At 32.3% G+C, this 144,179-nt stretch overlaps 10 protein-coding genes, 1 long non-coding RNA gene and 1 pseudogene across 12 annotated transcripts; 6 read left to right on the forward strand and 6 right to left on the reverse strand.

Annotated features, from left to right (window-relative positions):
* Positions 1-3,061: 3,061 nt before the first annotated feature.
* LOC131629871 (ankyrin repeat-containing protein ITN1-like) lies at positions 3,062-6,323 on the reverse strand (annotated as a pseudogene).
* A 9,770-nt stretch (positions 6,324-16,093) lies between these two features.
* Positions 16,094-16,528, forward strand: LOC131629844 (uncharacterized). Its single transcript, XM_058900645.1, has one exon. It carries the CDS (start codon positions 16,094-16,096, stop codon positions 16,526-16,528), a length of 435 nt encoding a protein of 144 aa, XP_058756628.1.
* A 9,143-nt stretch (positions 16,529-25,671) lies between these two features.
* Positions 25,672-27,171, forward strand: LOC131629897 (protein SODIUM POTASSIUM ROOT DEFECTIVE 2). Its single transcript, XM_058900699.1, has 3 exons — positions 25,672-26,421; positions 26,622-26,697; positions 26,787-27,171. The coding sequence occupies exons 1-3, from the start codon at positions 25,837-25,839 to the stop codon at positions 26,963-26,965; spliced, it is 840 nt and encodes a 279-aa protein (XP_058756682.1). The 5' UTR covers positions 25,672-25,836; the 3' UTR covers positions 26,966-27,171.
* A 17,893-nt stretch (positions 27,172-45,064) lies between these two features.
* On the forward strand, positions 45,065-47,947 carry LOC131629872 (probable serine/threonine-protein kinase PBL7). The gene is made up of 5 exons (XM_058900674.1): positions 45,065-45,376; positions 46,349-46,539; positions 46,697-46,886; positions 46,972-47,363; positions 47,463-47,947. The coding sequence occupies exons 1-5, from the start codon at positions 45,277-45,279 to the stop codon at positions 47,727-47,729; spliced, it is 1,140 nt and encodes a 379-aa protein (XP_058756657.1). The 5' UTR covers positions 45,065-45,276; the 3' UTR covers positions 47,730-47,947.
* Positions 47,948-61,487: 13,540 nt separating this feature from the next.
* On the reverse strand, positions 61,488-62,348 carry LOC131629845 (uncharacterized). Its single transcript, XM_058900646.1, has one exon. The coding sequence runs from the start codon at positions 62,346-62,348 to the stop codon at positions 61,488-61,490; it is 861 nt and encodes a 286-aa protein (XP_058756629.1).
* Positions 62,349-70,752: 8,404 nt separating this feature from the next.
* Positions 70,753-73,870, reverse strand: LOC131629898 (WRKY transcription factor 44-like). The gene is made up of 6 exons (XM_058900700.1): positions 73,563-73,870; positions 72,909-73,154; positions 72,629-72,760; positions 71,614-72,266; positions 71,358-71,516; positions 70,753-71,238 (listed from the first exon to the last, which is right to left on the reverse strand). Exons 2-6 carry the CDS (start codon positions 73,116-73,118, stop codon positions 71,055-71,057), a joined length of 1,338 nt encoding a protein of 445 aa, XP_058756683.1. The 5' UTR covers positions 73,119-73,154; positions 73,563-73,870; the 3' UTR covers positions 70,753-71,054.
* A 1,531-nt stretch (positions 73,871-75,401) lies between these two features.
* On the reverse strand, positions 75,402-78,024 carry LOC131629899 (adenylate kinase 1, chloroplastic-like). The gene is made up of 4 exons (XM_058900701.1): positions 77,688-78,024; positions 76,929-77,069; positions 76,565-76,837; positions 75,402-76,312 (listed from the first exon to the last, which is right to left on the reverse strand). Exons 1-4 carry the CDS (start codon positions 77,934-77,936, stop codon positions 76,169-76,171), a joined length of 807 nt encoding a protein of 268 aa, XP_058756684.1. The 5' UTR covers positions 77,937-78,024; the 3' UTR covers positions 75,402-76,168.
* A 7,281-nt stretch (positions 78,025-85,305) lies between these two features.
* Positions 85,306-87,426, forward strand: LOC131629900 (uncharacterized). Its single transcript, XR_009292140.1, has 6 exons — positions 85,306-85,836; positions 85,943-86,034; positions 86,143-86,217; positions 86,306-86,370; positions 86,716-86,801; positions 86,970-87,426. It is a non-coding gene; the product is annotated as an uncharacterized LOC131629900 (long non-coding RNA).
* A 1,645-nt stretch (positions 87,427-89,071) lies between these two features.
* LOC131629874 (thioredoxin-like protein AAED1, chloroplastic) lies at positions 89,072-91,428 on the forward strand. The gene is made up of 9 exons (XM_058900676.1): positions 89,072-89,299; positions 89,508-89,649; positions 89,775-89,820; positions 89,894-89,953; positions 90,051-90,087; positions 90,179-90,258; positions 90,410-90,501; positions 90,917-90,977; positions 91,086-91,428. Exons 1-9 carry the CDS (start codon positions 89,125-89,127, stop codon positions 91,143-91,145), a joined length of 753 nt encoding a protein of 250 aa, XP_058756659.1. The 5' UTR covers positions 89,072-89,124; the 3' UTR covers positions 91,146-91,428.
* Positions 91,429-91,681: 253 nt separating this feature from the next.
* Positions 91,682-98,148, reverse strand: LOC131629873 (pentatricopeptide repeat-containing protein At5g02830, chloroplastic-like). Its single transcript, XM_058900675.1, has 12 exons — positions 97,594-98,148; positions 97,279-97,366; positions 96,834-97,038; positions 95,850-95,957; positions 95,274-95,438; positions 94,546-95,121; positions 93,820-93,885; positions 93,613-93,693; positions 93,094-93,191; positions 92,614-92,824; positions 92,319-92,379; positions 91,682-92,218 (listed from the first exon to the last, which is right to left on the reverse strand). Exons 1-12 carry the CDS (start codon positions 98,030-98,032, stop codon positions 91,899-91,901), a joined length of 2,418 nt encoding a protein of 805 aa, XP_058756658.1. The 5' UTR covers positions 98,033-98,148; the 3' UTR covers positions 91,682-91,898.
* A 7,536-nt stretch (positions 98,149-105,684) lies between these two features.
* Positions 105,685-106,324, reverse strand: LOC131629901 (uncharacterized). The gene is made up of 2 exons (XM_058900703.1): positions 106,070-106,324; positions 105,685-105,996 (listed from the first exon to the last, which is right to left on the reverse strand). The coding sequence occupies exons 1-2, from the start codon at positions 106,185-106,187 to the stop codon at positions 105,725-105,727; spliced, it is 390 nt and encodes a 129-aa protein (XP_058756686.1). The 5' UTR covers positions 106,188-106,324; the 3' UTR covers positions 105,685-105,724.
* Positions 106,325-118,969: 12,645 nt separating this feature from the next.
* Positions 118,970-121,758, forward strand: LOC131629902 (ethylene-responsive transcription factor RAP2-7-like). 2 transcript variants are annotated; one of them, XM_058900704.1, is made up of 10 exons: positions 118,970-119,565; positions 119,689-119,714; positions 119,802-119,832; positions 119,921-120,008; positions 120,101-120,246; positions 120,367-120,411; positions 120,543-120,646; positions 120,753-120,877; positions 120,996-121,109; positions 121,220-121,758. In XM_058900704.1, exons 1-10 carry the CDS (start codon positions 119,087-119,089, stop codon positions 121,484-121,486), a joined length of 1,425 nt encoding a protein of 474 aa, XP_058756687.1. In that variant the 5' UTR covers positions 118,970-119,086; the 3' UTR covers positions 121,487-121,758. The 2 variants fall into 2 exon arrangements, with proteins under 2 accessions (XP_058756687.1, XP_058756688.1); XM_058900705.1 differs by lacking the exon at positions 120,367-120,411.
* Positions 121,759-144,179: the final 22,421 nt, after the last annotated feature.

The raw sequence follows: 144,179 nt of genomic DNA on the forward strand, positions 1-144,179 counted from the left end.
CGACAAACACCTGTATGATTAAGTATCTAAGCATAAGGATGAGGTCTTGGAATAATCTTGTTTTGAATGGGGAATTCGTCCTCATGCGTTGTTGTACGCATATCTTGAATTTATTTGTAAAATCGAGATTGAAGGAGGATAAAAGTTGCATAAAAAAATCTGTCATTCGGTTAAATATGTCAAGTCTTCTCCTAGCAAACTAGCCAAATTTAATATGTCAAATCTTCTCCAAGCAGACTAGCCAAATTTATGAAATATGCAGTGAAGGAAAAAGTTACATACAAAGGTGTTGTTATCCTTGATGTTGAAACCAAATGGAATTCAACTTATGTAATGTTGAAGGCTGCCTTACAATATCAAAAATCTTTTGACTTGTTCTATGCACGAGATAAGACATTTCGCGAAGAAATGCATAAAACAAATGGGGGAGTTAAGAAAGAGGATTGGATATATGTTGCATTAGTGATTCCCTTACTTGAGATGATTTACAAATCTACAAATTGTTTGTCTGGATAATTATATGTCACTAGTGTTTCATATATGGCAGAGGTATTCTCCATTGAAAAAATGATCAATAAGTATTTAGAGATTGACAATGAGCACATAAAAAACACAGCGGAGAAGATGAAACGTAAATTCAACAAGTATTGGGGAAATCCTGACACAATAAACATCTTACTGTTGATTGCTTTTGTTCTTGATCCAAGGGTGAAATTGTCTATTTACAGAGTTTTATATTCGTCTTTTATATGCTGACACTGGAAAGGTTGATGATCTAAAGAAAAAATTGAAGTATTCTCTTTCAGAACTTTATGCTCAATATCTAGGTATTGATGACTCTCAATCTAGCCAACTGGACACACCAACGAATGAGGACGATGATGATAATATTTTCTGTCACTACAGTCAAGGAACTGGGCATAAGTTTGATCTTAAGAGTGAAATTGAATCATATCTACAAGAAGTACGAGTACCATACAATAAAGGACGAGTATCTAAAAGAGTTTCAGAAGACCCTAGTTTAATTTTAGTTGCTTTTAGTTTAAGAAATAGTTCGACTGAATTTTGGTTTAAGAAAAGTTTTATTTAGATACTAGGATTGACTTTTTCGAGCTTATCTACTGATATAAGTTTTGTGTCACTGTTTGGGAGACTTTATCAAAACAGCTTATGACATTTTTTATAAGTTTTTTTAGCTTATTTTTATAAGTTCTTCAAGATAGCCTATGAGAACAACTTATACACATATAAAAACCATTTAAATTTATTTTATATTTTGCTATAAAAATGACTTATACAAGCTTATTCGTAAGTGCTTATTTTATAAGCACTTGTGCTATAAGCTATCTATCCAAACAGCCCTAAATATTGGTAAAGTTGACTAATTTGTGATTTTTTTAATGAGTTTTGCAATTTTGAATTAATTTGAATTTTGATTATGAATGTAGATTAAAAAAAAATTAAGTTAAAAATTATGTATAATGGTATATTAAAAAACTTAATAAAAAAATGCTAAAAATAAATTTAAACAAATTTTTTATTAAAAAAAATTCAAAACTAAGTATGACGGTTCGGTTCTTTAACAAATGGTTCGGTTTGAAAAAATTGTCTTCTAATGGTTTGATACGATTCGGAGTTTCAAACCGTTATGCCAAACCAAAACTTTTGGTTCAGTTTGATTCTAAAAAAATTAAAACGGTTCGATATAATTCGAATGCCTTTATATAATTGTTCGACTCAATTCGATTCAGTTTTCTGAAAAAACCGAACCATGAACAGCCCTATCAGCTATAGTCAGCTTCTAAATTAGTACCACGGAAAACAAGCACTGGGACGTGTATTAAACAAAATAATCATGTTATATAAATGGAAATTAAACAAAATATTACCAGATAAATTACGGCAGAGTATTAAACAAAATAATCATGTTATATAAATGGAAATTAAATGCGTTTAAAAGAAGTGGAAATTAAAGAGAAGCTTCGTCTTTTTAGCCCATAAATTTACATATGTACTTATTCTACTTCATGAAATCACAAAGAATGTTTAACTCTTTGGTTGATTGATGCTTTTGGTGTGCGTATTGCTTAGGCTATCCATACTTTTTGAGCTTACAAATTGTTGATATTTCAAACAATCTGTGGGAGTAAAAAATAATGTGGTACTAGCATAATTTATATTTGACAAAATAAATTAGTTATTTACATTATTTCCATTCAACTATACTAAAAAGTGCTGATATGGCCGTTTAATCCTGACATGTCAGATTTAAATCAACAAGATATAAGCTTTAATACTTACTCTTTAATAAAAAATAACTCAACAATATATAATAATTCAACATCTTCTAGCATGTTTGGATTGACATTTTAGAAGAGTCAAAAACTGATTCTAAAAATGTAGAATTAATTGATTCAGAAGTGATTTTAAAGTGTTTGGTTTTTCTAAGTATAATTGATTCTGCCTCTCAGTTTAATAGTGATTTTTACATTGAAATTTATTATTCAAGTCACTTTTATATAGATGTATCCAAACTTAAATCAGTTATGCTAAACTCAATTATGTTAACTTCAATTCTACCAAACTCAATTCTATCAAAATCAATTTTTTCTACCACCAATCCAAACAGACCCTTCATCTTTAAATCGATATTTTATTCTCACTTTCAAAGTCTCCATCTATATAATAGTGTGTCCATGCCCTTTTTTATAGGTAAAAAATGTTCACAAGTTAGTATAAGCTAGTAGTTATGTTAGTTTTCAGCATTTTAGGTCTCCTTAAAACTCTTTGGGTGAGCTCACAAACCTTAAATAGGATTAACTGCATTTACACTTTTTCCGCATTCACGCATTCGGTTTATCTGTAGCCGTTGGACCAAGATCAAACGGTTCCGATTTAATACAAAATTTAACTTCGTTAAAAATTAAAAATTCACAAATTAAAATCTAAATTGTCCGAACAAAATCCAACAATCACAAATGTACTGAATGCGTGAATGTGTCAAAAATTGACTGCAGGAAATAGTTATCCAACAAACCGAGCAACCTACTCCAATAGTGTATCATGCAATCATTATATGATTCGACTTTCATCACTTTCATCTTTACAATCGATATAAATGATTATTTCTCATTTTGTCTAATTTGAATCAACCCGCATCCCTTAATTCCTAAGAAGCGACTTTCAGCTTGCGGCTAACTTTCTTAAATCCTCTTTAACATCATAGTTATTAATTGAAATGTTTGATGGTTGTCCTTTTGGACTATTTTCTCAGCAATCAACAATTAAAATTGACATAGTGTAGGTTTCAAAAGGTGTTAAAGGTGTGTTCCTCGCCTAAACAAAATAGGAGTAGCTAAGAGATCAAAGATGTGGACCTCGCAGCGGATTTCATCCCCACCAACACGAGCTAGTTGTTTCCTCTTGTGATGCTTTCCTCCTTCTTTGACTACACCTAACAAAACAAGGACAAAATAGTATGTTCACAGCATACATGCTAAATATGACACCTAATGTCTGAAGTGAAACCAACCTTTTAGGAAAATGTGACTGACCGATTTGGCTCTGTTAGGTCTTTTCACTTTTAAACACTACCAAGAAGCCATTTACATCCATAAAAGCCATCTTTTTTCCCATCTATAAACAAAAGAAACCTTAGAGGACTGCTTTTTAATGTTTGTCAAATAAAAAGGCATGGAACAAAAGTATCAAACTTACATTGTAAGTGCAAAGTGAACATTAAATAGCATAAATTGGATTTACTTCTGATTCAGAATCAGAAAGACGCCATGAATTTGTCCCGTTCCTTGAGATCTTCTCTTTCTTCTTCACTCTTCGATGACGTTTAGATTTGACAACATAGTATGTCATTGTACCAAGAACACCACCCATTACAATTGCCCCTACAACAGTAACAAGGATTGCAGCCCATTGGCTGCGCCTACCAACTACTATATAAGATGCTGCAATGAAGGAAACTGAGGTGCCGACAGAGGCTAACCACATCATCTTATTGATCACCTCCACAACCCTCCTCTCGGACTTTATCTCCCCTCTAACAACTGTTATTTGAACCACCACCACGGCCAATGAAGTGAAAAGTGAAATGGCATTAGAAAGGAAAAAGGTCTTGAAAGATGCAGTGTGCACCATCACAGCCATCCCATGAGAATCATCCCCGCCGGGGACCGTGAAAAGTGCCGCAAATGCAACTGTTGCAAATAGCACAGAAACCACAGTTACAGAGTTGGTGGCATTGTTGATTCCTGCTCTGTGCAACTTGCGTAGTTCCTTGGCAATACCATTCACATTTTTGTTTGTTTTTCGAGTTTGTTCAAGCTGCAAAGAAACATCCTTCTTAATCTGTGTCATGGTTTTCCGTAACTCGTCCCTTGGCTGGTTGAGATCATTGGCTTTAACTGCTCCATAACGAATAAGGGAATCCTTGATCTCCAAAATTTCCTCAGATATTGGAAGTGCTTCTGCAAAATCGAGAGCTGTTTTGTTCTCTCTTGTAAGGGCGTTCACATTGGTGTCAGGAAGAAGCAACAACTCATTCACTATCTGCATGAATTGTTGTGTGTCATAATTACTTCACTCTTCAAATTAAAATCAGACACGATATATTTCTCAAAATAAAGGCACTATTGTATGTATCATATCATTGTTTAAAGTTGAGCAGACACGACGAGATTACCTCTACCCTCTTCTTCCTGGTGGCTACATGCAATGCAGTATTGCCAAACTTGTCAGGAAGCATGACACTTGCAGCGTCAGCACCAAGAAGCAACTTCACCACTTCACAGTTAACCCCTTTGACAGCCATATGAAGCGGAGTTTGTCCTTTCTTATCGGTCCTTCGAGCAAGCTGTGGGTCCTTCCCTAGCAAAATCTTGACGACATCAACATAACCTTGACGCGCAGCTAAATGGAGTGCATTCTTTCCATTGGATCTAGATATCTCCAACTGAGAAGGATCACATGATAGCAAAAGTTCAACAACATCTGCATACCCTCTTGTAGCCGCAGATATAAGAGGGGTTGCATTTGACTGCGCAACTGTCTTGATAAGCCCAGGATCATAGTCTAGTAGCAACTGCACAATATCTGTAACAACACAACAATATATCATAAAACTGTCTAAAGGAACAACTTGCAATTAATAACAAAACCATAACCCGGCTCATTAGATAAACAACTTAATTAAGCCCTTATTGAATAAGTGCTTATGTAAAATATATAATATCAAATAAACTGCTTTCACTTTCACATAACATATACGTTGTTTTCTTAAACTATCCTGAAATCCTTATGTAAATAACTTAAGAACAACTTATGAACATGTCACAAGTTGATTGTAAAAACTAGAAAAAAAAAAGTCTCCCAAATGCTTATGTCAATTATAAGATAACAAATCAACACCTCTAAAAAAATGTATGTAGCACCTGACATCTCTGAAAAAAATGTATATATCCTGAAACTGACATATGTGATTATGTTTAATTTAAATTTATTCATTTTTCCAAATTATTACTAGTGACGATGTGCCAGTGTGGTGTCATGTTTCTCGTGTCCGTGATTCAAAGATTGTAAGTATACCTTTGTAACCTTGGTTGGCTGCAATGTGCAAGGGATCAAAACCAGAGCGGTTTTTGAAAGAAAGCGCCTCTTTGGTGGAGTAAGGGAGAAGCTCTCTGACGATATCGAACTGACCTTTATCAGCGGCGGTAAACAGGGCGGTTTCACCCAACTCATTGACCTCATTAACAATAGCAGACCTTATTTCCGCAACCTCAGCATCAAACTCTGCCCCACTTAGGGTTCCGGTCATCTGATCATCAATCTCAGCGAGAATCTGCCTAACCGCGGCCGCATCGCCGCGCTGCGCGGCGAGGTGAAGCTCGGTGTCATTGTGACGGCCGGTGACCTGTTTGACATACTTTTTCTTGCTATTGATGTTATCGAGGCGTTTGCCTGAATTGGAAATGATGAGGTTTTTGCCGGAATTGGAAATGAAGAGGTTTTTGTGGGAGTTGGAAACGACAAGAGCCTTGCCGGAAGCGGAGACGAAGAGGGTGGGTCTTGGGGTGGTTGGGGTGGCGGGTTCGGAAGGAGGGTTGTGATGATCCATGAGTGGCCGCCGTGGTGGAGGGAAGCGGAACTACGGTGGGGATTGGATTGGGATTGGGATTTGGGGCCCCATTCCAAAATCCTCGACGAGAATGCAAGACGACCAATCCCTCTGGTTTTGATATGCACCATTAGCGGAATCTCCTTCACTATTATTGTTGGTTTCTTCGTTCCTCCCCTCACAATTTCATTTCATATAATCTTTATATATACTGTCTATTATTATTATTTTTGAAATTTGCATTACTCTACTACTCCTATTTATTAATAAAGTTAAATATGATATATATGATTTTTTTTAAGGTTTAATATATATTTTTGGTTTCGTAGGTTAACTTTCAGGTTTATTTTAGTTCCTTAACTAAAAAAAATCATAGAGGTCATGTTCTGTTCAGAAACCAAAAAGAAATGTTATAGCTTCACGAAGGAACCAAAAATAAAAAGAGTTGAATAGTTGTTGGTCTTGAACAATGGTTTTGATCTCTTTCACGGTGGCGCGGATGGACCTGCATGCTTTTATATTTTGGACCGAATAGAGTGGATTTGAGATGGATTGAGTCTTGGTCATTTAGAACTTTGGCTGATCCATAATAGATGTCCCTAAGGCTTTATCGGACACTGAAGGAGTCGGAGAAGCCTTTACTATCATTGATCAGCCTGCATATGGTGGTGTGATGTGGAATAGAACTGAATCGCTTGGGGTCAGTTTTTGAATAGAGTAAGGGGAACATACGCATTTAATGCAGCCTCATTGATGAAACACTTTGTTACTCATCTTTGACACGTGTAGTGACGTGCAGTGTTGAAATCTGTGCATGCTTTTTTTTGTAAAACCCCGAATAATATGTGTCTAGAATCATATTAATCAACATGTTATATCTGATAATGAAATGTAATACTAGATTACATGAGTGCAACTTTTGCACACCTATATATCAACTAGGTTCACAATACAACATGTAATAATACTCTAGATAACAAAGTATACAACGAAATATAAAATAAGAAAAGATAATTTCCAACTCCTCAGATATTCTTACTCCTTCCCTTACTCGATATCTGCTTATCTGAAAAATAACCAACAAGAATGGAATGAGATAATACTATTTCATTGTAGCTCCTCAAGTCCAATCGGCTCTAAGGTTATCTTGAACTATCTCGACATTACAGTCCTAGATCTTACAAGATCAATAGGAACCAAAGGGGTACTCGATGCATATTAACTTCATACTATGTGAAGATACTAACATATTAGCCACATATGTCCTTGTACACCAACGAGAACAAATACTTATAGAGAGACAACCATTAGTCGATACTTATTACATCAAGCCTGATTTACAGAATAGGGGATTTCTTATCAATCCTTCTCGATTACAGGTTGTACATACGAAACTTAACTTACACCCAGGAGGTCAAGGTGTAACAATCTCCTACTATATGAGAATACTAACATAGTCACATGTACGGGAAAATTTAAATCAATGAGGGATGAATAGTTTACGGGATGAAACCTACCAACTAACCCTTATTATGCCAAGTCTAGTTTACAGTTAGGTGACTCCAAACTATTCTCTCTGTTTACAGACTACATATACGAGCTACGCTTATTTCTAGCCTTTCATTCGCACATAGTTCTACAACATCTCCTTCTAGGCTAAATTCATCATATGCTCATTTTTCTTAGAAGCGGATAAGCACGCCTCACTCACTATTTCCAAGACCAATCAAGTTAACTAATCTTAGGGTTTCGTCACCTTGTTCGATTTATTTTATTCATGCATGAACAAAATCCATTAGGTTCTTCTTGGTCGTGGAATGAGTTAATCAACCATACATAGTCTTTTGTACTATTACAATTCCTTTAACATAAGAGAATAGTACATGTTGTCTTTGTGCTTTCATTACATAGAATATACACGCACGTACTATCATAATTTTTCTTACATCGAAATATAACACTCAACATATTACGGCTTGATTATTCATGAAGCATATACGATATCCAAGATTAAACAAAATTCAAGCTATTGCAACATCAATCATCATTGAAGTATAACCAAGTTCATACATTACAGTTTCAATTATTATTGGAACATATTATTCCAATGTAAATGAATATAAGGAACTATGGTTTCAAATCATTATTGAAACATAACAGACGTATCAATTTTATCAAGTACATACTATTTCGATTTTAATTGTTATTGAAACATACCGTGTCAATGTTAGACGAATATGACAACTACAGTTTCAACTCTTGTTAAGCATAACACATACACAATGGCAAATCATAATTAATTGGTTTCACCATTCAATCATTTACTTCCTAAAATTGATTATATTTCCCAAAAGATCGACACACACAAATAAGGAAAGGTACACAAAAGGAATATGAAATCAGGGTAAAAAGAAAAATAAATTAGGGAAATGCAATGGCTTACTACAACCGCTCGTAGCCTCTGCTACGACCCTAGCAGTGCACAGGCTACGCCCCTTGCAAATTCCAGGGGCCGGCTACAACCACCAATAGCAGCTGTTGCATCCCGTAGTCGTGCCCAAAAAAGTCCAACTTCCATTTTTCATCCCTAGCCTGCACTTTTATCTAAGAAACCAGTCCCAAATTGAAATTATCATACTTTAATGATGCTAACATGTTTTAAATAGCTCACAAACATAGAATGCAACATTTTTACATACAACTTATAATCATTAAGCATCAAGCATAAAGATACACACACAAGGCACATATCATAAATTAATTCTCTGATATCCACCATGCATCAACTATAATTGGATCTAATCCCAAAATCAGAGCCTAAAAGGAACCCCACCTTGAAATCAAACCTGAAAATTTTGGATTTTGAGATGAAGATGTTAATGGTGGCTTAATGATCAACTTTAATACTCAAGAGCTCTACTAAAGCAAGAGGTCTCATGAAGCTTGAATCCAATTCCCCTTCTATTTGATCATGATTATTGAGTTTGAAGAAGATAATAAGATGATGATGGTAGCTCTTTTTTCCAACTTGACTCTCCTCCAAGAATCCAAGAATTCTTCACATGCAACCAGATCTTTAATGAAGGTTAATCAACACTCTTATCCCTATCATTCTCTCTCTATGCGCCTCTCTCTCTCTCTCTCTCTCTCTCTCTCTCTCTCTCTCTCTTATGGTTTTCAAAGTGAAGAATGAGGAAAGTGAATGAGAGACTTGAGTTTTCTTCACAATATGCCTAAGAAATTACTCCATTTCCCTTGAATCTTTTGGTTATTTACTAATATGATATCAAGGAGATTAGACTAAAAATTTAGTCTAAGTTATGCACTAACCTTGCCACTTAGTCTTAAGTATGTCCAATATTGATCATTTCTCTACCATTACTTTACTATTAGGTGTTAAGCAGGATTAGTGGAATTTGGGATATTACATTTTGTATTAGGGTTTCTTTTTTGCTTTATATTTTTAAGTGATGGGGGCAGAATTGAATGTATGTTATACTAAGAGAAGATTTATTTTCAATTTCTCATTCATAATATAACGGGACCGAGATAAATTGGTTTTGTTATTTTGATTATCACCCTTATTCATCCTATATAATCGTTCCCAACATCACCACTTTATTTAAGATCATGTTGATCATTGAAAAAGGACAATACAATATGTCGTTTAAACTTTTCAAAATATATGCATTTGTTTATAAATGGATTGATTTTATCATTCCTCCTTTACAAACTACTATACTAACAACCCCTCGCTCAAAGAAGTTGGTCCCTAAATTTGGTTGCATCTTAATGTCGTAATATTACAATGTAAATATGAAACCACTTCTAATGACCTCTTTATCACCATCATAGAATATGACTCCACCGCATAACTTGTAACACCCTTCTAATACCCCGCACAAATAATAAACAATAATCAGAGTAAACATGAAAAAGGGCATTACAACTTCCATAAAAATAAAATATAATACTCATGTCATGCCATAAAAGAGAACGTCAACCAAATTTATTCAGATCATCATGTTTAACACAGCGGAATTATCTTTAACATCTGAATAACAAACAGCCAAGTCACAGACTTAAAACATCAACATAAAAATTCATCCAAAATAAAAGAGTTTAACAAGTAACTCTAAACGACGCCCCCAGTGTTACACGACCAGAGCATGACACGGACCCAACTGACTCTAACGAACTACTTGACGAGCTAATCCTCACCAAGTACGAGAGCTACTCCTCAATCTGAAAAATAACAACAGTAAGGGTGAGTCTCATTCACATTTAACTAATGTTATAAGATATAGATAATAAAATATCATTTCACATGCCATTCACCCAATCACAGTTATGATCAGATTCAAACCATATAATCAGCAAGCAAACAACCAAATTTACACATATTATAACATTGGACAATCTTCCATTCATGTTATAATAGCAAAACAGCCTAATGCAATGCAACTACATGCATGTGGTACCAAAATCTGGGATAACCCAACTCACCGACCCACCATCGTCAAGGATACGGTAACACCCACTCACTAATTCCACACAATGGGAATTAGCTACCACTGATCCACCATCGTCAAGGACCAGCCACATAATGATTATGAATGCATGCATCAACCATAACATGCTCATCACCCACATACATCGATCAATGTCATAATCATCAATAAAACACATATTTCATACCAACAATACATGTATAATAAACACCAGTTATACCCACAACATCATACAAGTAATACATTCATTAGTGTACCTATAAACATATCTCACTACAAACAAATAAAATCGGGTGTTTTAAAAATAATTCAAGCCACCACTCAAAACACCATTTGAGTATATAAATTATTTGATTAGCTTCACTGTACTCGAAACGGCACCAAAATCCGGCTTACGGTTTAAAAGTTACACATTTTTAAACTTTTCAAAACGGCCTGTCGCAACAACTAACAGCACGCGGCGCCACACACATTCGCGGCGCGGAACGAATCGGAACTACGCCTTCGCGGCGCAAACAAGGTTTCACGGCGCGGAACGAGAAGGAACTACGCCTTCGCGGCGCGGCCATATGTTCGCGGCGCGTACTGAACACAACAAAACTTTCTGGCCTTCTGCCAAGCAGTTCGCGGCGCCAACTCCTGGACGCGGCGCGAACTGGCGATTTCCAGCGCTCTGAATAGCAGAAAACAGCCTGCGATTTCGTCCCTCTTTCACCGAATCACTACCAAACCAATCTCATTCCAACCAGATTTCGCATACAGTGAAATAACACATATTATAACACATTTATAATACATTCAACCATCCAATTATCACCAATACACGATCAATACAATCATTATAAATCAATTCTCCCAAAAACCTAACATTTCTACAACCTAAGCACAACCCAATTGATACGAATAACACGATCAAATTCTATCATACTACCTATAATCCCATAATAGAAGATAAACGGAAGAGTCCCCCCTTACCTGAAGGTTGATTCTTCGCTCTTCCTCGCGTCGCACTTCTTCGCTCTTCTCCTCTTTTCACGTTCAGACTTCTTTTCCCAAAATGTTGTAACTCTCTCTATTCCACAACTCCTTCTATTTTATGAAAATAAGCTTATCATTAGTAATGGGCTTCACCACTGACACCCCCCCTTCTACTACAAGCGACACTGGCCCATTAGCCTCATTATTTCCATTATTCTCAGTTAACTCAAATAATTCTAATATTTAATCAAAAATTAATTAAATTAAATAAAGAATTTTATGGGGTGTTACATAACTCACTTGGAACAAGTTATTTGATATATTCTATGACAACGAGAATTCTAGAACTCTCTACCTAGAATATGATTTTTTTTCATACTCATATGGAATTGTTCCTTAATGTGTCATCTTACTCTCAACACCTCAAATCCCCCTCTGATAAACTCTCTAACGTTAGAGCTTAAACGAGCATTTGGTCCTTCAACTCATCTCAAGATTAACTTATGCATATGCTACGGTGGGCTTGCAAATTCATTAAGATGACTTTCTTCTACCATTTCATAATGCATACTCCATGATTATTTTTTAGGAAACAAGAAGATAGAAAAAGACAGGAAACTATAGCTTTATTGCATCTCGCAAATATCCATTGTTTGGACATTCTTGTAATTGTAATAGCCGTTGCGACAATAAAAATAATAATGTCAATGGAAGAAGTGGCTGTGGCGATCGTGGTAGATGATTAAACAGTAGTTGCGATGGTGGCGGTCACTCTTAGCATCACCGATGGACTTCGCCAACATATCTAAATCAACAATAATAATGGATTTATCCATTATATCCCATCCAACATTGGCAATGGACTTTCCACTATGGTAGAATTGGTCCACTCTACCATGTATGTATCTGACAATAAGTCAATTGAACATGCAGCCTAGAATTCTTGGTCTGAAGCCGACTCATCACACTCATGTCACAAGCACTACACCATACCAGGTTGGTCACCAAGGGGGATATTCTTATGCTCCAATGGATATTAAGTTGTTATTCATACCTTATTTATCTTTCCTCTTGATGGTTAGTGGTACATGAACTTCATGACTACATCGCATATGACGACAAATTGAGGTAATCTTAGGTCTTATTCAAATATAAGCAACAATATTACCATTGAAATGGTCATAATAATCCTGTTATTGGTTGTACACATGATCATTACCTAACTAGCATTACTCTTTAAACTTAAACAATATGTTACATGCCCTAAGCTGATAAAAAATCTTGTCTATGTTAGAAAATTTACCATTAATAAAGATGTTTCTGTTGAATATGATCCCTTTGATTTTTCTGTGAGGGGTTTTCATATAGTGAAATTTTTAATAAGATGTAACAGTTATGATGACCTCTACCAAATTACCACAAGACCTTATATTACAACCTCTCCACTATCTACCTATTTCGCATTATCTAATGAATTATGGCACAATTTTATTTAGGACACCATCGAACACCTAACTTAAGCTTACTACACCAAAACAATTTTCTTATATGTATTAACTTTCACAAAAGTTTGTTTTGTCATTCATGCCCACTTAGGGAACAAATACAAATTCCTTTCCTATATATTTGTCTTATACTTTACTACCTTTTGATATTATGCACAGTGGTGTGTGCGATCACATGTTTTTAGTTCAGGAGGAAACATTTAATACGTGTTACTTGATGATTTCAAGAATTTTTTATGGACTTTTGAAATGCAAATTAAGCCTCATATTTATTCTATTTTTCTTCTATTTTAATCTCAAGTTAAAATAATATTTGAATGCAAAATTAGATGTTTTTAGTGTGATAATGAAAAAGAATATGATAATTCACTTTTTCATAAATTTTGTGGACTTAATGGAATGTCCTTCAACTTTTCATGTCCTCGCACTTCCCCTAAAAATGGAAAGGCGAAATAAAAATTTGTACAATCAATAACATCATCATCATCCTTCTTTCCCATGCCTCTATCCCAATATCCTTTTGACATCATTCTCTACAAATAAAAAATTATTTACATAACATTCTTCCAAATAAAAAGTTTTTCCACCATTCACCCACTAAAATACTATCAAAAAATCTTCATATTCTCATCTTACAAGTCTTTGGGTTTTTTTTTCTATCATCTGATTCCCTCCACCTCTAGAAATAAGTTAAAGCTCGATCAAAACATTTTGTATTATCGGGTTATCCACTCGATCATAGAGGATAATAGTGTTACGAGTTGTCAAGTCATAAAATATTCATTTCTCTCCATGTTATTTTTAAAGAAAATGTGTTTCTTCTTATTTTTTTAAACTTAAATGCCCTTATAACAGTCGACTATAATTTTTTAGATAATTACCCAACACTTTTTCTTCATTCTTATTCATATGACACCCCTTCATAAAACAATCCAACCCATAATAACCTTCAACATAATACCTCACAAACCACAACTTCAATCAACATATCCTCAATCAAAACATCCTCTTCACCCCCTCACAACCAACCCTCAACCCGAACTCATCATCCACAACTATATCTTCTTCTCCATACACCAATCTCAAAACCAAACCTCAACATCTACCTTACTCCCTACACCTCTGTCTTCACCAACCATCCAATTGCATTCTCCTCAAATGACTACTCGAGCATATAATGGCATTGTTAAATTTGCAAGCTATTTAACCTTCACACCTCACCTCATAATTCTATATCTCCCTTACCTACAAAACTTGTTAATGCATTAAATGACCCCATTAGAAAATGGTTATGAAAGAAAAATATGACACTTTTATTGAAAATAAGACTACCGACTTATGGATCTATGTGCTTGCGTGTATAATCGTCAGTTGCTTTTGATAATAACCACTAATAAAGTAATTTTGAAGATAACAAATCCATAAGTCAAACGCCTTATGGATGTTGAGAGTTCTTTGCGACAAGGGGAGTTGGTTTCAACTGTCGAGTAAAGCCTCTAATGATGGCACCTGATCAAGAAGATATCTCAAGCCTCATTAGTCATACAATTTAAGAAACTAATTGAAGTTCTAATCAAGTTGTTGAATCAAGCAAAGTATCTCAAAGTCTAAAAGAGAACAAGTGTGAAAGATTATCTGGTCTTGCACTTAGCGTCTTAGAATGATTAGTTAAAATATAAAAGGTCAAGAGTAATTCTTGAAGTAATGAGGCAATCACACACACATGCATAAAGAAAGGTTTTTCAAAACCCCCTCTAACTTCATAAATCTTCTTAAATCTTGTTGGATTTGAAATCTACTTTTATATTTATATTGTCCTGTTACAAACGCTACTTTAATCTATTGTGAGAATGTTAACATAATGTACCTCTCTAAAAATCCAACTCAACATCAACATACCAAACACATTGAAATGAATATACATGTTGTGTACGAAAGGGTTTCTCACGGTCAAGTGCGAATATTACACATTCCCTCTCGGTATCAAATAGTCAATATATTCACAAAGGAAATTTCGTTGCAACTCTTTGATAATTTTAGGGATAATCTTAACATTCATTCACCTACAGTTTCTACTAAAGGGTAATATTAGAGTTTATTGTAAATGATTGCTCATTTTTGTGTGAGAATTATTGGAAGATACATTTGATGTATATACAATATTGATTATATCAATAAAAAAAAAGTACAATATATATTTTTTACAATAATGTATTAAGGATCAACGAACAAGTGTGAATATATGAAATAATAACGTGATTATGGATAATAAATTCAATGAAGGGACTAAAGTAAAAAGACTCAATCAAAGAGATTTGTCGGAGAAAAAATTGGTATTTAACCTAATGAACGAGACACAAATTAAAGAAACACATGAAAATGTGTTTTTACTTGAATATTATTTTGACCAATTTTGATCCAATGGAAGTGAATATGTTGGAAAGAAAGCTAATGTTGATGCAAACTCCGATGTGAGAAAGAATATGCTGGTAAGTTAATATTGATGTAAACTCTAATGAGATAGAGAATATGCTAGTAAGGAAGTTAATGTTAATACATACTTTGATGATGGAGTTAATGTTGTTTTTGAATATGGTGACAATGTTAATGAAGGTTGTGAACAGTGAAGTTAATATTGAGTGTTGGGTTGTATGGTTGTACAATTTTACGTGCCACTATTATCGTAACGTGATATAGTTGTAGCTAGATCACTTTTGTTGCCAGTGTGATCAAAATTAAGATCTCTGAAGCAAGATTATAAAATAAAATGTGTTGAACTTTTTATGTTGGACCTGTCTTAACTAGGTCGGGTTTTATTAAAAAATCTTGAATTATTTTAAATAAAAAATTTGGCAATTCTTTCTAAAACATCGATATTTAAATAAGATTGGAGAGAGGCCTAGCAGCAGCGTCTCAACAATGGGATTATTAATTCCCCGTCAGTTAATATCAGATGGGAAAAACCTCATATGGGCAGGTTTAAGTGCAATATTGATGTGGCTTTTTCACAAAATAAGGTTGGTTTGGGTGCTTGCATTAGAGATGATACGGGTAAATTCATTGTAGCCCGGACAGAATGGTTTACGCCTTGTACCGATGTTGTTATTGGAGAAGCTCTAGGTCTTTTGAAAGCTTTAAATTGGGTCCATAATTTGGGGTACGACAATATGGATTTTGAGTTAGATGCCAAGCGAGTGGTGGATAGTGTGACCATTCCGAGACCAAATGACTCGGATCTTGGAGCTATTATTGGAGAATGTAACCGGTTGATGGCTCTTTTCTTTAGGAACTCTCATGTTAAGTTCGTTAGAAGACAAGCTAATGAGGTTGCTCGTGCTCTTACACGGGTGGCTCCATCTCTTGCTAGTTTTCATAATTTCTTTGATATTCCAGCATGTATTTAGAATATTGTTATTAATGAAATGAGTTAATCTTTTCCCGTAAAAAAAAAGTTTTAATATTTATTAATTTATTGATAACATCAAATTAAAAATTAAATTAATAATATTTTAAACATGTCACATCATATAAAAAAAGTTCACTCTATTTTGACAAATATCATTATTATAAACATTCATAATCAAAATCGATAGCATATTACTAAATTTATTTTTATAAATATTTTTTAAAAAAATTTGACATATTGATAATTGTTTCGGTTGGTCAAATATTTCTTGAAAATCGAAACTTAAATCTAATAAAACACATTGTAAAAAGATAAAACTCTGAGAATTACATCTAAAATAGCCAATACCTTGTAATTGCATTCAACAATCAAAACAATAATAAATTTTTCAATTATAAAATTAGAGTTCAGAGCTCTAAAATAATACTTAAAATTAAACCCTTTAAACATTAAATAATAAAATTCAATAGTTTTTTTTTAAAATTTGGTTAGTTTTTACAATATTATAAATATTTGAAATATTAAATTCATTAATAAAAAAGTAACTAATATATTATATAATGTAAGACCTAAAATATTTAATTTTAATAAAACTAATACTATTAATTAAATTAAAAATGTCAACAAAAATTTGAGAGTTAAGGACTTTTAGTCATACTTTGTCATTCAATAAATAAAAAATTATCAATCCATCCTCTAAAATCCAAAGGCGTTTTGGAATGATTATTTTGAAAATGTACTTTTCATTAAAATATAGTATAAAAAACTATTCAGTAGTCTATTTTCTTAAAATTTAAATATAGAAAAGTAGGTTGAAAAAGTCTATCTCATCCTGACTTGTCCTTAATTTATTTCACGGACAGTGGTGCTACTGCTAGTGATTATTTGTTTTTTTTTTTTTTTTTTCTGTTTTCATACTAACAGAAATTGACTATAAAAAAATAGGGGGAAAAACGACTTTATAATAAAATTATAATAGTTGTTTACATTTTAAATTACCCTTTTAACATCAAAGGTCGTGGGTTCGACTCCCACTGTGGTCGATCTGTTATTTTTTCTGTTTTTCATGTTCCATTTTAAAATCAAACAGTGGAAACATTTCCCTCGTTATGCAGTTTTTGTGTTGTGAGTCAACAGTATAAAAAGGCCATTGGGAACCGGCCTAGATGGGTTTTTAACATGGTGGCCTGTTTGTATCGAATTAGTATTTTTTTTTCTTTCTTTCATGATTCTATTTTTTTTTTATAGAATCTTCAAAAAAAAAAATTTGAGGGAGGAGAAATTTTCATATTTCTCAATTTTAAGTCAACTCTAAAAAACTTGAATTACTTAAATAAGATCTTCTATTTTTATTGAATTTGAAAGTTAGTCAAGAATTAGAGAAGTCATTACACTAAAAAAAAAATGCTTTATTCCACACATAGAAATTTTTGAACTCCTCCAAATAATATTTACAAATTTTTGAATGTTTTGAATTATTAGCTAAATACACAAAGCAAATTATATCAATAAAGGGTAGAAATAGGTAAAAAAAATTTTAAAAACTTGTTTGATTGATTGTGTATGTTTAAAAATTTACTAGGATAATATTTATAAGCAAAGATTAGCTTCATTAGGAAAAACATTGGGATCGTTTAATTTAATCTTGTTCGGCTGATTATGTTGTCAACCTATGATTTTTCTTTTTGATGGGAGTACATGGCGTCACCACGTTTGACTTTGTTCTCCCATTATTTTACAATATTGCTTGTTTTCTAAATCCACACGTGCGCTATAACCTTAGAACATGGCCTCGTACAAATAACAATTTTGGTTAATGACGCTACAAACAAGGAACATGAGTGAAATGTCTAGATTTTCTAGTTCCAAAGAGCATTATTTGAATCTAGCACCTCTCTGAATTTCATAGACCTCGCTAGATTTGAAAAACCTCATTTTGACCGAAGGAAAACTTGACTGAACTTAAAGTCGAGTGTTTGTCAGCTTTGACCAACAATTATTTATTTGTAGGTGTAAGCAAACATCCTTTGTGTTATATTATTGGTTGACCTTGAGGTGTGAAATGGTGTTACATAAACAACAATTGTTACATGTGAGCATCGTCAACATTTCACCGTCAAAGAAAAAGTAGATGTTATAAACCTTGTCCTAATTTACGAATGAAAAAACTCATTAATTCGGCGATTCAGTTACTCTAACAACAATCTTGATATTTGCAACTAATTAAGCGAAAAATCTGCCTGGTCACAAGGTGTAATTTTATAACTAGCCTTAGTTGAATCTTGTGTTATTTACTCTTCTATCTATTTCTTTCTTGATTTTTCTTTCCTTATGCTCAATATTTCTCTTGAAATTCCTTCTCGAAACCCTAAATTTTCAAAATCTATTATGAGATCCCCAAGAACATAACCATAACTAGTTCTCACTCAAAATTCTCTGTTTTAAAATCCCATGATTTTGCCGAACATCTTTGCCGAATTAACTTGGGCCTCTGCTCCCCATTCTGAATCCAGTTTCTTTTTGCTCCTTAACTTCTATTATATGGGAGAGGGCTATGTTTCTTTGATCAAAGTTATGATTTTCTTTCTCATATAACTCTCTAGTTTACTCAAAATTATTGAACACCATTGGTAAAACTAACAATATCATCACAAAATGCATAATAGAATGTGTTCTTGATGTATTGCTTCAATAAGGTCATTGTAAGTAATGGTTGCATGGTTGTGGTTCCAAAGATGCAATTGTACGCCAATATACTAAACATTCTATAAAGGGAAATACCTTGGGGTTTAGTGTAATTTTATTTATTCTCCCAAAGATGCAATTGTCCCAAAGATGCAGCTGTAGAACATATGACTTCACACACAAGAGGCAGGGACGGGGGTGAATTATGGGGGTTTGAAAAATGATAGTTTAAAAACTTATTATTTTCATTTTTAGAGTTCAAATTTTTTTGGTAAAAACGTTTGAATAATAGCAGTGGAAAATAGATATGCAAAAAATAAAGAGAGAAGGGTAAAGAGACGACACCAAAAATTATAGATATTCGATCTAAATAAAGTGACATAATCTTTACCCTAAGACTTGATCATGAGAATATTCAATAAAGATTATGAGCTTTTAGTAGGTAACTCACAAACCCCCTTATACAAGAAATGAAGTTTCAGGTAAACTTCCAACCAAACAATGAACAATGGATGAAAGTGGTTAGTCTTCCTTCAAATCACGAACAAAGCTTCGAGCGGTTAGTCTATAAGCTTAAACTTTAAGATTTTACACAAGCTAATCTCAAACCAATGTGGATTTTTGAACAAGCTATCTTCCGAACTGAAATGATGGTTTTACACGGGCTCTCTACAAACCAAAATGGGGTCTTACACAGACTAACCATAAATCGAGTTTAGATTTTTCACCAGGCTGATCTCAAACCAAAGTGAGCTTTTACATAAGGTAAACTCTTGAACTAGGTTGAAATTTTACACGGGCTGAGCTCAAGCTTTAAACCTGCGACTTAAAAACTAAATCCCCAAACAAATCTTTTAACAAATTTAGCTTTGAACCCAAACAAACACTCCTTTAAGAGAAATTATTCAACCAATAGAAAAATATCTCTTGGTGAATTTACAATATCACCTTTTTCCAGAACAAAAACCTCTCTTAAACACAATAACTTTCTCGAAGCGCTATGACTAAATTTTAGTGAGAGTAGAAAAATATTTTAAGAGAGTGTGTGAGGAGTGAGATAGGGAAATCACGTTTCTGGATTTCAAAAAGTGAGAGGAGAGGCCTCTATTCATAGGCTAGAGGTTGAAACAAAAAAGGAAAAGATCCATGTGCCAAATTAATGCTCCAATTGATTTAGACCTTATGCCAATCGATTAGATGCCCCAAATAATCGATTACAATGGCTCATTTTGGAAAGATTGGATAAATAGTCGTTGCCCTTAATTAAGACATTGTCACAATTGATCATGGACAATATTTTCACTTACCCAATCGATTGGGAATATGTTCCAATCGATTGGACAATTAAAAAACTTGTCCAAATTATTCTGACAGTTCCTAATTCATCTGGCTAGACTCCACAAATTTTAAGGTTATTTTATTTGAGAAATAGAGGCTTTAAAAAATTTTAGTGCATTTGTGATTTATCCATATTTCTTTACGAGAACACCCTTGTGTTTTTACAACACAAAGATCATTCAGACGCGACTAAATAAGCTTTCATACTACTTCTCTTTCACATTCTGAAGCTTCAAGGATTTTCCGAATAAACCAATCATATAAGAATTTGGATGAATCTTCACAAGTCGCCATCATTGAAACGAGTTATCATCATCAAAAGAAAACCATGATAGTCATCTTTACCTTTGATCACTTCTTGTATAACCACCAAACACATGGTTCCACAAGGGCACATACCCTTGGCCGAGTACAGTCCCTAGAGTCATCCAATAAACTTCGAGCATAAAACTCAGAGGAAAAGTTAAGTCTTACATAAATTAACCCAAGATCAGAGATACAAGCATAAATCAGGTAAACCATGAATAAATAATAACCTGAAGTATATTTGTGTTTATACACACACACATTTCAGGATATACATTGAAGTTGCATATATGACGAGTAGTCCTCAAAGGAAACCACCTTTCCATTTTTGATGTCTTGATTGAGACAAACCCAGTCTTGAGAAATTGGTCCAGTGACATAAAAATATTCCGCTTGCTTTAATACTCTCTTAAAGGCATCTTCAGCAACGAAAAACCTACTTGCAACGACTTAATCAACTCTTTAGAAAGAGAAAGGTTATCTTCACACATTACACGAAGGCCATCCTCCGATTTCCTTTGATGTTCCTGAGACTCCTTTAGAAACTTAGCTAGTTCTTCTAGCTTTTTCCGGGTAGGATCCAAGATTGGCTCGCTTCTGCTAGATAAAACTCTACTTAGGATACTCAAAAGGCTCTAAGCTGGCCTACATAGCTTAAAATAAATTAAGAGCATCCCAGTTTTCCTCAAAATATCGGTTTCGCTCAATTGTATGGTCATCAATCCATCCTTTGAGCTTTTCCTTTTCTTGAAGAAGAAAGTCAGCGTTGAATACCAAAACAGTCGACGCCCAATGACTATGGTAGGCCAATTCGACCAACTCTATTTGACGAGCTTCCTCACAGAGACCCGATAAATAAGCATATTCTTCACTAGAAATGGAAGATCAAACTTCTCTATTCGTCCTCAGCACAAATCTCTTTTCTAAGTTGTTGCATGTCGTCTGTGCTTTTCATTGCATATACACAATCAAGAAAGAAGGTGTCAAGGAAGATTCTAGGAGATAAAATAGAAGAACAAGACCTTAAGGTCACTTGCCACAAACTTTCTTCCTTTCATTATTTGATTTGGGATCCATCACCTTACGAGTCATAATGCATATTTTAAAGCAGTTTCTAGACACCACATTAGAGGGGACAACCCCACCAACATAGCCAAGTTCCTAGTAGAATATCACCAACTGATTCTTCAAGAATAGTTCTTCCTGGGTCATTTCCTCTTCCCGGTAGCGATACATCCCTACTCCTATCAAGTAGTGGCTTTGAGTCCAGTACTTGCGAAAGGTATCCGTGAACACAAGCGAATGACCTGGCTCTAAGGGACATATATTTGCACGTGCCTCATTATTAAGAGGAGTAGCCAGGAAAAAAATAATCTTTGAAATTTTTTAAACTATTCGAATAAGCTTCAAAATATTTGATGCTTTTCCTCAAAGAAATCAAACCAGAGGTATTCGCATAGTTGACGCTATTTTGAATCTTAAAAAGGTGTAAATACAATGTTATAGTTGGCTTGATAGTCTTATATTCACACCAATGCTGAAAAACTATGATGAACACCCAACTTATTGGATGTAACTACGAATGGGAAATAAGAAGATGATTCAGTACGCCAACTTCAAACTCATTAATAGGAAGACGATACACTATGAAAGAAAACAAACATTTATGGAAAAGGATCGCAGACCTGTCATATTGATTGCAAATTCTCTTATCATTGTCAAGGGGAAACGCTCTCCAGTGAGTCGCAAGACCCACATCACTAACAAAGGTAAAAACGGTTTCCAATATTTCTAAATCAATCTCGTTCGTCGAAATATCCTTTCCAACCTTTTTGGTCAAATTTGATATAATAACCATAGTTAATTTGTGTAGCGAACAAATGCAGGTACGATGTAGCAAGCGAACAAAGCTCAAACGCTCACCATCCTAGAAATCCTAAAAGGAACAAAACAAGGGTAAAACAGAAAGTTAAAATGTTAGAACTTGAGATAAAGAACAATCAAACATGCAAAAAAGAAACCATTGAGTAAAGCTTCCTAAGCTTGAACCAACGTTCGTACGAAAAACGTTGCCAACAAAGGACGATGAAGAAACAAAAACACTTCCCTTTATAAGTCAATAACAGTCAAAGAGCAAGTGACACTTCAAAAGCCTTTTATACCCTATTTGAGCATCATAGTCCTTAATATTGCCCACATTATCAACAATTGAGATCTCTTCGAAAACTCTGTGATAAGATGGGCATCATTACTGACCAGCACGGGAAGACGTGTCGGTCATTTCTAGCACCATGATACTTCTTATGAAGAAAACATTTAATGCATTCATTCCTGAAAACATCAATGTTCCATCAAAGACCTCCACGTCTTCGGAATCCTTGGACATGCAAAAACACATGTCTCAAATCCTAATCTCGCAAAACAAAGATAAGGGCTTGGGAGGAACTCTTCTTGGCCTATACGGAAGTCCAGAAATCCAATAACAATACGGAATACATCTACCTTATAAACACTTATACATTGTATAAATTCTCATATGTAGGACCTAATGACTTTTTTTTTTCAATTTACACCCACACATATAATTTAATGCATTGTTGTTATTTGTTCCAACAATAGGAGTGTTAATATATAATAATTGGTATCATATAGAATGAGTTCTTTCAATTTTTTGTTGGGATCAATTTAATTTGGCAAGTTACAAGTTAAACCTTGTTAAATGACTACTTTCGTTATTATTTGAATCAAAATTGAGTACCTAATCCTTCCCACTAAGACAATTTTGCCTCACATCCGCCAATCTAAACGCTTTTAGACTGAAATCCAAGAGAACTCGAATAAAGAGTAAAAGCTAAGAGAGAATTTTAGCTATCATTTTAGAAAAATGGAATAATCAAGACAAAGTAAAGATGAAAAAAGAAGAAAAAAAAGCTATAGAAGCATCCGATTCTATAGAGTTATGGAGCAAACTTTTAATTTTTGATACTAAGTCCATGGTCACATAGAAAAAAGTGACTTTGCACCTAATCCACACACTACACACAGAGAAAAGCAAAATTCCAAATGATCGAATTTGTTCCATTAGAATCTTAATAATGCTGTGTTTTGATTCTCTTCAACAACACCTTTATTATATTCATTTACCACTAGTATCAAAGAATTTTAGGACAACTTGTAGCATGTGTGAATACTGAATTCACAGCCATGCCCAACAAGCATGCAGGGTCACAGTGCATATCCAAATTCAGTGTTTTGTGCCAGTAATTTTTTTATCCTTCAAATGGAAATTCAAGTCGCTGGAATTTCACGTCAATACAAAACATGTTTGCACTCAGAATAGAATAATTTTTATAAGAAATCATTACTATATGAAATATATTTGAGAGCAGTAATAATTACAAACATTATTTATTTAGACACCCGTGAAAATCAATAGTACTCTCATGTCGTGGAATATGTGTACATAAATTTATTTTTTATATGTGAAATAAAGAACAAATAAAAAGGTTCTGAATACTAACATATAGTTATATAAATGAGACAAAAATGTTCAGATATTTATCATTGTTAGATAGAAATTGAGGGACTGTATAGTGTATACAGTAAATAAAGGTTTTTTTTTACTAGTGATTGTGATGTTTTTCTGTTCTTTCATACTCCAATAATAGAAAGAAATTTGGTATTTAGACAATTTCAGTGTAGTTATTGTAACAATAACTATACTTTTATGAGATACAGCCAATAATAGTGTTGTACAAGTCCTGAAAGCAATAAAAGTGTTGGTTGTATCTCATAAAAGTGAGTCTGAAGTGTTCTGTCTTATCATAAAATTGATTAACTTTCACTCTTCTAGAAAATTACCTTCAATGTTATATAAGCTTTTACAAATGTCATTTATTGTTGATATTTGAGGTCCCAACAACGACAGATATTTGATCTTTATTAGAACAATAATCCAAAGTCATGCTAATCTTGCTAAGGATTAAAGGGAAACATTTAATTCCTACTTTAACTACTAGTTGCTTCCATTTTCACAACTTTATGTATTACTCTCTTCGTTCTAAATTTTATTGCAGATGAAACACATATTTCAACAATTTATTTAATGAAGGATATGATATCTCACCGGACTTTAGTAGACTTGACAATAGACAAAGAGATTGAAACTACAAATACTACCGTTGAATTTAGAAACAAAAGATAAAATAAACGTTGAAATTGATGAATAATAGTAAGACAGTTGAGCCAAACAACATATCTATTGAAGTATAAAAATTCTTTAAAATAGAGATATTAAGTGATTCACCAAACTCTTTAAAAAAAATTACGAGATAAAAAAGACCTTTTAAAATGAAGAAGAAGCCAATTTAATCCCAATTTATAAAAACAATAAGATTAAACTTATAACTCATACCATAAAATAGAAAAAAGTGATTGAAGAGATTGAATTTATGAGTCATTTCAGATCATAAAATTATTAATTTTTTATTTATTTATAAATTCTATATTGCTCTCCTCTCTTAACTCACAAACAAACACTAAATAAACTAGTTTTAAATTAACATCTCATAAGAATGTACTAATCACCGTTTCTAAAGAGGTATCTTAGTTTTTCATCTCAAAAAGTTGAATAGTTATTTATGAAGTAAAGTATATTGGAAATTTTTAAACTTTAAATTATTAATAAATTATCAAATATAATAAAATAAATGTCAATAGTAAATGTAACTGAAATTCAAATTAGAAACAAATGTAAAACCAATTAACAAATATACATTGTACTAGACATATGCCAACTAAACTCTACTGAAAATTATACATTCCTATCTCTTTCTCTGTTTTCATTCTCTCCACTTCACACTCCTCAAAACTCCAAACAAATTAAACCTTAAAACCACTCACCACTACTACCAACTTTCCTTATCTCTTCCTTCACTACACAACTTAGATTCTCTAATTTCTAAGCCCATCAAAAACATGAAAACCATTGAACTCTTCTGTGCATCACAAGCCTCAACAGCCATATGTCTCAACACCGATCACGCCTCCTCCTCCACCTCTTCTTCCTCAAACACCATTCAATATGGTGGCCGAGCCATTGATCGCCACAACCCCATCATCACAGATCCAAAAAGAACTCCAGCAAGAGACTTCACTCTCCCTGCCTCTCCTTCTCCATCACCTATCAACCCAAAATCTCTCCATGATCTCAAAAAGACCAAGAAAAAGAAAACTACTACTACAAAGAAAAGTACAACAACAGCTGAAAATTCCACTGAACTTAAACATATTGCTAATAATTTCTCTTCAAAACCATTTGACAGTATTCTAAGAAGGAGTTGGGTTAAACCACCTTCCGATTTAATCACTCCTCCTTCTTCAAGATATTTGCTTGATGACATAACTTCTTTGGAAGCTGTTTTAGATTATGACCCTGTTTTGGGTTCCACTAAAGTTGATGATAACAAAAAAAAGGCTCAAGTTTCCGTTGAAGATGAAAATAATCATTCATCTAAACAACACTCCACCTCCTCTGCTCCAAAGTCTAGCTCTACAAGCCAGGTTAGTATATCTCTCTCTTTATCTGAATTCTATGTAGCAGAGACACTTCTGATGAAAGACGTGTTTGGTTACACGACACTGAAACATGTGATTATCTATAATTAATTAATATTTTCAAATTTTTAACAATATTGATGTTTCAGTATCGTGTCTGGGTGTCTGTGTTTGTGTCAGTGATATTTTAATGAATTTTGTTGCAGGTTGTGGTGTTAAGGGTTTCTCTGCACTGTAGAGGTTGTGAAGGGAAGGTGAGAAAGCATCTCTCAAGAATGCAAGGTATGAAAATCTCACTCTCTTGTCATATCAAATGATTTGTTTTACATTTAAAATTCAATAAGTTTTTTGTTTTGGTAATTAAATTTCAGGGGTGACATCCTTCAACATAGATTTTGCAGCAAAGAAGGTGACAGTAGTTGGAGATGTGACTCCATTGAGTGTAATGGCAAGCATATCAAAGGTGAAAACTGCAAAAATTTGGCCAGAAACTGCTTCACCAAATGGATCTGGTGCTGATGAAACAAAGAAGACAAATAGTGTGATCTAGTGGAAGAGAAAAATGGACTGTTGGTTTTTTTGTATGCTTTTGAGTATGAGTTAGGTAGTAATTTAATTGATGTAAAGGTTAATGTAATCAAGTGAAGTAGTGACTTTGAAGAGGTATTATATTTATATGTTTAATCGAGCTAGTTCGTGTAATAATATATAATATAACACGAGTGAATGTTTTGAATGATGATGTTTAAAGCCAAACATGAGTTTAGTTTGTGGCACTTGACAAAGTGACTCATTGCGCAGGGGATAAAACAAATGGCAAATGAGTGATATGATACTTGTTAAATGTTAGCAATATAGGATTCGAAACCTTTGTTCAAACCAGCAAAAACGATTTAATAGAACAACTCGCATTCATTTCTTTTCCAACCTTTATGGTGTGAGATACGCATTTGAAAACTCTAAAATATTTTTGGATTTTTTTAAAATATATCATTTGTTTTTGTCAAAATTTAATTTAGAGATGCATCTCTAAAATTACTTTTTCTGTAAAATAAAGTTGGGGTTTAATTGGAGATAAATATCTAAAAAGTAATGTGTTGACATGATAAAGTTTCTAAAGTCTAAAGTGACTCAATAGTTGTATAAATAGTTTGTCTCTCAATCCATTTTTTTTCTACATAACACACTAAAACTAGAGAATAAATGCACATCTCCATCTTACATTTGTGTGTTTCAATGGTGAGAAGCCGCCACTTTTATTTAGGGTAACCGAAAAAACACCCATCGTAGATCTGATATCGAACATAATATTCTCCCACGCTTTTCAAAAAATCACAGAGTTGTCAAGTTCGGGTATCGTTCACCCTCGTTTGACAGCAAAGCGAAGATACATTTCACCAACTTTGAACTGAAGACGGATGAAGATTTAAATGTTATATTGAGTATTTTTCACCGCTATGAATCAAATGGTCCGATTGAAGTGGATGCGAGAATTCAAAGATCTGTCGAGGATATAATCATTATGTTGCAATGAATCATTTATAACAATATTTATTGTTGAATTTATTTTAATGATTATCTATGTAATGTTAAGTGTTTTAATTTAATGTCAAGTTGTTGTTGGTGTTGGTTTGGTTTTCAATTTGGTCATACTGCCATGTTTCTAGTTTTTGTAAGTTTTTTTACTATCAAGCCATTTTTGGATATGCATCTCTAAAATATACTTTCCTAGATGCATCTCTGAATTTAATTGGGATAAAATGAAGAAATGGTGCGTTCGGAGATGTATCTCCAAAAATAAGATACATTTTTGACATTTCGCCAAGGGCCTGGGAGAAGGTAACAGGGTGCAAAAATAAATTTCCTTATTTTAACTCTCACGTATGAATTGAGCTATCTCATTCACTATGGGCCATATCTGGTTCCTAATGAGATTAATGGGCCTATTGTTTGCAAAACCTGTATGCACAAAATTTGGTAAATTCAGTCTTTGTTGGATATTGATGGTTTGGGGGGTATGAATAAAAGAGTGTAGTTTTGTGGGCTTGGGATGGTTAATAGCAATATAGATTTTCCGTTATTGAAGCAGAAAGGAAATTTTTCGTGTTGTAATAATTCTTTTCCCTAAGTTGTAACTTTCTAACAACATACCGAAGTCGTTGATTTCTTAATACAAAAGTCCTATTTTTCTTATTTACTACCACCGAGTAAAAAGAAGGTTGTATCCCAATCGATAACATCGAAGAGCTCTTTTTTTCGAAGTCTTCATCTAGTAAATTTTCAGGAGGCCGCCCATGATGTGTTGCGAGGAATTTTCGGATGTGGATGTTCGCCACGGAAATTCCAAGCTCATTAGAAATGCGAATTCGAATATAGCTTCGAAATTGTGGGATAAGGTTGTAGTGCTTGGTATCATGTTGAAGCCATTAGATGCTTGGAGTTTAATGATTAAGTTTCAAAAAGTAAAAAGGATGCCATATAAGCAGGTTTTTAATGAATATTCTTTCTTATAATATTAGAGGGTGCGGTAGTTTAAAAGTGTCTTGCTCAATTGATTAGGATGTATGATTTTGATGTGTGTTTTCTTCAAAAGTGTAATTTGAAGGTGATTGATGAGAATTTAGTCGTTGCTGTATGGGGAAATGAGGAGTTTGAATGGTCCTTCAAAGGTGCTAATGGTAGACCAGAGAGTTGTCCATTATATGGAAGAAAGTTTTTTAATCTTCGTTTTAGTTTTGCTGGTGAAGGTTTGTTGGCATAAATGTGGATTGAAAGGGGGGACTTATAATATTAATGTGTATTCTTCCTACTCCATTTTGTTGAAGAGAAAATTGTAGAAAAAGCTTAGTGATTGCAAAAGTCGTTTTGTGGATGGGTTGTGGTGTGTTAGTGTGGACTTTAATGCTATCAAGAAGGAGGGGAAAGGAATGATAATTCATTGATGGTGAATAGCGGTGAAAGAGTTGAATTTAATGAGTTTATTAAGGGAATGGAGTTGATTGACCTTCCTTTGATGGAGAACAAATTCAATTGGTTCAATTTGAGTGGTAAGACGATGAGTAGGTTGGATAGATTTTTGGTTTCGGAAAAGTTGATTATCAAGTGGAATGTTGAAGGTTAAATGGTAGGGAAAAATATTTTTCCGATCACTGTCCCATTTAGATCAAAATAAATTCTAACAATCGGGGTTCCAAGCCTTTCAAGTTCTTCAATTGTTGGATTCAACATCTAGTTTTTCTTCATTTTGTAGAGAATGTTTGGAAATATTTGTTTGTGACAGGAAATGATTTTTATTCCTTCAAAGAAAAACTTAAAGGTCTTAAACGGGAGCTTAGAAGTTGGAATAAAGAAGTTTTTGGATGATTGGATTTGGGTGGTTTCTTTGGGCACCTAAGCAATCACGGTTTCATTTATTGCCTTGATTCCTAAAGTGGACAATCCTCTATATCATAATGAATTTAGGCCTATCCTGCGCACTTAACAAACCATTAGAGTATAAAATTATTCTCCTTACATTGTATACTTGTTATCATTAAACTCAAGAGTTAGTTGCAGAACCAAACTTGTTCCAACATAAACAAGTGATACAAGTGAAGACGTTGCTTTGGGTGTAAACTTTGCAGATTCAGAGAATGATATTGGTATTGATAAAGAACTTACATTTGATGAAGGGGAAAAGGGTAAAGGGAAAGGTAAATGTAAAGCTAAAGAGATAAGTAAAGGGAAAAGTTAAGAGAAAGGAAAGAAAAAAGGGAAAGGGGAATACAAGGTTGGAAGACCAAGTTAAGAAATAAGGATAATTGACTGTAGTGGTAATATGAGTGATTTACATGATGATGTTAATGAAGATGGTGAGCCAAAGAGAACTGAGGATTATAAGTGGGAAGTTGGAGCTCATGTTGCTACAAAGCATGATTTAAAGATGGTATGAGAATATATGCTATACATTCTAGAAGAGACATGAAATTTAAAGTGATTTACAACAAAGGTTGTTCATGGGAGTCTTATTGTGCAAAAATACCACACGAAGAGGCTTGGCATTTGAGAAAATAAATGACAAACATACATATAGTAGGGATTATAATGAACATAGGGTTTATTGGGTTGGATTTCTACATTTCTCTTGTAAATATTTGCAAAGTAAGATTAATTATCTCAATTTCGTTTGGAATTGGGTGTAGACGTAGCCATAATGAGGACGATTCATGAATTGCCTAAACAATTCCTTGTGTCCTCTTTCTCATTTACTTTCTATAGCAAAATGTTGAATTCGGTAATTGGGCAATTAATACAATTAGATAAATTCTTTATCATTTATAAATTGTTTTGTCGATTTGATTTCAAATCAACAAAGCCATAAAAAAATTCTGATCAAAATCGACTGCAGAATAAGTGTTCGATAAATTGCTTCACTTAATTTTTGCTTTATCATTTCATTGGAAATATATTACCTGTGTGTTTAAATTCAAATGTATTGTGTTTTTGAAATATATTGATTCAATTTCTTTTCATTTTTATTGCAAGTCTTAGTGGTTTTAACGCATATCCGAGTTTTCCTATAACGATTCGAATTAGAAAAATTAATCCAGGTGTTTTCTACTTTCCATATCAAACTATTTTTTAAAACAGTATTTTAACCAAGTATTTTTAATTAGGGATCTATTCACCTCCCCTCTAGATAAGTTTCCTTCGTCTAACAAAAAGGACTAGGTACATCAAAAGCCCAAAATTGTAACACCTAATTGATTCAATCAACACATAAGTAACAAAAATCTAATCTAATTTTTCCCAATTCAGAATAATCAAATAAAAAACCTAACCCTAAGTTACTTATATAAAATCCCTATTAAAAAATTCGCAGAGGATGATTCCTTGGAACTCTGAGCAACAACAATAACCCTTCCTTCACGAAAGCTCCAACTTTGAACACTTAGGGTTTCACATCGAAACCCTAAGCCTCTTCGAGCTAAGCCCCATCCACCTCGTATCTAAAAAAAGAGAGAGAAGGAGATCTGAGAAGAGACTTAAAGAAATGAAGTAATAGAAATAAAAAAAGAAAGGAGGAAGGCACAACTTTATTAGGTCACGTGACATAAGGTAAGCTTTGGTTCCTTTTTTTTCTTCACTGTGTAGTGCCTTTGAATCTCTGTTTCATTTTTTTGAGTTTGATATGTGTTGTATGGACTAATTTGATTTAGGTTTTAGTTTTTTTGTTTTGGTTTAAAGGTTTTTTTTAGGGATTTGGAGTTTGATTTGAGGCTTAGAAGAGGCCGATCTATATATTAACCAAGGTTTTGAGCTTGTTTGGTTTGAGTAAGGGGTTTTCTGGGTAGATATTAGGTTAGGGTTAGGGTCCCTATGATTCTTGGGTTTGAGGTTTGAAGATTTTAAGATCCATGTTGAACTTCAATCGGAGATCTAGGTTTTAAAGGCGGCGCCATGATGGTTTTGGGTTGAAGGGTTGAAGGTATGAAGATCTCGATTGAACTTCAATCGGAGATATGGGGTTGGTTGTGGCCCAAAGGAGGGTGAGGGTTAAACCACCGGCGGAGGCGATTTCTGGCTAGTGGTAGGAAGGTGTTTTTAGAGTGAGGTTAGAGAGAAGCGAGAGAAGGGAAGAGAGGGTTAGAGAGAATTGAGAGAAGAGAGAGGAAAGAAATGAAAAAATGAAGTCTTACGAAGGAAATGAAAATTTATACTCCCTCCAACGTGCGATTGGTCCTTAACACGTGGCCTCCTGATGGCCACGTAATTTGCTTACTTTGACCTCTCTGATGTGTGTGTGCTCATCATACTCCTAGTGTGACTTTTAATCACGACCTTAGATTTCGCTTACTTTGCTTAACATTTTGATCAAACGTTCCTGATGAGACCTGCACGGGATATCTTGGATTGATCCAGCACTCCAAAATGAGAGTCAAACTTGTTGACTCTCTAGTAAGCCCCAGACCAACGCTTTGGGCCTTTCTCTTATTGGGCCTCCACATATTCTTTTCACACACCTTAATTACTAGTATGGGCATACTTTTCACCCCTTTCTCTTTTTTTAATTCTTTTATTTTAATTTAATTTATTTTATGTTTTTAGTTATTTATTTTTAGTTAGTTTTTATAATTCTTTTAGGTTTTTTTGTTTAATTTGGAGTAAATTAAATTTAATTTGGTTTTAGTTTTTTAATTAGGTCATGAAATCTATAAAAAAAACAATTATTTGTTATTTAGTTTTAAGTATTTAAAAAATGATAACAAAAACATGTCATTCTCTTTTAATTAGACTTATTTTTTCAAATTAACCAAAAATTAAAAAACAAAACATCTAACCCATCAAACTTAGGTTTAAATCTTTTTTTATCAAATTTAATTCACACAAAGATAATTTTTCAAAAAGGAATAATCTGGTCTCTTAAATGCGAACATAAACAATACCTAAGCCTCCATCGTACGAGCAATACAGACACGTGTTTAATCACTCAAATGTGACATTACATTATTCCATAAAAATAAACAACCAACACATGCAGAACTAAATAGACTCTGATTTTCTCATCACTCAATGAAAATACATAGGCACAAGGTTGCGAAACCAAGGTGAGTCCCTGTCATACCCCAAAATTTGTCCATCATATTTTAAAATATTTTGGCTCAAGCACCGAGAAATAACCCTGCCTAATCTCTTTCCTAAGCAAAAGCTTCCAACTAGGGTTTTGTCTCTCTCTCTCTCTCTCTCTCTAAGTAAAATCAGTTCTGATACCTCAAGTGGAATTCATGGCTTCTCATATGCCTCAAAGAATCCCCACATCAATCTTCAAGCCTTGATTCCCAAGATTGCGCAGTCAATGGCTCAAAAAGTCAATAGTCAACTAGTTTGACCTAAAAGTCAACCATGGTCAAATCACAGTCAAAACTCCTGATTTTTGGTCAACATCAACATACAAATTTACATTCATCATTTGATCAAGGGTTGATCATGATTCATCAATAAAAGATCAGAAATTGACAAATCTCAAAGTTTCTAAATCAGGGTTTTTTAGGAGAAAGTCAACTGAACTTTGACCAATCATAAATTTCACATGCTTCATCAAGAATTTCTCAACCAAGGCTCATTTTAAAGGAAATTCAATTCACTACAACTCTGTGTCTCACATGACAAGGCCAAAAATGCACCATTTGGAAGATATGACTCAAGACATTGCAGGTCCTCCAAAAAGTCAACAAAAGTTAACTTTGTTAAAAAGCTCATAACTGGAGCATGGAAGACTCAATTGATATGAAACCAAAAAGAGGTTTTAGAGGACACATTTAGCTTTCTAAAAAGTCTTATAACACCCTCGAGTGAGTTATAATCGGTGCAAGTTGAGAAAATTTCAAGGAAACCATGAAACCTTAAATGATCAAATTAAGACTTTTTAGTGATGGGCTTCTAAAGTTAAGTTGTCCACGAGATGTTAAGCCCAAAGGGAGGCCATAGACCAATTATTGTTATCTCCATGATTTTATTTCTTTTTATTTGATTTTTATCATTTAAATGCAAATAAAACAAATAAATCATGAAATAATTATAATTGGTGATTCAATATTTTCCCATTGATTATAATCAATCAAATATGCATATTGGAAGTGAGGAAAATCATTGAATCTGATTGGTATATATTTGTACTCAAAATAGAAGCTTTTCATATCTTTTCCAAAATCAAATGCAAATCTCTTGATTCACAAAGATTCAGTCCAATTTTCTTGAACTAGTTCAGTCTACTATATATATATATATATATATATATATATATATATATATATATATATATATATATATATATATATATATATATATATATATATATATATATATATATATATATATATATATCATACATAGGCAAAAGGGAGGGCTGGCTGCTTCAGAAATCCTATTCAACTTCAACAAAACCGTGACACCAGGTAAGATAGCACAAGAGTTTGGGGGACGATTCAATCCATTCTAAGGATCCAAAAGGAATTTTCGGCACTCTCTGAAACAAATACCATTATCATAGACGTCTAAGGCATCGCGTACCATCATCATCGCGCTTACGGTTTATTCATCGTTTTTAATTTCGATTATAGGCATTCACGCATCATTGACAAGTTTTGATTATATATTTGTGTTTGAAAAGATGTTTGCAAGCATTCTGGGCAGTTTAATTTAAGTTTGGTTGCAGGTTTTGTGATTCACCATGGCTAGGGTTTCGTGCTCATGATTTGGGGCCATTAGGTTAGACGAAAAATTAGCCAAAATTAATGGTACCATTGGATTCAGTGGACGATTTCTAGTCAATCTATGACCTTAGTCTCGATTTAGAATTTGTTTTGTTGAGTTTTGATTTTGCAGGGGCTATAGCGACACTTAAAAACCGTGGAAGAAGGCTTTACCTATGCATCGTTCGTAGGTACATGTCCCATAAAAATTCAAATTGGTGGAGTAGAGGAACAGGGATCGGCGCGCGAATTGTTTGATTTTTTTTAATCATTGTATTTCATATATATTATCTAACGATGGTTATGTTAACAGCGAGAGAAAAGTGACCTAGTGGAATAGAAACGCGTTCAGCATTTACTCATGTGCAAAGGCGTGGGGTCGATCCCCGTCTCTTGCATTTTCATTCTATTATTTTCTTTAACAAATACTGCTTTCAGATTCTGTACAACCGGTCCACACAGGTACGCGATGCACCTTCGCTTTCCGCCCTTGGATATTCACGTTGCCATATCTGAAGGACCTCCATATCTGAAGGACCGGGAGAGGCTTGTCCACCATGTACCCTAAAAAACTCCTCGCACTGGATCAAATGCAAGAGGAATGGGCTTCTGTTGCTGGGCCAGGTTCTTTTGCTCTTTACCTATGCTATTTCAGATAGCACCCCCTAGCCCAATTGTTTTTTTTTGTTTGTTTCTCACTAATTTATCTTTTAATTCCTTTTTTATTATTAAAATCAATCATAAAAAATGCAAAAAAATTTAGGTTTAGTTTTAATTAGTTTAATAATTTTAACTTAGTAATTAGGTTTTATCGATTTAATTTTGGTTTAATTTTAATTGGCTAGTAAGTAGTTTTATTAACCTCACATTAATTTAATTAATTTAATAATGACAATTTAGACTTAGGATTATTTTCACCTATTTTTAAGCCCTAAACTCTTCGCGATCTTCTCATCTCATCTCACATTTTGTGAATGTCGCATGTGTGTTTATTTTCTGCCATTTCAATTCTAGAAAATATGTATAGGTCACAATAAGTTTTCTTGTAATAGTTGTAGATTTTATTTTCTGCCTTTTTTCCCTGGTTTTTGGTTTGTAATTCCCCCTCCCCGAAGCCTTGTAATAGCGTAGAAATTTTTATTTTTGCCTTTATTTTATATTAGCTGCGTGGTTAGTAACAATAGGGAGTGACAAGAATGTCAATTGAACATAAATCACTAATAACAAGATAAAAAAATGAATTGAATCACGTGATTGATGCACCCACACACCTTTAAGGTAATCCCTCTTATTGCTGCCTTTCGATAAAAAAAATAATAGTCAAGTCCCTCGGATACGAGGATACCTTAGCAATGTTGCACTCAGTTCATTATCATCATCAAAGATCATAAGTCCCTTCGATGTTGCCTACAAATGTATATGATCTTGTCCCTCGAGGTTGCCTACGATAAAATAATGATCGTCCCTTTCGAATGCTAAGGTATCCTCATTGGTTGCCTAAATGACTATTATATCCTTCCCTGAGACTTCCTACCCTCCTTATGGTATGGATAGCCTTATGGCGAACGATAATTCTCGATGACCCTTCGATGTCCCTTACATCCAATGAAAAGACTTCCTACCCCGATTGTATGGATAGTCTCTTTCCCTTAAGACTTAAAGAACAAGAAAGACTTAACTCTAGGGTAGGTGCTCTTGACTGCTTGCTCATCAAAAAACTCTTTTCAAATCAAACTTTCAAAAATATTCTTGAGGACCGACACAAGAATAAAAAACTTTGCCTTTTGGCACCTCCTTCAAACAATTCAAACAAACAAGTGAGCTAAGCAATTAAGAGCCCATGGATAACCATGGATACAAAGGGTGCTTACACCTTTCATTTGTATAACCTACCCCCCGAACTCAAAATCTTTCAAAGGTCTTTCCTAATCTTTTAGCCTTTCCAATTGGATAAAATAAAAGTCGGTGGCGACTCTTGCTATCCGCACATTTAAAAAAGTCAGTTCTCCCACCGTATTACAGTCCCCTAACCTAAAACTAACCTTTTCTCACTTGACCCTTTTTGTAAATATTTAGAAATAAACAATTAGAGCAAGATCATTTCCTTAAGCACACAAGTTAATCCTAGACCGTAGGAGGTTCTCGTTGAGTACAACAGAGGCGGGGAGTGCCTAACACCTTTCTGTCACTTAACCGACTCCCAAACCCATATTCGATTGTGATGACCGTCTTATCCATTTTTTAGAATTTTATCGTTATTTCCCAATTTCTTAGGGATAAATTAAATACGGTGGCGACTCTATAAATTTTCCCTCCGCGACACCACTGAACCCCCACTTTTAGAGGATGTATATATGCTTTAAAGCATGCAAAGATAATTTTTTTAAAATGCAAGTCCATTATAGGATTGAATGGATGTTTCTTAAAGGGTTATTATGGTGGCCAAATACTAGGAGCCATTAAAAGAGACCAAAATGATCAGATGTTACCAGTATCATTTTTTGTTATAGATAGTGAAGCCAAGGGTCCCTTGGTTTCTTGAATTGTTTACAAGTGATTTAAGAGGTTCCATGTTATGAAAGAGTTACACATTCATCAGTGGTCAACAAAAGGTACCCTTGAATTGGTTTTTGTGTAAACTGCATATTTCTAAGTTACCTGCATTTTTATGTGTTAACTAAATTTTTGTGTGTTATCTATATGGACTATATATTTCCAGCACTTGAGGAATTGCTCCCTAAAGTGAACCAGAGGTTTTGTGTTAGGTAATAACTTACTTTAAATCTGTTATTAAATTTTTTTTAATTCTATTAATAAGCATTTTCATTTCAATTAACTTATCTTGACAATTTTGGTACTAACTTTATGTTGCCAATTTTGGTACTAACTTTATGTTAACTGCATGTTGGTACTAACTTTTTTCAACTCTTCTACTAACTTTATGTTTGCAATTCTGGTAACTACATACATGTTCAAATCTTCCAGTTATATACATGTTCAATTCTCCTACTAATTGCATGTTCAATTCTAAACATTTATACAATAACTTCAGGAAGACATTTTCAAGAATCAAACTAAAAGAAATAATTTGGAAGGCTGCCACTGCTAGTTATGTCAATGCTTGATAAAAAGAAATTCTAGAAATAAAGGAAGTAAATGAGGACGCATTCAAGCACATGATAAAAATTCTACCAATGTTCTAGAGCAAATACAAGTTTAGAACAACTTTAAGATGTGATACTTTGGTGAAAGCTATGTCAGAGGCATTCAAATCATTTTTTGTAACTACTAAGGCCAAGCCTATTGTCAACATGATTGAAGAAATCAAATTTTATATTATGTTGAGGTGAGAGTCAAATAGGAAGAAGATTTCCTTATATGAAGGAAACATTCTACCAAATAAAAAAGATAGAAAAGGAGTTACAACAAACAAACAATTATATTGTGAGGTAATTGGTGAATTCTACAACTATGAATATTATGTTGTGTTTTACTATTGGATTATGTATAAATACTTGTGATTTCTACTTGTCTTATAGGCGTGTTGGTGAATATGATTATGGGGTCAGACATATCTTATATAATGGAGAAAAATGCATTATGAGTTTGTCACATAATGAATGCTCTTGTAAGAGATAGATGCTTACAGTGCTGTCAAGCTGTCATGCCTGAAGAATCAACATTTGGAAATTAAAGATTTTGTACTTGACTGCTACAAAAGGGTATGCTATATTGCTCATGACAATACAACAATTACAATTTTTACATAATAATGTTATTGCATTAAACCAACATAGTCCATAAACTAACCCTATTTAAAATACATTGTTAACATAACTAGATTCAAAACCCCTATGGGTTGACCTAGTGTGTTCTTCTTAAGATCCCAAGTTCGAATCTCGCTAGCTGCAAATAATTCATGTGTTGGGTCAGTCCATACAGAGCTTTGCGCTGGCTTTAAACGGGGCCCCACAAGTGCACGGTGGAATTGGTCCCATTGGATTAGTCGGTCGCAAGGTCGGATACCCACAAGTGCTCGGTGGAATTGGTCCCTGTCATACCCCAAAATTTGCCCATACTATTCCTCCTATTCAAATTCAAATCAAGATACAAAGCTCAGACACATTCTCCTAAAACAAGGTCTCTAAACTAGGGTTTTGATTTTTTCAAAGTAAAATCGAGTTCTGACGATTCAAGTGGACCTCATAATCTCTCATATGCTTCAAAGGACCCTCATGACAATTTCCAAGCTCTGATTCAAAGGATTGCTCACTCAATGGCCCAAACGATCAATAATCGACTAGTTGACCTAAAAGTCAAACTATGGTCAAATCACAGTCAAAACTTCTGATTTTTGGTCAACATCCTCATTATGGAGTATCATTCATCATTTGATCAATGATTGATCATGATTCATCAAGAAAAGCTCCAGAATCATCAAAAACCTGAGTTTCTAAATTAGGGTTTTTAAGGAAAAAGTCAACTGAACTTTGACCGGCCATAATTTCCACATGGAACATCAAAAATTTTCCATCCAAAGCTCAATTTGAAGGAAATTTAATTCTCTACAACTTTGTATCTCACATGCCAAGTCTCAAAATGATTCATTTGAGAGATATGGATCAAAACATTATAGGTCCTTTTCAAAAGTCAACCAGAAATCATCTTTTTCAAAAGAGCACACATGGAGCATGGAAAATTATTTTGACACGGGGCCAAAAGCATTGGTTAGAGGACTCTTCAAGGTTTCTAAGAAGTACAAGAACACTCAAAAAGGTGGAAAACTGAGCAAGATACGAATCGCACAAGTTGGGCAAAAATCTGAGAAACGCTTGAAACTATAATTGACAAAATTCACGTTTTGAGTATTGGGCCCATATTCTTCTGTTACCCACGTGATATTAAGGTCATGCAAGGCCCAAAAGTCATTTGATGCATATTTTATGATTTTTATTATGTTTATTTTGGATTTATTCATATAAATTCAATTTAAGTCAAATAAAATCAAAATAAAATAAAATCAAATAATGCAATTGATACCATTCATTGAATCAAGGCTAATTCACATCCTAAGGCAAAATAACACGTGAAGAAAGTTGGAAAATAGATTCAAACTCAAAATAGAAAGATTGAATATATAAATCAAAATCATATTTTTTATCAATCATTTGGATTTTGTTCAAATATTTTAACCCTAATTTGATTCATTATATAAGGACAACATTATCAAATACAAAGGGGACGAAATCAGGAGAGTGGGAGCAGCCAAGAGGCAAGGGTTTCCAAAGTTCCAACTTTTGCAAACATGGTGCAATTTTCGTTTCCTCAAATTTAGTCACTAACGAAGTCAAACAACTCTTTCATTCTCCTCCTAAGGTAACACAAGGTAAGTGCACATGGTTTATAGCATATGAAAGCCCTCATCATTCGTATACCATGTCCATCATGTTTACATGTCTTTGTGAGTTTCGTTTTCTGCATATAGCTATATCTTAATGAGACTTGACGATTTCTTTGAGTTTGTAAGATGTTTTAGAGAAGTTTAGAACCATCCTTCGCAGGATTTTAGGCCGGATTCGGAATTCACCATGGTTAGGGAAAATCGGAGAAACCCTTTCGTTCTCATACTTCCGGTCCGTTTCAGGCCAAATAAACAGCGCCACTGAATTCGTAAGACCTCAATTGATAAATCTGGGTTGTTCTTTGTTTGTGCTAACATTGTTTTTGCAGATTTTGTTTTTCAAAGGTTTGTTCGCAAGAAAATCCGCAGCAAAAGCTGCGGTAAAATTCGCAGGTATCTTAGGGAGGAAGATGAACAGTAGACGAAGCCCTTTGATTGACAGCGTGGCCATTTGGGATCACTCCATTGGCCAGTCAGCAAGTTGGACCGTCCTTACTCTCTCTGAACACGCGTGGCTCCTCTTTAATGGTTGGTCAAACGAAGCTAAGGCCCACACGTTGATTTTTTGTTTTAAATTATTCTTTGGTCTTATTTTATAATTTAATGATTGGTTGTGATTCCTCTAACGACTCATCGTTGATAGCGCAGTGGTGAAACATGAATTTAGGGACTGAATAACCTTGGGTTCGATCCCTAGAGGATGTAGTTTTATTTTTCAAGATATTTGAACCTGGATCCAGTGCGACTAGTCCCATGCACAGCCATGATACACCTTCACATCTCCACCATTGGATGGACACACAGGCAGATCTAAGGGCCATTATAGCGCAGGACTACCATACTCCTTCAGGACTGCACACGCTAGATCCGAAGCTAAGTCTCTTTTTCTAATTTTTTTATTTATATTCATAATTCTTTTAGCTATTTCTTTATTTCTTTTTAGTTAGTTTATTTATCTATTACAAATTCCTTTTAATAATAATAAAGTTTTTTTATAACTACAAAAATTATTTTGATATTATTTAATCGAAATTTCGATTTTTTATAACATTAAAAATAGTTATTTTTTTAGGTTTTTTTAAATAAACTAAAATGTTTATGTTAGAGTTATAATTTAGGGTAACAATTTATTTTATGCCTTAAATCCTTTTAGCATGACAACTAATCACTGTTGTTGGTAGGTGTTATCTACTAACCATATTCTAGCCTTACAAAACCCTGTAGGTCACAATAAATTTTCTTGGATAAACCTGTTAGGTTCAGGGGTAGGGTTTGTAAGCTTTTTAAGGTTTTTAGATCATTCATACACTAAAAGTTTTTTTTTCTTTGTGCGAATTTTTCAGGGTTACCCCGTATCCTCCGATCACGCGCCATCGATTAAAAAAGCTAAGTTTCTAACCCTCTCTTTGTTAATTATCAGTTTAATTTTTTATTTTGCCTCATGGAATTAAATAGGGTTTGTTTCAATATCAATGGATTCCACATACACTCACTGTTCTCCCTATTATTTTTCCTTTAATTTTCAGGATCGATCGAAGGTTCGAGGAAGATCAAGGCGTTCAACGATGTTTACACTAATTATTGATCTTTCTTATTTTTCGCTTTTAATTTCCCCCGTCCCCGCAGGTGTTTATTGTAATAGCGTAGGAAGTTTTATTTCTGCCTTTATTTTATTTTAATTGCGTGGTTAGTAATTTAGGGAGTGATAACCATGAAATGAACCTAGATCACCTAATTACAAGATAAATGTCTTCGAAGTTAACCACGTGATTGTGCACCCACACACCTTTAGGGTAATCCCTCTTGTTGCCTGTTGCCTTATACTGTTGCCTTGTTGCCTTAATTATTGCTGCCTAAAAATAGTCAAGTCCCTCGATTCCGAGGATACCTAAAGCAAATGTTGCCTTCAAAGTTATTGAAACTCCCTCGAGGTTGCCTTCTGTCCCAATTGCTAAGGTATCCTCGCATGATGCCTAAGAAAATCAAATGACTATTATGTCCTTCCCCGAGACTACCTGCCCTCTTTATGGTAGGGACAGTCTTGTGGCGAACAACAACTCTCGATGACCCTTCGATGACCCGTACATCCAATTGAAAGACTTCCTGCCTCCTCATGGTATGGATAGACCCTTTCGCCTGAAAAGCTAAAAGAACGAATTTTCAAACTTAGGGTAGTTGCTACTAATTGCTTGCTCTAAAAAAATCAAAATACTTTTCACACCTCTTTTCAAAATCAAATTCAAAAGACTACGCTTATTTACAAGCTAAAGTTCTTCTTCAAAGTTTTTACTTTTGATACCTACTTTTCAAACATTTCAAACAAACAAGTGAGCTAAGCAATTAAGAGCCTATGGATAAACCATGGATGCAAAGGGTGACTTACACCTTCCCTTTGTATAACTTACCCCCCGAACTCAAAATCTTTTCAAAAGGTCTTTTCCTGTTCTTTTAGCCTTTCTATAATTGGATAAAATAAAAGTCGGTGGCGACTCTTGCTTAACCGCAACATTTTCGATAAAAAGTCAGTTCACCGTATTACAGTCCCCTTGGATAAAACATAACTAGATTAAACCCTAAACTAAAAATCTCAAACATTATTGGCATTTTCAACATTCCTCTTGTGTGGACAATCTCTTTCTTCAATTTGAAATTTTTTCTTTTGCATTTCAATCTTCAAATCCCTTTAATCAACAATTTCATCACATAACCACTTAAAAAAATTAGGCAAAATACCCTTTTTGGTCCCTTAAGTATACCCCAAGGTACATTTTGGTCCCTTATCTTTAAAAAGTGTCAAAGTGGTCCTTTAGTTGTTAAAAAAGCTTCACGTTAGTTCTCTCCGTCCATTTTTTTCAAACAGCGTCAACTTTTGCTTGGGTGGCATCTGTTTGTCATCAAAGGTAATCAAAATTTCACCCTTCATTAAGATTTGAACCGTGGACACATTGCTTGCAACACAACATATTTACCACTACACCTCTTTAACTTTTGTAATATCATTTACAAATGAAATATATTTTTACTTTTAATATTTGTCTTCTTCATTTATATTTCTGACTGGAAAAATATACTTTCCTTAACCTGGATGTTTAAATCTGGGTTTCAAAATCATAAATCCTAAAACCCCAAATTGTTAAATAGGATTAACAATGTCAAAAGTGTAACTCTACATCCAGCACATCCCCCCTAATACAAAACCTCTCCACTCTTCAATTATTCTCATTCTCTCTCTAACACATCTTCACAAGTGTAAGAGCAAAGAAGATTAAACAAAATTAAACTAAGTTATTACATTATAGTAAAGTACATCAGTTTTTCATCTCCATATGAAAGTTGAAAAAGTTTAAGGCCAAACAAAATCCACACACACCCGAATTCAAATTCCAAAGAATTATTATCAATCACTGTTTCATGGAGGATCCGCTGCTAGTAGAGCTGTAGCATCCCTCTCATGGATCCAAATAAGGTCTGAAAATAAAAGTATCAGTGAAGCCATTAAAAGATCATTTGTATGATGAACACGATGATGAATGTTGAGTTCGTGTTGTTGTTGGGTTGGATTTCGGTTCTGAATCTGCAAACAAAATGGGTGATTTACTATTTCGTGACCAACGTGAAAAATTAATAGAAACTGTTTCTTCAGTCTTTAATTAGATTTTTATTTAACCATTTATATTGGTAGGTAAACGATGCTGGAAATTAATATGCATCAGAAACCCAGAATATTATGAATTTGGGGCTTTAGGGTTCATATGAAGAAGAAGAAGATAGTGAAACCCAGAAACCCAGTGATATTTTTCCAGTCAGAAATATAAATGAAGAAGACAAAGATTAAAAGTAAAAATATATTTCATTTGTAAATGATATTACAAAAGTTAAAGAGGTGTAGTGGTAAATATGTTGTGTTGCAAGCAATGTGTCCACGGTTTGAATCCTAATGAAGGAAATTTTTTGAAATGTTTTTAGAAATTTTGATTACCTTTAATGACAAACAGATGCCACGTGTACAAACATGTGCCACGTCAGATGCCACGTGTACAAAAGTTAACGTTGTACCTTGAAATATACTTAAGGGACAAAAAAGATATTTTTCCAAAAAATTACAACCCATTTTCATGTGATTTAAGTAATTTCTATAACCCCAATTTTTTTTCAAAGTTTACACTATTCATGTCTGTTACTGTATGAAGAACACATTATTTTTTAGCAAAAATACTCCCTCCTCTTGTTTAATGTTGGGTGCTCTTTGACTAATAATAGTATTTTTCATAATAAATGTCTTAATAACCTAATGTTGGATGCTCTTTAAATAATGACAGTATTTTCTTATAATACATGTCTTAATCAATTAAGTAAATTATTATTTCTATTATGTTAGAGATTACATTCAAACATTAAATTTGTTGTAGTTCTTTTTCTTTTTGGGAATAAATAAAAATAAATAAATGGCTCATTGAATGTCTTATTGTATCAAATATGTTCTTTTTCTTGTTTTTATTTTAATAAATGTTTAAATAATTACAAATAATTTCACATATTCTTTTTCTTGTTTTTAGTTTAATAAATTTCTAAATAACTAAAAATAATTTCACATATTAATGTTTGCTCGGAGAGCCTTGTGATTTGGCCACATCATTTTGTACGAAAATGAATGAGAGAATTTGAACAAGATGTTAACCGTTAACACTAATGCTATTAATAGATTATTTAGATAAATAGATTAAATGAAGATCACATTAATTCCTAATAAATGCATTAAATATTCCAAACCCAAACAAAAAAGCATTAGGTATTTTATTAATTAGATTCTTAAGGTTGAGACAGACAGCAATGTGCATACAGTAGTCGCTGGCATGACATGTTATTAAATAAATAAATAAACAAACTTAATTCAAAAGCAATTATTTTATTCTTAACCAAAATATAAAAAAAAAAAAGAATATTTTATATTCAAGATTATTTTGAAGTAGGTTTTAGGAGACGCATTTGAACCAATCATGGAATTTTTTCCGACAAAAAAAACCAATGACTAAATTAATAGTTTCAAACTCCAAATACCCACAAAATTCAAAGACAAAGAAACATAGAACATAAACACATGATAAAAAAATGACATAGTCAGAGAAAAAGAGAGAAAGAGAACAAAGAGGTTCTTCTCCAAGTTGCTGTAGCTAGACCGGAGCACCGTGTTCCGGGTCGGGTCGGATCTCTAAAGAAAGAAGAGGAAATATGGGTTGGATTCCGTGTTCTGGAAATTCAGGAACCAAGAAGAAGATTGTGAAGATGGAAGTTCAAGATAGTGTTGCTCCTCAGGTTAAACCTACCCCAGGTATTTTTGTTTTCTTTTGTTGGTTTAACTGTTCATCAATGGGTTTATGGTTTTAAGATGAAGTAACAAACCCTATTGAAGATGATTGAGTTTTCAGTGATTTTGTAATGTCTTTTAGAAATTTATCTACTTGCTTGATTTGGGATTTCTTGCAAAAAAAAATGTATGATTTTTTTTAGGTGGAATTTGATGTGGTTAATGACTGCAATTTTTTTAGTGATTGACCAAACTAGAAGCTAGAGCAACATGTGCATTTTCCATATACAGATCATAATAGCAATGTTAACATGCCAGAATATTTCAAGAAGATCATTGACTCTGTCAAATTTTATGTTAACATGCCAGAATATTTCGAAAAGATCGTTGACTCTGTCAAATGTTACTCGTATTAGTCGTTCGGTATTAATGTTTGGGACTAAATTGACAGTAAGTGGTTAAATACAGGGGTCAAATTGATAGTAAGTTGTTTAATATGAAGACTTAATTGATAGGAAGTGGTTATATATAGGGATTAATTTGACATTTTAATAGAGTCGGGGACATTTTTGAAATATTCGTAGCGTCAGGGACAAATTTGAGAGTGTTCTACAGATACGAGGACTAATTTGCTAGGTTACTCAAAACCAAATATTAACAAATTTAACATTGCTATCAAGTATCAACTTGCTTAATTTTCGTGATATAGTCAACTCAACACGATATATGCTAATGAAGGTAACAATATGAGCTCTATGGTTTCTTCTATCATACAGTATAATCCTAACTCTCAAAATTGTATGTACGATTGATGATGATTTTGAAAAAATGCATGTGTGTAAAACTAGTTCGCGATTCATATTATGTTAATAATGTTTAATTTGTTTTTGGAGATTCCAAAGTGAAACATATATATGGTAGTATACACATGGTTCCTAGAGATTGCAGTAAGATGTGTTGGTCTTAGATGTCATTATTCATCTCACTTGAGTGTAGGGAAATTGAAGAGGAGTTCATCAACAAACTCCAAGGATAAATCTAAAAACGGGAGCACTCAACACATTGCATCACAGACTTTCTCATTTCGCGAGTTGGCATCTGCAACTAGAAATTTTAAAGCAGAATGTCTTTTAGGGGAGGGAGGCTTTGGTAGAGTATACAAAGGTCATATGGAAAGTATTAATCAGGTGAGTATACTTTATCATCATTATTTTTTGTTAATGGAGATTAAAGGAAACTTGCAGGGCAATGAAATAATTCTTCCGCTTTCTATCTACCTTAACATGGAACTCTTCAAAAGGTTGAGTTTGTAACTTGTTTCATCTTTTTTAACATTGAATATAGGTTGTCGCAATCAAGCAACTTGACCGAAACGGACTCCAAGGGAATCGGGAATTCCTTGTTGAAGTATTGATGTTAAGTCTACTTCACCATCCTAACCTTGTCAATCTTCTTGGTTATTGTGCTGATGGAGATCAAAGGCTTCTAGTTTATGAATTTATGTCATTAGGATCCTTGGAAGACCACTTGCATGGTATTCATGCGTTCTTTTTCTCTCTGAATTTGATGCTATTTGATGCTATCTTGTTATTTATGGATTATACATATTTGGTTTGCAGATATATCTCCTGGTAAGAAGCGACTTGATTGGAACACGCGAATGAAAATAGCTGCTGGGGCAGCAAAGGGGTTGGAATATCTACACGACAAAGCTAATCCTCCGGTTATATACCGAGATTTGAAGTGCTCCAACATTTTGCTTGGCGAAGAGTATCACCCAAAGTTGTCTGATTTTGGTTTGGCGAAACTTGGCCCGGTCGGAGAAAACACCCATGTATCGACAAGGGTTATGGGAACCTATGGATATTGTGCTCCAGAGTATGCCATGACCGGGCAACTCACTCTCAAATCAGATGTTTATAGTTTCGGTGTAGTTCTTCTAGAAATAATCACAGGAAGGAAAGCAATCGACTATTCAAAATCTGCAGCCGAGCAGAATCTTGTTGCATGGGTAAGAGAGAAAATCTTGGGTTTTTTGTTTTAAAATGGCCTTTAACTATTGAAGTACTTCATAATGAGATTCAATATATGGTTTGCCTTTTGCTTGCAGGCTAGACCGTTGTTCAAAGATCGAAAGAAATTTTCACAAATGGCCGATCCTACGCTTCAAGGTCAGTATCCTTCAAGAGGGCTATACCAGGCCCTTGCTGTTGCAGCAATGTGTGTTCAAGAACAAGCTAATATGCGTCCAGTTATAGCTGACGTTGTCACTGCTTTATCTTACCTTGCTTCACAAAGATACAATCACAATACACAGACAGTCCAGAACTCGCACCGCGCTCCTCGCACTCCTCCTAGAACCAGAAGGGGACAATGATTTGGAGAAATTTTCAAATTTGTTGTTTAATGAGGGTGACAACATGGTTCAAAATATAGGTTTGTAGATGTTAATATCAGTGTTCTTTTGTGGTGTTCTCTCCTCAGCTCATAGGATATGATGGATAGTTGTGAAAAAACTTTGTGGTCAGTGTCTTTATTGTTGCAGTTTTGGACAAATACCATATGCATCAAATTTATTTATTTATTTTTGAAAAAGTGAAAAATGTGTTTAAAATATTATTTACAGATAGATATAAACAAGAGCTAACAACAAACTTTACAATGATGAAAAAAATACAGTTATTTTCTTCATTGCAAAGATAGTTGTTCGGAAGCAAGTTGTTCATTCTATCATTTAACAGTTATTTTTCAATCATTTTTTTAATCAAGTGTTTTTGAAAAGCAAGTCCATGCTTGCTTCCGAGGACTTAGAAACTATTTTGGATCCGAAGTTGATCGAATTGACATCTTTATCTGGCTTGACATCATAACACTTGTTTTGGTCTTTGTGGTAGTTATTGGGATTGATATGTTTGTTAATTGTTATGGACCAGTCACTTTGTTGGGCCACTAAATGCTACCTTAATCCATGCGCGGGAACAATTTCCCCTCGAGTCAAGTTTTGCGAAACATAGTTGTGGCTTATAATTTTTGACCCAATTTCCCCTCGAGTCAAGTTTTGCGTAACAGTGTGGCTTATAATTTTTGACCGGCTTCGCCTGCACCCACTTGGTGTTTAGGCCCATAGGTCTCGGTGAACTTCGGCGACCATGCCTCGTTGTTTCACCTTGATTTTTGGTTGTTTTCCCTCGTTTCTATCAAGATTCAAAGGGATGTTCTTTTTTATTCTTTATAATTTATTATAGGATGCTAGTCTACTCATTTAGTTTAGCATTATCATAATTTAGGAATCATGAATTTATTACTATTTCGATGTCATACCTTGGCTTATTGATTAAGACTATTTTGGGTTATTCCTTTCTTGACTCTTGAAAATTTGCGGAAAAGACATTTTTCTTTCCGCATTTACTTTTCCCATATATAAATTGCTGATAAATTGCTTAGATGTATGGCTAATAGGATTGTATGGCAAGATAAATCAATTAACCCTTAGATTACTAACTCAAAGATAAATATTTGAATCAAAACATTATTCACACACTCACCTTTAGGGTTTTCCCTCTTCGTTGCCTTTTGAATAATAGTCAAGTCCCTCGAATCAATAGCTTAGGTAAATTTACTTTTCCGCACCAAAATGGGATGTAATAGCTTAGGTAAAATCTACAAATACATCCACTTATTTTTATGAAGGTGTTTTAGCTAGCTTTAACTAAAAAATAGTTAAATGCACCATAAGGTGGATGTTGCTAAAATAGTTTAATATTTATTTTAAAGATCTTAGAAAGAAAATCAATCCAGTCCATTAAAATCAACAAATCAAAATTTAATGGTCGTGATTCATTTCTCATAATAACCAAGTGTTCTCACTTGAGTCGCCCCCTATATATATATATATATATATATATATATATATATATATATATATATATATATATATATATATATATATATAGACTTGTTAAGTTTTATATTTCATTAAAATAAAATACTCATCTTTTCACGGATCTAGATTCTCTCCGGTTTGTAGCCTTTAGATTTAATTCAATGGTGGAAAAAAGAAGTTGTTAAAAAATCTGCATTATAAAACAGAAAGATTTCAACCGTTAGATTAAATTCAATGATCATGAATTGCGCAGGAGAAATGGCAGTAGAGGAAACCCACTAGACAATCCATTTCCTCTTTTCACTGTCATATAAAACGGATGAATATCATGAATTTAATTGACAGTGATTAGGAGGAGTGCCCAAAATTATCCACATTGATATTTATCAAAAACCGGTTAATTATGACTCTGGTTTTAACCAAATTAATATATTTAAACATGTTATTATTGTTTCTTCCAAAAAAAAAAAGTTATTAATGTAGTTTCAACCAAATTCATATCTAAAATAAAAATATTTTAAATTATTTTTTTTATAATTAAATTTTTTTAATATCTTTAAAAAACATAATTTTTTGTAAAATGTTGTAAAATTTATTTTTGAAAAACATTCGGTTCACTGCCCACAATTTAATCATTCTCCGTTTTAGATTTCTCTTTTAATTGCTACAGTTTTTATTGTTGCAATTTCTTGTTATTATAATTATTATTTGTTCAGAATAAAAAAAAAAAAAAAGTCAGTAATTGGTGAGCAATTTTTTTTTTTGTTGGGCTCGTTTTTAGCCCCTCTTTTGTAGTAGTGTTTTTAAATTTTTGTTTCCCTTCAATATAACTTGATTAAAAATAAAATAAAAATCTAAAACCGAATGTTGATTACGTTTATTGTTTTGAAAAACTTCATAACGTTTATTCATTATTATTAGCATTGATATTCATAGTTAACTATACTATTTTTAATTTAATTTCTACCACTATTGCGTCAATTAATAATTTTTTTTTAGTTTAAGTCTTTGTTTGACAAACTATATTTTAAATTTATGGCTTAAAGCTCATAAGCTTGTATGATAATAAAATAATTATTTAATAATAATTTTTTTATCACGAGCTTATAGTTTATTTTACTTATAGCTTATTTTTTAGATCTTATTTTAAATAGTGTTTTAGATTATAGCTTATCATTTTTTCTTTCATTATTAATTAAAAAATACTCCCTCCGTTCCTTTTTAAGTGTCGTTTTAGCAAAAAGCTCTACAACCAAGATAATTGATTATTAGAATTTCATTTTCTATTATACCCTTATTTATTTTTCTCTTTCCTAATAAATTCAATCCTACACTCTCTTTTTTCAATAACTAATTGAAAATTTTGAGGTGGAGTTATTGAAAAAATAAGGGTATAAATGACAAATTATAACATTAAATTATAAAACGACACTTAAATAGGAACAAAAAAAATTCTTCTAAAACGACACTTAAAAAAGAACGGAGGGAGTATCTTTTTTGTATTATTTTACATTTATCAACTAGTTAAACCACTAATTTACCAAACACTTTAATTAACTATTCAACTATTAGTCAATAGTCATCAACCAACAACTATAAACTATCAACCATTAGCCATCATCCATAAACTACTCGCCACCCTTAAATTTACCACACAGAACTTAATAGTAAATTGGAAATTTCTACATTTCATCTACAAATTGTTCCGATTAAAATTATTAATATGTATAATCTTTTATTGTAACTATAAAAAAAACACTTACTGTAGCCATTTTTTTACTAAGAAATTTATATGCACATATTTGATTCCTGGGTTATATTGAATTAGGAGAATTAAGGAAATATAGTAATGTGAGAAAAGGAAAATTTAGAATTTAAAAAATATATAATTTAAATTTGATTTGATAATTAAATTAATAAATTTTTATTACTTTCTTATAAAAGTGTTTTAATCAATATAAAAAATTTAATTTTAACTTTTTAAAATGGAAATTTTTACGTTTAAAACCAATTATAAAACTAAAATCCGGTTATTAAATCAATTAGTTATAAAATTTGGTAACATATGAATTGGTTATGAAAATAAACCATCTATGAACCGTGACTAAGTCTAAAGAATAAGTTAATCTTTTTGTGACTGAGTCTAAAGAAAAAAAAAAAGGTTAGATCAGAAGAAACTCCATAAAACAACGAAACTCAGATAAAAAAACATCAACTATTTACAGAAAAACATAAAAACTATAAAGAAAAGAATAAACTGTCACTATTAATAAGTGTTGAAAGACACTGATATATAGATCAAATAAAAAACTACATATATCAAACTAAAAAAATTGAATATGAAGTCTATGGAAGGAAGGGTCCTTGTGGTTGAATACTTGGAGGACTTTCCAGCACCTTGTTATTGGTAGTAATAGCATTAGGAGGCGAAAGTGAAGGTTGAGGTGGTGGTAGCAATGGTGAATAAGATGGAAGTGAAAGTGTAAGCCATGATGATACATTCACCATATCTTTTTCTTCATATGAAAGTGCATTAGCAGATGGAACACCAGGGTACAAAATGTTTGAATGAAAGAATGTTTTTGGGTCAAAAGGGCGGATGGGAGGTGTTAATGGTGTGTATTCAAATGGTAATGGTCTAATAACGGGTGATGAAGGTGATGAAGATGGTTGTGACTCATCCATAGCAGCATCATCATGGTTCATCATCTCTCGGTTGGTGCTCTTCTTTCTCGTATAGGCAGTGACGGCAAGAAACAGGAAGAAAAGAGAGAGGGAGGTTGTAGTTTGCCGTTGAAGTTTGAATGAAACTAGGGTTTGATTTTAAATAAACTAGGGCTTCGTTTTAATATACTACTTATAGAAAATTATGTTTCCATTTAAAACTGTTTGTTACATTTTAATATATTAAAAAATAATTAAAATTTTTATAAGTGGTACACGTGGATCAGGATTTTAAAAAAGGTATGTGGATCAGAATTTTAAAAAAGGTCCACAATCACAAAAATAATTACAATAAACAATATTGACATTTGATTTCGATACTTTTATCACTATTTTATAAAATAAAAAATAAAATATAAATAATTACACCGTGACGACCGCGATTAGTGTTGCGACATCTACATCGACAAAAAATGCGAAAATGTTTTCACGAACGCGACGCTACCGCGAACGTTTTTTAAAACTCCTCCCTTTTGTTTTTTTAAGTGGTTCTTTCTACCCCTACAAACTAGCCACTATCGAACATAACAACCCGGTTCTTTTAAATCACCCAATAAAAATTTAACACTTCAAGTATAAAATATATAATATAGGAAAATCAATTGTTCTCGAAAAGACATTCATACTCTTATCTCATTTTTTGCCACGTCATTGATTTGGGGGAAATTTGTGTCTAAAATTTATTTTTTGCAACCAAACTATCATATTGAATCAAATAGTTTGCTTTTTCCTTCCACTTTTGCTTATGATGTCCATTGTTTATGTTGATTGGTTCAAAACAAACTACATGTTTTCAAATTCTACAACTTTTTTTCATTTTTCAAAGTCACATGCAATTAAAAAAAAATCCCGTTTCCCCCCAAAAGATGCAAACTCACGTTCTCTCTCTTCCTCTTCTTCTTTCTTATCTCTTCCTCTTCCTTTGTTCTCTCTACCGCTGCCTCTCTATTTTTGTGCTTCTTTCTTCTCTCTTCTACTGCCTCTCTCTTCCTTTTTCTTTAACAAAGACAACAGGGTTCTGGAAGGTTTCTTCTCTTTATCAATCTCATGTTGGTGTTACAGGAATGAGAAGGAAGAATGAATATTGGCATGTCTCAAGGTTAGTTCTTCGACAATCTTCTTCTTAGTGTGTTTGTTTCGATCCTTAATTTTTCTGTATTGGTTTCTTTTTGTTTAACCTAAAGCATTCAACTTTGTAGTTACTTTTCGGTTTTCCACTTGATTTTCAATCTGAATCTTACTAGAAGCGGTTTTTGTTGCTGGCCAGATAGTTGTGATATTAATAAGGGATGAAGGTTTTTTCAATTATCAAGGTTAGTTCTTTGACAATATTCTTCTCACAATGCTTGTTTCAATCCTTTAATTTTTCTGTATTAGGTTTTTTTGTTTAACCCAAAGCATTCAACTTTGCAATGGAAGATTTACAGGGTTGCTGCTCTTTATCAATCTCATGTTAGTGTTGTAATAATAGGAAGGAAGAAAGAATATTGGCGTGTCTCAAGGTTAGTTCATCAATAATCTTCTTCTAACTGTGTTTTTTTCAATCCTTAATTTTTTATGTATTGGGTTCTTTGCATATAACCTAAAGCATTCAAATTTGCAATTACTTTTCGATTTTCCACTTGATTTAAAATCTGGATCTTACCAATTTTATTATACACGGTACTTGACATTTGTTGATTGTGTAACTTAGTTTCATTGAAATCTGAATCAGGGACTGTTCTAATGCGAACCTGATAGGAGCAAATAGTTTAAAGGGAAATTCCTGGTCTGATTTGGACATGGTACCTTTTGGATGGATAATCCGTCCAAGTTATATAGAGAAACATTATCTCTTGATTAAAATAGTAGCTAAAATATCTATTTTTAACCTTTTCCCTTCTATTTATATGTGAGAAAATTTGCTTGTGTCTGAGATTATAATTTCCTGGTGCAAGCGGTTTGAGGTTTCCATTTGGAAGGTGCTAAGTCAACTTTGTATTTGGTAAAGTTAATAGAAAACATATAGGTTGGTTCTTTTATTTTGACAGATATCAGACATATTTTCTTAAGGCAGAACCTTGGGAGTTGTTATATGAGTTATAATGTTTTCATTGCATTTGTTATACCGTAGATTTAAGATATTTTTGTATTTGACATGTTTGCTATAGAAAAATAATAAGTTCCCTTTTGAATTTGCGTGCTAGCTAATAATAGTAAAATAATGACAGACCAACATGCAATTGATTACTTTAAATAAAAATTCTCCACAAAATTCTTCAAACCACAAAAACCACTTATATAACAAACCATTATTATTGTTGATGTTTATGTAATTTGTAAAAATATGGATTTCATACATTTACTTTTTTCATTTATTTATGTTTAGAATAATATATTTAATTACTTAACAGAAAAATCACTTTTTTAAGAAATAGAAAACTATTTTCAAAATCATGTTTATGCTACATAATATTGCTATACATAAGCAAAATTGGAGATGGTTAGAAGCAAAGTTTATGTAGAAATTGATGTATGCTAGTCTGAGTTGGACATTTGAATTATTTCGTGATTTAATTAGAATGTCTTTGTTGTTAGAGTAATTTTCTATAGGTTGACGTGTATTTGTTGAAATTGCTATAAATTTCTAGAACATTCTTAAATATAATATGTTTGAAAATGTTACAATATCCTAGAACTATAATATGTATGAATATGATAGAAGAATCTAGAATGATAAGTGTATGGAAAGACAGAAGAACCTAGAACTATCATGATACTAATCTATCATGAGAACCCTAGAAAGAACTAAATTAATGTAGAAATATTCACCATCATTAAGAGGTTGGTGACTTGAACCTATAAATAGGCAGTTGGTATCTTGTAATTCATCATCCAAGAAATCAATGACATAGCCTTCTTTCTAAACAATTCTCTAAAACTATCCTTTATCAACTATCAATTAATCAACTACTAACAGTGACATCAAAGCTATGTGATCATACATTAGGCGTAGTTATGTTACCTACCTAGTATTTCAAAAATCTTCCAACTACTTCGAAAATTCCCCTTGTACTATTAACCCACTCCTAAAAAAACGATTTCTAAGCTATGGATAACACCACTCAATCATCATCTATTTCTATCCCTATTTTCAATGGTGAAAAATATGATTTCCCACGTGTTAAAATGGAAACATTATTTTCATCTCTAGATTTATGGGACATAGTAGAAGAAGGCTTCACCGTTCTCGCGGATACTTCAACTCTTAATGTAGCTCAAGAAAAGGAGTTGAATAAAAAAACCAAAAAATTCAAAGGCGTTGTTCACCTTGCAATAAACGGTGACTGGTGCAATTTTTTCAAGAATTATGGGAGTTAAGACTGCCAAAGATGCATGGAACACATTGCATGAGGAGTTTCAAGGAAGTGATAAGGTACGTGTTGTTAAACTTAAATCTCTAAGAAAAGATTTTGAACTATTGAAGATGAAGGATTTTAGGACGGTTAAAGATTACTATTCTAAAGTTAAAGAAATAGATAATCAAAGGAGAGCTTTTAGGGAGGATATTCTTGACAAGAAAATTGTGGATAAAGTTCTAATTACTATGTCCCGAAAGTTTAAAAATGTGTTCCCTCTAAATATAAAATATGCAACTAACATTGCCCTAAAGGTACAAGTTGATGATTCATGGCTCTGTCATCGAAGATTTGGCTACTTCAACATACATGCCTTGAAGCTGTTACCTGAGAAGAACATGATGAGAGATCTTCCAAGCATAAAAGAGAACAATGAAGTGTGCGAAGGGTGTTTCCTAGGTAAGCATCACCGATTTTCATTCTCAACACGCGGAGCATGGAGAGAAAAAGACCTGTTGGAGCTGATACACATTGACGTCTGTTGACCGATGATGACCCTATCACACGAGAACAATAAGTACTTTATACTCTTCGTTAACGACTTCTCTAGAATGACATGGGTGTATTTCCTAAAAGAAAAATCATAAGTCTTTGGAGTATTCAAAAGGTTCAAGACCCTTGCGGAAAATCAAAGTGGAAAACGGATAAAAGTACTAAGAAGTGATCGCGGCAAAGAGTACTCCCCCTTTTTAAACATCACTTAATTAAGTTTATGATGACTCTCTACTTATATTATGTAGCTTTTATCCATTACATCCCTTTTATAAAATTAAAACTATAATATTAAATACGGATCGGCTGGCCCATCGGGCTATACGGGCCTTTAAAAAACCATACGGGCTCATTTTTGTAGCCCATTAAGCAATCGGGTCTGGTCAAACCAGCCCATTTAAACATGTTGGCCCACCGGGCCGAAGCGGGCTAGGCCGACCCATTTTACAGCTCTAGTCAGGGCAATAGAAAAAGAGATAAAGATGATAGAGAAAGAAACACATGGGAGTTAGTAAATCGTCCCAATAGAAAAGATATCATTGGGGTTAAGTGGGTCCATAAGACAAAGCTGAACCCTGATGGAACCATACAGAAACACAAGGTCAGACTAGTAGCTAAGGGTTACTCACATCAACCTAAGATTGACCACAATGAGACATTTGCACCAGTAGCTCGTCTTGATACCATAATAGCTCTAATAACTCTTGCAGCACAAAAAGGATGGTGTATCCATCAACTAGATGTAAATCTTCCTTTCTCAAGGGTGTACTTGAAGGAGAGATCTGTGTGGAGTAACCACAAGGATTCATGTCTGAAGGCGAATAAAGAAAAGTTTTAAGAGAAAGCACTCTATAGTTTGAAGCAAGCACCTCGAGCATGGTATAGCATAATCGATCAGTATTTCATAGATTGAGGATTCAGGAGGAGCAAGAGTGAGCTTACACTTTACATCAAGTCCCAAGGTTAGTACATTCTCTTACTCTATCTATATGTAGATGACCTTATATACACGTGAAACAATACTAAGATGTTGATGGAGTTCAAAGAAAAAATGATGAAGACCTTTGAGATGACCGACCTTGGTTTGAGGAGTTACTTCCTCAGTGTAGAGGTAAGTCAGAGAAATGAACGGGTATTCATCTTGCAAAAGAAATACACAAAAGGCTTACTTAAGAAATTCAAGATGTACGGTTGCAAACATGTCGCTACTCCACTCATAAAAAATGAGAAACTACAGAAGAATGATAGAGCACCAAATACTGATGCATCTAAATGCATAAGTCTAATTGGAAGGCTCATATATTTGAGAGCTACACGACTAGGAATAATGTATGCTACAAGTATTCTATCAAGATTCATGCAAAGTCTAAGTCAAATACACTTTGGAGCAGGAAAAAGAATTTTGAGGTATCTACAAGGAACAAAAGAGTTTGGTATATGGTACACTATCGAAACCAACTCAGGATTACTTGGCTACATTGACAGGGATCGGGCCGGTTTGGTATATGACATGAAAAACACCTTTGGCTATGCTTTCTCTCTAGGATCAGGAATATTCTCTTGGGCGTTAGAGAAGCAAGTTACGGTTACACAATCAATAGTAGAAGCAGATTACGTGGCAACTGGTGAAGCAATGAGTCAAGCTATATGGCTTCACATGATACTTGAAGAGATGAGAGAAAAACAAGATGAGCCTATTAAAAGTAATTGTGACAACAAATCAGCAATTGCAATGACGAAAAAATCCAGTGCATCACATCAGAACAAAACACATATCAATCAAGTATCACTTTATCATAGAAGCTAAAGAGATCAAACTTGACTACTGCATGACAAAAGATCAAATTACAGACATATTCACGAAGGCGTTGCCGAGACCAAGATTTGAAGAGCTGTGAACTATGCTTGGAGTCACAAAAATTTGCATCAAGGAGAAGTGTTGAAATTGCTACAAATATCTATAATATTCTTATATATAATATTTATGAAAATGGTAGAGTATCCTAGAAGTATAATATGTATGAATATGGTAGAAGAACCTAGAATTATAAGTGTATGGGAAAGATAGAAGAACCTCGAACTATCATCATACAAATCTACCATGAAAGCTCTAGAAAGAACTAAAGTAATATAGAAATATTGACCACCATTGAGAGGTTGGTGACGTGAGCCTAAGGATGCTCATGGACGGTTAATTCTCATAACAAATTCATAACCACATATAATTTATATGTTATACCCAATTTATAAAACCAATTGTCATAACTAGATTTCATTATCTTAAAATGGTTATAAACAAGTTATATCCATAACCATTTTTATAATTAATTTTTTTAAAACTATTGATAAATACAAGGCTCGCCTTGTAGCCAAGGGTTTTAAACAAAGAGAAAATATAGATTTCTTTGACACCTTTTCTCTAGTGACTAGAATGACATTCATTAAGGTACTTATTTCATTAACCGCTATTCATAAATCAATAGTATACCAAATGGATGTTAAAACATCTTTTTAAAATGATGACTTAGAAGAAGAAATCTATATGGAACAACCGGAAGCGTTTATGATACATGGACAAGAAAACAAGGTCTGTAAGTTAGACAAATCTTTGTATGGATTAAAACAAGCTCTTAAACAATGGTATGAAAAGTTTGATAACTTAATTGCATCTATTACAAATATGATAATTACATCTGGACTATCATGTGTCTCTATGTAGACGATTTACTCATATTTGCATCAAACATTCAGGCCATTAATGATGTGAAACCATTATTGTGCAACAACTTTGATATGAAAGATCTCGGAGAAGCAAGTGTGACTCTTGATATCAAGATCACAAGATCCGAACAAGGAATTTCTTTGAATAAATCACACTATTTGGAGAAAATCTTAAAGAAATATAAATACTTTGACTGTAAACTTGCATGCACACCATATTATCCAAGAGTGAAACAATTTCAGAACACTGGTGAAGTTGTAAGACAACCAGAATATGCGAGCATCATTTGAAGTCTCAGGTATGTCACTTATTGTACTAGACCCGACATTGCATATGTTGTAGGATTGTTATGAAGGTTTGTGAGTAGACCGAGTAACGAGCACTGATAAGCTATTAGCGAGTCATGAGGTACCCTAAAAGAACCATAGATCTCAGCCTACATTATAAAAAATTCCTGTAGTGCTAGAAGGGTACAGTGATGCAGATTAAAACACCTTATTGTATGATTCCAAAGCTACTAGTGGCTATATATTCAATATATTTGGAGGAGTTGTATATTGGAAATTATAGAAACTGACTATCTTGGCTCAGTACATAATGGAGTTTGAGATTATAGCACTAGCCATAGCTAGTGAAGAAGCAAGCTGGTTAAGATGTTTTCTAGTTGAGATCCCTTTACAGGAAAAACTATGCCAACTGTGTTGATCCACTAGTATAGTCCCGCAGCTATTGCAAAAATTGAGAACCATTATTATAATGGTAAAATATGTCAAATAAGAAGAAATCACAACACCGTTAGAGATTATATCTTTAAAGGATCTGTAAGAGTTGATCATGTACGCATTGATGAAAACTTAGCAGATCCTTTGACTAAAGGATTACCTAGAGAGAAAGTCCATAATACATACAAAAGGGACTAATGCCTATAAAAAAATGAGGTTCTTATGATGGTAACCCGACCTAGATGATTGAGGATCCTAATAAATAGGTTTAATGGGTAATAACAAGTTGTGAGTAATATAAGGCAATCATGCTAGAGTAAATAAGATAAGCATGAATCCTGAAGCGATAAGAGGATGAGATAATAGAAACTCTTAATGAGATCTAAACTCTGTATGAGGGTGTACCTAGGCTACATGAGTACTCTTGATAGACTCACATGTGTGATTATAGAACTTAGGCCATTTCCTATGGAATTTCCAGGCAGAATGCTTAATTATATCCTTCATTAAACCCGGATACACGTGCAGGGCCATTAAAGCACGAAAAATAAGATTAATCCTTAAGAAAAGGTTATGTGCGGGTATAATGTCTGAGATAGAGTTCAAGACAATAGTGTCACTCTTGTTGAGTTAGAATCCTACTTGTTACGCAAAGGTTCAAGTCGTAGACACCTTTGCTTATGCACAATCTTAGAAACGTTTGACGTTACTTCTAAAATTACCTTGTAAATTCAAGTGGGGGTTGTTGGAAATCTTGGAATGATGATAACATGGAGTGGCAATGGGAATGATTTATTGACATTAAATGGACAATAAATAAGCACAAGTAAGAACTAATTTTTTGGAATCTAAATTGGTGGAATTTAATTAATTACGAATTAATTATAGAAATGGAAATTAACCTAGCTTTGACTAAGTTTGGTTTGTCCTCAAAGAACGAGTCAATAACTTGCTGACCAAGCAAAAACCGCTAGTAATGGGCCTGAAAAGTTCAACTCCCTCCCACGTTCTTTGCTCCACTAAACTAATTCCCCTGCCTATAAATAGAGTTCTTCGGTTCATTTGCAAACTATTTCAAATTTTTTAATTTTTGAAATCTCTTTTCTCCCTCTGATCTCTTCATCTCAATTTTTTTTGTTCTGTAATTTGGCGAGTGGTTTAAATACTATATGAAGGTGTATTTCTTCGAACGGTTTATTACAGTGTAAGTGGTAATCATATTTTTGAACAGTATATTTTATCCTAGAGACGTCGTCGAAAATCGACTGCATTTCATAATTATTAACAGTACGGCGAAACGTTTTAAAAAAAACGACTTAATATGTGATTCGTCCCGATAATGTTCTTTGTGATAATTTTTTCAAATCCGAAAACAACATATATAATCGAAGGGAAAAAATGCAGAGTTCATCATGAGAGATATGAAAAATACACACAAAAGCCATTACAAGTTCATCAAGAAAGACTTAAGGCAAACCTTTGAAAATCAAGGGTGTGAGGAAGACTTTGCTGTAATGCCTTTGTTATATTTGTATTTCATTTAAATAGTCCACAGTATCATTTGTTACAAGTTTCTAGGATATTTAAAGGTAAATTCTTTGGTATTCATGTATTTAAGTTGGGTACCGGCACCTTTAGTATAAACTGTTATTAAATGTTAATTTATTTTAAAATAAATTAAAATAATAAATGACATGACATGAAATTATAGCGGTTGAGGGTACCGGTACCCATCTAAACTCAAGGGTATCGGAGTGTTCACCTATTTTAAATATTTTTTCTATCACACGTGTCTTTTTCTTTAATAAACTGATGAGTCATGAATTTAACTAACAGCGACTGAGTCTAGTTGTTTGCAGCATTATGTGGCACAGGTTTGATTCTACCTAGCTAGAAACCCGGATCAACCTAATGAATTCAGTTTCAAAGTTCAAACAATAAAGTTTCAAAACAGTCTCTTTTTTATAGCAAATAATATGAATATATATAGAACAAATATAAAGGAAAAGATCCCCAAACTACCATAGCAATGGAGCTAGCTAGGGTTCATTTCAAATCACGCCGAAAATTTACAAAACAAACTAGAAAAAAAAAAAAAGAAAAGGAAGAAGCTGTCACTACCAAGTGTCGAGAGAGATGGATCAAGATCAAACCTAAAACAACATATACCAATCTAATTATATCAATCAAAGGATCATTGTGGTTGGAGTTGTTTGCATAAACCAAGATATGTGTGATATAGCAATCTATCTTTGGCACCTGTTCTATGAATGTTAGCATGTAGGCAAAAATACCTCAAATGCTCAAGATTGCAACACCCTATCATCTCACCCAAAAACAAAAACAGCCAATCGATCTCTTCTTTCTTTCCAATCAACGGCTTCATTGTGCTTTTTTCCCCGCACCTCGTGCAGTTTGGAAACACCGGTTTCATCCAGACATCAGGTGCACGATAATTCATATTTTCCTCCATGAAGAAACTTGCCACTTTCTCAAACTTTTCAAGCAAATCAAAACGAAAGTCAGTCTGTTGAAACTTACAAGACTTGCATTCCAGAGTACCTGGAATAGTCTTTATATTCAAATCATACAACAAGTGATCTAGAGTGTGAACTGTGGCGGGCTTTGAAGTAGCCCATGGGAATGGTGGTTGAATACTTGAAGGACTTCCCTGCTCCTCGCTATTGCTACTAATGATAGCATTAGGAGGAGAAAGAGAAGGAGTTAATGGCTGTGGTGGTAGTGATGATGAATAAAATGGAAGTGAAAGTGTAAGCCATGAAGGTGCAATCACCATATCTTGTTGTTCTTGATATGAAAGTGGTGCAGCAGCAGGAGGAGGATGAACACCATGGCGCATGATGTCCGAATGAAAGAATGTTAGAGGGTTAAAAGGATGTATTGGAGGTGTGTATTCAAATGTTATAGGTGTAAGGGGTGATGAAGGTGGTGAAGATGGTTGTTGTGAGAGTGAATCATCCATAACAACATCACCACTCGGTAGTGAGAGTGTTAACCATGATGACGCATCATGGTCATCATCAAGGTTCATCATCTCTGGTTTGATCTTCTTTCTCGTTCAGGCAGTGACGGCAAGAAAGGACAGAAAAAAAGAGGGAGGTTTGTAGTTGCCGTGAAGTTTGAATGAACTAGGGTTTCGTTTTAATGCTACTTATAGAAAAGTATGCTTCCGTGTAAAATTATTTGTTACTTTTTAATAATATTAAATATAATTAAATTTTAAACCTCTTTCCAAAAGTGGCTCTTTCTACGCCTACAATTTGATCTCTTCTTTCTCTCTTCTCAATTTAATCTCTAATCCATTGACTAGGTCTTTAAAAATTTAATTTAATTTTTTAAGGTATAAAAGGAATATTCTCTACACTTGAATATGGAATCTCAATTTTAAAATTTAAATTGTTATTATTTCCAAAAAAAATTAATTATTAATGTAGTTTAGGAAAAAATCATCTTATAATATTTATTCTTCAAAAATAACATTTAACTTTTTTTTAATTAAATAGCATTATAAGGAGTACCATTATTTCAAAATACATTGGTAGAAATGTATGTGCCGAGCACATCAATACCCACCTTCTAGTTGATACTCTATCAGTTTCATATTTTAAATTTTAAATATCACTTGATCACAACACTTATTTGAGATGTTTTACTTTTACATTAACTTCACCACAACACATATTAATGATTATGATACATTTAAAGTGTTACACATTTTACAACCATCGTGTTTGGCAATTAAACTCTTTTAAAATATATTTTATGTTTTAAAAAAAACAAATTTTTTGGTACCTTTTATTTTAGTTGAGTATAAGTATCTTTAGTGTTAATTGATTTAAAATTTTAATTTAATTAAAAATAAAATAATATGAAAAAATGATGTGGCATTAAATATCTTCATCTAATTAGAGAAAAGTATCGGTATCCAACCAATTTCAAAGGTATTAGAGTATTCACCTTAAAAAAAAATAGATGAACTAAGTTTTTATTTATTTTTTGTAAATACTACTTTTGGATGGTAAAATTTTAAATATTATTTAAAATAAGAATATGTTTTGATTAATTTCTCATAAAAATTATTTTTAAGAAGATCTCTTTTTGAATAAATGTATTATTATGTTAAAATTTCTAACAATATTAAATATCTAAATAACAAGTTCGAAGATGCATTGTCATTTCCTTCAAACAAGTCTATAACTTTTATTATTGGTCAAGCCTGATAAATCTAAAGCAATTAAATCATTTGCCGAAGTAGTTATGGTAACATTCCTTTTAGTCAAATTCCTAAACAATGTGTGAAGGGTGATAGACAAACTATTTTGATATCAAAGGATGAATACTACTTACCCTTTTATAGTGGTTAGCTTGTATCTCAAAATATCTTCTCTTTAGAAAACTATTAAAAAATTAATGGGGTATTACCTCTTTGAAAAAAGTTTATTTTGAGTTTGCCCTTTTGTGGAGCTTGAATATGAAAAATGACCTAACTTTTGCAACTATTGCAATTACATTGGTCATCCATATCTCGAAAATTAAAAATTTAAAGTACAAACCTCTGTGACAACTCCGAAAGTAAATCAAAGGGTGATTTGAAGAAAAAGGATGTTCTAGTTGATGATAAATTGAAAGATATATGTATAAAGGTAGTCAATTTGGAAAAGAAAAATGTGAGGAACCAGGAAACATTACTCATAACTTAAGTGACACAAGTGGTGTGGTGAAGGACGATTGTATACTCAAGTTGGCTAATCTCGCACCTGATATGAATACAATTCTAGAAGATCATGACAAAAACAAGGATGCTACAAATAAGACTTTGAGTTGTAGATGCTACAAATGCTGCTAAAGAAGAAAATTTCCATGAAACTCAATGTTTTTGGGCCTATCATAGTGTATGAGCTCTTGAAAACTTATAGGATAATATGGATGAGATTGAAGATGATGATGTTTAAAATTCAAAAACTATGCCAAATGATGGATTCAATGTGGTCACCTCTAAGAGGAATAAAAAAACTCAACAAGAAGCAAACACATTACTATAAATAAAGAACAGATTTCGATAAAGACAAAAGGTACAGAGAAGAATATGAACCAAGTTATATCTTCTATGTCACAAATGAATATGATGAAGAATTAGGTGAAGTTTGAATCACTAGAAGCCTAACTAAGGTACATGACTACAATTCATAATATAACACATTCAATTTCTCAGAACAAAACATCTTTCACTTCATCTAAATCCTTCTTGCATTATCATTTTTATTCATACATTGTGTCATACTTTAAAAATAAAGTTCAAGAAAAATGGCATAATGGTAATTGAATACCATATTGTGGTATTCGAATACTCGTTGAAAAAAATGCTTCAATATCACTTTTAGATGAAGTGGTATTCGATTACCATTTATCGGTATTCGAATACCAGTATTTAAAATTCCAATTTTTGACCATTTGAGAAGTGGTATTCAATTACCACATTATGATATTCGATTACCATACCAAAGCAATGCATTTTTTCAAATTCAAAATGTTTCTAAAACATCATAATGCTTTATGGTTTGTTTCTAAAGTTGTGCATCTTTTCATAGAAATGTTCCATGATGTATATAAGAATGCATACAACAGAAACAATGGTTGCCTCTTTCCAAAAAGATAATCTTCATATCAATTCAAACAAATCATCAAAGTGCTCATTTATTTTCATACTAGAAAACTTTGTACATTATTTTTCAAATTATCCACAAGTTTTGTACATTCATTATGAGCACTTGAATTACTATAGTTTGAGTTGTATCATTGGGAAAGAGAATATCAAACTATCATCCTGGAATTATTTCAAGAATCAATTTTAGTCAAATTATTCACAATATATATTGGGATGACGTAATCATCAAAGTGTATGGTGATAAGTTTATATTAAAGAAAGTGGTGTGCTTTCTAGAGGTGTAAAAAGAAAGTGGTGTTCTTTATTTGGTTATGATTGAAGGTTGTAACTTGGTCTTGGTGAATACTTGTACAAGTACCATTTCATAGTGGAAAAATCTTCCAAAGTGTGGAGGGACTCGATGTATCCTTAAGTTGAAAAAGGGAAACTAGTATAAATCATTGTGTCATTTATTTTCTGCATTATTTTCTCTAAGAACGATAGAAACCAAAAGTTAATTTGTTTAAGATAAAAATTTCAGAATCCTTAAATAAATTTTAAAAAGTTACTTGGTGAATATTATGACTTTTGGAAAATTAGGATGCAACAATTTCTAAAATCACAATGGGTTGATGTATGGAAATCTTTTTAAAATGGTCCCTGCATCCCAATCGTTCTTGTAGATGGTGTTAGTCAACCTAAACCTGAAGATGCATGGAATGAAGATGATAATAAGAAAAATCTTCATGATAAGAAAGGCAAAAATATACTAGCATCTTCGTTAGGAATGATGAATTCTTTAGGATATAAAACTGTCAAACCCCTAAAGAAATTTGGGATTCCTTGGAAGTTACATTCGAAGGAACAGAGGAAGTAAAAGATCAAGACTAAACTCTCTTTCTTAAGAATAAGAGATGTTTAGCATACTTTCGAGAGAAAAGATTCTGAATTTACAAAAGAGGTTCACTCGTGTGATAAAACATTTAACCGTACTTGGAAAAACATTCAACAATGATGAAATGAATCAAAAAGTTCTTAGATCCTTAACAAGATCGTGGGCAACCAAAGGTAACGACTATTTTTGAAAAGAAAAGCCTATCCAAGATGACAACGAAGTAAGTTCATATTCCAATTTAGATAATGAAGAAAGAGAAAACTTTGCATTGAAGGTTTCACACCATTCTGATGATGAAGAAAATGAGGTTAGTGATTTTGAAACAAATAGTAAACCATCATATGATGAATTGCAAAATGCTTTCCTTGAATTTCATGTTGTATGCTTGACACTAACTAGACAATGTACAAAACAAAAGTAAATTATTCAATGCCTAGAAAGTAAAACTAATACCATGTAAATAAAATCAGATAAAGTCGAAGAATTAACATGCACAAATTGTAAATTTCTTTAAATAAAAAAAATGTTGATTTGTATCAGGTGATTACAAAATATGAAAAAGGACAAATTAGTTTGGAAAATGTCTTTTGAGTAGAAAAAGTTATACAAATTATAAAAGTGGTCTTGGTTATTCTAAATTTAACAAATCTCACTCAAGCCCGACAATCTTTGTAAAATCTACCATTGTTTAATAAGATTCAACCCAAAAAGGTGGTTCAAAAGAATTTTCAACCTATAAAGACTTTTGTAAAGAATAATGGTTATCATTTAAAACAAAATAAGTCTATCTATAGTCCTACATGTTTTTATTGTAATTCAAAGGGTCATATCCTAAATACTCCTTTTTTTAAAATATTGGTGTTCCAAGTGGAAAGTATATTTGAGTAAAGAAAGGAACAAACTCACAAGGATCCAAAACAAATTGGGTACCTAAAAAAATTTACTTTTTTTTTTTAGGAATTCTTAAAGTCCACTACCAACATGTGATATCTTGATAGTGGATGCTCCAAACATATGACGAGAGACAAGTCAAAATTTTCAAACTTGGCTCTAAAATCAAAAAAAATTGTCACCTACGGAGATAATTAAAGGGAGAATTATAAGCATTGAAAGAGTAGGTACACCATCGTTTACCACCATTAAATATGTATTATATGTGATGGCCTAAAGCATAACCTTTTGAACATAAGTCATTTATGTGATAAAGGCCTAAAGATAAATTTCAACAAGGATGCATGCATTATTCAAGATAAGGTATATCAAGAATTCAAACTTGTCGGTAATTGAATAAGTAATATCTTTATGATATCTATTGATGATTTATAATTGAAATTAAAATTTCTTGTGGTAAACAATAACAATGATGCATGACTTTGGCACAAAAGAGATGCTCACATTCATATGGATCATTTAAACAAGTTTGTCAAGCATGACCTTGTAATTGGTTTACCTAAGGGTTTATGTTTTTTGCTTGTCATTAAGCTTTTAGTTTTATTCTTATCATTATTGATTCTCCTCACATGATTGCGCACCTTAGGATGGAGTTCTTAATATATTTTTATGAATGCATAAATCTAACTGTTTGATTATAGTCCAAGTAATATGCTTCTAATCAAGTTGTCAAAGTTTTTTAATCAAGAACAACATTTGATAATGGTTCAATTCATGACAAGTTTGGATTCTAAAAAACACTTTGCATTTTGCAAAAATTAAGGTTCTGGAAATGTGATTAGAATTACACACTTGCTTGACTCGAATCAAAGCCACAAAATTTTTATGACCTATCTTCAAGTTGTCATGATTCGAATAACAAAATTCATAACTCAAATCATAGAGGTTTAGTTTGAATCGCATATTTCCTTACTCGAATCAAACACATAGTGCAACCTTTCGATTTTGGTTATGTGAATGTGATTCAAATTAGTGATTTTCATGACTCAAATCATAGACTTGGTTTTTCTTGTTTCTTGGATCTTGATAAAAATCACTTGATCTCTTGACTCAAATAATACTTTATGCTTATGACTCGAATCAAATAGCATTTTATCTCATTTGACTGCTAGATCTCCAGCACAGATATAAACCATTTTTATCAAAAATCCATTCAAAATTTGGAAAAACATACACAACTACTTTTGATTAAGAATTCACGACACACTTTGATGGTGACAATTGTGAAGATACTCAACATGATAAAGATGGAACATGATAAAATTGTAAAAAAATCAGAAAAGAAAGATAACATTCAGCATAGTAAAGATGCAACAATTAAGAAAGTCAACTAAAGCACTTAAGATATTAAAGATATAATTCATGGTTTTGATAAAGATTGACAAAGTTCAGATATCAAGAAAGTTTCTGAAAAAGACAAACAAATAGATTACATCAAAAGCCTCAAAGAAATCTCAAGCCAAATGTCAACACAAAATAATATATCAGAAAAGGCTTAGTGGAGTTAATCTCCCAATTTAGTAAGTGAGTGAAACTTTTGTAAAAGTAAAAGTTTTTCTTTGTAGAAGTAGATGGCTATAAGAACACACACCTAAAACCTTTTTATAAAATATTTTGAAAAGAAAAAGCCTTGAGAAGTATATATAGAATTTGTATAGAAAATGATAGGAGCATTCAAAAAGCCAAAAATTATTGTTTGACTGAATCTAATCGATTATGTCCATCGATTAGATTAGCGTGCTTTTGAGGAATAAGACAATTTGAATGCACTCAATCGATTAGCAAAGATTATATATCACTTCTTACCTATTTTGGAACTCATAGCCGTTATTTTTAAATGAATTAATCGATTGGCTTAATCAATTAGTATAAGTAATTTTTGCTTTAATGAAGTTTTCTCTTTTGGAAATTTTCAAGCCTATAAATAGAGGTATCATTCCTCGTTTCATTTAATCCAGAACTCTGTTTGTGTATTGATACACACACTCTCTCTCTCTAAGTTTTCATTTTCACTTTCTCACACTAGTTCTTATAGCCAAATGTTTTTTTGAGGAAAGATCTTTTGTGAGTGACGTGTTCTTGTAATTCTTAATATGTAGTATTGTATGAGTTCTCCAAGAATGTTGTTTATGAATCTTGGATGAACACAGTCAATTTAGGATTAAAATTTTGTGGTTAGAAGCTAAACCCGTTAAAAGCTTTGGTTGGGGATTATGAGATAAGTTCCTGATATTTATTTAGGTTGAAGATCATTAATATTAATGAACTTCCCATAAGGCTCTTATTAAGCTGGAAGATCAACCTGTTAAAATCTCAAAAGGTTATTGGTTATCCTGTTAAACTAAATTGAGCTCAATCATTTTTTTAGAGAGAAGACTTACCGCTTCAATCTACCGTTGAGAAGAAAGCTTGTTCACTCCAGTCTCGACATTTCAATGGAGAAGACGCAAACAATCATATCCTTTGTCTTGTATTATCATGGTTGTATGACAACCATCATTTCCTTTTATAAAGGGGTTCGTGAGATTTACCTACTAAAAGCTCTCAAGTATTTAATGGAAACTCTCAAGATCGGTTTTTGGGGTGATGAGTAGGTCTTTTATTTTTTACCGAACCTCTAAAATTCTTGGTGTCTTTCTTCTTTCCTTAACTTTTTTATTTTTCGCACTTTATTTTTATATTTCACTCCTTAGAAATAGAAAAATATTTTCAAACTCTAATTTTAATCTCGAAAAGTTTTCAAAACTATATTTTTTTCAAACCACACAATTCGACTCCTCCCCCTCCTGTATGTGAAGTCTCAAGTCCAACGGCATTTCCATTATCGTTTTGATCTAGTTCTCATCGTAGAGTGTGGGATCTGTGAGGATGATGGTTATTGTGATTAATGTTTCCTTTGGAGATTTCTTGAGGGCTTCAGGGGTTTTCAAATTGTGTGTGTTGTTCTAGATAGGGTTGTCAATCTAGCACAAAATAAAGAGGTTATTCTCTCCACAAATACTTTGAAAAAGTTGTTTGAAAACCTACAATCAAAGTTGAAGTTTTTCACATCTTCAAACAGATCAAGGCTTAAGATACCGGTATAATAGAGTAAAGATCGATGTAGAATAGAGACTTATAATACCACTCTTATGGAGCTGAAAGATTTTAAGTCAAATTCGATTAAATACTACCCTAGAATTCAATGTGAGATACTCTGTACAAGTTAACAAGGATTCGATTCGAAGATTTATATTATCAACATTATTCAAACTATAATTGTACAAAACAATTTTGTAACGTCAAAATCATTGTGGAAGAACAACAAAACTTTAATGGGCAACCATTGAAGAGTATAGTAAGCATAGTAACAATGAATTTTCGAACCACTATACACATCTCTCTCTCTCCCTCCCTCCCTTGTGCCGACGTGCGCCAAACTGAATTATCAATTATTTGTTATTTTTATTGTTTATATTATCCGTTAATTTTTTTATTTATTTGTTCATCGCACTGTTCATATTATATTGTCTCACAAATTGTCTCAACATTGTGTGGGACAACATGTAGCTAACTGAACAGAATTTTAAAAAATATAGATATTATTTAGAATGGTGTTCCACTAATGATTTGATATATGTCAAAGAAAGTCCTAGTTTTGCTAACATGTCATCACAATTGTTTCATTTCTTATAGATAAATATGAGACATAATGCATGTCATTTGGGAAACCAAAGTCATACAACTTTTTCATCTGTTTATTAAGCTCCAAAGCTCAATGTTATGGTTCACTTGAAATCATATTGACTAGTGACTAGCTAGTAGTCGATTTCTATACAGAGTGAATGTCACCCCTTTATGTAAGCAATTTCAATTGTCAACATTATTCCAAAAACTCGTGATGCAAAACAGCAGTGATACAAATATTTTGAGCAAAACTATCTAAAGTAGCGAAAGTGTCTCTATAGATGCATCCACAAGAATAAAGATCTTGATTACCATATGAATTATGCTCCAAATACATATATTGTTCTCATCAAAAGTTAAAACATAAAGTAAATAACCTAGTCTCAGTGGTTGTTGCATTTCAAATTGTCACTATCTTCTGATGAACTTCAATTATTCTGAGCATACTTTAGGATAACTAGAATAAATCACTTCAAATGAGTTGGGTTTAGCCAACCAAAATGTGTGAAAATATATCAGATGAGGATTCAAACCATTTAGTCATAATAACTATAATGTTATTGTTAACTAATAATATATTAGTGTCAATATGGTTTATCTTTACTAAGAGAATCCTTTTCAGATGATGCTACAGTTGATGTGTTCTTGAGCGGTATCTCATGGTTGTGCTTTCCTTCATACGTAGTCACAAATGATTTTGGATCATCTATTGCTCTCTCCACGTGCTTGCGAACGTTGCACTTTATATGAGTACACCTATAGTAACTTCTGCAAGATGAAAAAAAATTAATGCGGTCAGAAAGAGTAATCTCCAAGGAACCTTGCTTTACAAGTAATCTTGAAACAACTCATATATTACAGTTACTTTGAAGAAGAAAAGTATGAACCTGGGATATGGATTTCCCTTCACCACCTTCTGTCCATATTTTCTCCAGCGAAAGCCGTCTCCAAGGATATCAGAATCCACTGAGTTTTGCATCACGGTCTGTGGCTCTACTAAACCTTCTTCTGATGCTGCCGCTTCGCTTGATTGGTTCTCGTTTTTCCTGCACAAACTTAGTTGAGTTAGTACTGAAAATATTATGTTACCAATAACACATCTACATTACATGAAGTTGCGTACGTGTTAAGACTATTTTTCACCTTCTTTTACTTCTAGGGTCATCTTCGTCTGCCTCGAATCCTTTGCTTCCTTCCTCACAATCCCCGCTTAAACCGCATGAATTTTCTAGAACAGAATCATTAGTCTGTGAAGCTTTGACATGATTCTCTATTCTTCCTTCATTCTGATTACTATTATTACTCCATAATGTATCTTGAACCATTCCGTCAGAAACCATTCCTGATCCTTGTGTCGCTCCCGCGTTGCGCTTTAGAAGTTGCGGTTTTCCATGATTGTGTTCGCCTTTGTAAACAATTTCAGCAATCTCGCCATCAAATGATCTTTCAACTTTCTTCTTAACTGGACAATTAGGATGTGTGCATTTGTAATAACTTCGAGGATACTCGCTTCCTTTTACTTGCTTCTGTCCATATTTTCTCCAGTTATATCCATCATATGAAGGTCTATCCGCATTCACTGTGGATGATGTTAAAGCTTTCTGGTCTTCCTCCATGTTCTGTTGCGCAGGCGTCTTACAAGGTTCAGTGGCCTGGTATGTTTCTGTAGGTAGGGTAGTAGTAATGTTCTGATGAAAATTTGAGGTTTTGTTAGATCTAAATTTGTCATGGTTAAGACTCTGAAGATTGGTCTCCATTGATTGCTGTGGTTGTGGCTGACTAGTACTACAAATTCCCTACTCCAAAAGAAGAGAAAAAGAGGTAAGTGTTGGAAAAAATCTATTGTGCTCATGGAGCGTAAAGTGCAATGTTAAGAAATGTGATTGAGCCTAACTCAACCAGACAAAACCAGCTTGAAGGTTAAGGATTGTCAAGCACATATTCAGACCATATATTGTTCGATGTAGGACTCTTAACATGCAGTATTAGAAAGATGGCTCCAACAAATATAAGATAGATTCTGATAACATATTAGAGTTTGGTTCATGCTTATTATGAATTTCAACCTAAATCTTAAATCCTAAATATCTAAGACTCATATGCTTAAGAGAAAGAAGTGTATTATATTTATGAGAGTGTAGAATCTGTAGATACTGACCATGTTTGCCAAGAGAGAGACAGTTGTCTGTGACACGAATTTTGCCATTGGCTTGTAAATGAGAGACTGATTGGTGTCAGGCTTAGGATCCATGTCAGAAGAATTGCTAAGTTCACCTCTAAAAATGTCAGCCTGTAATCGTAAAAAAACCCAAGAGAGGTTAGAAACCAAAAAACACTTCAAAACACTGCGACAAATGTTTTAAGAACCGAACTAGACCATTCGGTTTTTAAAACACTAACGAATGGTCTATATTATATGGCACTGAATGTTCGCTCACCTGAGAAGGGGGGAGATTCAATGGTGGCTTGAACCTGACTGTCTTTGGTCTAATTGCAGAAGTTGTAGTTTGAGAAGAAGATGCAATTGGAGGATTGGCATTGATAGCACCTGCTAGAAGCTCCGAGAAAGATTTGAAAGTAGAACAATTTGGCCTTGAAGCAACTGGTTTGGCAACCACTACTCTTTCTACTTCCTCAATATCCATCATCAAATGCTATCTATCTCTTCCAAGATTTACCTTCAACTAAACCAAGATAAAGATCACTTGGTAGATAAGTAGGTAGGTATAATTAAATATCATCAATAAAAGTTGTAAATTACAGACAAAGGTTTAATAACAGTGGCTCCTAATGTTGCTATAATTAGTATTAGTAACCAACAACTAATAGCACTGTTTAAAATTACTTTAAAAGTTTCAACAGCTCAAAGTTTCATTAGACTGAAAATCCTAGTGTAGTCCTAGTTATGGCTATAAACAAATTTAGTTTAATACTTTTTATTGTTCTCTCACAAAACAACAAATGGTGTCTGTTCCAAAATAATGTTTGGTCTGGAACAAAACCATTTTTCTGAAAGGCTAATAACAAAAACAGCAAAAGTGATTATCAATAATTGAAATAACAAGTGAGAAGAAAAAGATGAAGAAACTAACCTGCAGAAAACCAAGAAGAAGATGTAACCTTGGCTTATGTGACTTGTCATAAGGTTCATGAATACTTTAATAAATAAGTAGTACTAGTACTATGTACAGAGCGGAGTGAGAGTGGAAGTGGTTTGATTGATTCTAAAAGTGAGTAAACAAGTTGGAACACATGGTGGTGGTTAGAGAGAAAGTGAAAAAATGGATGAAGAGTTGTTTGTTATTGGGATTTGTGAATATTAAGGATTGGTTGTTCCAACCTCCAAAACTGTACGGACAACTAACAGTCAATATTTGTATAGCATTGACCATCTGTTGAAGTTCACTCTCATGATGAAGATGGTTATTTTCAATGCTACCTTTGGATTACAAAATCATTACCTCTAATCACTACTCCCTCCGTTTTTTATTATAAGTCGTTTTAGACTTTTCACACAGATTAAGAAAAATAATAATTGTTGTATGAAAATGAGAAATTATAAAGTTTTTTACAAAATTATCCTTCATTAATGACACGTGGAAGATAAATTTATATAATTGAAATAAGAGAGTAATAAATATTTAAGGTTATAATAGGAAAAATAGCATTAATTATTCATTGGAATTGTAAAACGACATAGATTAAAATACAAAATATTTTTCCAAAACGACTTATAATAAAAAACGGAGGGAGTATTATAAACTAATAATAATAATAATACTTTTATTACAATTAATTTTTAAAATTTAATAATAAGTAGATGACTTAAATTTATTAAAATATATTTATTCAACTATGTACATTACATATTTTTGAATTAAATGAAATGTGTATTAAAAATATAAATATTAAATAATTAAATAATTTTTAAATAATTTTTTTAACAAATTATTTAAATTGATACATAAATATAAATAAATAATACCGTCAACAACAGTTTACATACATAACTTAAAATTAATTAATTTTTGTTTTTAATAAAAATGAAGATTTGACAACTTTTTTATTTTTAAAAAATACATTTTTCTGTTTCAACACTAATTCGACATCGAATGAAAATATGCATGAAATAATAATCAATATAAGATAAAAGACAATAAATTCGTTACATTATTTTTATTTTTCTTTAATAAAAGACTATCATTAAAATATTTTTATTTATTTAAGAAATAAGAGTGTTGAAATGAAACTCAAGAGAAAAATTACAAAGCAAATAAGAGTAATTGAATGAGCTGATTAAAAATTAACTTTTAAAAAAAATTAATTTTTAAACAATTCAAATTAGTTAACCTAAATCAATTTATTTTAATAGAGTATAAAAATTATTCATTGTTAAATTTTTGACACCATCTTTATAAATTTTAAAAAAATTTAAATCAATATAAATTTTCTAAAATTTGAAAAGAAACATTTCACAATTATTAAAAACTAATTTTATATTTTTCTATTTATTTTATAGTGACAAAAATAAGAGAACCAACTGAAAATTTTAAAATAATAACTCAAAAAGATCTTCAGATTTTTTTTATTTTAAAAATTATTTCATAATCATTAAATTTAATTTAGACAGAATGTCTTATAAGTTTCTGTAATTTAACAATTCTTCTTATATTTTATCAAAAACAATAAATTTTATGGTTATGATCTATCAACCAATAGGAATAAATTTTTCAACCATATCATATCAATAACTTATGGCAAGATATATGGTGGTTATTAGTTATAATGTTTATCCAAACCATTTCAATTTTACTCAACATTACTTTTTCTCATTTTAACACACTATCTTAAGGATTAATCTTTAGTATCCATCCAAGGTATATAACCATTATTTTCACTATAATATGAAATATTTATAACTTATCCATTTTTATTCTCTTTAACCATTAAAAGATCAAACAGATCTAGGAACATATTTCATATACATTTCATTCAAACCACCGTTTCATTTCAGCATCATTATCACTTCTTCAATAGCATAATCCCATTAGCTATAAACCATTAATCTTTGATTCAGTAATGATATAATCCCAAAGTGATACTAGTACCTAGTATTCAAACTCTTGGTATAGCTAATAAAACTCTAATAAATTTAACATAAATCAGAAAAAGAAATATCTGGACAACATGTGCCTAAACTTCAACACAGGGACATGCTGGAATTCGTACTCTCATCAAACCTACAAAATATGGCATTCAAAACAGTATAATCAAAGAAAAACAGTTATTTGTGAGTAATGTGTAATTAGGATTTCCACAAATCTCTGGAGCAATAATACATAACATTAGTTCAATAAATTTCAGTAATGAATTACAACACTAAACACAGAAATCATGTGCCGGTCCTGTTGAAACTTATTGCAAAACAGTAAACATTTATGCAACACTGCGTCGGAAATTTTTCTCCAGACAGCATTAAAAAACATTGTGATATATAACTAAATCAAATTATGGAAATACAAAATAGGGTATAAGTGTAAACAGTTTAGGACACTTCCTGATATCATTATTTATTCAAATAATACCAATTCGAGAAGAAGCCGACCTTCATTGGTTCTATTTCCTGCAAAATTGCATAGCATGCAGAATACGCATGCAAAGAATGAAATACTTAGTTATATGGTAACACTTTTATAGCTTATGCTGCAATAGACTGCTTCTCTTCATAATCATCTAGATTAAGCGCTTGCAGCAACTTTGGCCAAGATTCCGGGATCCCTCCGGGAAGCTCAAACTCTAATAGTTTTCCTTTGCTACGGTAAAACCCTTCCACAGGTTGACTCTGCAATCAAGATGGAGATCATAGCATAAACCAATAAGAAACGAAAGACAGAGAGAGAAAACTATGAAAAGAGGTTGTAAAGAACAGAAAATTAAACAAGCATTTTATTAACTTTGCTCAGAAGTAGAACTCTCAATGCCCCATAATTAAGATGACATATAAACAACTTCAAATTTAGTAAATAAAATTGCTTATTAACATCCCTTGAATAGTAGTAGTAATAAGAAGATGACGAAGAAGAGGGGAAAATACCGATTCATTGTATACACGAAGCCTTTCTTTGACTATTGGTTCAGTATCATCGGAACGAGTAATGAGCTTAGACATACAATGCTCGGGAGGAAGAAGTGGAGCCATACTCATTCCAGGGCGACCATTCTCACCGTTGATATTAATGGAAGCAACATTAAAATTTCCTCCACACTGACTGCAAGTTCTCCTGCCGAGGCATTTCGCAAGCAGTACTTCTTCTCGGATCTTCAGATTGACCACCAAGTCAATGTCAGTCACCCCTTCCAATATTTCCTAAACAGATGAAAAGGTAATACAAATTTTAATCATTTGATAATCATTGGAAAAATCATTTTTAACATAACCACAATAAGAAGATACTCACTGCTTGGTTTATTGTTCGAGGAAAACCATCAAGAATGAAACCCGATTCGCCTTTAGCTTGTCCATCGGCCAGTCTCTTCGACAACAAGTTTATAATGATTTCATCTGACACTAATTGACCCTGATTTACTATTTCTGATAGCTGCAAATTAGATGATAAAAAAATAGAAAATCAGAGAGCAAAGACATGCATTTATCTTCAATTCCCAAAACCATGTTATCTTCAATTCACATTCACCAGGTACATTTATTAATAACAACGAGAAATGCAAAAAGAACTCAGATCCATTCAAAGCAATAAGAGAGGAATGAATAACAAACCAGTTGAACCACAAATCTCAAATCAGAGATTTAAACCAACACTACTGATAAGTGAAAAGTGGTACCTTATGATCTCTAATTTCAGCTTATTAAGGTACAACAAAGTTCAAAAATTAAAGATTACCATGATTTTCTCCATAACCAGATTTAACAAAAATGAATCCAAACCATTGAAACCACATGAATCCAAGTATGGATAGTCCAAAAAGCATAAACTTTTAACACCCTTTCACAAGAATACAGCAAATCATGCAACTAGGTTTGCAACATTGAAATTTTGACAAATCACAAATCAATCTACCACTTGATTTGAGTTCTACACATCACAAAGATAAAAAAAAAAAAAAACACTCAAAATCAAAATCAATACCAAAACATAGAACATAAAGGTAACATCTTTTTCATTTTGAATCAAAAAACAAAAAGTAAAAAATGGAACCTTGGAAGCAAGGGGACCCTTGGAGGAAAGCTCATTACGAACAAGATCACCGGTGGCGATGTGAGGGACGCCGAGGAGGTTACAAAGACGGCTGGCGTAGGTGCCTTTACCGACGCCGGGACAGCCCAAGAAAACCCATTGAATATTCCTGTTTTCACGCGGTGGCGCGTGGGAATTAATGGAAGAGAATCCACGCGCTAAGGAATAAAAGGGTGTTGTGCGTTTAACGAAGCGGGTTATGGCTGCCATCGGAATCGCAGCTGTAAGGTTGGGAAGGAAAGAGGAGGAGATGATGGAGGCAGACAGGCAGTATTGCTATGTCTATACCTAATTGTCTGATGTTTTTCTAGTTAGTATATAGAAGAAAAAAAATCACGGGTTTTCTTTTTTTATTTTTTATTTTTAAAAGTTTACTTTTCAATTTTAGTAAAGTTATGTTTTTTTTTATTGATAATACTTTAATGTTAGACACTTCTTTTTTCTTTTCATAATCTTTCGATATTTTAAAACAACGGTTAACAACTTGATTATTAGTTGTTGTTTAAGAATATAAAACCACCCAATTTTAAAAATAATATCTCCTTCTGTGTTGTAATCTGGTTACATCTCTTATTGTAGATTAAGTATAACTATTATTTAATTACTGTCATTTATCTGTTAGATAGATTGTTAGAAGTCGTATGCCTGCATATTTGAGTAGTGAAGTCTCTTGCTTGTGTGTTTGAGCATTTGTGAAGTCTTTTGTTTGTGTGTTTGTGAAATCTCTTGCTTGTGTGCTTGAGCAATCAGAAATCTCTTTCTTGTGTGTTTGAGCATTTGTAATGTCTCTTGCTTGTGTGTATTGAAGAGTAATACAATATTCAGAAGATGAGCATCAGAAGTTCTGATGTGGGCTGATCTTCTGATGGTTACTCAGAAGATAGTGTTGACCAGAAGTTCTACCTTCTGGGTCCTGTTAGCTTAGCTATTTAGTTAAAGGGTACTTTAGTACTTTGTACTGTTTGTACTTTAAACTTGTTCACTAAGTTAGTCTGTTAGGGCTTAGGTGGCAATTTTTTCTTTTGTATAAATAGCCTTGTAGTAGCTATCATTAATAACAACAACTTTATTCTCTCTCATTAACCTTTTGCACCGTTATTCTCTTTGTCATCATATTTATTCATTGTGCACCAACAATTGGTATCTAGAGCTCTGGTTCCAAACACAAGGAAACACGAGTGAACGTGAGTTTGTGTAACTGTGTGATTGATTTTGTTTCCGGGAAACAAAGTTGTGTTGAATCACATTTTTCTTGGTTGTTTGTGGGTTGGGAAACACTGTGTGAGTGTGAGTGAGATCTGTTTTCCTGCACAAGTTTAAAGATGAGTGGAAGCAACTTGAATACCAAACTTCCAGTTCTTGATGGTAAAAACTGAAATAGATGGATGATTCAAATGCGTGTATTATTTTGTGCTCAAGATGTTCTAGATCTTGTCACTGGAGGATATGTTCCGGTTGCAGCGGATGCAACAGAAGAACAAAGAGAAGCGCAGAGAGAGATGAAGAAGAGAGATCAAAAGGCGTTGTTCTTCATCCATCAGTGTGTGGATGTGAATGTGTTTGAGAAGATTTCTGATGCTATGACGTCTAAGGAGGCGTGGGATATACTGGTCAGGTGTTACGGTGGTGACGTATCAGTAAAGAAAGTGAAGCTTCAATCCCTGAGAAAGCAATATGAAAATCTCAACATGAAGAACAATGAGAAAGTTTCTGAGTATATCTCTAGAGTGATTTTGATCACTAATGAGATGAAGGCTTGTGGAGAAACCCTTTCTGAACAAGTAATCATAGAGAAGATATTGAGGTCACTTACTCCTCAATTTGATTATATTGTTGTATCTATTGAACATTCTAAAGATCTGGAAACCATGAGAATAGAAGAGTTGCAAAGCAGTTTAGAAGCACAAGAGTTGCGTCTGACTGAAAGAACTTCTGAGAGAGAAGTTGAGCAAGCTCTGAAGGCTTCTTTTGTCAAGAAGGACCAGAAGCATAGACGTGGTGGTAGATTCCAGAAGGAAGCCTCAACTTCTGATGAGAAGAGATATCAAAAGGGAAAGGATAAGAAGAAAGTTCAATGTTACTGTTGCAAACAGTTTGGCCATTTTACTAGAGACTGTTTGGCAAACAAAGGAAGGAGATCAGAAGAAGCAAATATAGCCAGAGGAGTTTCAGATTATGAACCTATGCTGTTGATGGCTTTAGAGTCTGACGGAAGATGTTCGTTAGAGTGGTGGTATATGGACACTGGGTGTTTAAATCACTTGACTGGAAACAAACAATGACTGATAGATTTTGACTCTGAAAGGAGGACAAAAATCAGATGTGTTGATGATAAGTACCTTTATGCAGAAGGAATGGGAAATGTCAAAGTCAGAGTGAAGAATGGGAAGAATGTTATGATCAAAGATGTTTGGTATGTTCCTGGAATCAAAAGCAATCTGATGAGTGTGAGTCATCTTATTGAAAAAGGTTTCTCAGTTGTTATGAAGAACAACCTCTTGAAGTTGTATGATTCCAATCAGAAGTTGATTATGCAATATGAACAGGGAAGCAACAGAACATTCAAGGTGAATGTAGAAACAACTAAATCAGAGTGTCTGAGTGCAGAAGGCTCAGAAGGTGATAGTAAGTTGTGGCATAAGAGGTTGGGACATCTGAACTATAGAAGTCGGGGGCATCTAAGTTCTAATAAGCTCGTACATGACATTCCTAAGATTGTGAAGCCTGAGAAGTCATGTGAGGTATGCATGAAAGGTAAAAAACCCAGATTGCCATTTGTATCAGAAGTTGCTCCAAGAGCAAAGCATGCTCTGGGAGTAGTGCACTCTGATGTGTGTGGACCATTTCCAGAACCTTCACTTGGAGGAAATAGGTATTTTGTGTCTTTTGTGGATGAGTTCACAAGAATGACGTGGGTAACACTTATCAAGTTTAAGACTGAGGTGTTCACAAAATTCCAGAAGTTCAAGGTGAAGGCTGAGAAGCAGAGTGGTCAGAAGATAAAGATTCTCAGAACGGATGGTGGAGGTGAGTATAACTCTACAGAATTCCATAAGTTCTATGATGATAATGGAATTGAGCATGAGGTTACTGCTCCTTATACTCCTCAACACAATGGTCTTGCTGAACATAGAAACCGTACTTTGCTTGATATGACGAGAAGTATGCTAAAAGAGAAGAAACTTCCTCACAACCTCTGGGGAGAAGTTGTTGCTACTGCAGCATATGTGCTCAACAGGTGTCCAACAAAGAGGCTGGAGGAAATTGTTCCTTTAGAGAAGTGGACTAATGAGAAGCAAAGTGTTAGTCATCTGAAGGTTTTTGGTTCTGTGTGTTACAAACACGTTCCAGAAGCTAGAAGGAAGAAGCTGAATGATAGGAGTAGAGTGATGTTATTGGTGGGGTACCACAGTACAGATGCATACGAGCTTTATTGTCCAGAGACTAACAAAGTTGAAGTCAACAGAGACGTCATTGTGAAAGAATCAGAAGTTTGGGATTGGAGAGAGTCTCAACCAACTTCTGATGTAGAGATAACTTTTGAAGAAGAGTTAGAGTCAGAAGATGAAGAATCTTCTGAAGATGAGTCAGATGGTGAATCTGATTCTGATCCAGATTATGATGATGATCAAGAGTCTGGTGGTAATCATGATTCTGGAAGGGAAAACCCTGAAGATGAAGAATCTGGAGGACAAGCTTCGGGAAGTGACTCTGGAGTAGCTGACTCTGAAGTAGCTCAAAGGCCACAAAGAGTCAAAACTATACCTAGAAGGTTTGCAGATTTTGACATGTTGCAAGACACAGAAGTTGACTCAGAGGGAGATGTCATTCAGTGTGCCATGCTAGTAGATTCTGAACCAGTGGGTATTAAAGAGGCGCTCAAGAAGAAAGTCTGGCTGAATGCCATGAAAGAAGAACTTGAGGCTATAGAAAGAAACAAGACTTGGAAGCTGACAGAACTTCCAAAGAAGAAGAAAGCCATCAGCGTCAGATGGGTTTTCAAGGTAAAGCTGAAGCCAGATGGATCAGTTGGTAAACACAAAGCGAGGCTAGTGGCAAGAGGTTTTCTTCAAAAACCTGGGCTCGATTACTTTAAGGTGTTTGCTTCTGTAGCTAGACATGAAACAATCATACTGGTGATTGCGTTAGCTGCAAACAGAGGTTGGTCCTTGATGCATCTGGATGTAAAGTCTGCATTTCTGAACGGTCCATTACAATAGGAGATATACGTGTCACAACCCCCTGGCTTTGTGAAAAAGAATCAGGAAGGGATGGTGTACAAATTACACAAAGCTCTGTATGGATTGAAGCAAGCGCCCAAAGCTTGGAATTTGAAAATTGATTCATTTTTTAAGAAGCAAGGGTTTCAGAAGTGTGAGATGGAATATGGAGTTTATGTGCAACATTCTGGAAGCAATATGATTCTGTTATGTCTTTATGTTGATGACATATTGCTTACAGGGAGCTGTCCAGAAGATCTGATGAAGTTCAAGAAGGTGCTGATGAATGAGTTTGAGCTTACAGACCTTGGAAAAATGTCATATTTTCTAGGGATGGAGATTATGTAATCAGAAGATGGTATCATTTTGCATCAACTGAAGTATGAGTTAGAACTTCTGAAGAAATTCAAGCTGGAGAATTGTAAAGCTGCTGTTACACCGTTAGAAACGAATCAGAAGTTGGACTCTGACTCTGAAGGTGAAGATGTCGATGCTACGATCTTCAAACAGCTTGTGGGTTCTCTGAGGTATTTGTGTAATACCAGGCCTGATATATGCTATGGAGTTGGATTGGTTAGTAGGTTCATGAGTAAACCTAAGTGGTCCCATTACCAAGCTGCTGTCAAAATCTTGAGATATATCAAGGGAACTCTGAAGTTTGGCATATTGTTTCCTTCCGGGAGAAAGGAAGAATCAGAGTTATTGAGTTACTCTGACTCTGATTGGTGTGGAGACAGAGTTGATAGAAGGAGTACCTCTGGATATTTGTTTATGTTTCCGGGAGGTCCTATTTCTTGGAGTTCCAAGAAGCAGGCTGTTGTTGCTCTATCAACCCGTGAAGCTGAGTACATTGCAGGCGCTGTAGCTGCATGTCAAGCTGTGTGGCTTCTGAACTTATTAGAAGATCTGAAGATTAAAGTGAAGAAGCCTCTGAAGCTGATGATTGATAACAAGTCTGCAATCAATCTTGCAAAGAATCCGGTGTTACACGGAATAAGTAAGCATATTGAGACTAAGTATCATTTCTTGAGAAGCCAAGTCCAGAATGGAACATTAGAAGTTGTGCACTGTAGCACCCAGAAGTAGATGACAGATGTTCTGACGAAGGCGATCAAGACGGATCAATTTCTGCTCTTAAGGAATGGAATTGGCGTTGTCAGCTTTGATTGAAGAATATGAATTAAGGGATGGTATTGAAGAGTAATTCAATATTCAGAAGATGAGCATCAGAAGTTCTGATGTGGGCTGATCTTCTGATGGTTACTCAGAAGATAGTGTTGACCAGAAGTTCTACCTTCTGGGTCCTGTTAGCTTAGTTATTTAGTTAAAGGGTACTTTAGTACTTTGTACTGTTTGTACTTTAAACTTGTTCACTAAGTTTAGTCTGTTAGGGCTTAGGTGGCAATTTTTTCTTTTGTATAAATAGCCTTGGAGTAGCTATCATTAATAACAACAACTTTATTCTCTCTCATTAACCTTTTGCGCCGTTATTCTCTTTGTCGTCATCTTTATTCATTGTGCACCAACAGTGTGTTTGAGCAATCAGAAGTCTCTTGCTTGTGTGCTTGTGCATTGAAGTCCCTTACTAATGTGTTTGGGCATTGAAAGTCAATTGCTTATGTACTTTAGCAACTTGTAATCAGATTCAATTATAGGGGACATCTCTTGGAAGTGCAATGGGACTGGACTACTCCTAATTTGAATGATGAAAAAGGATAAATTTTGTGTGTGTTGTCTTTAGAGCTGTCAAAATGGACTAGCCCATATGGGCCGGCCCGCTGGGCCCGAAAAATCATAGGGCTTGGGCCTTAAAATTAGAGCTCATATTTTTCAAGGCCTTTTTATCCCAGCCCTGAAAAGCCCGCTACCATTTAGGGCTAGTCCATATGGGCCGTGGGTAGCCCATCAGGCCTGCATAATTATAAATTTTAAAAATATATATTTTTATATTATCTTAGTCCAAAATAGCATATTGATTTTTCTCACTTCACTAAATTTTATCTCTATTTTATCAATCTTTCTCTTTTAAATATTATACATTAATATAATCAACATTTTTTCATCGTATTATATTAGTTTTTCTCTTATAATAAATATTCAAGTACTATTTATACAATTTAGACATATATTGTATTTAGAAACACATTATAGTATTTATAAGAGATAATATAGTATTTAAAAATGCATTATGTTTAAAATAACATAATTTTTAATTTTATTTATAATAAATATTATGGAGTTTTTATTTTAATTTTTTTAAATAAAAAAGCCCATTTAGGGCCGGGTAGCCAGAAGCCCATCTAGGGCCAGACTCGGGTAGTAAATTTTGAGCCCATATTATACAGGGCCTTTTTGGTCCAGCCCTGAAAAGCCCATGGCCTGCTAGGGCCGGCTTGTTTAGGGCCGGGTAGCCCATATTGACAGCTCTAGTTGTCTTGCTCCATTCTTTACTTATATTCAATATTATTTCGCTGCTAACCATCAGACTTTGAACCAGATTCTGAACATTACAATCAGAATTTGATAACAGATCTTAAGAAGAGAAAGATGAAAAAGTGAATACAATTTAACCCCCTTCTTGTATTTGTCTCACTTTCATTTACTCTCACTCCATATAAATTAATTTGTTTGAGACAATTTAATGTAATTTTCATCATTTTACAACCAAAAAAACACCTAAAATTAGGGGTGACAAAACAGATATGATCCGTTGAGTAAATTTGTTTTGCCCATACTTTAGTGCGGGACAAGCCAATAATTTAGACATGCACCCTCTAATGTATTTGTTCTGCTCCATCCTATTTTAATTTTTTTTGTCTATTTTTGTGGACACAATCATTTACATAATTTTTACATAATTTTTAGTATTTTTAAATTTAAAATATGCAGTTTATGTGAAATTGTATGCTCCACCCTCAATTTTAGTGCAGAGTTGAACTCTCAAATATATCTATTCCACTCAATCTCATATTTTTGGAACTGCGAGTTTAAACATAAAAGATTTGCTGGTTTACCGCCCTGCCCTACCTAAAACTAAAGCTAAATCTGATCATAACCCACGCTTTTTTTTTAATTTTGTTTAAAATAAGAAAAACTCCGGTAACAAATAATGGGCCATAAATTGGGGTCAATAAATACTCCCTTTTTTAGTCATAAAAAATTGTTTTAAAATAATAGTTTTTTTATTTTTTCAATGCAACATTAACTAATTTTTACCAACTTTACCTCTTATTTACACTCTTTTCAAGTCAGGTTAATATATAACAACCAATAGTAATTAAGATTAATTTTATAAAAGTATTATCTTTATTATTATTTTGTAGGAGCTAGGAATCTATAATATAAGAAAGGAAATTGTTCTGGAAAATATCCAAATACCCTTCCTTCTAATTTTGCCACCTCTCCAAAATGGGGGCAATTTTGGTCATAAATTTACTTTTTTCAACTAATGATGTCATATAATTGACTTCCAATTGTATAGTTGTTGTTTTGTGCCTTTGCTCTTTAGGAATGAATGAATTGATGATGTCATATGGGGGAACTACAACTTAATGGTTACTGAAAAAGTATATCTTTTTGAATTGCCAAATAGCTGTATCTCACTATCTTAAATTCAAAATTTCAATTTCTTCTCTCTCTCAGTCCTTTCTCTCATTCTCTCTCTTCCTTTCTCACTTTCTCTCTCACGTTTCTTCTCTTCCCTTTCCTTTTTCTTTCTTTCTTCTTTACAAACCGGATGGTACTCTATGATACTCTTGGAGCGTTTCTGGTATGTCCACGGAAACTTACGGAGCTTCGAAACTACTGAAGATGTTGTAGTTATTGTATGTCACTCTTCATGTTAGGGTTTGTGGTGAATTTTGTGCAGGGAGGATTTGGAGTATATAAAGGTATGTTCTGAGTATCGGTTATGAAATTTCTTCGATTTGTGTCGGTTATGAAATTTCTTCGATTTGTATCTGTTTCTGAATTGTTTGGTTTTGTGTTTAAAATTAGGGTTTTGGTTTTGTGGCTAAGGTTCAATAACGGGAAAATTACGGTTTTAATTTTATAGATTTATCATCGGTGTCCGGTCGAAGAGGTTGCCGGTGAGTATTCTGAAACAAGTTTGATTTCAACCTTTATTTTCGATTTGCCAACGAAGTGACATTTTTTTTGTTTGCTTACAATATTTTGTTAATTATTTTTTGATGAAGGTTTGAACATTGTTGCTGTTTTATTGTTATAGTGTCCACAAAATCAATGTTTTGTTGTTGTTGGTCGTAAACAAGGTTGGTCCTTCGGTTTGTTGATTCAAACAAATCATATATTGATTGCATTAATTGTTGTTGAGGTACAACTTTGAAACTGTCTTTGCAGCATCTTTGAAATTGCCTTTAATGGTGGGAACATATTCGGTGTCGGCTTTGTTTCGTCAAGTGCAGGTTGGGAATTTTCGTAAGCTTGCTATCTTGATATGAAACATGACTAACTTTCCAATAACAGTTCCAAGTTCCAAAAGAATTTTGTTTATATATGATCCTTCTTTTCTTCTTCTAAACTTTTGTGTTGGGTTGCATTTTCTGTATGGATTAGGTTTGATGCTTATAGGACTAGTTTTGTGTGTTGTTGTAGGGCTTTTCATGAGTATTTTGATGTTGCCCTGTTCAAAAAGTTTGAGAGTGAATATGACTTCATTTTTCATTTATATAACTTTGAATTTGCACTTGATTTTGGGACTAAATTGATTGATGAATTGTTGAGTGATGCCCTGAACGTATCCCGTACAGGTTCCGAGATGAGGTTGCCCGGAGTCGAGAGCGAAGTTGTCTGGAACATGGAAACCCAGATTGAATCTTGCACCATGAACTTCACTGTTAGTATAATTAGTTCTTTTGTTTTATATGGTAGATTATTTGATTTTACGCATAATTTACGCATAATTACTTAACTGTCATGTACTTTATGCATAATTAATATGACATATATTCGAATCAATATAATTTATACTGCTGTTGATTGAATTTACTTCTTTTTTTAACAGGGATGAAAAGTCATATTATAGATGCATGTGTACTGTTCGAAGAAATGCCAAAGAGGATATTAGATGCTCTTGCTGCACTAATGCTCTTGCTGCATCACTTCAGAAACCAACGAAAGATAAGTAGTAGCTACAGGTTTTATTGACTGATTATAATGGACTATTGTCATGCAATTAAGGGTGTTTTTAGATATTATTCTAATGCTGATGCTGATTGTTAGTGCTGATCAAAGAGTCAATGGTTCAATCTATATCAGTATTTGTCTTTATGTATCCTCTCTAATTCAATAATTTTTCAATCTGTGAAATAACTTCACTCATTTTTCTTTTTTGAATACCTTTCTTTATATTCATTTGAAGCATCAAACATGTCTCTTTGATTATTTTTCTTCATTTGCTATGGTTCCTTAGTTCTTAAATTATCCAACTAAATGAGATCTTTGTATGTAGAGGTTCTTGCATTGAGGTTCTCACTGATTTTGCATGTGATTCAACAGACTGAACTAATATCTGGTGATCAAAATAGGATTTGACAGCAAATTCATGCAGCTGTAAATTGGTAGGAGTTATGAACTCTTTTTTACTGTATATGGATATCAGTTTAGAATAGATTTTTAAATGTTCTCTATGAAAATATTAAACAAATCCAAAATAATATTGTGAAATATTTGAATTATAATACTTGTAGTTGTAAGTTGTAACACTATAGTCACTCATCAGGCTAACACATGCAATGCTTCTTTCTCTTTTACATCCCACATGCACTCTTAATTCCAGTATACACCCAATAGCCATGCATCTCCACCATTTCCTTAGCCTACGGTTGATCAGTGCTTCTATTATGTCCTCCCTCTTTATCTCTCACCCATTGAGAAAAATTATGGGCATAAAGAAATTTGGGATAACAAATTAAATATTTAATTTATGTTGTTTAAAGATCTATCATTTAAGAATTGAAATCTCATTAAACTAAAAAAGAGCGGGGCTATTTTCATTGGATTTGGGTTGAATGCAAGAAACTAAATCTCATGCTCCAATATTCAATATTTTTATCTTTAAATTCCTAATGTATCTCTACGTTTATTTAAGACGTTAATATTTCTCGGTGATATTTTTAGGTATTTTGCAACTGTAGCTTCTGATAATACTCTTAAGATAATGTTAATGATTTTACATTAGAGAAGACTTTGATAGGTAATTCATGAAATTATAATAAAAGGTATGGAATGTTAATGATTTTAGAAGACTCTGGTAATACTGTTAAGATATGGAATGTTAATGGTTTTAGAAGAATGTTAATGATTTTAGAAGAATGTGTTGTTAAAATATAATGAATTAAACCAAGAGAAAAATGTGTTGTTTTTAAATTATGTATGTATCTATTTTTTAAAAAATTATTTTTAATTTAAGATACAAATTTTTTAAAGATAATATATTAAAAATTGAAATATATTAAAACAATCTTTGTAAAATAATTTTGTTTTTATTTTAAAAATATGTTTTTTTTTTAAAATAACATATTATTTATTTTGGTAAAACAATTTTATTATTTTTAATTTCATTTTGAAAACAAAAGCTTGCGTACCACACCAACATCGTGCGAACACACGGGTGCTGATACGATACCTAAACAAAAATAAAATTTGTAAAGGAAAAAATCTATTATTGATCTAAATATTTTCATATATAAAAAATGGTATTTATGATCTAAATATTTTTTATCAAAAAATGGTATACGGGAAAAAATATATTATTGATCTAAATATTTTTATATACGAAAATTTACTATTGATTCAGATATTTTTTATAACGATACCTAAACAAAAGTAATATTTGTACCCGGAAACATGAAGTTATTGATCAAAATATTGTTTTATTAATTATATATTCAATTATTATTTTTTCACGGGTAACCAGACATTTTTCTATTAAAAAATATACATCTGAAACAAATGCGCGTTCTATACCAGAACTCGTGCGAACGCACGAGTTTGTTACTAGTTGTGAGAGAAAGTTCTATATTTTTTCAGAATTATTATGCCACAGAATATGCCACGTATATGGAAAATCTCTCCAACATCTGATTTGTTGTTTTTTCTGAACTAGTTAAACCGAGAGACACTCGGAAAGATGAAAACAAAACAAAACTTTCACTTCCATGGCGTGTTCTTCTTCAACACTTATATCAAATTCACTTCACATTAACCAAATCACAATCCATAACAGGCTACATGTATCTCCCTCAGTTTCACTCAACCAAAAACTTCCAATATATTCCAAAAACCCACTCAAACTTTCCACCACCACTATACCCTTTGCCTCTGGTTCTGCAGGCAAGTTATTTTCATATAAGCTTTATTAACCTCTTTTCATAAGCTATTCCTTAGAACCTGATGAAATAAGCTGAAAACAATTATGTAACAATTATAATTTTCTTTTTCTTTGCATATACATTGTTTGTAATAATGAAAATGAAACATGTATTGGATATTTTCCTTTTTTGATTGCTGATAATTGTTTCAATGATTGGATTATGAATAGGAGTTGAGTCTCCTTTGATAAGTGAGGACACTTCAAGTTCATTGGATTTGGTGAAAGTGTTTGATTTGGAAGGAAATGGGATTCCAATTTCTGACTTGTGGAAAGATAGGAAAGCTGTTGTCGCATTTGCTCGTCACTTCGGGTGATTTTCTGTTGTTTGATTCATAAGTAGAGCAAGCTATTCTTTAGTTTAGATGCAATTATATCTTGTAATTGAGTTGTGTTGTGTTACAAATTAGCTATTGAATATGCATCTACATTTTGCAGGTGTGTACTTTGCCGCAAAAGGGCCGATTATCTCGCATCAAAGAAGGTAAATTTTTTGGGCTAATCATGTTGTAAGCTGTATTTTACCTTCTCTACTTTTGATTATGCTATATCAACAGGATATAATGGATGCGTCTGGTGTAGCGCTCGTATTGATTGGACCTGGCAACATTGATCAGGTATGCTATGCTGCGTTTTCTGCATTCTCATGACGTCATAGTAGAATGCTGGAATTGGTAACTCTAATTTTGCAGCTGATGCCTATATTTAATACAGGCAAAATCCTTTGCCGAGCAAACAAAATTTAAAGGAGGTACTTTAGATCTGACCTATTACTTGTGCTAGTTTCTGTAACGAAATCATCTTATATCAGCGCTTCAACAGAATCTTGTTACCTGTTCCAGAAATCTATGCAGACCCTGCTCAATCGTCGTATGAGGCCTTAAGATTTGTTTCTGGAGTTTTGACTACATTTACCCCAAAAGTAAGAGAAACAAACAAATCTTTCATTTGAAAGTAATGTATGAAATGAAACAGTTGTGGCTGAGTGATGTACACCGTATACGTTTATAAATTGAAGTTTGTTTGTCAACAATACAAAGAACACCTGTGTTAATTTCAGTTGTTAACTACAGGCAGGTCTTAAGATAATAGAATTGTACATGGAAGGTTATCGACAAGATTGGAAGCTTTCATTTGAAAAGGACACTGTTAGCAGAGGAGGCTGGTATGTGAATTATCTTGCAAGAAGTCTTACACTGTCACATTATCTGATTATCTGTGTCACTCTAAATGGATTGTCTGTTGTGTCTTCTTTATCATTTTTTGTTTTGCAAAAAATCTTAACGATGTGTGTTAATATTGAACCTATAAAACAAAACTCTGTTTAAACTTTTTTTTTTTAATTTGTTATGCACGTGAATTGTGATAAAATATATGGAAACTTCTCCCAATAAATCATCTAAGGAACTAAATTATTTAAAATATACAATAGTTATACTATGATAGATATTCTAAGGGATTCTAAATCATTTCTCTGGTAACCTAGTTAATGACACTTGATTGAGTCATGCTCTTCATTCTGTGCGTGGCTGAACTTCTCGTAGCTTTTCCTTAATATTATGAACTTCGCACATTGGCAGGCAACAAGGAGGAATTATTGTTGCAGGTCCTGGTAAAGGTAACATCTCATACATTCACAAGGTATGCATCTGAATCCTATACTCCAATTTTATCTTCCTTGGAATATTCATGGCATACATGCTTATAACTTTTATGATTATGTGAAATGTGTTCATATGATGTGAGTAGGACAAAGAAGCAGGGGATGACCCAGAAATTGAAGATATCTTAAAAGCATGTTGCTCTTGAAGAAAGAAGAGATGGAGCCTCTCTTTTTGTGCTTCATGAAGTGTGATAACATCTCATCATAGAGCCATTGTACATCATATTTAGCTGTTTCTTAACCTTTACAGTAACTTTGCCTTGAAGCTCAGTTATTAAGAGGTTACAACCTGTCATTTGCCAAATGACAACCTCGTAATGTGGAATATGTTGAAATATATTTCGGTCCTGGATTTATCAGAGGGTTTGTAATTATTTCTTTGAGTCTATAAAATTGACTCTGCTGTATAGTTCAAGCACAGATTTATCATATGTTTATCTTATTTTCTCTCCTTCAACAGAATTCTTGTTTATAATAATACTTTTCAATTTGCAGTATAATTTGCTGGACTTCTAAACATAAATTTGTTCAATAACTTAACATTAAAAAACTATGTGAAGCGTCCAATCTATTCAGCTGCCTCCTTTTATAATACTTTTCTTCTTCAAATTGTTATTCTTGTTTCAGTAAACAGAGAACTGGGAACAGAAGTACAACTGAAAATAAAATTGAAAATACAGAAGAAAAAAAACACGTGATTTTATTTCACTCCATGATAGTTAATACTTTGAATACAAAATACATTTGCAGCTATACCATGATTATATATACATGTCGAAGCAGCTACTGGGAGAGGGAAAAATTGACATATCTAACATATGTACATCACTCCCATGAGTTTTTATTATAAACAATGAAGAGATTGATTTTGTAGTTAAGAACTTAGAGGTCGCCAAATACTATTTTACGCTTACTTTCCTCTGTAACCAACGGTCTAATGATTTTTTGGTGACCTTCAGTCTTTGTAGAGCTGATGGTCTCCTTGTGTGAAGCCCCGTTGTTGTGGGTAATGATTCATCTGCTGGTGCTTTTAGGGTGAGATTTGAAAGTTTGGGGTTCTGGAACTTTGTCCTGTCATTTGGTGGAAGAGCCTCAAGCCCCAATTCATTCCAAAGAAGTTTGATAATAGCCTCTTGCACTTCTAATATCTCTTTGGATGGACCCTCATCTGCTTTGGTAGCTCCTATGATGATCAAGATGTCATCATTCACCGAATGCCCTGTATCCATAAAAGCCAACGACATATTTAGTTACGCGTTAGGCCAAGGCCGTACAAAAATGAAAGGTTGACAAAGGCATTGTAGAGTAGCATCACATACCAAAAGCATAGTTCTCTTTGATCATTCTAAGAACTGCGAGAATGACCAGGCGAGCTTCAACCTATTGACACGGGAGGTTTGATGACAAAAAGTAAGAATTAAGACTTCATAAAGATCAAATATTTCTTGCAAGCTATTGTTTTATTTTCTAAATTTAAGAGTTGTGACAGAAACCAAGAGAAGATATGGAAACAAATGAAGTAATGTTTAAGAAATGCTGTCAACAAAAGTTGCAGCTTTGAGCCATGCTTGAGACAGATTTATTCCAAATAATAGCAAAGGAATTTATTCGCACCTTTGTGAGCCCTTGAACATCAATTGCTAAGATGTCAGCTACTCTCTTTAGTAGATGTGTCGCAATGGTTTCAAGAAGTAAACTCCGAGGTCTCTCTTTTTCAGGTTTCTTGCTGTAAGAAAATTCACATTCGTACTCTCCGCTTTCTTGTATTACTCCTTCACACCACTCCCCAATCAGCTCCTTCAGATAGTAGTCATTGGGTTTGTACCTATAATATAACCCATACACTATTTAGTTCAAAACTGAAGCAATGTCTGAGTCAAAGAATATTCAGGCCATTTATTTTATATGTAGCATCATTGTAGACTGCTGTTCTGTGTATGCATATAACTTGAAATCAATAACGGCTAAAGCCTATACCTTTTCATGAAACCATTAAACATGGACCAAACACGGTACACATGACATTTGTAACCTATACATCGAAAATATAAATAGTCTCCAAGTTAATTATAGAGAACAAAAAAGCTAACATACCCCGCCTTCCGCATATCCTGATATATAGCCAGGCACTGTTGCACTTCACGCAAAGATCCATATTTGCTCCGTGCCCTTAGAAGTGTATTATATGTCACCTAGAGAAGAAAAAAATAGAAATGTAATATTGAAAACTTGAACGGAAAAAAGGGAACAAAATTCTCCCCAAGGGTTTCCACTTCACAAAGGATCTCTCTTATCACTTAAAAAACTATCAAATGTTCTGAATGAATCCTCCTAGGGCTTATCTAACCAATTCCTTTCCAATCCCTTCTAACTAACTGGCTGACCTAGCTAATGACCTAATTGACTTACAAAACAGGTAACTTATTAGTCCTAATCATACATCCTAGGGGGAAACAATGAGTAAATAAATCAACCATACTATGCATATTTTAGATGATTTTAAGGGATGATGAATCTTAGAGCAGTGTCATCCAAATTGCATTGAGTTAGTCGACAGATCTAAGTTCGTGATTTTATGAAAAAAATGAACTAACATAATAACAACTGACTCACCATATTTGGAAGTGTCCCGTAGCTTTTCATTTCTTTATATAGTGTTAGTGCTTGCGTAAATTTCCTACTTTCAACACAAACCTGCAAACCAAAAGGAAAAATTCCCATATGTTAAAAGCTAGCAATTTAGAGATTGTGAAAAATGTACTCTCCAAGTGTACAATTGATTTTATAAAATGGAACAACTCATTCATCAGCAGCTTGGACCTTAATGGCGGTTGTATATGCAACAACATCGGGTTTAATTCCAGAATCAATCATGGTCCTCAAAATCTGCAAGGGGACATGGTCGTCTCATCAGAGAACCGATATCATATTATCATTACATGAAATTGTTAAACAAAGTAGAATAGTTTGTACTCTACGCATATCAATATTCACAGAGACTAATATTTCTCAGTGATTATTAGAGAGTATGGTTTTATCTCAAACATGACCACATGGTAAGGTTTTCTAATTGAATAATCATAAGATGCCTATAAATAGTTTTGAAAGATGCAATTTAGCATGATAGTTTCTTACTATTTTTCTTGCAGCTACAGCTTTGCATATACTAAGTCTTTAGGGTTTGAACTTTTGGGAAGGATTTCCTATTCACCTATTATTTCCCTCCATGGTCTAAAACAATTTTCATTTTTCTAATTATTGATTGAGGCATCAAATTATAAATTCAATTGATACAAAACCAAAATTTGAACATATTAAGCAATTTGTGAGAGTAACAAATTTGATACCCAACTGTTCTCACTTTTCTTGGTACGATTAAATAGTTCAGCTGGTACATAAAAAATGTCAAATATGATAAGAAACCAATAATTTCCCAATGGCAATATTACCAAAATACCAATTCAAACACAACTTTACGGAAAAGGTTTCCATAACATTGTAAAGAGTCGAAGCGAAACCATTATATTCTAATTAATCAAACTTTACCTCAACAACACCATCCACGTTTTCTGATGCTCCACATATATCTATCAAAGTTGACCAGCTTATTTGATTAGGGGAAAGACCTACTGTTCTCATCTCGTTGAACAGTGCTTTCGCATGATAGTAATTAGTACCACAAGCCTTCAGTAAAATATTGTATGTAGATGTAGTTGGTGCGAAAGGGAACCTCTCAGTAAAACTCAAGATATGTGAACTAGAAATGCCTGTTGGTACTTTGGTAACATTATGCATGCCTCCCTGCTCTGAATTGTTATTGTTGCTTTCATCAAAGGGCACTAACATCTTATTTCCCTTCCAAGAATGGAAAAAGCGAAAAGCCCTGTCATACTGACAATCTTCAACACATGCATTTAAAATGATGTTGAAACACCGTGTATTGGGTTCACAGCCAGACGACATCATTTCTTCAAATAACTGAATTGCCTGCTCCACAAGTCCTGCATGTGCACATGCATTGATTAATGATGACCACGCAACAGCATTAAGAGAAACACCAGCAGAAAGCATGTCACGCTTAATTTTTAGAGCCATTTGCCACAACTTTGCATCTGCAAAGACCTGAAATTGGCAGTGGTACTAGTCAGGACATGCCAAACAGTTTGTACAAGAATGTATTACATATGCCTACAATGTTGGTGCATAGGATTGAAGAAGACGGTTGTAGATACCATACAAAATCAATGAAATTATGTTGGTCTACAGTAATATACCTTTATAATTGTGCTGTAGGTAAAAACATCTAATTTCAGTTGTCCCACAGATTCCAAATGCTTAAGTTCTTTATACATGTCTTGGGCAAGGTCAACTCTTCCAGCAACACAGCATGCTTTTAGTAGGATGTTATATGAGGTCACATCGGGTTTCACGCCTAGCTTCTGGATTCGTAGAAGGAATTAGCAAATATACAGCATTTGCTCGGATGCACAAAACTTTAATGTTCTTGTCAATAAGAAGTATCAAAATGAAACATGTACTATCAATTACTATGCCAAGTTATGGAGAAGATAATTTAATTAGCCTTCTTTTCTCATTTTGCAAGGGAAACAGAATGGACAGTGTTATAGACATGACTTGCATTTTGCTGTTTAGTTAGTACATAAAACAAAATTTTATGAGAAGACATGAGCAGTAAGAGCGGGTGGTGCCTCAAGTAACCTATGCACATCTCTGCTCAAGAATTCTGTTTTATTTTCTTTCTATTTTTGCAGGGGAGGGGATTCACGCTCCGCATTTGTATATATGTACGTATGTGAGCCATAATAATATTTGTGAACAGCAGGAGTCACCTGCATATTCTGATATAGATCTAACGAGTAGCTGAAATCATGGGCATTCACATTCATGAGACTGTTGAAGACATATATATTTGGAGTGATTTTCTGATTAAGCCAATCCTGCGCCAGAAAATATGCAAAATGAATTCTATAATACAGAACTGAGGCATGCGTGACTAAATAGTAAAAGACTTTAATAGAATAATCAAGTTTAAAATTCATACTTCGAAAATCTAAAAGCCAAATCACATAATAAGTTCAAAAGTTATTAAAATTATATTACTGTTTCTATGCCCCCTACCCTGAGGAATAATCTCTATCTCATAGTTATTACCTCTTTTATCTTTTTTACTTATCCCAGGGCTGTGACTGAAGAACCAATCACAGGCAAGTTTAAGGTAACGCTAAAGCTAAGATCCACTACATAAAATACTTATAATGTAGTGAAAAATGGTGTGTCTAATTCACTGATGGTGTAAAAGCTGTACTTAGTCACTGAATCCAAATGGCTATAAGTTGATTTGGTTTCTGTCTGCTGAAAGAACAAGTCCTCCGCACATTATTCTTGATATAAGCTTAGGTCATTCTTTGTAGCTCTAATTGTATTCATAGTTGTTAGATCGATCATGTCAACTCTCTTCCCATCCCATTTCCTCCCTCACAATAGAACTCCACTACTTGATTGCTACCTTTTACTGCTTCAAATTCAACTAAACCACGGTGATTGAAGAGATTACATATTTATTATGAGTAAGCAGCAATAAAATATTATTTATACTGCAACGCCGTGGTGCTAAAACTTAATTATTTAATCTCTATTTTAAGTTGACAATCAATTAGCTGCATACAGAAAGTTTTTAATAGAAATTGTCTATTGATCCATATCAATGTTTCTCTTCGGTAAAATAACTCCATGTCATTTGATTCAGAATTCCCTTTACTTCAAGTCTCCGAATACAAGTTTAAGCAAGACCGTGTAAACTGATTGAAAAGTACCTCATATAAGTACCTAGATTTCATGAAATCCCCACAGAGACCACATGCATCAATTATTGCGCGGCATATATACAGATTGGGCTTTTTCAAGTTCTCCCTCGTTGCATCGTAAGCTTTCAGAGCAGAAACCAAATCCATACTTTTGCCAAATTCTAATATGATGCGGTTAAATAATATATGTGCTTTTGGAAGAAGGGACGCATACCTGAAAAACAAGACACTATCATATAAAACAAAACAACAGATCATATAAAGAATACTAACATCTTTTAACCATGTAGAATACCACAAAAAGCAGGAGTTTAGAAAATATAAATTAACTAATGACTCGAAAGAAAAACATAAACAACAGAAGAGTAGAACTACTTATTAGAAATTCAAGAACCCACATTTCAGTAGCATCAATGTGCATGAGAACTTGAAACAATATAAAAATCATAGATACCTCACAGCTAAAATTGGTTTCCGATTAAGAACACATCTTTTTAGAATGTGAGACGGCTCAACAAGTTCTGCAATTGATAACTGGAAACCTGAAGCAAGAAACCCATTTACTTTCATTTATCACATCGAAAAGAAAAAAAAAACAGTCATAAAGAAACTACTCCATTCATAAACACTACACCTCAGTCCAAACCACTAGCTTATAACAGGTAGCTTCATAAGCGAATAAGCTAATACGAGGCTTTATCAATTCGTTCAAACACTAATTTTATCAAACACTTAAAATGCAATCTACTAGCTTAAACAAGAAAATTACGTGGGAGAATCTCCATCAATTCAACAGCTTCTTCAATGTGGCCACGTGTAACCAAGTGACAACATTCATTTGCAATGACAGAGGCATCAAGATGCTCAGATAAAGAAATCCCACCAAGACCCTCCGCTTTGTTCAATCTCTCAATCACACTCCGGACATTCTTGTCTTTGATACCTACAAGAACCGCATTGGCCAATACCTCAGGATTGAGCTCGGAGTCAGTGTCAAGGGTACCGGAATCTTTGAGTTTGAGAGGGGTTTGAAGAGGGGTGGAAGAAGTGTTACTAGAAGATAAAGGTTTGAACTTTGGGAGAGAGGGTTTGTGGGGTTTGAGGATTGGGTGGCGGTGCTGTGGAGTGGAAGAAGAGGAAGAGGGTGGTGGGTGGGAGTTGGGAGGTGGAGTGATGATGGAAGAACCGAGGATTACAAAATCTCTCATTCTTCACCAACCGTTTGTTTAGTTGAGTTGAATGAATGAATGAAGGAAGGAAGGATATGGGGTTTGTATGGGTTTTGGATTTTATTTTATTTCGCATGGCTTGAAATGATGGTGTCCTCAAGAATATTATCGTATGCCAACAAAGTGTAGCATTGTTTGTAAAGATATTTTCTGGTCAAGAAAACAATTGAAAATATTTTACTTTTGAGGGGATAAGAAAAATGCCTCCAGTTTTTTAACTCTCTCCTATAATTATTTTATTGCTAATTACTAATTAAATCTTTTAACAAAAAAAATGTGGAATGGAAATTAAATATGTGAAATAATTTAAAAGTGATTAATATTATTATGGGGTACCTGAGATTGAGTTCGAACTCAAGACCTCTGATTAAATTAGAAGAGACCCTTGTCATCTCATTCAAGTGTTATTGGGTTATTCAATGTTGTTTTATCAACATTATCGGGAGACTGTGGCTTTATCTTTACACCATTTTGTTACTAGAGTTTAGAGTAACTTCTCATTAATAAGACATGCAAATAATATTTTTTCGATGCTTATTCTTAAGATTGACTAGTCAAAATTACTCACATAGTTCTATCATATTGCACTCTACAATGTGATATATATATATATATATAGGGCATATCATATGAGAATGACATATTTATATGAGAATGTGAGAATGAATCTGAACCATTGGATTTTAAAATAAATGGTGGAGATTATGGGTGAATCTTTTTTTTCTCTCTCCTACTTCATTTATTTCAAGATGCAAGAGAGAGAAAAAAAGATCCACCCATAATCTCCACCATTTATTTTAAAATTCAATGGTTCAGATTCATTCTCACATTCTCATATAAAAAAGGCATTCTCATATGATATGCCCTATATATATATATATATATATATATATATATATATATATATATATATATATATATATATATATATATATATATATACACACTTGTTATTAAAATTGTGGTGAATCATGTGAAGTGTCTGCTAAATAATTTTATTTCTCTGCATCAATCAATCTTTATCTCATGTAGGAATATTCATCATAATATTAATATAGCTCAGGAGATTGATTTAGAAAATGCTTACGACATATCGAATTAGAAGTTCATCACACAATGTCTTTAGGACTCTCACTTTTCTGAAGAATTAATAAATTTAATTTATTAGTGTATTTGTTTTTCATATTTCAAAATTTTGTGGAATAAGGACAAGTTGGATAACTTTGTTCCATCCAGAGGCATTCGTTCAGGTGATCCATTTTCTCCTTATCTTTTTGTCACATGTTTGAATCAGTTGTCATAAATCATTGTTGATAATGTTGATACAAGTTATTGGAAGCCTTTGCGTGCGGGGTAGGGAGGACATCTGATTTCACATATCATTTTTGCATATGCAGGTTCCTTTTTGCATTGGCCACTATAGAACAATATTATTGCATCAAATATCATCTTAATCAATATTTTCAAGCCTATAGTTAAAAGATTAATTCTAAGAAGACTCAAATTTGCACTTATGAGTTGATTAATCACATTATGGCTATTCTTTCCCCTCTTCTTGAAGATAGTGCTGACAAGTTAGAGTGGGTGATAATAGAGATCATGATTTTTTTATGGATAATGCTTATAAATATCTTGCATCATATTTGGTTGTTATTGACGAGGATATAGATTGGAAAATCGTCTGGAACTGTAAAGGCCCTATCGAATCCAAATATTCACTTGACTTATGACTTATGTTACATGAGAGACTTATTGACAAACTGTAGACGACACAAGTGAAACCCAACAATTCCCACTAATTACGAAATGGAGTATGGACACTAAAGATACCTTGATTCACGTGCTTCAAGATTTCCCTTATGCAACACAAGTATCGATTATAATTGTTTCTTCTAACAAAATGACTTAGTTTTATTCTTTTTCTTGCAGGGAGTGGATCACATATAACCTTAGAGAAAATACTATGGTTTTACACAAAGGACGTTCAGTTCAATTTTTATGATATTATCTTCGTACCTGTGGAAGTGGAGGAACAAATCAATGTTTGAATAGGTGTTTTAGTGACCAGACAACCCAAAAAATACAATTATACATATGGTGAATGAGATCGAAAATGGAAACCATGTGTAGAACAAAGTAGGGACCATGAACCTAGATATTAAAGATATTAGTTGGTATCACCCAAATAGAAATTAGATTAAGCTTAATTATGATGATACTTACAAGAAATCTATATCCACAACAGGGTGTAAAGGCTTATTAAGAGATTCATCCGGAAATGGGCAATGGGTTATGCACGGAAAATTTATTTTTGTGATGCTCTGACAGTAGAAATATGGACTGTGTTGCATGGGATGAAGCTACCTTGGAAAAAGAGAATTCCAAATCCGGTGGTTGAAAGTGACTAAAAAACTCTAATAAATATGGTCAGCTAAGAGGTTGGGGGAGGACCCCAACTTTCAAACATTAGTCCGTAGAATTAGAAAGATGGCACAAAAGGATTTACAAATCAAGTTCATCCATTTTTGGCGTGAAGGAAATCAGTGTGTAGATTGGCTAGCCATTTATAGACTTACTTTTAACAATAATGAGCTCTTCATTCTTCCAAATCTCTTGACGAATGAATCGAATAATATGTTAGTTAATGATATCTTTGGGGCCTCGTTCTTTAGACTTGTTAGAGTTTCTCCTTAGTCCTTTTTCCTAGGGGTGGCAAAACGGGCCGCCCGCCCCACCCTCCGCCCGCCCCGCCTTATGCCCGCCTAAAAACGAGCGGGGCAGGCATGCCCGCCAAGTAAAATGGGCATCAAAATCATGCTCGCCCCGCCAAGATGGCGGGTTGGCGGGCGGCGGGCTTACCCGCCTATTTTTATTTATATTTTTTTAATAGATTAATATGCTTTTTTTACCTTTTAATTAAACTTTTCAATTATTTTTTAAAACTATTTTTTATAAAAGTAATTTTTTAACAAATTTACTCTAAAAAATATTACATATATTTATAAATAAATGTATAAAATAAACCATCAAGAATTGCAATTACTAGAATTAACTAAAAAATAGTGAGTTTTGGAGGAGGAGCGGGTTTTGGCGAGCGGCAGGCTTTGGCGGGGTGGGTATGGAGGACGGCGGATTTTGGCGGGGCGGGCTTTGGCAAGCGGCGAGCCTAAAATCCCAACCCAACCCACCAATTTTTAGCGGGTGCGCGGGCGGCGAGCCCCGGCCCGTTTTGCCACCCCTACTTTTTCCCCTTGTCTTCTTTGGGCCTTTAAGAATTCTTTTGCACCAACAAGAAATGAAATAAACTTTTTGCGCATTTAAGATAAACAAAAAACCTATAAGATTTTTTTGCCGCACTTTTCAATTTTTTGAATATCATTGTTACTGCATATTTCCTTGAAACTTTAACTTCATGTGGGTAATAGCGAAAATCGATAAGACATATTGAGACTTCTACTTTGTCACTTCAGTCGATTATGTTTTATGATTAAAATATTAGGCTTTCAATTTCTCTGCTTCATCCAATTATATAATGTGATTTAAAATGCCTAATTATAAGAATGGATAACAATAAAGCTAGATTGATCTTATTTTATCCAATAATAACAAAAAATATTAATAGTTCATACAAGACTCATCATCAGAGTTCCCATCATCTCGAGATGTGAAATATTTGGACATAATGAGGCAATACAAACAAAGAGAATAAAAAGCAAGTAAAGAAAACAAATAAATAGAGAATTGGATAAACTTGACTTTATTGAACATGAAGCATTCCAGAAAGTTTAAAACAATGAAAAATGAAATAACTTAAACTATGATAAGAACTAAACTAAGAAAGAAAGATTGCAAGAATTTGGTGAAAATCTGATGATAAGATTGGAAAATTTGAGTCCCTTTTATAATAGAGGAGATATACTGATCCATAATGTTTAGGCTAAAATAGCTCACTTGGTAAAAGTAAATTTCATCTGTATTTTGATGTTATGTAATTTTTTTATTTTTGTAATTTTATTCTTGATTTTGTTGATATATTTGTAATTTGATTATTTATTGTAGAATTGTAACTTTTTTAGTGTGAGCAAGTTGGTGAAAGTCAAATATATGTGTACCTTGAATCACAAGTCAGAAAACTTAAAGCAATGAGTTTTTCAAGCTTTATTTGAATCAAGCATATGGATAAATTGAATCAATAATTCAAATTGAAATATGGATTCTAGTACTATATTAATGATTTGAACCAAGGAAATGTCTCATTCAAATCACAGACCACCTTGATGCGAACCATAAAAGTGTTTGACTAGAATTATTATTAGAATTTTTTTAAAAAAACAACTAGGATTTGAATCATGTGATTGCTTGATTCGAATCATGTGGATTAAATCATGATCGTAATCAAACAAGTAATTTCCAAATTGTATTACCTTGATTTAAGTCATTCTTTCCTCTAACTCGAATTAAGTTGTATGATTTTACTTGAATCAATTGTTCATTTTCTCATTGTTGTGGTACTCAACTCTAAAGATTTAGTGTGAGTGGTAAATACAAGGTACATTAGGGGATCTAATGTTTATTGTGAAGCTTTTTGAGTGTATCAGATTGAAGATTTGATGTTGTGATTATAGTACCTGGAAACTGACTTCAAGCAAAGAAAATATTATTTTGTGCTCCATTGAAGACTTTGATAATACCAAGTAAAAGTAACTGCAGAACAAAGTTGGGAGTTCTCAAGATCCTTGAGAAGAACAAGAGCTCATATAAGACCCGATAGAGTCGGGTAAAGATTGATGAAAATTTGAAGCTTAAAGCGGAACTTTAGGTCTATCAAGACATTTGGGTCAAAATCAAGTAAGATCTTACAAATTCAATAGTTTTGAGTGTTTTATCACAATAGAAGGGAAATCCATATTTAGACCTGTGTTGACTTAAGAATTAATTGGCTTTGAAGTGTTCATTGTCATCTCAATCATCCATTGTAACAAAAAATTGTACATTTATTTGAAAAATAATGGAAGATCCTATGAATTTTTAATGGTTTTCCATTGAAGTTTAAACTAAGCGCAAAGTAGGGGCGAACATGTTGAACCAATATAAATTTGGCGTATAATCTCTCTCCCTATCTATCTATCTATCTATCTATCTATCTATCTATCTATCTATCTATCTATCTATCTATCTATCTATCTATCTATCTATCTATCTATCTATCTATCTATCTATCTATCTATCTATCTATCTATCTATCTATCTATCTATCTATCTATCTATCTATCTATCTATCTATCTATCTATCTATCTATCTATCTATCTATCTATCTATCTATCTATCTATCTATCTATCTATCTATCTATCTATCTATCTATCTATCTATCTATCTATCTATCTATCTATCTATCTCTCTCTCTCTCTCTCTCTCTCTCTCTCTCTCTCTCTCTCTCTCTCTCTCTCTCTCTCTCCCCCCTCCCAACATAAATTTGCATGACTTAACATTTACTACTTTTCTAGAAACACATGTCAATAGATTTTATGTACATGTAGTGATTTGGTATATAAGTGTAGGTTTGCGATATATCTAGTAATTTGGATATTCGTTCTGGCAATTATGACTGAATGATCTCTTGTTGTTAAATTGATCATTCGATTAATCAAATTCAACTTAAGCTTTGTGTGAAAATTGAATTATGATGATTGTTGATATAGTTGTTTAAGCAACTCTATCTTTCTCGGTTGTGATTTATAATAATTCGAGCTAACTATACTATCCATTTAATCGTATGTTTTATAAAACCTTTGATATATTTTACTTTGTATGTTATTTGCGCGCCTGTTTATAAAACTCTAATTTTTGAAGAAAATGTTTTATGAAAATGGTAATAGGGGAATGGTCTATTCAACCCCCTTATAAACTATTTGATACTCATTTCTCCCATGTAGAGATGCCAATATGCATATGTTAACGGGCATCCATGTGAAGATTATCTATTTAGAGTTTTGAAGTTGGAGATTTTTTCTCACGGGGAGACAGGGATGGAGAGAAAAGTTCTCCCAATGACACTTTTGGGCATGTTCCCCGGCCCCGACCGTATTATTTATCTTTTATATTTTATATATTATATAATATATAATTATATAATTTTTTATGTTTTTTATTTTAAAAAAATTAATATATTAGAAATGAAGAGTCGTTAGTGGATCATTTTATTTTTTTTGTTTTATTGTATAATGTATTGTTTCACTACCAAATTATCAAATTCTAGAAAAGTGCACCCAATACATACAATTTTTTTAGTGAAATACTATTGTAAAAAATATCAAAATACCACTGCCATAGTTTTGAATGAAATGTAAAGAAATTTTTTTATGATTCGATTTCTGTGGGGATAAGGATACCCTCGTGGTAGAGATGGAGAAAATTTTGGAGGGGGGAGGGGCAGAGCAGGAAAACCTTCTCTGAACATTCTTTGTCTTGTTGACATTCTTACTCCCCTAACAGAGGCGAGTACAAAATTTCATTTTAAAGCGGAAGTTTTGGAAGTTGAAGGGGAAACACAATTGTATTTCCTAAAACAGGTTGACTGTTTGTTTTTGCTTCGGTTTTTGGGGTTATTCATATTTCTTACTGGGCCTTCTCAATTTTATTGATTTTTGGACTTCATTTCGCTTTGAACTTCAAGTTCTTTGTCCTTAGACTTCTTGTTATTTGACTTCTCGCCTCAATATTAGGGATGGCAAGAAGACCCAAACTCGCAGGGCCCACCCGCATCCGAACCCGAGTCAACGGGTAAAAACTGAGTTGACTGGATTTGGGTTCGGGTTCGAGTGTCACCTAATATTTCGGGTGTGGGTTTGGGTAGTGTGAAACGCGCACTCGAAATCCAAAATCACACCCGTTTATATATATATATATATATATATATATATATATATATATATATATATATATATATATATATATATATATATATTGTGGAAAGTTGTAGAAAAATGTATTTTATTGCGGGTTTGGATGAAAAAACTCAAACTCAATGAATATGGGCATGAGTGTTATTTTTCCATCCGAACGCCCATTGGGTTTGGGTTCGGGTGTCGATTTCAAATACGGGTTTAGATAGTGCGAAACCCGCACCCGACCCGACTCGTTACCATCCCTTCTCGATATGTTTATGTTTCCATTTTTTCTTTGAAAAATAACATTTGCAGAAAATGTAGTAAAAACTTCTAAAACTAGATTAAAAAAAAAAAAAAAAACTGTCTCAAAATATAAACTTAGATAACAAATAATTTACATGTCATCAATGTCAAAAAAAACCCTTCAACCTACAAAACAAACATATTTGACCTAATTTTTTAAGTTTTTCATGACTACATCAAACATATTTGACCTAATTTTTTAAATTTTTCTTGACTACATCGAACATATTTGACCTAGTTTTTTAAGTTTTTCATGACTACATCGAAGATATATTTTATGTTAAGGTAGATGATAATAGTTGTTTTCATGGAATTAGAGATTCGCTATGGTGGGTGAACAACCTTGGTAGTTGATCCGACAATATTTTGACAAGGAAGTTAACAGTAACTATCATGGCTATTCCACTTTGTTTTGTGATAATGTTGAAGAAGTGAAGAATTTATTAAATATAATGGGTTTCCATGTTAAATACTTTGAATTACTTGTTGATTGGTGCTTGAAGGGTGTACAACAAAAGAAAAATGAGAATAATAAGTGCACCACCTAGAGAAAAAGTAGGACTATTCCAGAACTTGAGGTTTGATCTCTCAGTTTTCTTTATAGGATCAACCTCCTCAGAAAGTGGAAAATCTGAACGCCTAGGATTCCAACTCACATACTTATCAGCAGAAAAATTTGAGAATAGAGTTTTCTTCCCTTGCTTCTTGAACTTTGACCATGCCTTGTCCCAATCCGTTGAAGATTTATCACCTAAAACACATTTCACAAAAAGTTAGAGTCAATCATATAATGTTTTAGTATGCAAAAATGAAGAATAACATACCCTTGTTATCACCGTTTCTTGGAGATTCGTCTCTTTTGGAACAGACAAACTTGTAATTTCTTGAAGTGAAATGATGAGATGTAAAACTTGGTATTGAAATGTGTGTATGAATATTCATTTGAAATGGTGATGATTGATGAAGATTGGAATTTGGTTGTTCCTTTGGTGAACTGAAACCGTGGTGGAAAGGGTTTCAACTCTTCCTTATCCTCTCCGAATCTCACATTTTTGTTTACCACATATTATTACACGTGTTTCTTTGTTCTATGCCTCAAGCAAACTCAACATTGTGATTACGTGGATTTATGTTTTATTTTAGAAAAACTTGAATAGCATTATATTTTGGTTAAATATATTTTGGGTCCTTATAAATATCTCAATTATAATTTTTAATCTCTATAAAAAATATATTGATTTTTAGTTCATATAAAATTACTTTTGCACTTATCTTTGGTCTCTCTATAGAGACTAAAACTAAGTGCAAAAATAATTTTATAAGGACTAAAAATCAAAAAAAAAAATTTATAGAAACTAAAATTTATTTTAAGTAATTTTACAAGATTTATGCCCCGTGCGTTGCACGGGTTTAATTAGAATTTTTACTCTAATAATTTATATATATAAATTATATCATATGCTTAAACGTGCTTTAAAATTATATAAAAATATAAACAAAATTTTAAAAATATAAAAATCTCTAATAATTTATTTATATGAAAAATTTCAAAATTATATTTCTTAAATTTAAAAGATATATCATATTAACGTGAATAATGCAATATTATAAAAAGTGTTATATTAAATTATTTATAGATAGTATTTGTGATTAATCATTAAATTCATAATACAGTAGATTAATCTAAATTTTAATTATTCTTTTAGTGTTTAGTCTATAATTTACAATATAAAATTACTAAACTAACTATTAAAAAATTACAATATTAAAATATAAAACTTTAAGCGTGAGTCGTAATTATTAACATTTGATTTAAAGTCTGAAATAAATTATTTTTATTTAAAATCAAGAATTAAACTTGATATGACAATAAGTTGTTATCATACCTTTCTATCATATAGTATCTTTTTTATATCATCTATATTTTTATTTATATTCATTATCATATTAGAACAATTATTATTCTTACCTCTTAAGTATTATATGTTTTATAAATTTAATTAGTATTATCATTATTGTCATTTATCTTATCATTTATCTCTTTTTTTCTTACATAATTGTTAGTTTATTATAACTTCAATTATCATTATTAAATTATAACAAAAAAATAAAATAAAATAAATATATATATATATTTAAAATAAACTTATATATTTCATGTCAATCTTATTTAAATTTAATATTACATATTCATATTAAACTAACAATGACTAAATAAATATTGTAATTGATAATTTTCATATTTAAATATTGTAAAACAATTCATTAAATATCTATTATAAAAAAATTGTGTACTCATTAAGAAAACACGTAATTTTCAAAAAACATATTTAAAATAGCATATCTTTTTTATATTTGTTGAGTAGAAATTTTAAACACATTTATTTTATTTTTTAATGTTTATATATTATCATCAATATAGTATGTTAATTACAATTTTAGTATTCATTAAAATTAAAATAATTTTTATTTTCGTGATTTTTATTTATTATTTAGAAAAACTAAGTAATTCATAGTTTATATATAAAAAATTATAATTTTAATATTAAACAGAATAACTAAAAGAGAATAGTTAAAAAAATAATTAAAATAGGAATAAGATTATAAGATATAATAATGTTAGTTGAATATAATAGTGTTAATTAACAAATTTGTATTATAATAATTATTATTTGATAATTAAATTTTTTTGTATAAAAAAAAATGAGAATTAGGATAATAAGATATAATAGTGTTAGATGAATATATTATTACTAATATTATTTATAATTGTGGTAGTTCGTTATTATATTACTATTTTTGTAATTATTATTATTATTATTTTAATATTATTATTAGTCATGTAATTTTCTAAAAACGTATTTAAAATAGCATGTCTTTTTTATATTTGTTGAGTAGAAATTTCAAACACATTTATTTTATTTGTTAATGTTTATATATTATCATCAATATAATATGATTTTTTGAATTTAAGTAATTTTTCCATATTCAAATTAATTCAAGAATTATATTTAAGAAGAATGATTAACTTTTTCATAATTTTTTTTAGTTATATAGAAGTAAAAAAAGTACGTTAATCCATGAGAAAAGACAATGCATTAATGAATCTGTATAAATTTTATAATTAAAGTTATTCTAAAAAAATATTTTAGAAAAATGATAAAGAGTATGATTGGAATTTACTATCTACTATCTATGGAATACTAAGAGATTGACCATGAAGGAGTGTGCATTATTGGATAACTTTGTATGTGTTATATATTGGTAATTGATTTTGTTGTATCTTTATCCTAAAGAGCTACTTTTATAATTTAGTGTCAAAATATTGATACGAAGATTCTCATAAAAAAAAGTTCCTAATCTATCAAAAGTTTCTAAAATTGCAGTAAGAATTCTTTTTCCTAATCTAACGCAAGCATTTCATTTTCTCCGCATAGGACATGTAATTGACCTTTCCAGTAATATGTGTTGCTATTGTTTAAAAATCAATTTATTATAATAAAAAAGATATACTACAATGGATTAATTATATAGCAGCAGCACATGTATGGAAATCAGAAGCAGTCAATTTATTAACAAATTTTGATAGGAAAAACTATTTATTTTCTGTTCCAAGTTGTTATATAGATTCAATATTGATTTTATTGGGAACTAAAATGTGAGTTTATGAATTTTGCATTGTTGAATTTTTTGGGTTTATGTTAGTCCCTCTCAACTCCATTTTTGAATTTTAATACAATTAAAATTTTATTTATATCACGGGTCATCATTAACACAATATTAAATTTAATTATTTTATTTATCTCACGGGTCGTTAATTAATCTATTTTTTAACTTCACTAAAATAAAATTATATTTTATCTCATTGAATAATACTATATAGTCATTCACACAACTAACTTTTTATGTTACGGGTCACTATCAAATTATTACCTTTATTTAAAGACAAATTATTATTTTCAAATACACTTAAATCTATATGATTATTGTTCAATTTACAATTAAGTAAATAATTTCATATTTTTCATTTATATTCTGAGTTTTGTACTTACATTTCTTATAATATTATGAAGCTAATATTCTATCAAAATTTATTTTTTTCATGTCTAATTTATTTACATAATAATTAAAAAAATTGCTCATAGTGACATTTAACATTGACTTTTATATCATTCAAAATATACTACATCAAATAGACATGTACCCGTGCGGCGGCACGGGTCTCTTACTAGTTTATATATAAAATGTTATAATTTTAATATTAAAAGAGAATAGTTAAAAAAATAATTAAAAATAGAATTAGGATTATAAGATATAATAATGTTAGTTGAATATAATAGTGTTAATTAACAAATTTTGTATTATAATAATTAATATTTGATAATTAATATTTTTTGTATAAAAAATGAGAATTAGGATAATAAGATATAATAGTGTTAGATGAATATTTGTGGTAGTTTGTTATTATATTACTATTTTTGTTTTTATTATTATTATTTTAATATTATTATTATTAATTAGATATTAAGTAGATTATTATTATTATTATTAATAGTGATGATTTAGTTTTATTACTATTATATTATTATTATTATTATGATTATTATTTATTTTAATATATAGAGTTTGTATAATTAGAGTTTGTATTTAGAATTATTATAAAATGACATGTGGCTCAAATTATTACCAAGATGACATGTGGCTAGGGTTGCCATCATGATTTCTTTACATTTATATTAAGTAGATTAGGACTAAAAATATATTTAACCGTTACAATTTTTTAACCAAACACGATTAGAAGAGAGTTTCTCAATCAACTCTTGAAAAAGGATTGTTATATTGTAATGTTATGTGTCTCTCTTCTTTATTTAAATTTTTAGATTTATTTTTCTATATGTGTGTCACAGTATTGAAATAAATATTTTAAAATACTACACTTTAAAAATTAGGGTTAAATATACGTTACTCATATCTTGTCATATAGTCAAAATTCAGTTTATTCCTTGTTAAATTGTTTTAGATTATTTCCTTAAAATCTAAAAATTTTATGTCTTTTGTCACATATGGACATAAATTATCCAAAATTTTCTTTTAAGGGTAACTCAAATCTCGCTTATATGACAGGGATAACATATATTGAACTCTAAAAAAATAATGTCTCAAAATACCATATTTCTATTAACCATTCGTCCAATGACGGACCCATCTGTCCAACGAATGACCGAAAGAATGAAAGAAATTTTTTGGTCTGATAAATTCGTCCATGGAATGGTCGAACGACTGAAGAAACTTTTTGGGCTTCATGGATTCGGCCTTTGAATGGCCGAACAATTTTTTTAAAATATTTTGTTTCATTTTCAGATTTATTAAGATTTTTGTACACTCTCGTCCAACCATTGGCCGAGCGTGTGAAGAGAATTATTTTGTGTTAATTTGGAATTTATATCATTCACTAAAGACTGCTTCCAATATTTTCGATTAAAAATTAAAATCAAAAGACTATTTTCAATGTTTCCTAATTAAAAAATCAAAATGAATCGGTTAAAAGTTTTGTATACATATTAAATACAATAATATTATTATAAAATATTATATTTTTATTAAATAAGCATAAATAACATTAATCTGCATAAATCAGTTACATTCATTTTTATATTCCTTAATATAATTAGTTGTATTTAAATAAATAATAATTTTTAAATCTTTAACACAATTACAATATTTTTTATTTTGTTATAAAGCTTAAATTATTTGTCAATACTAAAAAAAATAGAATTTTGATAAAGTTACAAAGAAATTTTGAAATAAATTTAAATTTAAAATATGAGTTAAAAAATAAGAAAAAAAACATAAATTTGAAATAAACTAGTAATAAATATAAAGATTTTTTGTCACATATGTATTCAAAATTGCATAAATAACATTAATTAGCATAAGCTAAATTATTGTTTCAATCAACATTTTTGTGTCTTTATCATTAGGCCAATTTATATTCATGATAAGTAATTTCCATAATTTCTATTAATATTAACAAATTTTGTATATACATTTTTATCTATGAGGTCTCAAACTCAAGCCCCTTCAGATTAAATGATACTCACTCTACAACTGGACAAATCAATTATTATTGTTAATAAAGGGACTATCGTTTACAAATTACAACTCGTAAAATCAATTTCAATAGTTAGTAAAGTGACTAATATTTACAACAAGACAAATCAGTTTCTATTTTCAATAAAGTGACTATCATTTACAGCTAGACAAATCAATTTCTATTGTTAGTAAAGGGACTATCATTTACAAATAGACAAATCAATTTCTATTGTAGTAAATTGATTTTCATTTAATTTGAAGAGACTTGGGTTCGAGATCTTTTATTTTAAATTCATAGTTGTTTAAGATTATTAGAAATCATGAAAATTAGTTTAAAGGGTACGAGTTCAACTCCTTATAAGAAACTATTTTGACTTTTTTAAATTATTAATTTATAATTGTTTAAAAATAAAAATCAATTTAGTATTTAAAAAATGAAAAATAAATAAATATAGTAACAGAAAGACTAATATGGTCCGATTAAATTTTGTAAGGGATTAAATCGAGTCCATTTTATTGTGAAGGACTAATCTGAGTTGTGTAATTTTTGTTAGAGATCAAAATGGATCTTCACTCTTAAATAAATAATAAAATTTAAATTTTTAACACAATCATAATATTTTTAATTTTGTTATAAAGCTTAAATAATTTGCTAAGACTAAAAAAAAATTAAAATTTTGATAAAGTTACAAAAAAAATTGTGAAATAAACTTAAGTTTAAAATATGAATTAAAGAATGTAACATTTTATAATAATTTTATTGCATTTAATCTCTATACAAAAATCTTATGCGATTCATTTTGATTTAGAAATATTGGAAATAGTCTTTTGATTTTAATTTGGAAAAACTAGAAGTCGTCTTTAAGAGTGAAATGAATAGATGATAACTTATGTGAGTTTCAAATTATCACAAAATAATTTCTTCATACTGGAATTTTTTTCCAGAGTGTGGTATTTTGGTATTAATGTTTAAAAAATGTAGCATAGGATAGAAAAATCTTGATAAATTAAAAATGAAAAAAAAAATTAAAAAGGTCGTTCGGCCTGAATGGGCGAACCCACAAGGCTCAAAAAGTTTCTTCAACCGTTCAGCCATTCCATGGACGAACCCACGGGGTCCAGAAATTCCTTTCATTGGTTCGGCCATTCATTGGACGAACGGTTATTAGAAGTATGATATTTTGGGACATTATTTTTAAAGTGTGGCATTTTAGGATATTTATTTCTTATTTGTGGCATATAAGAGAAAAAAATCAAATTGCTAGTCAATTCCAAACAATCATATTCAAAATCCACCATAGTAAAGGAATAATCAATTGTAAACTTGATTGTTTGCAACATCACAAAAGCTTTCACATTCTTCATCGCTAGGAGTCATTAAACTCTATAATCCGTATATGTAGATTCTTAGAGCGATGAGACACATTGTTTTAGTGCAGTTACGAGGTAACTCGAGTCGATCTGGCTCAGTTATGTAGGGTGGATCTGTAAGATTAACACGCATAACCTATGCTAGCCTTTGAAAAATGAAGATGAACTAAATTATGGATTAGAAAATCATATCGGTTTCATTGCCAATGGTAGTATTTATATGATGGGAGAAATTGTTCCTCCCTAGTCTTGGGCTTGAGGTCGGTCCAAAATAGTTGCCTCTAAAACTTGCTATGTTGTGATGCATGAGAAGTCTTATGAGAACTAAGCCAAACACACCTTGTTTATGATTCCGTGTTGAGGGGTGGAAAAGGTCTGGAGACAACTTAATTGAATGCCTATATAATCATTGAAACGTTTAGCAAGTTATTCCATGAGTGGTCCTAGGTACATAGGTTAAGGCATGACACTTCGACTTAGAGATTTTGAGTGCACTTCAGTATAATTATATTTTTGAGGCATCATCTGGTCCTTTGATTATTAACCTTCTAGTTTCCTTTGTTCTATAAAGTTGATTTTCTTACCTTTTTCCATTATATACGGGTTTCCTTAATACTTTGGGAAATTTTCGTTTCCTCTTGCGTTTATCTTGCTAATTTTGTGATCTCTTCTCTTCTGCCTCCTCCACGTTTGTGATCTTCGTTTCCAATTTTCCTATCTCTTTGTTAGGGCTCTCACATCGTCAATCTTTCTTTGTCTCAACTAGTTTCTCCTGGTTCATCAAGTATTATTTCTAATTGTTCCCTTTATTTTTTTTCCATGGAAAATCTAAGGGGTGCACTTGATAACATGAATGAAGCTGATGGGGTGAGTCTCATATATCAACCATGTATGAAAATCCTGACATTCCATATGACGAACCTTTATAAATCAATGGTCTCATCCCTAATCTAGTTGTACTAAGTGATAGTTATGAGTTTGGAAGAGGTTATAATGAGAGTGGGGATGACACTCTTAGCCCTTTTGAGGGAAACAAGGAGGGGAATTCTCTCACTCCGACTTATGTGGAAGTGGTCGCTCGCCTTGCTTCATCTCTCTTTTTCTCTCCTAGCCTACAATGAAATGAAAGTAGTACTTACATCCCATAATGAGCGAAGAACCTTATACTTCACCGAGTCTTTTAGTGCGACTTGTGGTCGCGATCCTACTAATGGAGAAATTAGGGAACACTTCCTCTTTAGGAATAACAATCCAGTTTTTGATTGGCATTATCTTTTACATGATAGCTGCACAACTTGGTGTGGCGGGGATGTGCAGATTTAATGCCACCGTCGGACATTGGGCTCTATCGTTGGATGGATTTTGAGTTGATGGGAACCATTTTCATTTTTAATTATATGAAAAAGATGGAATCATATTCAGTGCAATCACAAAGAATAATCTAGAGGAAAACTGCAATGATGTTCTTAGAGATGATAAAAATATTATTAAATCTAAGCAAGGAGGAGCCAAAGAATCAGAAGAAGAAAGAATGCAGGGCGAAGCCTATCAAGAAGAGTTGAAGGACCTAACCATGAAGGAAGTTGCCTCTGGGTAGCAGTATTATAAGTCTCTGTAGGTAATATTGAAATTGACAGTGCACTTATTAATTTAGGTGCAAGTATCAATATTATACCACTTTCAATGGTAGATACAATTGGGTATATGCGGATAAAGTCGCCTATATCAATATTAGCTAAGTTGCTTTTTATTGATAATATATGGATAAGTCATGGATTACGAAGCCACAATCATCGAATGCATATGAGCAAGAAATAAAGGAATTTATTAATTTTGCATTTAAAGATACATTAGAAAATGACGTAGTAATATGCCCGTGTAAATGTCGTGGTTTCAAAAAATCAAAGAGTAGGAATGTCATGTTTGACCACTTAATTTGGACACCATTTTCGAAGAGATACACCATGTGGATTCATCATGGAGAGTCCTTTGAACCACATAGTACTATCTCCCCTAATACTATTCCAAATATGGTTGAAGATACTATCATCGTCAAATATCCTATTTAGAACATGAACAACAATGCATTTGGAGTTGATAGGGACCATGCAAATGAATTACCAACTGCATCAAATTTGGAGATTGACCAAGAAGATTATGTTATGCCAAGTTCAACTCAAAAAAGAAATGAAGCCAAAGAGTACTATCAATTGGCTAGAGAAGGAGAACAACCTTTATATGAAGAGCGTAGAAAACATTCAAGGCTGTCTTTTTTGGTAAAGTTGTATCATATCAAGTGTTTATGTGGATTGAGTGATGAGGTAATGACAATGATTTTAGAGTTATTAAAGATACATGCTTGTCCAAATAGTTATATGGTTTACTCAAGGAAAATATGAAGAGAGGGAAACTTGCAAAATACTTGGAACACTTCAAAATGGAAATCAAATGAAGAGGTCTGTGATAACAAGAAACATACTAAAAAAATTTCCAAGATTCTTCGCTATTTTCCATTAAAACCTCAATTACAGAGATTATTTTTATCATCAAAGAAGACCGAGGATATGAGATGACATGCAACAAATACTAACAATGATAGATGTTAAGGAATCCTGGATATTCAGAAGCTTGGAAGAAATTTGACTTGATATATACTTGGTTTGAATCAGATCTGTGATATGCGCGTCTTGCATTGGCTAGTGATGGTTTTGATTCGTTTTGTGTAATGAGTATAAATAATAATATTTGACCAATTTTTCTGATTCTAAATAACACTGCTTCATGGGTTTTCACGAAGCAGACATTCTTTATAATGCCAATGATAATTCCCTATAAATAAGTACACATAAATGATATTGATGTCTATTTACAATCTTTATTTAAAAAGCGGAAGGAGTTATGGACAACTAGTGTGGATACATACGATTCTTTTAAGACTTTCTAGGATTTAGTGCACTTTCTAGGTGGAACACATAAACAAGACTTGCTTGCCCATCATGTAACTATAAAACTACTTTCGAGTATAAGTGTATACGCAATAATCATTCCAATCACATCTATAATAATTTTTTTTCTACGCATAACAGTTTCTTAAAACTCTGATTTTGAAAAAGAAACATTTTTAAATGGGTCTTTTTAGGGAACAATCTATTCCACCCCTTCTAGACCATATGCGTCCATATTCTTCCCTAACAATTATTTCGTAAGTGGCTCTGATGCCATTGAAGTGAAATCGTGATAAGAGCATCAAATAAATTACAAAAAATTATTTTACGGTGGATCCTTACAAATGGTCAAGAGTCAGAGATTGATTGATTACAAATTATAGGGCATAATCTTTGAACGTTGAAACAGGTTAATCACGAGTACAACACAAACAACAACACCTCTATCCAGTCCATATAAACAGAGTCTCCAACAAGTGGTTTATTTGCCTACAATGCTAGTTGTGAATGACAAAATTCTTAAAATACTGTCACTTTGGTACAAGGGTTATATTTTAAAACCATTTATACACAATGTAGCTTACAATATATTGTATATATATCTGATTAGCGCTAGTGAATAATAAGTATGCACCATCAGATCGTAAATTAATCTTATTTATTTAATATTATAAATAGAGAGCGGTGTCTAGCAACACATCATTTCTAAGTGATGAGAATATCATGTGATTTGACATAACATTTATATTCATCATTGATTTGAAACAATAAATATCCTAAATGTTTTTGTTAACTTGTCCATCCATTTATCAATCAACCCGTCCAATCAAGAGACTAATATTCATCATTGGAGAAGTTTTCTTGCACAAGTGAGTCTTGGAGAAGCTTTGATCATAGACGTTGAGATGTTTCTTCAAATGGTTAATGTTTGGCAAAAACAATTTTGAAAAAACTTAGCTTCAAAAAGAATTATTTGTTCCATACTTGCTATCTTTGATCTTGAATCTTCACGACATCAGAAGAAGACAAATTGCTCTTTGTGTCTGATAGTGACCTATGCAAGTTTCTTGATCCTAGCGCTTAGACTGATCCTCGAGTCTGAGTCTTCAGAGTCTAACCTTCTCTTTAAAATCTGGACCATTCAAGGTTGACTTTCTTTAGAGTCTAAGTCTTCTGATTTTGATGTTCAGGTTCTGATCCTCCAGATTCAGATCTTCAAGCTTATCTTCAAATCTTCAACTTCAGTGTTAGAACTTAACTTGTATCACAAATTTTCAGTCCATGGTCCTACACACTTGAACATAAGTAACTATACCCAATTGTTCTTTAAATACTTTTGTTATCATCAAAACATTAAGGATATGGTACAAATCAATTTTGTTCCAACACTCGCCTCTATTCAGTCCACACAAACAAAATCTGCAACGAGTGATTCACTCGTCTACAATGCTAGTACTGAATGACAAAAGTCTTGAAAAGTCTGTCACCTTGGTATAAGGATTATATTTTAGGGCCATTTATACATAGTGTAGCTTACAATACACGGTATTTCTCTAATTATCGCTAGTGAGTAGTAAGAATGCACCACCAAATCATAAATGAATCTTATTCATTTATTTAATATTATAAATAGAAAGTAGTGTCCAGCAACACATCATTAATAAGTAACGAGAATTAATATCATGTGATATGACATAACCTTTATGTGATCACATGTATAATTACCCTTTGTCCCTTATATATATTGAACACATCATAATTTGTATCACCCTTAAATAATCAAATATTATATTCCTTAGTACACGAGATTACTTAAAAACAATAAATAAATCTAATAGTCCTTATTGACTCATTTCAGCTTAGCCATACATTTTTACATTCATACTCAATCAAGGGGCTAATAGATATTACCAATACATATGTACAAGACCGACCCTACATATACGGAGGCCCAAGACAAAAATAATTAAATGTGGCCCTTTTAAAAAATTAATAATATAAATATTTTATAGATGGACTCGAACCGACTATCTTTTAGGCACTAAAACTCACAATAACCACTAAACTACATGATAAATATTACTTATTTTCATAAACAACATTAAATATTATTTGTTTTATTAAATTTTTATAAAACCCAAAATAAAATTGGGCCCCAAATTAGTTGAGATTCGGTGTTGTGGCTCTCCCTACACATGCACATGGCCGACCTTGCATATGTAGGAGGAAAAAAAATCTCATCTAAGTCACCTATATCCCTCTAAAAGACTCGTTGAGTACCTAGTAAGCCGACTTTATAATGTCTTATTATAAACAATGTTTGATGATACTAAAATGATCAACTCCTTAAATAGAAACTATAATATTATATGTTAAAGAGTGACATACACCAACTATCACTATAAAAATAGTCTATGACACTTATATAACACTTTATATAATATTTTCATGGTGCATCAATGCAATATAAATATTTATTTAAACAACTACTAACAAAAAAAAAGGGAAAGTAAAAACATTATATTTATTTATGTTATTTAATACCAACATCAATAATGTGATAACCTTTTCATAACAGTAATTGAACATTCTTTTATGAAAAAAATCCACACAATATATAAAGCAATGATATACTTTACCAAAATATCTATCTAATAACATTACTATATTTATCTTTTTCTCACTCATGAACGGTCAAGCAAGAAAAAACCATGGACAAAAGGAGTGTGCCGAGGAACAAAGGAGGCCAGCATACTGACAAAGTGCCATTGTCACCACAAAGTAGATTGTGTAAACAACTATCACATGTATAGCCCAATCTGTCACTCAAGAAAAACATAATTTCGTCTCATCTCATTCCACTTCACAATCCTCATTAATTAAACTAACACCACTGCATTAACATTAATTAACACTTTATTACTTTTGCTACCTTAGTATCCACCATTGTACATTCCCCTTTATGTAACCAAAAAAACATAGTACACCGTACACTTAACATCTTATTTATGCAAGTTAATTAACCGTTTAAGCCAAGTATTTTTGTTCCTTGTAGGCCCTGACCCTTCTTCAGCTACCCATAAATAGAACCTCAAAACTGTGAAAATAAAATAAAATAAAATAAATACATTATATTATTTTTTATAAGTTAAAGTAAAAATAAATCGTCGATTGATAACTGTGCAGAGACATCATATACAAATACATCAGATACAGAGATGCGAGCTATTTAAAATAAATAAAAGAAAAAGAATTAAGTTCAGTTCACATTCATATTCACATTGGTGATGCATTATTCATGCTAAGAGTAAGAACAATGAAGTGAAAATTTCCTTTGGATTCTCTCTTTCATTCTAACTAACTCAAAACACGCTTTATTCTTTTTTCCCTCCAAACTTAAATAACTGAATCGTAACAAACTCTTATCTCACAATGTTGGATCTCAATCTCAACGCTGATTCCGTTTTCCACAACCACACTCTTCCACTCTCCGCCGCGCAAATGGAAAGCTCCGGCAGCTTTGATTCCTCCGTCGTCAACGCCGCCGACACTGAGGATTCATGCTCGTACGGCGAAGCCTACGCTTACAACTTCGCTATACTCAACAGCAACAACTGTTCTGTCGACAACAACGCTAACTTCTCCGGTGAGCTTCAACGCTCTGGCGCCGGAGAAGCTGGTGTACGGACAATTCAGCTTTTTCCTGCTAATGAATCGGGAATCTCGCCGTCGGATGGTAGAAACTGGATGAGTTTCTCGTCCGATCATCACGGTGGTGTGCCGGAGCAGATTGTTGTTGCTCCAAGGCCTCAGCAGGTGAAGAAGAGTCGCCGTGGACCGAGGTCGCGGAGCTCGCAGTATCGTGGCGTTACTTTCTACCGGAGAACGGGAAGATGGGAATCGCATATTTGGTTAGCATTTTGATATCGATTATTCTCTTTCTTTGTAGATTACTTCATTCAGTTTTTGCTTTTACTTTTACATGATTGTGTTGTTTTTGAATCCACTTTGTTTTTGTTTTTTTCTCTCTCTAGGGATTGTGGAAAACAAGTTTACTTAGGTGAGAACGCAACATCGTTGATTTGAAATTGAGATGATTTCGTTTTATTTTATTTTCTTGATCGTTCTTGCTTCTTTTTCGTTTCAGGTGGATTTGACACCGCGCATGCTGCAGCAAGGTGATTTTCATATATAGGAATTTTTTTGATTTATTAATTTCGAATTGTTTGCTTGAAATGTGAAATGGTTTTTATGGATTGATTTCAGAGCATATGATCGAGCTGCAATCAAGTTCCGTGGTGTTGATGCTGATATTAATTTCAACGTTAGCGATTATGATGAAGATATAAAGCAGGTTGGTGAGCATTTGTTGTTGTGTTGATCTTAGTTAGAACTTGAATGTGAGTTATAATTGAAGCATGAACTTTGATTTTTATTGTTGTGCAGATGAGTAACTTTACCAAAGAAGAGTTTGTGCATATTCTGCGTAGACAGAGCACTGGTTTCTCGAGGGGAAGCTCCAAGTACAGGGGAGTTACTCTGCATAAATGTGGACGGTGGGAAGCTCGCATGGGACAATTTCTTGGGAAGAAGTGAGTAAACTCTTTAGTTCAATTTGAATAATAATAGCTGAGTCTAAAATGTTTGATTTGTGATTTAATATAACTTTAATCATTATTCAGTTTTTTAATTTCGTTGGTTTGGGTTTGTAGGTATATATATCTTGGTCTATTCGATAGTGAGCTAGACGCTGCAAGGTTTTAATTTACCAATCATATATCACGATACCTAAAATGAAATGCATAATTTAACTTTTTGAATTTGTTTCACTTTAGTACGAATTTTCTTTTATGCATGTTGTTATATTGGGTTGCTCTATTCATTTCAGAGCTTATGATAAGGCTGCTATAAAATGCAATGGAAGAGAAGCAGTTACAAATTTTGAGGCAAGCTCTTATGAAGGGGAGTTAGTTTCTCAGTGTGATAACGAAGGTGCTTCATCTTGTTTCTTTTTTTTGTATTTATAATTTGTTTAGTGACTTAACTATCAATTGAAATGTATGAAGTATTAAAAAACTCAGAGTTTGCTGTTATTCAGATAGCAAGCAGAATCTTGATCTGAACTTGGGTATAGCCCCTCCTGCTAACTCGGATTTTCAGAATGGGACTGGTTTAGAAGTTCAGCGGAGCTGGGATGATATGCCTGTTATTAAGAGTGCTATGGTAAGGTTTAAAAGTGTTTTTTATCCCTTATTGTCCATTTTTATATGCTCTTGCAGTTCAATTAAATTCAAAATTTGCATGCATAATAAGCTACATATATTTTAAATTTGCTTAATAGTTTGAGGACTCTGGGTCAAGATCAATCAATACTCAGCCACCTTATGGCTTTTCCATAGCATCAGAACATCAACCTTCATTTTGGAATGGTACCAATTACTTTCCTATGTGTAAGGTAATTTTCATATATAGTTGTTACCGTACTATTTAATTTTGCTTAAGTGTCTTATATTAGTATTTTATTCAATGATGATTAAGATTATTGAATTTGGTTTCTATTTACAGGAAAGAGCACTAGAGAATAGGATGGAAGCTGGTGGTCCCGTTCCAAATTGGACATGGCAACTCCAAAGCCCTTATAATAACGGGTCAACTTTGATTCCACCTAATTTCTCTGCTGCAGCATCATCAGGATTCCCTTCATCAGCCACAATACCATCAGCTGCGGATAGTAGTCAACTTCATTTTCCAAACATGGCATACCTCCACCCTCATTTCCCTCCTCCAATGACCAACTCCAGCACCATACCCCCCTTCTATTGCAGGAGCTGAATCATAGCCCCTACAATATAAAGCCACAATTCCTAATTTTCTAGACGTCTAGTCTTTGTATTGAACGTTAGGAATATGATTACAAACTTGTAGGGCCTTAAAGTAGGAATTTAATTGCTTGCTTGATTCATGAGCTAGCTAGCTATCACCATTTGTCCTTTAAATACACCTATTTTCTTCTGTGTAAAAAAGTGCCCTGTTAAGGCATGGTAAACCCTACTTTTTCCTGTTATTAGACTATTCCAATGAGGAAAGTATTTCCTTTGGTATCATCTTTCACTCTCCATGCATTAATTTCTATGTTGAAAATATTTGTTGAGATAATGATGGTTAACGGTGTATTTTGTACATAAATTCCCATATTTGTGGGTTATTATTATCTTAAGTGGGTGTGTTTACTGTTTGGTTAGTATCTACTGCTACCGACATATCACCTCACAATATTTGGCTTTGACACTCACGGCACATGGTTTTTGTTATATTTAAGGCAACACCAAAGACTGTCTTTAGTTCTTTCGTAATGATACTCTAGGCCAAAAGTTTATAACATTTGTGTGATGTGCGCATGGTAGGATGTCCAAATCACTTTATGTCTTATTCCTACGTAGTTTCTAGTATAATTCCTTACTTCTTTCACATGTTTTAATTAATTTTACCTTTCACTTTTAAAGGTCAGTATTTAGTAATGCGCACAAGCATCATTGTCAGAGTTTGGAAACTCTGTCCTAGAACATAATGAAAACTTAGAAATACCGTGCTTGACGAAGGAGGTATCTAGTGAGATGTAAAAACGTATGAAAACTTAAAATAACAAGGTTCATGAAGTAAATGTGTTGTTATTAGTACTATTTAAGACGAGGTCTAAGTTATCTCTTAATAAATTAGGTAACTATTTAAGATGATGACACTAATAAAATTAGGTCATATGAAGTCAATTCTTTATATCAAGTAAAGAAATTATATTTTATTCACTAATAATTGATATATTTTTAATTTTTAGTTTTTATTTAATTATATTTTAGGTTAATTATATTTTAAAATTTAAATTTTAGATGAGCATACTTAAGTTTTCAACAATCACTTTTCTGGTTTTTTTCTTCCCTCAATCACATTACATTTATTTCTTTCATATTTTAAGTAAATAATTTTTCTGTGTTTTTCTAAATTTTTGAATTTTCATAGAGTAATAGTTACGTCACAAATTTTAGTTGAGTATTGATCGTTAGATATTATTTTATTAATTAAATATGAATTGACATAATTAATTGATTAATTATATTACAATTATTTGTTATTAAATATTAATTATTAATAAATTATTAAATTAAAATTTGTTTTTAAATAAATTGTGATGAGTGGTATATTCAGTTTAATTCAATGAGTCTTTTCCTTTTAAATGTTTAGCTATTTAAACATTGTCTCATTAAATAATTAATATACTCTGAAAAGCTTAAATGATAAAGAAGATAATAATCCTCTTTTATTTACTTTTTCATACGGTAGACTCTTTAATACTACAAGGCACATCAATTTTATTATTTTTAATTATTCTTTTATTATTATTTGCTATATAATTTATATTTATCGATTATGAATTAGTTATTTTAAAAATCCTTCTTTGGTTTTAGGCAAAACATATTTAAAATTTTCTTATTTTAAAATAAATTATTATTAAAATATAACAGTTAATGAGTGATTGGCAAATACCCAACAAATTAAAAAGAAAAAAAAAAGAAGAAGGAAGGAAAGAGAAAATAAACAAGTTTAAATTGGAAAAAAAAACTAATGAATAAAAAGTATCTTACGTTATTGATCTAGAAAAGAAAATCTATAATTTCATTTTATTATGGTGTCGTAGTTTATCAAAGGTATGTAAAGAAAACCTTCAGATAAACCAAATGGAGTGTAGTGTATATGCATGTCGATAGAAATATAAAAATGTATTTTGTGAACAAGTACATAATTGAAGAGGTTTTTGTCGTATTATAAGATAGTAAGTATAGGCCACGTGTAGAAGCCCTGGTAGTGTACATTCTGTCCCTTTCCTTGTAGTAAAGCAATTCCGCATTCCTCGGCTTTTCTCAGTGCCATAGGATTTCGTACATCTGCAATTGCCAAACCTAATAAATATAGCAACACAATGGGGCCAAAAGGGAAAGGTAAAAACATAAAGAGAAACAGAGAGAGAGATCATCATGCACTATACAATGCAATGCATCTCTCTCTTCTGTAATATCATAAGCAGCAACAAAAGTCTGAACCTCTTGTACTGTTACTCATATTTTCTACTTTCTATAAGTGAATAGTAAAAAGTTGATTATTCTACTCTACTAGCCCCACACCACACCCACCATACTACACTAACCCTTTCACTTTCTTTCTCTATAAAATAGCTGGTCTATCAAATCCGTACTTTGTTTCACAGTCTCACCCTATCTCTGCTTCTCTGCCAAACTCTTTTATTGTTAGTAGTATTATCTCTTTCTCTTTCATTTCCAAACTCCAAACTTCAATGTTTGTGAATGGCCTAATCTCATAATAATACTGTTACTAGTATAACTTTGGTGGTTTCTTCATTGTTGGGCTCTATGTGTTATTGTTATCTATCTACTATCTATTCTATCCTATTCCTATCTCTATCTCTATCTCGTGTGCTACATCTCACTGCAATGCAATATGACTATTCAAACCACCTTATCAATTTTGTTCATTCACATCACGATTTGATTTTGAACTGTCTATCTATTTATATATAGTAACATCATTCTATCCGGAACTATCATATGATACCTTACTTGTTTTTTGTTTCCTTATTTATTCTTTCATCTCATGAAACAAAACAACAACACAATTTGCAAGATTCCTGCTTCACTGCCGTATTTGTGTTGGAACTTGGAACTCAAAGTTAATTCTAGTGTTTATATTTAGATTAATATTGTTTAGAAAAATTCTTAGGTGAACACATACTTAAGAAATTGTTTTACACAACTAATCACAGAATTTTAATTAATTAAAAAATAAATATTGATTTTTCTCTCACCTTCATAATCTCAACCACTCAACCACTCCATATGAATCCAATTAAAAACAAAATTAAAATTAAAATAAATTTAAAAAATACTCTTTCTTATTGATTGTTTCTAAAAATGTGAATTTAGGGTCGTGTCCATGTAAGAATTGGTCTATTATTTAACTCTTTCTGTTTATTTTAAATATATACTTATTATGTCATACTCAAAATGACTTATTATTTTTAATATTATTTGAGATTTCATTTACTTGTAGATAAAAAAAAATTTAGCTTATAAAAAAAAGTAAGTGAGAGATATAAACAACAGTGTTGAAATAATATAACTTATAGGTTTGCTATAGTTTAATTCTGAAATAACAAACAAAGAGATCCTATTTAATTATTATTTAATATCATATATATTTTATGAGACTATTTATTAATAAATTAACTTTAATAAATTTAAAATACTGTACGGAAATCCGCTTTAAACGTCCTTAAAAACGATCCTACTTATAATATACATATATTATGATCAACTTACAATAACAAATGTATGATGTGTGCGTGTGCGTGGTCTAGTGGTGAAACGATTGAGTTTTGAGAGTGTACTTCTCTCAAGGTCTCAGGTTCGAAATCCGCTAGATATAAATTGCTTATTAAAAAAAACAAGTGTATGTTCCAGAAAGTCAAAACCAACAATGAGATCATGTACCTGCAAGGTATTTCGATGCCAAAGTAAATTCTAGAGTAAAGAGAGCAAGTACATAAGAGATTGTTAGAGTGAGCAATTGACTCATATTCTGGACAGATGGAACGTAGGGTTCGGAGCGAGCTGCCTGAATTCCTCGCTAGTGGGTTTGACCACGTGCTCTTTGGTACAGAGCAAGTACATAAGAGATATGTTAGAGTGAGCAATTGACTCATATTCTGGACAGGTGGAACGTAGGGTTCGGAGCGAGCTGTCTGAATTCCTCGCTAGTGGGTTTGACCACGTGCTCTTTGGTACGCATGTGAGATTGATGTTCTCAACGATTAGTGCGTGTGGTTTCTGTTTTAAAATAAATGTCGTTTTAGCAAATTAATTTTATTTGAAAATAAATATTATTCTCACTTTTCAATGTAGTAATGATTATAATTTTTACAATTTTATCCTTTAATTATTAGTCTGTACACTACTTCCAACATATTTATAAAGTTAATATAGTAAAAGTCAATGTTTTATGATACTATAATTACATTTCTTAATCTATGTACAAAAACTTTAAACGACATTCATTTTGAAACGGAGGGAGTAACAAATTAGGATTTAGGGTTTAGATTTAAGTCCCTAAATAAGAGAAAATTGATGAAGAAAAGTCTCGTGAAAACTGATATTTGTTCAAATGAAATAATAGACACTTATTCACATGTGGCAGAAATGTGCTCTAAAAGTTAGTCTTGTATGTATTGTCTATTTATTTCTTATCTTTTTTCAAAGTTCCGTTAAGTATCGTTTCAAAACTTGAATCTTTTTTCAAAAAATTATTATGGGGTGGGGAGTGAAAACTAGGAAAATTAATCAGGTTCAATGAGATAAAATATGTAGAGAGAAGGAGGAATGTGGACTAGGAATTAAGAAAAGCTTTTAACATAGCTTTACTAGGAAAATGACTTTGGCGAATTAGAAATGAAAGGGAATGTCTTTGGGCAAAGGTGCTAACAAGCAAGTATGGCGATCCAATTGATAGGTTAAATACAAATGCGAGTAAAAAGTCTAAGTGGTGGAGAGACCTTTAGAATGTTGAGAAAGGTATTAGGGGTTTTAAGATGGATTGGTTCTCAAAAAAATTAGTTAGGAAGGTTGATAACAAAGAAAACACCTTTTTATAGTTAGACCCTTGGCATGTAGAGAAAACCTATCAGAGCTTTTTTACATATCACAAAAATAAATTTATAATATTCCAGGAGGCTGTCCTTGAAGACGAGATGGACCAGAACAATATTCTCATATGGTAAAATCAGATATTCTCAAAGAGTATATTAGGAAAGCTAAGCTGACACCCTACTAGGAGAATAGTTATAAATGATATAAAAACTTATATTCGGTTAAAGATGCTTATAGGTTAATAATAAATAGAACATGTCGTAACGTGGAAAAAATCTATCTATCATTTGAAACGATATGTTCCTTCTAAAGTTGCAGTGCTGGTTTGGAAATTACTCAAAAACAGTTTTCCATTTAGAGTTAATTTGATCAAAAGATGTTTTTTTGGAGATTAACCATTATGATTTCCCTTTCGAGTGTGGTATAGAAGAAAGTGAAACTCATTTATTCTTTGACTGTTAATTGAAATAAGAGTTTTGGAAAAATATGTAAATGGTTGAAAGTACATTTTATATTCCATAATATGCATCAATACATATTCATCAATTTACATGTCTATTTGGAAGCAGAAGAGGCAAGATGGAAAGGCCCAACATCATTTGGTTTGCCGATATGGAAAAGGCGTAACAAGAAAATTTTCAAAAACAAAGCAGTACTAGTGGATACTTTTGGCTTGATGATGTCCAACTAACATCTTGGAATTGACTCAAAAGTAAGGTAGTCAAATTCAATTATTTTGTTGATCAATGGACAGTCAAGTCAATGGAGTGTCTTTGAGGCTGAGGCAGGTTTTTTGGATGAAGTTAGATTTTTTTTTTGGGGGGGGGGGGGGGTGGTACCCTTATAGTAAGGAGAGTCATGTTGTGGAATCTGAATTGTGCAAAAACTAATTTTGGTTATTTTAAAGTGTGCTATTTGGATTGGTGAATCATCCTATTTGTGTCCTTGCAACATTGGTCAGATTGGAAGGGAGTTTTGAGTAGCCAATCCCAATCTTAGGTATAGGTTGTAGATTTAATTTGAATTTTTCTGTGAGTTAGATCTATTATGGGGTTCAAACTTCATTGACTATGTTTTCCCTTTGTCTGTGTTTGCGACAATGTTACTGATGTGGTTTCTCTTCCTCTAAATATGTGACTGCTTTAATGGTTATTGGGGATGTGAGGGGACTATGTTGTAGTCAATTTTGGGGGCACTAATCCTGGATTGTTCGATAGTTATTGTGCTCGGTAGTTAGTTGTTCTGTCGATGAGTGTGTTGGATCAATGAATTTTGACTTGGTTATATCATGTTTGGAGCAGGAGATGGAAGTGGAGTTGTTTAAAAATTGATTAATATCCATTAGCTTGTTAGCTTGCTTAATTTGTAATATGTTTTACTGCTGAGAAAACACTAGTTTATTTTGTGCTCATTTGTAGGTTGTGTTATGTTAGCTTTAGTGTCTTAGGAACAATGTTGTACTGATATCACTTCTTGTGCTCAATTATTATAAATGCATTTGGCTTTCTTTCAAACAAAAGATGATTAAAGTAAATATTAAAGTGTACAAAAAGTAAAGAATGATTACAAATATACACGACACAATTTAGATTACAAATATCCTCCACTTCTTTCACGTTTGTCATAGTATCCAAAAAACACAATCTCATTTTTACCTCTCCAAATAATTCATATAACTGCATTCCAGGTCATAGATAACCCCCATAGACTTAACCATATGTCCTAAAGAAAATAATCTTTGAAAAACAAGACGATGTTCTTTAAGAAGGACTATCTGCAACCCTAACCTACTAAAAATACTATATAAACACTACAAACTAAATCAAACAAATGGAAAGTCGGTTTCAAAAAATCGTCATAGAAAAGTTAAACAGTAAGAACGAGATCAACAATCACCTTTATCTCAAAAATGTTCTCACTAAAAGAAAACTATATCACATCTTCGACTATCAAAAACAAAAGGTTGCTCTCTAATTCTAGAAAGAGAACCCTTGAGACTCTAGTTATTAAGCATACGATATGTTTTATCATCCATACATAAGAAAAACATATGAAATCAAACGTCTTTCCACCATTTCTTATAAAATGAGTTTATTTTATAATTTCTCAAATATTTCACATCACATAGCGACAAATTAAGGTCAAGCTGACTCACCCAATAAATTTAAAGATATCAAATAAATAACCTAACTCTCTAATAATATTAATAAACACATTAGCCACCTAAATATTTTATACCAAAATACATTATTGTCACCTCCCAAATCACAAATAAACGAATAATAAACGTCTTATTGCCTTGATGTTTCATTTGAATCAAAGATCACACATAGTTGAAAGACGATGATTTTAAAGAATCATTAACTCTAGAAGTTTGAAATATTTATCCAAATATACACCAACTTTTTTTTTCTTTTTGAAAAGCATTCCCTCCCTTTTGTTAATTCCTCCATCAACTTTCATGTACAATTTTTTTAATCAAATTGTTGAATAAATTATTGGTTACTATCCTCACCATTTTGTAAGTTTTTCTCAAACATACGATTTAATACTTTCTAAAAGAATAGTTACTATAGTATAGTAGTATAAACTCAAATCATTCTAGTCCCTATACAACTCCACTCTAAAAGAACAATAAACACACATATATTAATGCATTTTTTATCCATACAATGTAGTTTAAAATTTTAATATCTGGTCTATTAAGAAAAACAAAATAATGTGTGTGAATTTTATAGATTCCACAGGAGCCTATATTACTACCTACCTTAAAGACTTGTTGTGTCTGATCTCATCACCTTGCTAATATCACACAGCTTATGTCTGATCATATCTCACGTTTAACCAAGCTATAGGAAACTGTCTAAAAAGAGCAATAAACTATTTTTGTTGTTATTGCTACTCTTCCCTAAATTAACATTAAACTGGTATGTCATATATTATTGCTCTGGCGTTCACTGTGTGTGAACTGTGAAGCATTGAAAGCATCAAAACGACCTGTCTGGAAAGTAACATTATACAAACAATAAGTGAGATTTTGTCCCCACATGCCACACTTATGCCAAAAAAATTTGAATATTCTAAGAAGAAAACAATCAAGAAAAACCTTAAGGCTATGTTTGGGAGTTTGGAGGGGAGGAGAGGGGAAGGCTTCCAAAAACAAAATTTTAAAAAAATGTAGGAAAATATTTGATATTTTGTGAAAAAATGAATTTGTTTAGAATGATAAAAGAGTTATTATCATTACAAAATTTTTAATTTTCAAAATAGTATAACAACCTAAAAGATATTTGAAAAATTTATGTATGCCCTTCGAAACCCTCCAAAACCCTCCTTCAATACAATTTTTAAGTTCCCCCATTTTATGGGGTTTTTGGTGTTATGAATAAACTCAAACCCTCCAAAACCCTCCTACCCAAAATCTTTTTATCCTTTTCACCCAATTCCTCCTATTTTTCAAAGCCCTCCCCTCCCTTTCCCTCCAAACTCCCAAACATAGCCTAAAGCTTATATATATATATATATATATATATATATATATATATATATATATATATATATATATATATATATATATATATATATATATATATGGTTTTGCTACTATAGACCCACTTGTTTTTATAAAGGTCTATTTTAGCATCATGTACTTTAGGGTGCATTTAAATATTTTTTAATTAAAACTTACTAAAACACACCTTCATAAAATTAAGTGGGTGTATTATAACAAACCCCTGTGGGATTTGCTATAATACACCCACTAATTTTTATGAAGGTCTATTTTAATAACATGCACCTTAAGTTGCATTTAACCATTTTGTAGTTAAAGATTGCTAAAATATATCTTCATAAAAACAAGTGGGTCTATTGTACCAAAATCTATATATATATATATATATATATATATATATATATATATATATATATATATATATATATATATATATATATATATATATATATATATGTGACGTATTCCATGAAAATACCATTATTATGTGAAAACATGAGAATAAATATAAATTATTAGATTTTAAAATAAATGATATAAATTATGTGTCTTTTTTTCTCTCCTCCATCATTACCATATTGACCATACAATATTTAAATAAATGGTAATAATTTGATAGAAGTCCAGACAAATTTTAGATGGATCAAGATTGCCTGCAGTAAAAAAAAACACACAATCACGCTGTCATGCGGCAGGAACCGCTTGATTAGGATCGGACAGTCTTGATTTAAATTGATTATTTTTGGAGTTATAAAATTTTTCTTTTTCTGTTCATCAAATCAAAATCTAACAGCTTGTAAAATCTTAATTGCATGACTGCGTGAGAATAGAGACTGCAGCATATTTAAATTCATTTTAGCTATGTACAACTTTATTTATTGCATAGAATCTCTAAAATAAGAGAATATTTTTCACAATAACCATATTTTTTAACCTTATTATCACACTAATTGTTTAGGTTAAATATATTTTTGGCCCTCGTAAATATTGTAGATTTCGTTTTTACTTCCTCTAAATATTTCTTTTAAAGAATGGTCCTCTAAAATTTTTCATCCACACTTTTGGTTCCTCCTACTAACGTCCGTTAATAGAGTTGATGTTGTAGTACCACGTGGCAAAGATGCTGACTTGGATGTCATGTGGCTTTTTGTCCCACATTTTAAATTTTTTATATAAATTTGGTTTATAGTGACAAATATTTCGTCGCAAAATTCGTTACTAACATGAACATCATATAAAAACCCAGAATCCGTAGCTAATCTACAACCAATTCGTAGCTAATTCAAACACATTATTCTTATGACCTAGAATTCGTTTTTTCTATGATTTTTTGCAATAAAATTTATCACATTATAAGGATATCTCTTACAAAAATTATTTTTTTTAACTTGAAATGAATTAAATATGAATTATTTTACAAGTCGATTTTCTTTAAAATGGAAACAAGGAAAACGTTAGCATATGATTGATTTTAGGTTATTATTTTTCAAGGAGTTACATCATAACACAAAAAATATCTACAAATTTTCATGGCATTTCGAATAAGTCTCGATTTATTTTGATTTTTTGATCGAAACACATGTAAATGTATTTTTTTTCAAGTGACGAAATGAGAAATTTAACCCTATTGATTATAAAATGGATGACATGCTTTATTTTTTTTACACATTAGTGTATCAAATTATAAGGATGTCTCCCAGAAAAATTGATATTTTTTTGCAAGAGGTGAATTCAATAAGAATTTTTTAAGCGCCAATTTTTCACGAAATGGAAACAATGCAACATTGGAATATGCTTGGGTTTTGAGCTAATATTTTGCAAGGAATTAGATAATAACACATAAAAAATATTTGCAAAGTTTCATGGCATTTTGAATAAGTCTCGATTTATTTTTATTTTTCGATCGAAACACATATATGTGTTTTGATAAAAAAAATAAAATAAATCGAGACTTATTCAGAATACAATAAAGGTTTGCAGATAGTTTATATATGTTATGATATAACTCTGTGCAAAATAATAGCTTAAAACTCAATCATTAGATAATGTTTTCCTTGTTTCTGTTTTATAGAAAAATGACTTGTAAAATAATTCATATTTAATTCATCTCAAATAAAAAAATTTAAATTTTTGTGAGAGATATCCTTATAATGTGATAAACTTTCTTGCGAAAATTCATGAAAAAAAAAGAATTCTAGGTCATGAGAATGGTGTGTTTAAATTAGCTGCAGATTAGCTACAAATTAGCTATGGATTGTGGGTTTTTATATGATGTTCATGTTAGCGACGAATTTTACGACGAAATACCTGTCGCTATAAACAAAATTTATATAAAAAATATATAATGAGGACAAAATGCCACGCGACATCCATGTCAGCATCTTTGCCACACTGTTAGTGCCACATTAGCTCTATTAACAGATGTTAGCAGGAGGGACCAAAAATGTGGACCAAAAATGCCACGCGACATCCATTCTTTGAAAGAAATATTTAGAGGGACTAAAAACGAAATCTGCAATATTTACTAGGACCAATAACATATTTAACCCTATTTATTTTTCTCCACAATATATCAAATTATCCATGTTTCAAACAAAATAATTTTGCAGTAAAGAGGAGGCACTACACATACTGACGAATGCAATAAAAAATTAGCCTAAGCACCACATACACTGATGACTGCACCATTTCTATTGGCGCTTATGAGCAATGGCTATATGCATGCGCCATTAAGTCTGGCGCCAATGTTATTCATTTTTCTTTTATTTTTTATTAAATTTACAATTAAATAATAAAAAATATTAATATTATTTAATTTAAATAGAATTAGTTGCGGGAAAATGTTGTATATATATTTTAAGGATCTGCTTGATCATAACAGCCACCGGTTCCACACCCCGACAATGTCCTTCGCCGTTGAGGTCTTTCACGATTCATCTAAGGTGTTTGGTGCGAGGTCTCTGATATATTAGTGTTATCCATCAAAGCTAGCATATCTTCCCATCTTAGGTGGAACGGATTGTCGTAATCGATTTTGATGTCCATGTAGTCGTAGTTTGGTCATATTGGTTGGGTTATGGGTGGACGGGCAGGTCGATTAAATTGGGACATTGATTCATTTTAGAAATGACGCAATGATTGTCGTGGTGTTTGTCCCAACTATTTAGCTTGATTACGTTTATGCCCCCACCAAAAGGAATTCAACATTTTCTCAATTTCATCAACTAAGGAAGATGGCAATAGAAACACACTCATGACATAAGCCATAATAGACGGAGAACCGATTTAATAAGCGTATCCCTTCCTGCATGAGAAAGACTTCCACTACTCCAAGAATTTATTTATTTTTCAAATTCTATCTTTTATAAACTTGAAAGTAGCTTTTCTACTCCTGTCAATCATGGATGGTAGGCCCATATACTTGCTTGTACCCAACACTTGTTGGACTCCTAAAATATTTGCCACATTATTCTTAACAAAGGAGAAACATTCTTGCTACAAACGAATTCTGATTTTTAATAATTGATGGCTTGACCTGAAGTTTCTTCATAAATAGAAAGAATATTCTTCATAATATGTGTTTAATTAGTTTCTACTCTAAATAGCATAAAACAATCATCAGTAAAAAGGAGATGAGATTAGATTAGAGCATTCTTTCAAATTTGAATGTTATGAATATCCTAGTGCCTCTGTTTGTTTGATTAGAGATGAAAGATCTTCTGCACACGAGATAAATAGATACGAAGACAAGGGATCACCCTGCCTCAAACCACGACCCAGAGCAATAAGACCTACAATATTACCATTCAGCACTACAGAAAATTCTAGTGTCTCCACACAAAGCATAATACAATTAACCTACTTCTAACCAAAGCCCATAATGACGAGAACATCTCTGAGATAATACTAATCAATTATGTCATATGCCTTACTAATATCAAGCTTAAGAGCCACACCACCTTTTTTACCTCTTATTTTAGCCTTCATGTAATGAACTATCTCTATAGCTGCGATCACATTTTCAAGAATGGACCTCCCAGAAACACATGCTTATTGATTATCAGAAATGCATTTGTTGAGGACTTTCTTGAGTCGGTTGGCTAGAACGTTGGCTATCACTTTGTAAAGGACATTGCAAAGCACAATCGGTCTTTGATCTTTCATAGAAGTTTTATTGATATATGTTAGTCATATTAAGACTTGGGGGAAACACCATCCTCCAACGAAGAACAGCTAGTGCTAAAGACTTCTACCCCACATAAATTCCAAAATTGGTGATAAAAAACCGGATTAAACCCGTCAGAACCAGGACTCTAATATGCTTGCATAGAAAAAAAGGCTTCCTTAAACTCATCGATAATAAAAGGTGAAGTCAACACATTATTATCCTCTTCCAAATTAGGCTTTCCTAAAGCACTTAACACCTGATCATGAAAACTATAGGCTTCTTTTGAAACAACTCGGTAAAATAATAATGAGCAATCCCTCACATCCCCTTAATCGAAGTACTCACTTCCCCATTATCATTCATAAGAGAAGAAATAGTGTTAACTTTCTTTCTTATAGTTGCGGAAATATGAAAGAATTGAGTATTAAGATCGTCATCGTTGTACCAATGAACTTTTGCTCTTTGCTTCCACAAAAAGGTACAATTGATTACTCTACAAAACAACATGCTAATTAAAGACACAAATGTAGAAATCATATACAGAATATACAATTGATTACTCTACAAAACAACATGCTAATTAAAGACACAAATGTTCAACCAGACTCATTATTCGTACCATTGGTAAAATGAAAGTTTCACAATTTTAATTCAACAAATGTCCCTCTCCAAAATAATGGTCCACTTACGTTTGATTTATTTACCAATGTGTTACGAAAGTACAAGAATAGACATTTGACACTGTTCACAAAGGAAAGAGTGTGATTTTATTTCCATTGAGTTTGTTATTGGATCTTAGACAAAACATTGCATGTATATGTCAAAGTCAAATCATGTGAAAAACATCTCATTTAAACCTACTTAACTTCAGCTATCTATTTCTCGGTGAGTATCTTGGAGCATCTATCTTCTTTCTTCTGTATTACTCCGTTTATGGCCAAACATGGTCGTTGAATTGTCAACACACAATCACTAATATTAGCGCAGCAATAACAGCATGCATGCATGCATGCAACTCTCCTGCATCAACTTATCTTCCACGTTTCAACTTTCAGCAATTAGATTTGGTAAAACACATATCACCTTCATTCAAGCTCTAAAGTGATTCACACTTTTAACCATTGGTTTTTCTTTGCTCTTTATATTGTTTCATTCTAATGAATTAACTTTATGTAATTGTAATTGCAGAATTTGCACTTATTAACTTAGAAATTATTTGCGCCTAAAAATAACTAAAAATATTTTTGACTTAAATACACTTTTGGTCCTATTTATGCGTTTTTAAACTTTTAGTCCCCCTAATTAAAATATTAATTTATTTATTTAATACAATTTTTTTAAATTGTGTATTTATTTTTTTCAAATTTTCTTAGAAGAATAACTTTTGGGCTTAAAGCCCATTCTCTTCAATTCATAAGTTTTTGAATGGTTATGTTTGTGTAAGATATATAAACGCTAAACTTTTTTGTAATGAAAATAATGTGGGACTTCAACTCTCAGGACACGTACAATACTATCCATTTACATTACTCTTCTTCTTTTTCCTCTAACTCATTGTTCTTCTGTAAAAAAATGTGACAGACAAGAATCAAATATCCCGTCCATTGTGAACAGCCTTGTGAGACTTTCCAAATGTCTTCCACCACTCTTCACCATTGTTTGTTTCATTATGCACTACCGATCTATGCCTTGTGTGTTATTTATTTCGTTATCATTTGGTAATGACAGTTTTTCTATGTGTATTTGCGCATATGAAATTATAGTATTTAAGTGGTTCATTTGTTTAATTCTTATTCTGAAATCATAGCATAAAATTTCATATGTTCATTCAATATTTGGTAAGTCATCACATGTTCAATGCATAACAACAACATCTGGAAACTTCTGTTTCCATATATTTCAAAGAAAAAGACTACAGAGTTGTTCAAATATAGATTCTTCATGCAAAAAGACATTGGGGATATTATAAATTATTTTACATAAGAGATATCTAAGATTTTTCTTCAATGATATTGAAGAATGATGATGGTTGAGAAATATGATGATTCTCAAAAAGAGGGTAATGACAGTAGCTTGTCAATGGAGAGTGAATGGTGATGATGATATCTTTGATTATAATGAGAATGATACTTTTGATTATGGTGAGAATGTTGGAAATAACATAAAAATGGATGGTATTGCATGTGTCTTAGAGAGTTAAAGTCCCACATTGTTTTTTTTAATCAAATAAAAATTGGATTAATTCAAAAAATAGATAAAACAATGGTGACCCAAAAGGATCCAACCTAACAAGATTCTTACATCATGAGCTTAACTATGTAATCTCTCTATTTCCTATTATACCACCCCTTATGTATTATGGTATCTTTGATGCTATTTACAACTGTATGTATATCATAAGATTGCCCAAAGCAAGTATCATTAGTGATCCAAATCAATTCAAGGTGCCACTTCTGAGGGTTATGTCCAACCTGAATCCACTGCAACACGGTTGACCAGATACTCATCATGGGCCTGCAAGTAAAAATCAGATGGTCTATACTTTCTACTTCCTGGCAGAACATCAAGTAGAAGATAGCACCACTCCAAACTTTTCGAGCATATCTTTAGTAGCTAGTCGTTTATGGCAAGCACGCCACAGCCAGAATATAGCTCGAAGTCTAGCTATATATATATATATATATATATATATATATATATATATATATATATATATATATATATATATATATCACATTGGTTTTGTTATAAATTTTTTTAATGTTTATATATCTTATACAAACACAATCATTTAAAAGTTTATGGGTTGAAGAGAAGTACTGATGGGCTTTAAGCACAAAAGCTTATTCTTTTAAAACAATTTGTATAAAATAATTTTCAAATATATAGTTTCAAAAATTTGTATTAAATAATTTTCAAATATATAGTTTAAAAATTCTGTATTAAAAATTTTCTAATTATATTTAATCACAAATTTAATTAAAATTAGTAATATATTAACAAAAAAATATTAAACAATAAATTATTCAAGTCATCATTGCCACATCATTAAAAATACATAAATAAGGGGACCAAAAGTGTATTTAAGCCAATATTTTTAATAGCATATATATATATATATATATATATATATATATATATATATATATATATATATATATATATATATATATATATATATATAATCAAGAAGAGATAATCACATTACATTTAAAAACAAATAACGAGTAAAAGTAGGACTTTAAACAAAAGAAAAGCCTATCAAATAAAAGTAAAAAAAAGGCAGATAGACGAACCCAACATACTAAGCATCTGTTTGGTTTATCTTTTGAAAGAGACAAAAGCAGTTCTAGAGGTACAAAATTGATTTTGACATGAACTTAAGCTGTTTATTTTTTTTTATTTTAAAATTGAATTGATTATGCCTCTGAAATTTATTATACTTGAAACTATAATTTGTAACTTTTGAATTTAAACATGATTTTATATTAAAATTTGTTGTTCAACTCAATTCTACATAAAGTTATCCAAACATTAATTCATTCAAAAGTAATTTTTGCACTGCAAAACCAAACATACATCTAAGAAAAACACACTACAATAGTACACCGCCAACAAAAATGGCTGAAGAAAGGCAAATTCCACCACCTACAAAAAAATAAAGAAGGATAGTCAGTCACCCAACACACCCCTAAAAGTGAAAGAACTGAACATGTCACACTCCTAGTTAAGCAAAGATAAGACATAAATCAGCACTACTACAAATAACACTTGTAACGTTGGTCGCGAAATGCGTTTAATCTCGGCTACCCAGGCGAGGTAACAGAGGCCTGACAAGAAAAGGTAGCACTTAACACCTCGGTGTTTTAAAAACAAAGGTTATAATTTAAAAGGTCATGGGTTCGATCTTTAGGAACTGCATATTTTAATTTTCTATATTTTGTTGCGCGCGTCATATACCTTTCAGTTTTATTTAAAATCCGAGGTAATAAGGTATTCATTTACCTCAGTTATATGTAATAACCAAGGGATTAAATATCATTTTTTGTTGTAGTGTCTCAATTTCACTGGCTTGTATCATTTTCAGTTGCCTATATGATATCATTAAAAAACTTTAAACAAACAAAAGCTGACCAAATAGAAAACAAAAATAAAAAAGCGATAGACGAACCCAACACACTAAATATGTGTTTGGTTTATCTTTTGAAAGAGACAAAAACAGTTCTAGAGGTACGAAATTGATTTTGAAATGATCTTAAGCTGTTTATTATTTTAAAAAAATTGAATTGATTATGCCTCTGGAATTGATTATACTTGAAGATAGAATTTGTAAATTTTTAATTTAAACATGATTTTACATTAAAATTTATTGTTCAACTCACTTCTACATAAATTTATCCAAACATAAATTACTTCAAAATTAATTATTTTCATCGCATAACCAAAATACACACTAAGCAAAACAGACTACAACAACACAGCGCCAACAAAAGATGGGTGAAGAGAGGAATTCCACCACCTAAAAAAAATAAGGAATGATAGTCGGCCATCCAACACACCCCTAAAAGCAAAGGCACCGGAACGAGTTACACTGTTAGTCAAGTAAAAATAAGACAAAAATCAACACTACTACAAATAACGCTTGTAACATCGGATGCGAAATACATTTAACCTCGGCTACACATGCGAGGTAACGAAGGCCAACAAGAAAAGGTAGCACTTAACACCTCGGTGTTTTAAAAACAAAGGTTATAATTTAAAAGGTAATGGTTTGATCCTTAGGAACTGCATATTTTTATTTTCTAATTTTGTTGCACGCGTCATATACCTTTCAATTTTATTTAAAATGCGAGGTAATAAAGTATTCATTTACCTTGGTTTTATGTAAAAACCAAGGGGTTAAATACGATTTTTTTGCTGTTTTGTATCAATTTCACTTGCCTGTATCATTTTCACTAGCCTACATCATATCATTATAAATCTATTAACTTGCTTGTATCATTTTTTACACAAAAACTAAAAAATATGTAACAGAATTGGAATGTATCATATCATTTTAAACCAAATGAGAAAATTTACATTGTTATCATCAAGACAGAATACACTCAATTGACATGATCATATTTGCACATCAAAATGACAAAATCTATGTTTGTATATAAAATAAGATTATAGCAACCAAGAAAAACTATTTTTGTTGCGAAGATTCATAATACCCACACTCGTAAGTCCCGGGTTGTTTCATCGTCTACAAATTTAATCAATAATTACATGAATATAATCACACATGAATGTAAATGAAAGAAACAGGTAATCAGGCCACTTACATTAGGCAAGAGTCATATGGGCTTTCTTTTAACATTATGCATCATATTCACTTGTTGTAGAACAATGTACATTGAAAATGAATTAAACATATTACATGATAAACTAATTACAATGTCAAAGAAAATATTAATTTAAAGTTTCATATAAACATACACTTACCAATTAATAATATCTTTCATTTTCCTATCGAGTTTATAATATAAGGAACAAAATCTAGTTATCGTATTCGTCCTAAATGATATGATATGATGACCAATTGCTAAAACAAAACTAAATATAGAATACATAAACATCAAATACAAAAATACTAACTCATAGAGAAATAGTGCTAAGTAACATTCTTTTCTTTCCTTATTTAACCGTCTTTTTACGTACTCTTCAATGGATTTTGGATCATTATATAACCATCGAATAAAAAATGGATTCAAGATTCCACAAAGTACTTGATTTATTTAACTCAATACAAACATAGTGAATGTACCTAAATGGTTACAGAAAATTAAAAATTAAGGGAGGAAATACAAAAAATAATAATGTTCTATAATGACATGTATATAAACAATTATATACTTACGTGCACCAAAATCGCAATATCTCTACGTCCAGACACTTATATCCATCGAGAAAATCTCTTACATCGTCAGGACTGTAATAGGAAAACTCCAGAGATGGATAATGTTCTAGCTGAAGAGGATGTGTTTCATTCATCACCGCAATGCTCAAGTATAACATGGTGACTTCATTTGCGCTAGAGTCCATTAACTTATTGCAGTTATCTGGAGGGCGAAGGGACTCAACAGTTACTTCCTTTGGTTCTAGCACGATGTACATCACTTCTACTTGGAGTTTGATCATCATTATCATCACCATCAACATAATGTTGATCTTCATGTATACGTTGCTCGATGTTTTCACTTAATCTCTACATCATAATAGTAAATTAGAACATAAAACAAAATAAGCACAATATATATCATACATTTCCGATAAAACACTAACATCTCAAATAAAGCACATACCAGATATAAATCTTAAAATATCTTTCTTCCGTCTTTCCCTCTCCTCTTCTAACATCCTCCTTTATTCTTCTAACTGCTTTTCAACATTCCCAATCTTTTGTCTTTGTGCAAGAAATTTTCGGCTTTCGGTGCTTTTTCTTATTGAACCAAAGAATAACCTCATGCCGAAACCTTTTCCAATACCACGGACACGTCCACCATGCTCATCTATTCCGGTAGCTTCTACTACTATATCATGTCGTGGTTTTGGAACAAATGTGCCTTCACGGGCTGCCTCAACCAACTTATGCTACACAACATGAGCAACTTACATATATTGTTACCAAAACATTTAAATAACAAATAACATAAGCAAAACAAATTATACTTACAATTTTCTCAGCAACTACTTTTTACGCATCTGAGGTGTACTCTCTATTTGGTCTTAATCGATCCCTCTTCCACTTCTCATGTCTTGACGGTGGAGATGGGATGCGATCATCTCCCGTTTGTGATTGTTTTTCAAGCATGATTGTTTTCTCAAATTTCCTGTAACCCACACGAGACAATCTATGGGGGTACATATTTTTTGCGTTATTTTGTATTCCTACTTCGCTTTTAACCTGTTATTAACATAGTGAAAAATATATATGATTAGTATCTATAACTCATTAGCATAAAATCGAATAAATAAGACTAGTACTAATCTTGAATTCCTCAGAACGACGTATCTTGGCAAACCTTTTCCATTGCTTCTTCGATGTAAAACTATATTTTATCCATGGACGAGCAAGATCGGTCTTAGGCTTCCTAATATAGTCAATCGTGAGTTGTGACTTAAATCCTTTCCAACGAGTACCGGCATAAGAGATCCACTATTTTTTTCAACTTTGAGTCGACGGTAAACTCAAAACTCATCTACATTTAAATCAATATATAAGTATGTATTAGAAATTATAGGAAGTGATATCGAATATATGAAAATTATAGTATGTATTACCTTAACGCCAGTCCATATGTTATCTTTGATTTTAACTGGCACTTGTTTTCAATCATCTATCAATATACTAAGTTTGCCACGTCCAAGGAATGCAACATAACTCTTAAAAGTAGAGTAATGTTCACAATCAACTACTTTGTAGAATGAATCAAACGCGATCGAAATTTTGTCACCTGGTTGAGTTGCGGACTTTTGAGAATTAGGGCATCATTGTGACACCTCTTTGTGATCTTTTCAATTGAGTATCATTTATTTGAGTTTCATTAACACAAGTAGCATTTGTTTGAGTTTCTTTGCTACTATCTGAAGAACTCGACAAGGTTGACATTTATGTTCAAAAGCAACAACAACAATAACATGAACCACAACCACAAAAAAACAACACAAACAACAAGAACATAAACAACAACCACAACATAAACAATAACAACAATGGCAAATGAAGTTTACTGTAGATGCATGGAGAAAATATTTTACGTACCCTAAACCAAATGACTAAGTAAATGATGAGAATACTTTATTGGTGTTGGTGTTGTCTTTCTTCTTTACAGTAATGACATTGTTGTTGTTGTCTTCCTTCTCGATGATGACAATGATATTGGTGTACTCTTCCTCCTCGAAGTCGACGATTGTGATGGTCTTGTCAACCTCCTCGATGTTAATGACGAAAATGACAAATACACAGTGAATAATGGATACTGAAGAGACAAGCTAAGGTGAACGATGGAGTTAGGATTGAAATCGTGTATTGTTTAACAGTATGAAATATTAGGGTTGTTTCGTCTAGTTTCTTTTTTCAGTGGAAAAATGAATACTAAAGTGACAAGCTAACTAAGAGTGTGAAATATTATAAAGATACCATCACGGTCAATACCAAAAACTGTTATGATATATTAGTTGCATAGTGAAATTTCATAAAGAAGCATCAGAGTTTAATTTACCAATATAAATTTTAAATAAAAAACGAAATATATCACAATTGTGGAACTTACCAACCGTAGTCATAACCCTTTAAGTTTTTTATTTAAAAATAAATTAAAAAAAACGTACCTTAACGTTAAATGAATAATATATTTGGGGTATTGAGGTTCGAACTCATGAAAGTTTGATTGTATCACCATGGTTGGTTTTTCAACCGTTGTTATATATTAATAATTTTTAATAAAAAAATTATAAAAAAATGATAGCGCCTTAATTTAGAGAAGTCACCACGGTGTAGGGAAGAACCGTGATGACAATAGTGTTATAGTGTTGTTGTATGCACGTTTTGTAGTAGTGAGACTCCACACAACTAATTTGATGGATAATGCCTTTTGAAGTGAAAAAACAGACATGAGGAAATTTGGTCCATTAACCGATATAATAATCTTAAAATTGTCTTTCAATAAATTTTACAAAATTGACATATATTGTTTGACTCCAAATTTCGATTTCATAACTATTGTCCAAATGTAACTGCTAAATCATTAACAATAATAAATAAATAAATATTACTAGAAATACTCGATTTACCTGCGGAAAATTTTTCCCAGGTTTACCTGCAGATTTTCATGGGATACTATTAAATGAAATAAATTTTCTTGCGAAACAAGAATTGGCAAAAAATTCCGCAGGAAAACCTACGGATTTTGTTGCGGAATATATATTACTAACAAAATATCTAACTACAATACAAAATCCGCAGGTAATTTTGCAGTAAAGGTTTTTACGGATTTAGCTACGACAATCTGTTTTAATAAAACTAAACCACGATACAAAATCCACAGGTAATTCTGCAGGAAAGTTTCCTGAGGGTTTTGCTACAGATTTGACATATTCAAATTTTCCTAAACCACAATTAATCATTATTTTTTCTATTTTATTAATTATTTTTATGGTGTTTTTTATTTAGTTTAATTTTAATTTTTAATTCTGATTTTATCTATGTTATTAATTATTTTTATGATGTATTTTAATTAATTTTTAATTTTAATCTTAGTTTTTAATAAAATAAATAGGATGCAAATTTTGATATATATTTATTTAATTATCCAACTTATATTTTAATAGTCGCAACGCACGCAGTCGGGGAACGCACCACGTCGTCGATGTTCCTCTCCATCGCATCATCAATATCATGCCGTCGGATCTGGTTCAGTTTTCTTCTCTCTCTCTACTTGATAATGGCGATCGATTGCCGTGTATTTTGTTGTTGTTGTGTGAATCATGGTTGCTAATTTTTTTCAATTGGAATTGTTTAATTTGTTTTTTAAGTGTTTTTACAGTTTACTTATATAATCATTTCATTTAAAGAAAAAAATCTATTTAGGTGAAATTTTTTTACTTATATAAGATCCACGATGACTAAGTTAAAAAATGTTTTTTTTTTTGGAATATATAATTTTATTGGCAGCAACTACTGATTAAATCTGTGTAGTTATAATTAATATTAGGGTTAATACCTATTTTACCCCCTGCCATATGGGGCCTAGTTGAAAAACCCCCCTGCCAAAAAAAAAGTTTCAAAACATGCCTCATAAAATTTCAAAAGTTTGCATTTGAACCTTTATCACGCCACATCATTAAAAAATCTGATGTGGCATTATTTTCTGTAATTTTTTAATAAACTTATATGCCACATCACTAACTCATGAAATGGAATGACCTTATTACCCTTAGTCTTTTTAACTTCATAAACCCTTCCTTGTAGACCTAATTCACATTCGTTGCTGCGTTATTCTTGTTCATCCAAGGTTTCTTCTTCTTCTTGTTCCGTTGCTGCGTTTTGCGATTTGAGTCAACAAACTTCATCTATTTTCTACTCTTTTCTTC

This window comes from Vicia villosa, unplaced genomic scaffold (assembly GCF_029867415.1).
Source record: "Vicia villosa cultivar HV-30 ecotype Madison, WI unplaced genomic scaffold, Vvil1.0 ctg.000621F_1_1, whole genome shotgun sequence".
NCBI classification, from domain to species: Eukaryota; Viridiplantae; Streptophyta; class Magnoliopsida; order Fabales; family Fabaceae; genus Vicia; species Vicia villosa.

Bases quoted from the DNA above. Each gene is read 5' to 3' on its own strand.
- LOC131629897 (XM_058900699.1), top strand. From the start codon at position 25,837: ATGAAAACCATTGAACTCTTCTGTGCATCACAAGCCTCAACAGCCATA. The intron at 26,422-26,621 runs GTTAGTATATCT...ATTTTGTTGCAG, and splicing joins AGTCTAGCTCTACAAGCCAG to GTTGTGGTGTTAAGGGTTTC. The intron at 26,698-26,786 runs GTATGAAAATCT...ATTAAATTTCAG, and splicing joins GCATCTCTCAAGAATGCAAG to GGGTGACATCCTTCAACATA.
- LOC131629901 (XM_058900703.1), bottom strand. From the start codon at position 106,187: ATGAATATTCATACACACATTTCAATACCAAGTTTTACATCTCATCAT. The intron at 105,997-106,069 runs GTATGTTATTCT...AATGTGTTTTAG, and splicing joins AAGAAACGGTGATAACAAGG to GTGATAAATCTTCAACGGAT.
- LOC131629899 (XM_058900701.1), bottom strand. From the start codon at position 77,936: ATGGCAGCCATAACCCGCTTCGTTAAACGCACAACACCCTTTTATTCC. The intron at 76,838-76,928 runs GTGAGTATCTTC...TCATCTGTTTAG, and splicing joins CTCGAACAATAAACCAAGCA to GAAATATTGGAAGGGGTGAC. The intron at 76,313-76,564 runs GTATTTTCCCCT...TCTTGATTGCAG, and splicing joins TTCGTGTATACAATGAATCG to AGTCAACCTGTGGAAGGGTT.
- LOC131629872 (XM_058900674.1), top strand. From the start codon at position 45,277: ATGGGTTGGATTCCGTGTTCTGGAAATTCAGGAACCAAGAAGAAGATT. The intron at 45,377-46,348 runs GTATTTTTGTTT...ACTTGAGTGTAG, and splicing joins TCAGGTTAAACCTACCCCAG to GGAAATTGAAGAGGAGTTCA. The intron at 47,364-47,462 runs GTAAGAGAGAAA...TTTTGCTTGCAG, and splicing joins AGCAGAATCTTGTTGCATGG to GCTAGACCGTTGTTCAAAGA.
- LOC131629898 (XM_058900700.1), bottom strand. From the start codon at position 73,118: ATGATGGATATTGAGGAAGTAGAAAGAGTAGTGGTTGCCAAACCAGTT. The intron at 72,267-72,628 runs GTCAGTATCTAC...CTTTTGGAGTAG, and splicing joins TCTCTCTCTTGGCAAACATG to GGAATTTGTAGTACTAGTCA. The intron at 71,517-71,613 runs GTGAAAAATAGT...AAGTTTGTGCAG, and splicing joins GACCCTAGAAGTAAAAGAAG to GAAAAACGAGAACCAATCAA.
- LOC131629874 (XM_058900676.1), top strand. From the start codon at position 89,125: ATGGCGTGTTCTTCTTCAACACTTATATCAAATTCACTTCACATTAAC. The intron at 89,300-89,507 runs GCAAGTTATTTT...GATTATGAATAG, and splicing joins CTTTGCCTCTGGTTCTGCAG to GAGTTGAGTCTCCTTTGATA. The intron at 89,821-89,893 runs GTAAATTTTTTG...CTATATCAACAG, and splicing joins ATTATCTCGCATCAAAGAAG to GATATAATGGATGCGTCTGG.
- LOC131629845 (XM_058900646.1), bottom strand. From the start codon at position 62,348: ATGATGAACCTTGATGATGACCATGATGCGTCATCATGGTTAACACTC.
- LOC131629844 (XM_058900645.1), top strand. From the start codon at position 16,094: ATGGGCAGGTTTAAGTGCAATATTGATGTGGCTTTTTCACAAAATAAG.
- LOC131629873 (XM_058900675.1), bottom strand. From the start codon at position 98,032: ATGAGAGATTTTGTAATCCTCGGTTCTTCCATCATCACTCCACCTCCC. The intron at 95,439-95,849 runs GTGACTCCTGCT...CTACGAATCCAG, and splicing joins ATCTATATCAGAATATGCAG to AAGCTAGGCGTGAAACCCGA. The intron at 95,122-95,273 runs GTATATTACTGT...TGCCAATTTCAG, and splicing joins CCTACAGCACAATTATAAAG to GTCTTTGCAGATGCAAAGTT.
- LOC131629902 (XM_058900704.1), top strand. From the start codon at position 119,087: ATGTTGGATCTCAATCTCAACGCTGATTCCGTTTTCCACAACCACACT. The intron at 119,715-119,801 runs GTGAGAACGCAA...TTTTCGTTTCAG, and splicing joins TGGAAAACAAGTTTACTTAG to GTGGATTTGACACCGCGCAT. The intron at 120,009-120,100 runs GTTGGTGAGCAT...ATTGTTGTGCAG, and splicing joins ATGATGAAGATATAAAGCAG to ATGAGTAACTTTACCAAAGA.